At 41.1% G+C, this 144179-nt stretch overlaps 2 protein-coding genes across 5 annotated transcripts; one reads left to right on the top strand and one right to left on the bottom strand.

The window, feature by feature from the left end:
* The first annotated feature begins 27236 nt into the window (after positions 1-27236).
* On the top strand, positions 27237-32650 carry LOC140554043 (uncharacterized). Its single transcript, XM_072676854.1, has 4 exons — positions 27237-27281; positions 31082-31171; positions 32264-32362; positions 32565-32650. The coding sequence occupies exons 2-4, from the start codon at positions 31126-31128 to the stop codon at positions 32648-32650; spliced, it is 231 nt and encodes a 76-aa protein (XP_072532955.1). The 5' UTR covers positions 27237-27281; positions 31082-31125.
* Positions 32651-36729: 4079 nt separating this feature from the next.
* LOC140554561 (echinoderm microtubule-associated protein-like 4) lies at positions 36730-107504 on the bottom strand. Of its 4 annotated transcripts, none has more exons than XM_072677694.1 (24): positions 107199-107504; positions 70580-70756; positions 62904-63036; positions 62139-62336; positions 59067-59207; positions 58920-58945; positions 58715-58747; positions 57411-57534; positions 57018-57167; positions 55805-55874; positions 55323-55433; positions 54243-54338; positions 53776-53910; positions 53011-53146; positions 51675-51826; positions 51233-51358; positions 50421-50552; positions 50210-50277; positions 50030-50118; positions 49833-49930; positions 45393-45480; positions 44781-44879; positions 41475-41605; positions 36730-41347 (listed from the first exon to the last, which is right to left on the bottom strand). In XM_072677694.1, the coding sequence occupies exons 1-24, from the start codon at positions 107221-107223 to the stop codon at positions 40853-40855; spliced, it is 3033 nt and encodes a 1010-aa protein (XP_072533795.1). In that variant the 5' UTR covers positions 107224-107504; the 3' UTR covers positions 36730-40852. The 4 variants fall into 4 exon arrangements, with proteins under 4 accessions (XP_072533795.1, XP_072533793.1, XP_072533794.1 ...); XM_072677692.1 differs by lacking the exon at positions 107199-107504 and adding an exon at positions 82478-82817; XM_072677693.1 differs by lacking the exons at positions 58715-58747; positions 107199-107504 and adding an exon at positions 82478-82817.
* Between the last annotated feature and the right edge of the window lie 36675 nt (positions 107505-144179).

Below are 144179 nucleotides of genomic sequence, written 5' to 3'. Positions count from 1 at the left end.
CTGGGCTATTCCTTAAAGTGAAGCACTTAAGGCCTCAGTGTCCTGCATGAGGTTGTTGACTGTGGTAAATGGTGCGTGGAATGAGGGTGATCCATATCAGGAGTGCAGTAATGGTGGGAAACGTGCTGTAGCACACTGGAGGAAGAGTTTTGTTGTGGATGTGTGCATTAGAGGACACACCGTCACAGATGAGTAGAGCCAAACAGAAGCAGTGCCCTTGGTGCCTTCACTTCTGGTGGGCTGTGGATGAGCATCTTGTCAGAGGCTCTAGTACAATTCTCATGTACTAATCTCGTTTTGTAGGCAACATGGAGTTTTGTTGGATACAGTCAGGTACTTAAGTATAGTTAAGGACATAGTTTTGTCATTTTGCTTCCATGCAATCCCTCAGTGGATTTGAAAGGAAGCAGTGTGATTGAAGTGTAGAAAGAAACATTGCTTCAAATGTTTAGGAATTACAGCTGTTTTTACAAAGTCCAAAGTTTACAAAGCAAAAGTAACTGAACAAATGGACAAAGGGTTATTCTTATATTCTTCTTCATCTTCTTATCATCAGCATCATCATTAACAAATGGAAACCGGGATCAGAGTAAAATACACTAAAAGTAGGACAGTGAAGAGACAGGCAGACTGAAAGCTGATGGGTGAAACTGGAGCCTGGCAGATGCTAAGAGCTGAGTGAAGCTGCAGCTCCTCAGATCAAACCCCAGGAAGGACAAAGCCATACCTTGGGCAGCAGAAATCTCAGTGTGTGCAGTTCACTTGGTTAGTTTCTTATGATTACATTCAACAAGATGCTTGCTGTGGAACAATTTCTTCACTGGAAAAACTCGGCAATATAAGAAAAATAAAATTTATTCATTTTATCCTCCACTTTTTTCCTGGCCAAGGTTGCAGTGGGTCCAGATCCTACCCTGATTCATTAGGTGCTATGCAGAATGGAAGGCGCCAGTCCATTTTAGGGTACCCCACATACCCATTCACTCACACCTAGGGTGTCACAATTTGGTGCTTTTGGGAAGTGGGAGGAAACCAGAGCACCCAGAGGAAACATACCAAACTCTTCATGGACCAAGACTGTAGAACTTACTCTGCCACTGTGCCAACCCTATATTAACCCCCTTAGCCTTGACAATAGTCTTATTTGCGTCCCATATCATCGTTCACAGATCTCTGAAGTATCAACTTTATAGGAGAAGAAAAAATCTTCTTTGCAGTCAATGGAAGTCAAGTCAATGTACAAACATTTTATTCCAAATACTTTTGGAACTTTTGTATTCATCCATTCATCATTATATAGATACAATGTACAGAACAACTGCCAGATTCTCATTATGCCAAAAGTGCAAAAATGAAGGTTATTGCATGGTATCATATATGACTTGGTAAAGCAGTTAATCAGAAATGTCACACGTTGTTTAATGCTCCACTGTCACAGAACACAGACTGTCACAGAACCATTCATCTATGCCCATTCTTTAGGTGTCCTTTACCCGAGAGACATTTTGACGAGAGCATTACTCATATTGAGTGAAATGACAGGATAACACCTGAAACAATGCACGTCATCCCCACCGCTGCAGAGCGGAGTTCAGTGCTGTTTTGCATAAAGGATAAACAGTGTAAGAATTGAATTAAGTTGATGTAAATGCATGTGGGCGTGCTGAGGATCAGATAATTGACTCATGCTGAGAACATTATAAAGTCCCTAACCTTCTTAGCCTCATGTCCAATGTCTCAGGTGTTCCTCAGTTCCATTGGGTTTCTTCTCTCCATCCCTTCCTCCAGCACTCCTGTGTCTCGCACACATACACAGACATGCACAGGCCTCTTCCCATGCACCCAACGGTACCTTTGGTATTATTCAAATCGTTAAATTAACCACAGCCACTCTGCCTCTTATGAGTCGATCCCCATGATGAAGTGAAATACAGCAGATGTTCTACATCTGCCATTTATCGTACCTGGTGAGAGTAAGCCTGTAGCACAGTCACACCACAGATAACGTCATGATAAAATCATGGTCAGGCTCCTTCACCTCTTTTGTCCTCAAGCTGAATTCAAACACGGTTCTGCTTAACAAGACTCTTTCCGCTTCCTGACCAACGGAGGCCAATTTGGACAAAGCTAGATCTAATGAAACTGGATCAGAGATAATCCTGCCTTTTCCCATGCCTGATGGAGCTGTGTGCTGGGGCATCTGCCCTTTTCTCCAGCTTCTGCTCATATTATTATGGAAATATTAATGGCCTGGCCTGGCATGGTGTTGAGTAAATTGGGATGGGGATAGTATAGTAATAGTATAGAGAGCAGAATTCTTTTAAATTGACTATATTGAAGAGCTTCTGCTGTACATTGATCCAGAGTTGCCTGATCTGTTTACTTGAAAACCTTACAGTCCAAAGTGGTATCAGGACTTTGTAGCAGTCTGAGGCATGCCTATTAAAAAAAACATAAGCTTGGCAAAGGCCTTGCTGGAAAGATGCAGTAATTATTGTTTTTAATTAGCCTTCATTCACAACAGAAAGAACTACCCTTTTATTCAACCCTAGTCTCGCTTCGAGGAGAGGAAATTCTATTGTGCTGCATATAATAGTCGAGCTGTAATTGTGTGTGTGTACACTTGTGTGTACATGATCATTGAAGACAGAGGTAGCAAGGCAACATGTTTCAGGGTCGATCTTTCATGTTATACAGTGTCCACCACTCCCACACACACACACAACCTTACAGTTTTCAACGCTGGCTCGTTTCATTCAACGTGCTCTCAAATACTCACAGCCTCACAGGTCAAGGCAAGGGTCAGCAAAACAGCCTTTTGTACCCTTCATCGAAAAGGTAAATAAATATTCTGCTGCCACAGACTGGAATGACATGTTTGCGCTTCAAAAGGCCAAAGAATTCATGTTTAAGTTTGTACTGAGGAGCTGAAATGGAAAGATATTGCCATAGTAAAAATAATAATAAAGCAAAATTGACCCATTTATGTAATGTTGCAGAAATTCATACAAAAAAAAAAATCTCACACTCAATGAAAATCTTTGCCCTTTTCATGCAGATTTCACCTTTTCAACATTTGGAGAATTCGACCCTACCTCTCTAGAGAGACCACCCAGTCTCTGATCATTTGAAGACTTGATTATTGCAACTGGTCTTCTTCTGAGCACCATCAGGCTCCTGCAATCGATCCAGAATGAAGCGGCACGGGTCGTCTTCAACGATTCTAAGTTCAGCCATGTCACTTCACTGCTGCTGTCTCTTCACTGGCTTCCTGTAGCTGCTGCCCACATCAGATTCAAAACCCTGACCTACAAAGCCAAGAATGAACAAGTTCCTCCGTACCTAATGCCAATGGTCAAAAGCCGATTAGTACCAAGAGCCCTTCTAGCTTTAAGATTCACTGAGACAAGCATCCAGGCTTTATTCTGACTTGGCACCAAAGTGAAAGAACAAACTTCCCCTGGGTGTCCGAACGACAGTCTTCAAACACCCATAATTAACAGAAGTTAATACACTTATTACTACTTAAAATGCTTACATTTAGGTGCAGATGATTAGAACATGGTTAGAGAGGAGCCTGGAGGAGTCTTATTTAAACCTTTAGTTTAGTTTGCTCTTGATCATTGAAGTAAGTGGGGTCACCATGGCAATATCCTAAGTGTTCTCTGAGGCCTTCAGAAAGAAGGATATAGATGTATAGATATGCAGGTAGATGAATGTAGCATTAGGAGTCTTGCCTAAAGACTTCTAGTTGTAGGGAATAAATGGTATAGGCAGAGTCTGATTAAGGTAATCAGTTGGCCTTTAGAGCTTTAGAGTTATGGCGCCCCATCCCCACAATCACCCTCTCCTCCCCTACTCACACACTCTGCTTATCCGCTGATCATAACTGAACAAGACAAGGTTGCCATTTGGCAACCACAAATGTTATATCACACAGTGCAAGATCACACTGTGCCAGATTTCCTAAACATGTTAAGAACAGAGAAACAACATACACTAGGCATTCCATAAATATTCACTGTGTAACTAATAAGTAGCCTAGTCCTCTTAACTGCTTGACTTCTCATTCTTTACAACATATTTCATTAACATGAGTTCCACATTTAAGGTCATCAGATGCTGCCAAAGGTCACTATTGTTGCGCTGAATGAGATGCACAAACATTCAGGTTTAACATTTAATTTGTCTATATTTTTCTTCAGGTAGGCACAACTGCTGAAAAAAAAGTAAATTAGCTTTATGATATCAGATTATTAAAATAATAAAAAGTATAAATAAATGAAACAACCTACTGATGTCCCTGCCATTGAGTGCACTGATCCACTGAGGGATTCAGGCTGCTCATAAAATACATCTGGTCAAATAAACGTGTCAGTGCATCAAAAGTCAAAAGCCATCCCCAAGTCATAATTTATTTATTTTCTGGACGCTCCCTGGACTACTATAGTCACTGTCCATGGTACTGAAAACAGCTGTCAATCACAGAAGGTGCTGCTTGGAGTGTTGAGAATTCTGCACCAGTCACTCTTGCAAGAGCTGCAAGACAGTCACAAAAAGTATTATCAGAATTCACCATGGCAACAGAAAAGTTTCTGCCAGCTTGTACCTAAACCATCTGCATAGTAGACATCTTATGTGACATCGAATAAAAGGAAACCAGGCTGCAGCAAAAGCAAATAATATTCTTCAGTGTGGTGAGGAAGGATTCAACCAAACTTATGTTTAAGCTTGAGATGAGAACCATGTTGTGTTAATATCATGTAACGAACACTGGACGTCCAGAGTAGTTTTCAAGCCAAAATGAAAAGCATAAACTAAGAGTGTGGTATTAGGTGTCCTAAATCCTAAAATACATTTTGATAAACACGCTGTTGGACCATAATGCTTTTGATCATCTTAGAACCATCTGGACTATCAATTCTTCTTGTGATGCACATTTACAGTTCACCCCTGGTTTATCAATATTTCTACAAGAATTTACAGAAAAAAATACTAATGTCAAAGTTAAAATTGATTACTACAAAGAAATGTGAATTAAATATATGTAAAATGAGAAAATGTGAAATATATATATATATATATATATATATATATATATATATATATATATATATATATATATATATATATATATATATATATATATATATATATATATATTAGTCACTATAAAGTGACTAACTATGAAACTTTTAGCACCAGTTACCTGGACTTTTGTTGAATGAGGTCAGTGTCATGGGGACCACCCGAGTGCGGTGAATAAATCTCAAATGATTGTAGTATAAAAACATCTGTCTGAAAGGTCCAGTCACTGGTTATTCAGTATCCCAGGCTACAAATACACCATAAAGACAAAAGAATACAACATGCAACAAGAATAGAGGTCAGGGGATGGACTGAACTCTGAACTTCCTCTGGAATTCAGTTAAATCCATTATTAAGAAATTAATGGGACATTTGTACATTGTACATAATGTACATTTGCTTCGAGCAGGCTGTCCTTACAAACTGAGTTACCATGCAAGGAGGAGACTAGTGAGGGAGGCCACCAAGACACCTATGACTACTCGCATGGACTTAAAAGCCTAAGCAGTTGAGAAGGAAGAGACTCTGCATACAACAACTGTTGCCCCAGTTCTTCACCGGCCAAAGCTTTATGGGAGAGCAGCAAAGAGAATAAAATCTTGACTCTATTGCTCACTCAAAGACAAGTCAGAAACTCCAAGGTCAACTGGAAGAAGGTTCTTTGGTCTGATGAAACCTAAACTGAGCTTTTTGGCCAAAATCAAACTACATTGACCATGATTCCATTTATAAAAGCAATAAAAGGAGGAAAGGGGCTGTATGTTGACTTTACTGTGTCACAGGTATTGGGAAAGCTATTGAGATGAGATATATATAATGCAAATAAACAGAGAAATTGCAATATTTAAAGAATACTGCAACAGCATAAGAGAACTATGAAACACTCTTTTGGTTCCATGACTGCAAGGGACTGTCAGCATGGTTTCTTAAAAGCTTTATAGGCCATGCACAAACTGAAATATAGTTTGGTACATTTTCATTTCATTTCCATCTTTTGCGTAGTCGGAAATCTGGGGTACAAGGCTTCCTGTGGCTACATCCCTGCTGTGCACATGTGGATGAAAAATCTAAGACCAAGTCTTTTTAACATCTGAAATAGAGCGGACAGCCCCTTTAACCATGAAGGTAATCTACAGAACTCTTTGATAACAAGCTAAAGGCTTGCTGGAACGGTTCTGAATGAGTCAATCTGAGAGCTGTGTCCGTGCTGAGGTTTTTGTATAAAATAGATCACAAGGTCCTGGACTCATCAAAAGCTGAATAGGTTGCATTTAGCCCTCGTCTGTCACGAATGACATACAAGGCTTGACAAAAGCTCAACCCTACAAAACCTTGCCAAACGCATTATGATACCATAACATTGCCGTAAAATAAGTACCTTATCGACCAACCCTGACAGTATGTACATTTACAGAATAACCTCCATGAGACATTTTAAGAATATCCATCTTCTCATGAATACTCACATTAAGACGTGCATAAGGGCTGCTGGCAGGTCCTCAACCTCTCCACCTGTACAGGGCTGTCACAGAAAGCTGCTGAGCTAGAGCCTTAGCCTGCTCAATGAAACAGAAGGCTGGCTTGAATAAAGAGCCTTCGGACGCATGTTTAGATGAGAAACATTGAACATTCAATCTAAATGCAAATCCACTTTTACAAAGTCAAGATCCTGCTTACGCATCTACCCAGTCATCAGATACAACCTGGCACATCAGGCAGAATCTGTATTAATCGATCATGGATCTGCATAGGAGGAGTTAAAGAGGTTAGTGGAATTGGTTGACATACATGAGTAAAATTAGCTTTTTTTGTACACCTGAAGCAATCTTTTAAAATGACCAATATTTGAAATTACCAGTTGAACATTACTTCTACTGTACTGTTGTATGTGATGTTTGTAAGGATGACTATTTGCGTATTCAGTTACTAATGAGAGTTGAGAGAGTGATGCACAATAAAATGAAAATGTCATCTGCAGAGGCCACCGGACTATAAAAACCCCGTTCAATCATTTCATTCTGACCCAATGACATGATTGGATGGCTACCTGCCTGTCTACCTACCTACAGTGCCTATACAAAATATGCACCCCTGGGATGTTTTCCCCTTTTATTGCTTTTATCACTGGATTCATGGTCAATATAATTTGGCTTTTTTTAACAAAATGTAAAAGTGAAAGGTTTCTACAAAGTAATGTACATGTAATAAAAATATAGATAATAATATATAATGTAAAGTAAGTGATTCATTAATATTCATAAACTGACTGACCTCATTCAACAGAGGTCCATCAACTGGTACTAGCAGGTTCCCAGTTAGTAAAATGGAGATCATCTGAGGGCAGTGAATTCCTCTCAAGTGATTGTAGTATAAAGCCACCTGTCAAGAAGGCCCAGTCTCTGGTTATTCAATATTTCTTATTATTCATGTTACTCATGTATAAATCTGCCTTGAGCCTTGAGCCTTCCTCACAAACTGAGTAACCATGCAAGAGGATGACTAGTGAGGGAGGCCACAAAGACACCTTTGACTACTTTAATGGACTTAAAAGCTTTAGCTGCTGAGATGGGAGAGAGTCTGCATACAACAATGTTGCCCAGGTTCTTCACCAGTCAGAGCTTTATAGAAGAATGGCTAGGAGAGTTAAATCAAAGGCATGTGGGAGACTCAAGGTCAGAAGAAGAAGGTTCTTCGGTCTGATGAGACATCAGAACCAAACACTGCACACCTCACAAATACACATACACAATTCCCACCATGAAGCATGGTGGTGGCAGCATCAATTCAGAATAGGCATGTGTGTCTTCATGGCTCGTGGTCACTAATCTCCTTCTTGCTCTAGGCAGATTTACACGTGTGCCATATTTCTTCTGTTTCTTAATGATGGACTTAACTGAACTTCAGAGAATGTTCGGTGACTTGGATTTTTCCAAGTGGTAGAAGAGTTTTTGGCTTGGAAAAAGAACGCAGACAGAGCAGCTCGGTTTTTAGAATGCTTGTGCAGTCAGTTTAAAAGTTCAGCCTCTTAAATAAGTACAAACTAACTGAGCTGATTACTCTGCTCTGCTGAGTCATTTTCATCCCCCTCCACTGTGCCAACAACACAACCACATCAGTGGAGTGACCTCCACAGCCCGAACCCCTGACAAAGCAGAAAAGCTCTTCTCTAATGTCAGACGAACAAATCAGTCAAGAGTCTGGTAGGAGCATAATGACCCTTAAAATGAGTCTCTGCGTGACTGATGAAAATAAAAGAGCAACTGAAAGCTAGACTGATGAAGAAAACAAGTGGAAGTTCATTTCCACAGACAAACCAAGCATCAGCGTTCCGTAAGTTGTAAGGCAATTTCCCAGCAGTTTGAGAAGAGAGCCTTAACTGGGTCACATTCAGCACTACGTACTGGTAAACACTTTTCAGAGTTCAAGTTTTTATAAAGCAAGGCATAAGAAACGACATCTGCTCTAGTCATGCTATTTCTATCAGCCGTGTTCTGCGCCTGTGGTTTTATTTTTTTATGTTACAGAGCTTCACCTTGCACTCACAGAGGCAAGTGTTGTTGGCACAGCCAGAGAAAACGTAGACTGCTAAATCCGAGAAATAAGAGTTCCTCAAAGCAACAGCTCTGAGCAAAACTTTGCAGGGCCTGAACTTTTACAAATATATTCTTTTCATCTCAACTAAGCAACATCTCATTCAAGGTACAGCAAAAGAGACTGTCTGAAATTTTAGGTCTGTGATGTTCGTCTGACTGAATAATTGTTTTCTTTTCGGAAGCTCCTAGCTTGCAGTTTGATTGTGAGACACTTTAGTGGCACTCACTCCTTTAGAATGAGCCTTTATTGAAACCACTTGAATAGATTTTACCTCTTATCAATGCATTTCCCGAAGGGGACAGGTTGAGGCACACACATATGTAGAATGATATGGACTTGCTTTCTGACAGAAAACAGTTTCTCTGTCAAAGGTGCTTTCAGGCATTCCTTTCAAAAGTCTGTCAACGGAGGCAGGGGCTTTTGAAAATGAGCCTCAAAAGAAACTCTATTTTCCCTTAGGTTCTATGAACCTTACGAAAGAAAGGGTGGTGAAGGGAAAGAGGGGACTCTACAATGAACATGACTTCAAATCTGAGGTCTATACACTTGTATGTTGCGTCATTTAAACTGAGATTAAAGACATCCTCTGGCACTGGAAGTGGTTCAGGAATTTGACTTATGAATTGGCAAATTATAGCTGTGTTTGAAAAGAAGCAAAGATTACGTCGACCAACAAAGATCCCGGCAGGAGCAAGGTGTGCCCAAGGTAACTTCTAAGCAATGAAAGGCCTCGCTCACTCCAGCCAATGTCAATGTTCATGAGTCCATCATCAGGAGAACACTAAACAACAATGGTGTGCATGGCAGGCTTTAAGTGTTATGAGAAGTGTTATGTTTGGAGAAAGGAAAACACTGTATTCCAGCATAAAACCATGATGGTGGTGGGAGCATTGTTTGGGCTCGTTTTGCTGCTTCTGGGCCAGGACGGCTTGCCATCATTGATGAACCAATGAATTCTGAATTATACTAATACATTCACAGGGCATTTGTCTGTGAGTTGATTCTCAAGAGAATGTGGGTCATGCAGCAAGATAATGACCCTAAGCACACACGTTGTTCTACCAAAGAATGGACCTGGAAAGTCCTGACCTTTATCTATTAGAAATGTTGTGGAAGTACCTGAAGCAAGCAGTTCATGAGAGGAAACCCACCAAGTTAAAGCTGTTTGGTGTGGAGGAATGAACTAAAATTCCATCAAGCCAATGTACAGGACTAATCAACAGTTACCAGAAACAATTAGCTGCAGTTATTGCTGCACAAAGGGGGCAGTACACCAGATACTGAAAGCAAAGGTTCACATACTCACAGTACTGGTATTGGATTATTTTCCAGGCCTGTCTAATATCAGACCAAGTCTAAATTTTTTGTCCCATTTGGTTGATTTGGATGACTTTTAGGATGTGTGACAAATAGGTCAAATCCATGTGGAAATATAAAAAAATTCTAAAGGATTCACAAACTTTAAAAGCACCACTGTACTTGGCTGCAGATCCTAATCAGAAATGAACAGGCATCATCTGGGACTGATTATGCTCCCTAGTGATGATGATCCAAGCCTGTAATGCAGCCATTTCTAGTTTTCTGTTTCATTTGGAAGCTTTTTGCATTCTGTCAGTGAAATGCATGCTCAGCAGGGTTCAGGGCAGGTGAAGCCTCTATAATGCTTCAGCAGTATGTTTTAGCTCATCATTCTGCTGCAAGGTGAAGTGCCTACTGCTGAGTTTTAAGCACATAAGAGCGGTTAAGGTACTTTGGCACGCTCCATAATTCATCCTGCTTCTGCTGCTGTTCCTGCTGGCAGTCACATCAAAATAGACAAGCGAGCCAGTTTCCCCTCGCACCCACACATGGCCATGCCACCAAGAGATCATGCTTTGAATCATGAGCAGGTTCTTTTACCTCCATGCGTTCCACTTTCTATCGCTCTGGAGCAGGTCAGTATTCTCTGTGTGTAAGTAACCTTTCTGTTCTGGAAGATTAACACTGGTTTACATCTTACGGCCACACTGGTGAACTCTTCTCTTCTTTCTGTACAACTGTGTAGACTTACACAATGATTCAAACACTCAATTAAAATAATTAAATATCACTCATCTTTTATATTTAGAAAATATTCTTAACTAGTTTGTATCGGCTCTGATCCAAAAGATATCTCTAAGCTTAGACGCTACTAAATACAGAAGTCATTATGGAGACCACAATACTCTGTACTACACTTTGCCCAAGTACTCCTGGAAGAGGTGGGTCTTCAGTCTGCATTCAGTGACAGCTAGCAACTCTGCTGTTCGGACACCTGTTGGGCAAGTTCGTTCCATCACTTCGGTGCAGGACAGAAAAAAGCCTGGATGCTTGTCCTCCGTGGATCTTAAAGGATAGCGGGTCAAGCCGAGCCGTACTTAAAGCTCAAAGGGCTTCAACACAAAAATACCACTTCTAATAACCCTCTGACAAGAATCCCTCATAAGACTCTCAGGAGCTACAAGACTTGGTGGCAGCAGGCACTGAGGTTTCAGTTTGCACAGTAAGGCACATACGGAGAACAGTCTGTGTGAGGGGTGGGTGGAGTCATCCACAATGCTGGTTGCTTTGCGGATGCAGTGGGCAGTGTAAATGTCCATGACGGGGGGAGAGAGACTCAGATGATCCTTTCAGCTGTCCTCACAATGCGTTAGAGGGTCTTGCGGTCAGAGGCTGTGCAGGTCCCAAACCAGGCAGTGATGCTCAGGATGCTCTCTATGGTCCCTCTATAGAAGAGGGTGAGGATGGGTGAAGGGAGACGGGCCTTTCTCAGCTTCCGGAGGAAGTAGAGACGCTGCTGGGCTTTCTTTGCTGTAGAGCTGGTGTTCAGGGACCAGGTGAGGTTCTCCGCTAACGATCTCCACAGAGGAGCCGTTGATGCTGAGCGGAGAGTGGTCGTGTCTTGTTTTCCTGAAGTCAATTACATTACATGTTAGATTTGGAGTGGAGCTATTTAAATTGCTTGTTTGTTTATTGCACAGATGAACATTTGTAAATATTGCTAAAAAACTTAATTTGCTAAGAGGGTTGAATCATTTAGTTTGCTGCAAGCTGGCACTGGGAACTGTACGCTGGCACTGGGATTACATTGTGAGAGATTTTTTGCTGTAGTATCCTTTTACTGAGCATTGTAGCACTACATGTGGGATCAGTATTGTAACAAAAATTCCAGAATCAGGGCAACCCTACATTTTTCCCCCCTTCATACTGAAATCACTTTTCACAGGATGAAAAAAAGAAAAAGAAATCCTTTTCATGTCTCTTATGCTGTGATCACATTGAAATCAAGGGTACTAATTAAAAGGAGTCAGAAATAAACACAAATGAAAATAAATAAAAATCATATACTGAGAGTTCAGTAAATGCAAAAAACACACTACCATAAACTTCAAACACTATTCTCTTTTTTCAAAGATTTTGGTTGTGCAGAATTTACACTGCCAGCCCACTAGCGAAAGCACTTCTGGCCCTAGTAAAAAAGTAAAACACACCTGTTTTAGCTTCCATCTTGAATGAGCAAAATCACAAAATTAGGCTAATTGCCAAACACACACACCCACACCAACACACCCACAGAAGGGAAATTGACCTGTTAACCGTTTGTTTACCAAATACAATGACTAGACACTGATGGGCCACTGTATTATAAATTTTTGAACAAAATAATTGCTAGTGACAATTCAGTAGTCTCTGGATATTGGTATATGGACATGTCCTCAGCTTCCCTACCCAAATCTATGCCTCTGCTTTAAACAAACCATGCCTGAATTAGTTGAGCAACGGGACGAGACTACCTGAGCGGGTGGGAACAATCCATTCCGAAATCAATTCTGGTGCGGTTTGTTTAAATCATGAACGCAATACGAACCAAAGGCATCTAAACAAACCAAACACAGTACGCAATGTCAGAAGATGGTTGTGTTATAGGCGTCCTATACCAGAGCTCGAAAGGCAGCGCGCGAACAGAGCAATCACACCAGGGTTTGTTTCAATCGAACCAAAGTTGACAAGTGTAATCACACCGCTAAATGACCTCTTACTCTGAGATCTGACTGACTGCACCGTGTTCATTAATTAGTCCAGGCACTCCTTAACTCCCGAGCATGAATGAGCCGAGCTGTAAACTGATGTAGGGTAAATATGCAGATTATCTGACATCACAACAACTTTGTAGCCAGGTTTCCTTATAGGCACTGAGCAGTTAAATGGTACATGTTTGAACTTCAAAAGTGTGAGCACACTTGAGCCAGGGTTTAGCTTAGGCCCGCTACCTTTTAAAAAGTTACTTTCAGATTAGATACAGAGACACATTGCCATTGGCGTCATACACAACCTGCCATAACATTAACCACCTGCCTTATATTGAGTAGGTCCCCTTAGTGCCGCCACAACAGATCTGACCCAGCGAGGTAGTACTCCACACGACCTCTGTAGGTGTCCTGTGGTATCTGGCACCAAGAAAAAGAAAAAAAAAGAGCTTTAAGAACAATATGTATACACCGACAACAAATACTTGCTGTGGGTAATAATGAAAGAGTATGGCTACAGACTACCCACAGGGACATGATAACAGGGCAAAGAAAGACCAAAACAAACAGAAAAAGACATGTAAACACAGAGACAGGTGAAGGCAGAGACTAATGTAACAAAATCAGTTTTTACACCAATTTTTACAATCTGTTCAAATTTCAGAAAAGTGAGGGATCATCCATAGTTTTCCATGATATGGGCCCTTGAGTAATCCTAGTGATATATACATATGTGCATGCATTTGTGCTGCAATGTTCTCCCTACAACCCTGCACACCATTGTTGTTCAGTGTTCTCCCGATGATGGACTCATTAACATTAGCCAGTGTGTGAAAGGCCTTTAGCTGCTTAGAAGTTACCTTGGATTCATGTGTGACCTTGCAGAGGATTACATACCTTTTTCTTGGTGTGTCTTGGAGTCCAAACTCTTCAGAGGTGGTTTTGTAACCTTTTCCAGACTGATGAACATCAACAACTCTTCTTCTGAGGTCCTCAGAAAACTCTTTTATTCAAGCCATGATACACTTCCACAGGCATGTGTTGTGAAGATCAGACTACATCTGATTGCCATCCCATTGATTGAAAACACCTGACCTTAATTTCACCTTCAACCTATCTGCTAATGCTAAAGGTTCACAGACGTGTGCCACTCATGCCTCTTAGACATTATGAGTTGTAGTGAGCCAGGTAAATGGCAGTGTTGGCTCAGCGGTTAGAGCACCAGGCTATTGATGACAGGGCTGTGGGTTCGATACCTGGGCTTGGCAAGCTGCTACTGTTGGGCTCTTGAGTAAGTAAGTGCCCACTGCTCTATGCATGTGTGCTCACTGTCACTAATGGTGAATATGGTTGTCTTGTCTTTAGAAACTCTATACAGATTAGGCTGGTTTGAACTCAACAGGTTAGAATTCACTTCATTGAGCAAATGAGTGGATCCCTGGGCAAAGTTGTTGCTTCTGGGTTGTTGTGAATGCCATGGAGCTCATATTTCTGTCAGGGTGGGCTGCAGTGGATTGTTTTACTCCAACAGAGGTTCATATCAAGGCACATAACACAATGTGGCCGGGATAACGAAGCTCTGGGTATCCTTGGTTGGAATTTCTAATGACACATAATTATTGGCTTATTTATTTTACAGTGGCAGTAAAAACAGCCCAGGCAGGATCCCACTGCTGCATCACTGTGGAGGAAATAACGGAAATTCTGCAAATGATGCCGAAGAGGAGCTAAACCAAAGATTCTTCAATAAAGTGTGATTTAATATTTCACAGTGAATAATTCATAAACTTATATGAATCTGTGAATGTAATTCAATTCAATCTCTCAATATCTCACACTCTCCTCCTCCTCCTCTCCCTCACCTTCCTTCCCCTCCCTTCTCTCCCTATCTCTCTCTATCTCTCTCACACACCCACCCTTTAATTAGGCCATCCATTAATGATGTCCTGCCAAGCTGTTGATCACATTTCATTTAAGCACATAAAATAAATTATAAGCTGCACTTAGGATAAGAGAGAACCCTTCACAGAGAATCAAATATCAAATAAGGTTATAATAAGGTTATTTCTAGGCTGCTGTGTTACTTTGCACATGTGCGTTCTAACGGAGAGCTACAGCAGGCTTAAATTTCAGAAAAAAATTACAGCAGTTATAATGTGCTTAAAAAAGAAAGGTTTTAGGAGCGGGGTTTCAATTAGGTTCATTTTACGTGAGAACTTACAATTAGAATTAGTAATAAGTAGTAAAATCACTTCACAGCATACTGTGTTTATGCAAATAGGGCAGTGGAGAATTGCTAAAAAGTTTCCTAAGAACAAGCAAGCAATATATGAATGACTCATTTGAGGTAATAGCCTGCACTACACGCAGCACATTGTCAAGGGAGGCGACCCGACACTGTGCACACTTCTTTTGAAAAGAATTGCGACGTTCTTCATTTGCAGTTCATCGTTAGTACATTTTGGCTAAAGTGTGCTGCTAGTGGAACAGTGACAAATGTGGCAAATGTGGACTTTCTCTGATTGATAAAAAAGACAACTAGGCCACTGACTGACTGACTAACTCTTAGCTCTACATACAGCCTCTGTCTGAGCTTTAATATAATAACATGTTCTAATGAACCAGTTCCTGAACAGTGTTCAGTGTTTGTAAAGGTGCACGTATTTGTCACTGTACAGTGTACACTGTACAGCAAAATGTGTCCTCTGCATTTAACCCATCTCTGGTAGTAAACACACACTCACACACACACACAAGTGAGCTGGGGCAGTGAGTACACACACACACCCAGAGCGGTGGGCAGCCAACTCCAGCACCCGGGGAGCAGAGAGGGTAAAGGGCCTTGCTCAAGGGCCCAACAGTGGCAGCTTGCCAATCCCAGGAATCGAACCCACAACCCTGGAGCTCTAACCGCTGAGCCACCACTGCCCCAGGTTCACACAGTGTCTGTCTTAGCCCTGCAGGTTCACACAGTGCTCTAACTATCCTATCTTAGTGGCAAGTAGTAAATTGCACCAAGTCTGGAACACAAGTGTGGCCAAGGATGTGTCGAAATTGTGAATACTAGTAATACTAACTTAGAGTATGAAGCATACTACTTAGAGTATGAAGTATGTAGTATAGAATAGTATACTTAAATATCCACGCTGCACACTCAGAACTGGTCCATTTTTGAGAGTGGTTACAGTGGACACAATGCAATGTGAAATGGAAAGGGAGGAGCTACTTACATCAGGAAAAATGAGAAATATGACAGTTTGACAGTCTTCCTGTTCATGATAGGTCAGTATCAATGCGGGTTAGGTAGAGTGGATTACTTTTAACCCCTTATGCCCCGTGGCGTTTATTATACCCCAGGGATAATTAATTGTTCACCACATGCAAAGCAAGTAATGCAAACAGGCAAAGTTGTTCCTAATTTATACTGGTCAGGAAAAAAGGCAGGAACCAATGGTTCCACCACCTCAGAGGAGTTTTAAGAAGTCAAGAGGCAGCTGAACTCAATTAAATAGACTCAGTTAAGAACATGGATTCTGAATTTGGGCCAGATTAGAACTTTTTTTGGGCTGACCTGGTTCTGACCTGTGAATCTTATGTTTAATACCCCTGACTTAAAGAAACATTTTTCATTTACCCTAAATGTGGCTGATCCGCAAAGTCATGCTTATGTCCAGATTTTCTTCATTAGTTTTAAGCTGGAGCTGTGAGGCTAATGTAGCTAACAAACAATAGAAGTCAATAGTCATCTCCCAGATGTTTCACAAATATATATAATCTAATTTTAAATGAGTAGCAATAGTAGACTGTGTTTACAAATTTAAGCTCAGAATAGAACTGTACACTCATAACAGACTAGACTGAGAAGAACCTGAGTTAAACAACATGCTGCTTAAGTAAGAAAAATACAGCTTAATAAAGACAAACTGTGCAAAATGAATTGATGTATTATCATAATTAATCATAACTCATCTGTTTTAGAATCATACATACACTGGGTTTAGGTGTAGTAGTTTAGGTTTAGGTTCAGGTAATAAAATTACACAGGTCAGTGTAAGGGTTTAGGTGTAGTAGGTTAGGTTTAGGTTCAGGTTATAAAATTACACAGGTCAGCGTAAGGGTTTAGGTGTAGTAGGTTAGGTTTAGGTTTAGGTTCAGGTAATAAAATTACACAGGTCAGTGTAAGGGTTTAGGTGTAGTAGGTTAGGTTTAGGTTCAGGTTATAAAATTACACAGGTCAGCGTAAGGGTTTAGGTTTAGGTTCAGGTAATAAAATTACACAGGTCAGTGTAAGGGTTTAGGTGTAGTAGGTTAGGTTTAGGTTCAGGTTCAGGTAATAAAATTACACAGGTCAGTGTAAGGGTTTAGGTGTAGTAGTTTAGGTTTAGGTTCAGGTGATAAAATTACACAGGTCAGTGTAAGGGTTTAGGTGTAGTAGGTTAAGTTTAGGTATAGATTCAGGTAATAAAATTACACAGGTCAGTGTAAGGGTTTAGGTGTAGTAGTTTAGGTTTAGATTCAGGTAATAAAATTACACAGGTCAGTGTAAGGGTTTAGGTGTAGTAGGTTAAGTTTAGGTATAGATTCAGGTAATAAAATTACACAGGTCAGTGTAAGGGTTTAGGTGTAGTAGTTTAGGTTTAGATTCAGGTAATAAAATTACACAGGTCAGTGTAAGGGTTTAGGTGTAGTAGGTTAGGTTTAGGTTTAGGTTCAGATAATAAAATTACACAGGTCAGTGTAAGGGTTTAGGTGTAGTAGGTTAGGTTTAGGTTTAGGTTCAGGTAATAAAATTACACAAGTCAGTGTAAGGGTTTAGGTGTAGTAGGTTAGGTTTAGGTTTAGATTCAGGTAATAAAATTACACAGGTCAGTGTAAGGGTTTAGGTGTAGTAGGTTAAGTTTAGGTTTAGATTCAGGTTGCTTTGTATCATTCTCTGTTCACAATGTTGGATTTCTGTGTATCTGGGTTGTGTCTGTAATTTGTGGATATGTACAAGTACTGTGTCCATCCTGAAATGGACTTTTAGTCACACATAGGCACAATTTCCTCTTGAGACCAATTTGGCTCTTGATCTAACTTGTAACTCTAGGGCTCTTAATGCTATTAAAATATAAATTCTCTGAACCTTGAATGCCACTGCAAGCTTCCCTTCGTGCAGCAAAACAAAGAAGAAAAAATGAGGGCAGTTTTAATTAGTGTGCTTAAAAAACCACAGGCCAGATGCAAGGAAGGACGCCAAGATGTCCTTTAGTGTTGAGAATAGCCCGTGTTTGCAGTGGGGTGTGAGCACTAGTTGTTAGGGGAATCACTCAGGCAGCAGCTCTGTGCCACCCACTCTGCTTCCATTCTTCTCAAACATCAGAGGGAGCCCACAGCACCTGGAGACGGACTGACAGGTAGCTGTCCTTTACACTTGTTAACCAGGCTCAGTCTTGAAATGTAGCAGTGTTTATGTAGGAATGTAATGTATTACACCAGCACAATTACTGGCAAAAGCATTTTTTTAAATGCATTTGACACTCTTTTATAATTGTATAACAAAGAGTTTTCTTTCTAAAGAGGAAAACAGGGAGAGAGGCGTTGAGTACTGAGGTGATTTGCACAACAGAAATGACTTGAACCCGATGATGGCCTATTTATATAATCTCATTACAGGCCTCAGATGAGTCTGAGTGGGAATATGAAGTGGGAATTTATAAGCCACATGCAGTACATTGCAGTGCAGTGCAAGATCATAAGTGCAGCATGTTTTTACAACCCACTATTCGTATACTTAAAGAGCCTTTGAATACATTTAAACCACATGTACCAAACACACACTCATGACAGATAATAAAAAAGGGGTTTTTCCTGCTTTTGTTGGAGTAACTGTCTCTTCTGTCCAGGGAAGAAGGCTTTCAACTAATTTTTGAAGCATTGCAGTGAGGATTTGATTGCATTCAGCAACAAGAGCATTAGTGAGGTCAGAATGTTGGATGATCACCACCCCACCTCACCCCCAACTCCCCAACTCATCTCAAAAGTACTGGATGGAGCACCATCATACCACAACTCAATGCTGGAGGGCTTTATGCCCCTGTAACCCATGTCTGGCATTAGGCATGGTGCCTAAAGATTCATGTTTATCTGCTCCAGAGAGCCCTGTTTTATTGGCAATACTTCTCTACAGGGACTAGATAAGGTATGTGTGTGTATGTGCACTTGCACATCTGTGTCAGTAATGGGTGCGACTTAAAGTAGCTGAATGAATTCATTAGAAGGGGTGTCCACAAAGATTTGTACGTATAGTGTACATGTTCCTGTCTGCATGGTTGCAGTTGTTGTGTTTAGTTAATCAACAGTATTAAGTTATGCTTATTAAAATTTTGGATTTTTACCAAAATCTGTTTTTGTTATCCAAATGTTGGGTCTGAAGTCAAGTCTACTTCTCCTTAGCTGGAGCAACAGCTTCTACTCTTCTGAAAAGGTTTTACATTAGATATTGGGCCATTGCTGTAAGGATTTGATTGTATTCAGCCACAGTAAGCAGCAAGCCTAGGTACTGAACTCTGGATGATTAGTTCTAGATCGCAAAAGCCATTCCAACTCATCCTAAAGGTACTGGATGGACCTACACAGTTGGTATTTAGTACTAAGTGCAATACAACCATTCACTTATCAGGTATTTTTGTCTTTAGTTACTTTGTTGCTTTGTTATGTTGGCATATATTTTAGGCTCAGTAGGCTTAGAGACCCTATGTGGCCCAATAAGCTTACTGAAGCTTCTCAGTCTTTGAACTTAGTCTGCTTGACAAATTGTACATAAAAAAAGCAGAAAGTATGTTAGAACTGTTAAAGGTTACTGTTAAATCATATTTAATGTCAGTCTACCTTAATATTTCCCCTTTAGAAGCAATGCTAATGATGTGTTGCTTTTAAACAATGGGGAGTTTAGAAACGAAAAATCTACTCTTTATTGAAAAAGGTTCTGTAGCATAAAATTACCTCTATTATGTTCATGAACAATTTTATGTGACCAAGCCTGGTAAAGGACTTAAGCCTTGTCCTCAGAGTCTTTACATCTAGACCACATATTTACTAGTTTTTAGATGTGAAGAGCCCAGGATCCCATGAACATGGCTTGTGACTAGCGCTGTGTTAATGGTTTTGGCAAGGCCGACGGCTTCTAATGCCACGATTGTGATGCTGGGTAAACTGACGGCACATATTTTTGTTAGCTTAATGACAAAATGTAGTTGTCAGACCATCAGTACCAGAAAGTGTCTTCTAGGCAAACAAGAGGCAGTTCTTGTGCACCAGCGATTCAACAAAGTCTGTCAGTGAGTCAGTCAGTGAGCAAATTTGCCTTCTTTAGGCTAAAAACTTTTGGGCTATATTATGTATAATTAATATTTATTTACATACATAGTAATGAAATAACTGAGGTTTGGGAGGAGAACCGTGCCTGAACCTGTGCCTCCTACTCCTTCTGATCTAACATTCTACAAATTTCTATAAAATCTCAGCACCACCTCATCTCCTCCTTGTCCTTCAGTCCTCTCTTTAGTCATGCTCTCTGGTAATGAAGAGGCGGTCCATCTTTAAGCAGAAGCCGCCCAGAAGTCCAGCTAAAGTTGCCCCCTCCTCTTGTCTCTTCTCGTAAGATGAGGTCTGAACTCGCAAAATAAGAATCTCAGGCCTTCTGCATCTCTGTTTTTATTTATTGAAATAGCTTTCATAACTATCCCATTGCAGGGGGGCGAGTTGATAGTAATGAATGCAGAAGTGTTTGAGAGCAGAAGGAGTCAGTAACTGGTCAAGAAGGTTATGTCCTTTTATTAGACTGGTCTAGGTTAAGCAGCCAGCATTGTCCTTCAGCTATACATATAGATGTATTAACGGTCTCCTGATTGTTTTCTGCTATACAACAGCTCGAAGTCTGACAAAGAGTGGAAAGTGGTGGACACTAAACACTGGGAACATAACTGTCATGGTGTGTACGGCCAGACTGAGAGGGATGAACACTTGCAGAGATGGAGATCAAAGCAAGAGGGTTTATTAACCAAAACGAGCATAAACACAAGGAGTGTGAAAAACATGAGCAGCAACTAGGGGTAAAACAAGAAACGGATGAACGTGACAACCAAAATGGTGAACACAACAAACCTGGGACTAGGAGGAAAAGGAAACCAGAACTAAAACCTGGCAGAGCCTGGGCAATGGGGCGTTAAAGCAAACCGAGGATATTAACAAAAGAGGGGTAGCTGGGGAACCAGCCGCTAGACCAAACGGCAAGGCCGACCTAACCTGAATATGCAGCATGCTGCCTTGAACGTGGGTCACCTTGGAACGTGAACTAGAGACCACCTGACCTGGCTGTGCAGCCTGCTGCCTTGACTGTGGGTCTCCTTGGAAACCTGGACAGGAAGTGAGTGTGCCTCGCTTACCATGAAAGTTGACGGGAGACCTGCTCCTGAACGTGAGTCGTGAGCTAGAGCTGACCTGAACACGCCGGTAACGTGTGAGGAACCTCAGGGCGTCCTAGAGATTCCTAATGAGTCAATTCTCGGCAGAGAATCAAGGGGTTGAAGCTCCTTAGGTACTCCCAGTCCCAGGTAAAACACATGAACAATGAATCAACGAACAATGAACGATCACAAATGAACATGAATCAACACTAATGAACAGAACCAAACATACATGAACACAAACAAGGCGGAACTGAGGAGGAAGTCCTTATTTGGGCCTGTGGGTGGCGGCTCGGGATCGCCCCGGGGGAGGGCGCGATGACAAGGGCCTGACAATAACTAAAGAAAGTGCTTTTTACGAAACACATTTTTCACCCTAAACATATCAAAACATGCAAGTATGTAGGTCAACTTACCAGAGTAAAATCACTGTCAGCTTTCAGGCTAGAGCTGGATGAACTCAGAGAAGCCTTCCGAGTGCAAGAGCACAGAATATAAAACCGTGAGGTAATTCACGTCCATCTTAAAAACAGAGTCAAGCTAGAAGCAAACACATTAGTTTCACTTAACACAGGAGGTCACACTGAGCTGAGCTTGGCTCTTTTACTACAGTTCGGCCCCCCGAGTCTTACCATAAATCGAATTACTCACCAGCCTTTTCACAAATCCACCCAGGGCTGTGTCACTTCAGCACATTTTACAAGATTAACACAAAGTGTGAAGCTCATGCAATATCCAGCAGTGAAAATGGCAGAAGAGGTCACAAGAGGTCATTATCTTCTGTAGGGGGACATGAAAGTCACTGTCAGTAAAACCCAAGTATCAATAACAAGTCCAACGACTGAATCTGTTTCAGCCACTATCTTACTTCAACATTTACCTATTCAGGACAGAACCAGTGAGAACTGGCTATTCTTTTTCAAGGTCGTGCTGATTGGATGGGAACTGAGGGGAGCACCGCATTCCCCTGTCCCAGGAGAACCTGGGTGAAAGGTTCTTTCACAAATACACAACTGTGCTGGGTGTGAGGACACAGAACTTGGAACATTTTGCCCTTCTTTATAGTTTACTTTCCCATCATGGCAAGTGTCAGCTGAACAAGCAATCATCTGGTCACAATGGTACAATAATGTGAGAGCCAGGTGTTTTTTCCCCCCCAATATAATAAAATTTTTATCATTAAGGCACTATTACTGCTACACCATTACCACTACTTTGGATTCGAATTGAATGTGCAGATATTTCTAGACTGTTTTGTTTTACTTACCACTTTTAGGGTGAGTGCACTCTCTAGTGGCTGGAACTGGGGAAAAAAAACAACCTACTGATTTTCTACAGGAAAATGCTGCTCTTGCAGTGCTCATGTTACTGTCTGAATGCAATGTTTGGTAATTAATTGGTTTCATTAAGTTAATAAATAGATGTTTAACTGCAGTTTAATAAGCTTACTGAGTTTATATTCTAAACCTGTGCCCATTAAGGTGTCCTGATACTGTGTCTACAGTCTACAGTGTGCTGTAAGAGAAAGCAAACCTGCAAATCATGTGGTGTGGGCACCAAACAGGCCTCATTAGACACACTATACAACAACACGAGCACAGAGAACTTCAGACGTCTAGACAACACCCTTATGTACTTGAACTGTCAGGCATTTCAACAGTAACAAATCATCGAAATTGATTACTAAAGAATCAATTAAGGTAATAATGAATCAAGAATCCCTTGAGGTTAATCTCTGTGTTGAACAAATTTTCTTTCTCCGTAAGCCCAGTAAGACATGATATTACAACCATGCAGACCTAATATCCTGATTCCTGTGGGATAGTGTGGGGGGGGGTGGGCGTTTACCCAGCCACCACCTGATCATTCCAACGCATCAACAGCTCCTCAAACACGCTCTGTTTGTATTGCAGGCACAAACACACATTTGGGAGATGGATACGTGCCACAGTGGTGTTCAAGAGCATCCAAAGGAATAGACACATGCCAGTCCACTCTGTGAATGGTCTTTGGCTCACTGGATGGTGGATGTGAAATTAATACAGCACTGGCACTGTCTTTCTAGAAACCCCTGAAAATAAGACAACCCTTTTCTGTGTGATTGGACTACCAGAGAGGACTGGTATCATTATGATTGTGATGATGTGTCTAGACTGGAATGATAGTAATCTTGGATCGTTATGAGAAAGTCCTTCACAGGCTAGACATACACTCTTAAAAACTGATTGAGTGTTTTGGAGTGATGCTACAAATGATGGTGCCTGGCAGTGTCATAGCTATCCATGGCTGAAAATCCAAGACAGTATTTAATGGTATTTAATGATGGACACATCACTTCTTCATGTGCACATAGAACTTTCAGTGCTGATTATGTTATGAACTTGTATTTCAGGAATCTAGAAGATCTCTGAGAAGCAATGTCTGCACTACAGAAAGAGAATCTTTACTTTCCTAAATATAAATGATGGCGTTATTCTGTATGATGAATTTCTACTAAGCTTGTTTCTTTTCCCTGGGTTATAAAAGCCACAGTAGGATGTAATATACTATAAGAAATGGCTGTTAAATCCTATTTATATTGTATTCCACACATGCTCCTAACATGGTTCTTATTTACCATCTTTTTATGTGCGTATATTTCCTGTGGGTATATTAGCAGTAATGAGGCTAATTTACAGCATCCTGACCTGGTGTCTCATGCAATGCAATTGGTGTGGGGAATACAAAAACACCTGGAGAATACAAAGTATGAAGGAATGTATGAAAAAATGAATATGTGTATGTGTATGTATAATAATGATAATAAAAAAACATGTATCTCCAAAAATGGTAACTTTACAGGAGAAGATTGGAGATACATGGGCCCTATTTTACTAATCTTCTGGCAAGCCGGCAACCGCACACCATGCAGCTTGATTTAGGGTGTGTCAGTGTGTCTTTGCTATCGTAACGGCGTAGATATATTCATAGGCACAGTTGAAATTTAAACAACGCAGGCGGAAGGTGTGAAAATAGACTGTTGGGGGTAAGATGGCAATGAGCATTGCGATGTGCCTTACACAGGGTGTATGATTTCATTGGACAGCAGCATTATATATAAAGTAGTGTTCACATTAATGTTTTGTATACTGTAGGGCATGTGCTAATTATCATATTAAACAAAAACAAAGGTTTTCAACTTTACATTGCAGTACTATACAGTCACATACTGCATATAGTGCAACATATAGTTATGCACATAATGCATATAGTTGCACATCTCTGAGAAATCTGCGTATATTTCTCGGAGAGAATGATCCAATATTCCAACGAATTCAAACACTGCAGCACCGTGGCTCAAATTTTCAAAAGACTTGACCAACGTGCTGGGTTTTGAGGCTTTGGGGGCTCCACCATTGGACACTGGGCCCTAGCTCAGTCCCAGAGAAGGCAGCCCTGACAGATCTGTCTGGACTACACTGCTGGAGAGATGTCCTTTTATAACCCAGTGGACATGACACTTACAAAGGTGATAATAGGGAGTTTGTTTGCCCTTTGCTGCAGTAACAGCCTCTACGCCTCTGCAAGGACCTTACACTAGATTTTGGAACATTTCTGTGAGGGTCCCTTTGAGACCCTTTGTGAGGTCAGGTACCGATAAAGAATGATTAGTTGTAGATCAAAAATGGCACTCAAACTTAGCCAAAAGGTACTCCAGAGAAGCCAGTTCCAATGCTTCACAGCCCAGTGCTACAGGGCTTTATATACCTCCATCTACCCGAGGGAATTTGGCATGGTGACTCTAACGAAATGCCTGCCGGTAATGGGTGCACTGTTAAGTAGCTAAACTCACACATTAAAAGGAATGTCCGGATACTTTTGTACATATGGTTGGTCTACTCCTTCGAGCATTTGTTGACTGAAAAGCTCACTTTCTTCTCTCCAACTGTGAGAGAGGATTTTGATACTTCTTTCTCTTGTCTTAAAACTAAAATCTGAGAATCAGCATCTGGGCTGTACAAAGAGACTCATTTCTTTCCCCCCAAACTAATAAATAAATGATGGTGTTATTTGTATTCTGCATGATGAATTCTTACAAAGCCTATTTCTTTCCTCAGGGTTATAGAAGCCACAGAAGGCTAATTAGTAATGAACACTGAGAAATGGCTGTAAAATCCTAATTTTCTTGTATTCCACACATGCTCACAACATATTTCTTATTTCACATCATCCAGTGTATATTCCCTGTGGGTATATTAGCAGCAATGAGGCGAATTTACAGCATTGCTTGGTGTCTCATGTTTGTGCAGCTGATGTAGGAAACGCATAAACACCTGGGGAATCTGGCAGTTCTTTTCATTGTGTCAAGCTTAAATAATGAATAGACCAATAGAAATGCTCAATTTTACATTTATTTCCATTGGAAGTTAAGAAGTTAAGAAGGCTTTTTTCGTTTTCTGTAAAGTTGAGATTTTTTTTTTTATTTGCGTGACAGTGACTATAAATATGAATGAATATATAAAGTAGAAGAAGTGTTAAGAGAAGGTACCCTTAAACATGAAGACTACATATACAGGAAACAATATAAGAAACACAGAGGGGAAGAGAAACAAACTACAAACAGGTGAAAACAACAGTAAGTAGGCAGGACTAGGAAGGACACACAGGAAGTGATTGAAGTAGACGAGTAAGTGAAGAGTAAAGCAGTAAAGCGACTATTAAAGGTGTTGGTGATCATTTCTTTAGCTGAAGATGAGATTCACCTCTTCCATCTGAAGATAATCTTTTCTTTAGTGGTACAACAATCATCTGGTTTGTTTTGTTCGGGGGGAATTGTGAAACCAATGCTACTTACATAGCCACTGTATGTATTAGTCCAATGCTAATGTTAGCTAAACACTATGTTAACCCATTTTGAGCAGATTGATGCACATTATAAATGCTAATATAGATAGATAGATAGATAGATAGATAGATAACTGTATTAATCCCAGAGGGAATAAGCAATAGTATGTGATTCTAAATATACACTGTACTAAGTATATAAGTATATACACTATACTATATGTGTATGTGTTTGTAAATTTCATTTTAAAAGCATCATTTTAAAGCATAAGACCAAACTGAAAGCCCTTCGAGCTTCAAGTACGGCTCGGCTTCACCCGTCATTGCTTAAGATCCATGCAAGACAAGCATCCAGGCTTTTTTCTGTCCTGGCACCGAAGTGGTGGAACATATTTCACCTGGGTGTCCGAACGGCAGATTTGCTCACTGTCTTTAAACGTAGACTGAAGACCCACCTTTTCCGAGAGTACTTGGGAAAAGTGTTTCAATACTTCTATAACTATTTAGTAGCGTCTAAGCTTAGAGGTATCTTTTGGATCATAGCTGATACAAACTAGCTGACAGTATTTCCTGAGTAAATAGTGAAGCACATAAAATGATAAGAGCGTCTGCTAAGTGCAAATGAAAACCTGAACTCTACTACTATTTTTGAATGCTATAAGACATGTCTACTGACAAAGACACAATCTTTTTTAAGCACCATTAGCACATGTTGTGCTGCTGATACCACTAGGTACCACACAGTAGCTCAATATGTCCTTGTTTCAGAACATCAGTTCCATGTTGATACAATACAATGAAACATGATGTTCTTGTATAAGGATACAGGCTCTTCTAAGACAGCTTCTTGGAAAATTCTTGGAAATTCATACCTGTATCATACTGTGTGCAGTCAGCAAATCCCTGCCCACATTTTCTGCCCTCTAATTTGAAACAGATCTGGTCTAATTATCTTTGAAAGATATTTGAAAGGACTCCAAATTCCAGTATCAAGTATAAACAAGAAGTCAAGGTCTCTTAGAGGTTTCTCGTACTCTACCCTATTACCGGTCTCTGCATGTGCCTTTTGTATCGAATGTTGGCATAAACAAAGCTACTGTCAGTGAGTCACTTTAAAAGGTGGCTGTAAACAGTCAAAACTGGAAAAGTGGAACTGAGCATCACGACCTGCTGTGCAAGCGCAGTCTGGAGTCTATATATAAGGTGTGGGTTCTCACACTTTGTGCAGAGGTGCTAAGAGATCCGTCTGGTCTGTAAGAGAGAGGGCACACAACTAGGCTTTGTGAGTACAATTCTATTCATTTTATTCCACAGATTCTCATTCAGTGATTCTGATCAATCTAAACACTGAATGGTCTCTCGTTGTTTAGAAGTTCCTAAGACGTTCTTGCCTGGTATGTAGGTGAATCTTTCTTAACCCCTTAAAAAGTCTACGGTCCGCCGACAGGCCGAAAGTATTATTACAAAGTTCTAATACCAAAGAATAGCCCCACCAGTATGTACAGACGTCCCTGGGGTTAAACTCTAGGCACCTTGTGAATCTTGAGAGGGAAAAACATTCAAAGGCCCACTGTTCCACAGTCTCAGCTGGTTAGTTTCACTAGTTTCACTAATTTGACTAGTAACAGGTTGTAAAATAAACTTTTACTAGAGAACAGTGGAAGCTTTGTCCATTTTCTAGAACCATAATAAATAAATGTCCTTTCTATCACATCTAAAATCTTTGCAGGTTCAATCAAATTTCCATATAAACATACCCTCTTAATATAAATACACAATATCCCCCTGCAAGGTGTCTAAATTAATTATTTTAGCAAGCAGGATAAAACATTAAATAATATTAAAGATATTATACAATGGACTATATACATACACACACACACAACCCTGGATGGATCCAGTTAGAAGATCGTCAGTTAGAGTAGGCTTTTTCATCATGTGGAGGTTCTTCACACTCACATTTTGGTCACCAAAACAATTGTTCTTTAAAAAATCATCTGTTCAAAGGTTCTTTAGTAAACCAAAAATGGTTCTTTGCTTCTATTGCATTTCACAAGGAAATCCTTTTCGGGCACCTTTTCAAAAGGTGGAAATTTAGCAAAGCTGTAAATGAGAAATGTATTGCTCTATATTCTGCCACAGGCTCGTGTGCTGTGGATTACAGTGGGCGAATTGATTGCAGCTTTGTGTCATGACTGGGGAAAGTAATATCCCCCGAATCTTCAATCAACCATAACTGCTGCAGTTCACCCACAGAAATGGTTTAGATTAATGTAATCTGAATCCCGCTGTAGCCTCTTTTGTTGTAAGAAAAATTGATGTGATATTAAATGAGTGCTTTGTAATGTTATTTATTTGTGGATTAGTAAAAAAGAGTGATGTGGACTGATGTCCCTATATCCCAAACATAACAGCGCATTGCACAAATTAAGAAAGAAAAAGTACTTTTTAAAGAATGCAAACTAAGAGTATAAGACTTAATACTAGTACTAATACTACTACTACTACTACTAATAATAATATTAATAATAGAGGGCTGTTTGATGTGTCAAATAGAAGTAAGAAGAAAGGCCCTAGACACCTTTCGAGGGACCTAGATGATACCTATGGGGGCAAGTTGTCCAGATGCTCATCAGCTGAATGACCATTTACACCACTGGACTTTAGATAGGATTCAAAAAAGAAGATGGCATGGAGCATAGTGCTTCCTCATTGGTTACATCAAGCACCTATAGTGAAGATTGATAGAGAAAGAAAAAAGCTAGGTCTGGCAATAAAGCCTTTGCTACATGTATGTACATTCAAAAATCATCATTATGGAGATACAATGTGTTCTTAAGACCTACCATCCACATCCATGATTTGCTGTCTACCATCCACTGGTAACCTGAGAGACTGGTGAGATTCCAGAAGGACCTACTCTGCTAGACTCACCACTATACAGGAACAGGAACACTCATTTGATGATAACAAGAACTCAGCGTGAGCTTTATTACTCTTTCTGTGCTGAGTCATGAAAAAGAACTCAACACAGCACTACCCTTAACATGAAACATCAGCAGACAATCAGACATTCAATAAATGAACACATGCAATGGGTCCAATAAAACACTGTATAATAGATTACACAAAACTAATAAGCCTATTAGTTAGCTAATAAACCTAATTTGCAATGAAGGTGGAATCATTTCGAGTGCTACTGTATGTGAAATTGCACCTGCCTTAATCATCTTCACTAGCTTTAAAGACAGTAAGCACAGTGACTCAGCACATGTGAAAAAGGATAAACAAACAGAACTCATAGCTGACAGGAAATACTCAGCTGCATTTGATCATGGAGAGCTTACAAGGTCACAAACCACAACTATGAGCAGGCATTTTACGCACTTTGACAAAAGCAAGCTGCTACCTAAAGCACCAGAGAGAGAGAGAGAGTTGCCAAAGTGTCCCTGCATCACAGACACAGCTTGCTTATCAGAGACAGTATCTGTTAAATCCGTTAGAAAGTTCAAACTCTAAACCTTTGTCCTGACAAATATTACATCAAAGGATGCGAAAAATAAAGGAGCAACGACCAGAATCTGAAAGGGAATACCTGTATACCTGTTACCTAACACTGATTAGCTGGAGAGATTTTTTGGTTTTAAGGCCTTGGAATGGCACCTAAAGACTAGTATCCCTACATATACATTACATATCGCTGCTGTCCAATGAAAAACATGTATCTCTGTTTTTATCCATTTGCAGTTTTCTTCATTCTTTAAACCCTGAAGCTGCTCTGTACACGGTGTGAATAATTCTGGATGAATGGGCCAATAGAAATGCTCCAAAATGACTTCATGGAATCAAATCTTTTGTGAAATTTCCATTGACCGTTACAAAGGTTTTTTTCCTGTTCCTGTAAAGTCACTATTTTGGAGATACGTGTTTTTCATTGGACAGGAACTAGAGGCTAAACCTGTTATTAATAGAATATATGGAATAATTCATAAAAGTGTCATGCTGCTCAGCATGTTTAGGGCTACCCACAGTTTTTATGATGCTCAGGTCAGGGGACTGTAAGGGCTATTCCAAAAGCTTTGACCCTGTTCACACCTGGTCACTTCATATGACCGGTATCTGGATTGTGTCCTGATCAGATTTTAGCGACATGCATTTACACTAGGTAGTCAAATGCGTCTCTGGTCAGTCACAGAGACAGATGTGTTTACACTGCTATAACATGTGGCTCACATGCGTCTTATGCGTCTGAAGTGGTTTGAGTGATCAGATTTGTATCTGGTTTAAATAAATGAGTATAAATGTGAATTTTTACGTGGCTTGGCCTTATTCACATGTGGTCAGGCGTAAACGGGGTCTCTGGTGATTGTGGCCAAAGAGGTCAATTTGAACTTTAGCAGTCTATGCAGCTGTTTGTACGCAGAGCAACGCTGCACAGTAGAGCGATGCACCAGCACTCCTGTGTCAGCCAAACCTTCCCGCAAGTCCTTTTGTGAATTTAGCTAATTAAAGGTGTCCCAACTGCTGACATACTGTATGTTCAGAGAAAAGCACTGCCAACAGAATGAGACAAGCAGTCTATGGTCACTATGCCCAATGGCAGCGTTGGCTAAAGGGGTATAAAACCCACCAACTTTGGGCTGTGGAGCAGTGGAGTTGGGATATTAGAGTGTTAGAGTGGCAATTCTACTTCAGAACTGATCAGCACCTGACAGTACCTTACAAACAGTCATGTGACTGAATGCAATCAAATCTTCACACCTATGTTCAACATTTAGTGAAACGCCTTCCCTGGAGAGTATGTCATTTTCAGTTGTGCTGATTCACCTTTTCCCTGTTATTTACAATGATGGTTTTTGCAGCATGGCATCATCATACCCGCAGTTGACTCCCCTGGTTCACCCCAGTTTCCAGTCTTCAGCTTTCAACATCGTTCTCCTCAGCTGAGAACATGACCTATGTAACTGTGCCTTCGGAGATAAGGCTGTTTACTGACTGTGCGTATGTGTTTGGGTACGTGACGTTCAGCCCCTCCAAAACTGTATAAAAGTGACAGTGCTCTCTGCTCTTTGTGCATTTCAGAAAACTGTTATTCCAGCTGCAAGAAGTCTAAACATCAAACTACAATGAAGGCCTGGTTTCTGCTGTTGATGCTGCTGCCACTCTGCTTAGGTACGTCTGACATTCAGTGACTTGTAACTTGTTTTATTATATAAAATTAGATTTTTACAAACATAACCAGCCACCAGTTCACAGCTCAGATGACGTGTTTGTTATAACTGTAGGTTGGTTATATGGTATATATGAAACCCTTAACGCTCCAAAGCTTATTACACACTAAGGTGTGTTATTCAGTAACTACAGGGACTTCTGTACAAACTGGTGGGGTTATTTTTCATTAATGGACGTTTGTAATAACACTTTCGGCCCAGCGTCTGTGTAAGGGTTTAAAATCTGTATTTTGTACAATTTTGTATTTAAAAATCTATATAATTGGGAGTGAAACAATTCACTAAATGTAAACTTAAATAACATTTTTGAAAAAGCAAATTAAGGAGCAACTAATTGACTTTAAACTACATAGTCAGTGTTTCCGTTTTCAGATTATTGGAGCAATTAATGTGATAAAACTATGATTACACTTGTAACAAATCATCACTTTTGACATAACGTAAATCCGGCAATTGTTGCAAACTTTCATGATGAACGAACCAATAGAAATGCTCCAAAATGACTTGGAATAAAATCTTTTTACATTGACTTCTATTGAAAGTTACAAATCTCCCCCATCCCCCAACCCCCTTCTTCTTCAACCCACAAGGTTTTTGTTTGGTTGTGATTAAATCTGTGCCTGTTCCAGTTGAACTCTCTAGTCTCATGCTAACAAACTAGCCAGACTAACACATACAATTTGATCCAATACTTTGTAGTGATGCATCCCTAAACTCAATGCCAATGTAGCTGTAGAGTGGCTACACTAACAATATAACAGATAAATCGCCGCTGTCCAATGAAAACCATGTCCATTTTTGTCCATTTGTAGCTTTCTCCATGGTTTGAGGCCTGTAGCTGCTTTGTACACTGTGTGATTAAATCTGGATGAACGGACCAATAGAAATGCTCTAAATGACTGGAATAAATTCAGTGTTGACTTTACTGAATCGGAATTAAGAGCATTGTTGCCCTCTACTGTAAACTCACCATTTTTGAGACACATGATTTTCATTGGATGTTGAAGTGTGATTCGTTACCCTTGTCTTGCAGCGGACTTTAAAATCCAGTGCTATGGGGAGGATTTCCTGATGGTGAGGAACCAGGTTCTACAATGCTCAAGCAAAGTGCCTCAGTCGTGTTACACCAGAGGTAAGCAACCCCTCACCATACTGACGCTTAAGCTCGCAGTGTGCACAGTGACCCACATTAAACTGTGCATATCAAAAGCTAGTGATGTCTAGCATGGAGACAGCAGTATCAGATCAGGTTGAGGCCACTTTGTGACAATGTTATAAATATATATGTATATAATATATATATAATATATATCAAATATATTCCTGTCTTTCAGCGTCTGGAGAGAAGGGCTGTGCCAGACAGGAGTTCTGCCAGAGACCAGGATGGAAATGCTGCAACACGAACCTTTGCAACGCCTGATTTCAACACCAGAGAGAGCTAGAGACTAAAAATTCCAAGTATTTAAAACTCTAGGAGAAAACAACTTATCTTACTTCACTTTTCATCACTTTCCTCCGTTTCCTTTTTGTTTAACTGTAAAAACATGCTGTAATAAATCATCTCATTAATCTGCTCACACCAGTCCTGGATCTCTGCTGCATCAAACATGAGTTACTGTAGTGTGAAATCATGTGATCAGGCTGGAGTGTGTGTGTGTGCGAGAGAGAATATGTGTGTGTTGTGTATTGACATGTGAGCGAGTGTCTCCCGAATCATGATGTCCAGGAGGACATGCTGGCTGACCTCACCGTGCCTGGACCCAGACTTTGTCCTGTTTATTTGAGCAGTGCAGGATCAGGCCCTTCTTGCTGAGTCAGGGTGGCTCCAGAGTGAAGTCAGGCCTCCTACAAGCGCATTACTCAGTCTGTACACTTCACCCGCTTCACCTGCATTACAGTACAGTCTGTTAGAACCGTAACCTCAGCAAGTTGTGCGGTGATTCATCCTCGTGGTGCAAATGGGAAGGCGTGCACACACTTGTTTTTGTGATCTTTCCGAACAAGTGAAATTGATCTACAAAATAGGAGCAAACCTCTGAGAGCGAAACCAGTTTTGCTTAGAAAAGGAGTATATATATATATATATATATATATATATATATATATATATATATATATATATATATATATAATTTTTTTTTAATTATTTATTATTTATTTATTAAAATGTTATATTAAAATACAATCAAGACATATCAAATATATAAAAATATTATTATTATTTTATTTAAATATGTTAAACTTTAATAAAAAATATTGCACATGGGCCATTTAATACATATATATTATTGTAATATATAAAATTATAATTAATCTAAATTTCAATAAAAATATCATATATGGGTCAATATAACAAGGCATTGTGGGAAATGGGCATCTAAAGCAAACTGTGTGATGGAAATATGCTACACTTCTCCTGCCTCCCAACTTTAGTCTAATTAGTGAATAGATCGCCATCCCTGATTTCTAAAAAATCAAAGCACTACACAAAAGATTCCAATCATTGGGTCCCAATTACGCATTACATCCTAATACTGGCTAGTTTGAGTTTGCAGTATTTAATACAGATTAGTGTCAAAGTTGAGTTGTGGCTGGAGAACTTGTAGGGATGTACGTTGGCATAGCAACACTTCTTTGCTTCCTTTTAGTAAAACAAGATTAGTATGTTAATATTTTGTGAACTATCCGGCCAAACCGGCACTACCATGGTTACTATATAGTATACTATACCTTGTGGTATTAGTGTGTAGTGCACAATTGGGACATAGCTATTTTTTTAAAAAAGATAATATTTACACATCTTAACACTGCAAAGCTAATATTCTAAGCAAATATTAAACTAAAGTATTAAAAGCCCTTTTTACACAATTTCAGAGGCCCAAATGACTATACTCACTACATGGTGCAACATAAGTCAGTTTTAAAGGAGAGATAAAGGAAATAAAGGCTGAGGATGAGGCTTCTATGTGAACCCGCACAATAAAAATTATCCCATGCTTATAACTGCCGATTCCGATCTGTCGGTTTTTAATGTTATGGTGGGATGGGTGTAGGATTTGGCAAACCTTGACAGTAACACTACAGCAATTTGACAAGCTGCTCTGACAAGCACTCTGTTTAAAGTTTTAAGGCCCTATCTTACACTCTGTGCAAGGCTCATTGCTATCTTACACCCACCCACAGTCTATTCTCATGCCTTCCGCCTGCGTGATTTAAATAGCAACGGTGCTTATGAATATATCTACGCTGACGGACGTGGTGGTCTCGAAATGAGGTGTGTTCAGGTCAATTTCTGGCGTATACAACCTAGGTAGACGTCAGCCGCCAGACGTCAGCCGTCAGACGTTCATTGCTATCTTGGCAGTAAAACGTCAACACAGGTGCGTGCCCAATGGAGTACATCCCCGCTGTGCACCATTGAAATAGCAATAGCAAAGTCACCTGGCTCTTAAAGGGAATAGCAAGTGACACACGGATTGCACATATTGCACATAAACACACTCATGAGTAAATAAGAGACTTAGAACATGCCTTTTCTTCATCTTCATTCTGTTGAACATCACTAAAATAGGGCCCTTAATATCAAACACCTTTACAGCACCAAAAAATCTCTACACTGTGGAGGAACTTTCAAGGAACGTTTTTCTCTTAAAAGCCCTTTCTGGAAGGTTCCTCCAGTTTCAAACTGCAGAACCTTCAAATGTTCCTCAGGGATCTTCTACTTTTAACATCTGTCCACATAGCTTTGACTTCAGTACATGCAACAGTAACACTAATCACTACAGTCAGGAAAGTTCTGCTGATCAGCACAGATATACAGTGCACTCCATACAGTTTGGGACAAAGACATTTTACCTTGCTATGCCACTCTGCTCCACAGTTTAACACTTCAAATCAAACCAATCAGACGTGATGAAAGACGTGCACAATTTTTTATTTTTTTTTTTTACACAGTCCCCCTCATTCCAGAGCATCATAATGTTTGGGGCAAAGCAATGATAAAGCAGCCATTACAGTCTCATAGATAGTAGATACTGACTCATAGACACTGTCTTCACCAGTTACATCATCTATGAAGAAAAGTGCACTAGTACCTGTGTCAGCCATACATGATGCCCAAGACCACCATGTTTCACAGATACAATGCTTTGGATTGTGGCAAGTCTACACGATGACATCAGAGTGATTCAGGTTAATCCTGGTCTCTGTTCAGTGGTTTTATCTTGTATTGTTGCCTCTGTATTTCTGTTCATGAAGTCTTCTGCAGCAGGCTGTTAAACAGACAATTTCGGGGGGTTTTCTAAAGAAAAGTGAGGATTGTTCTATCAGCAGTGGAGGTCTTCCTTGCTATACCAATCCATTTGCGATGAATGAGCTCACAAGGTAAGTTTTTTTATACTTGTCAGGTCCTACTAATCCCAAATAGGAGAAATTAAAATGCCTAACAACACCAATGTCTCTAATGGTTTTATTCTTGCTCTTCAGCTTAACAGCTTATTTCACTTTCATTGACACAGCTCTTGTCCTCATGTTGGAACAATAGCAACTACAGACCCCAAAGGCGTTGAAAAGCTGAGAGGCAAGCCTAGGGTTCTAATGCCTGCACTAATGAAGCGAACACACCCATGAAGCCAAACAATATGATGTGCTCTAAAATGCTCTAAAGTGTTGTAATTTCAGGTGCCTTGAGTAGTCCAGCAGGATCTCCAGGGTGGGTAAATCTCCATATCACTCCACATGGCGTCTGCTAGCAGATGAATCATAGCCGGGTAGACAGTGCTTTCCTCTGAATGCATTGGTTTGCCTGGTGACGTTGCATCTGCTGCAGTTCAGTAAAAAAAAACAGAGCTGGCTGGCTGCACACATGTTGGAGAAACCGTGGCGGCCCTAACCCTCCCAGTGTCGGGACCATTGCAAGTGATAAGGGGAGAATATGTATGGGTTGGGGTAAAAAATAAGTAAAAATATTTCCTACAAAAAACAAAACAAAACAAAAAAAATACAGCAATTTCTGTTTATTCGCTACATTTAAAAATGAAGTGTGGCATAATCTCTGAACATCACACCTTTTTAACATTTTCTTAAACTATTTGTTAAATTAAGCAACAGTTGAATATCCTCTCTTTAGAATTAGTACTTGACCAGGAGTGCTCAAACTTTTGCGTACAGCTGTAACTACCAGGGCTGTAGCAATCCAACGCACTGTATTAAACTGTACCAGTGCACCACATTGTATCGTTGTATTACTATGTTAGCTTGTTACATTATGTGCCCTTGTTAATACATTAGCTTTTTGCCAGAGAACACTACACGCATTTCCATCTGCACGTTTCTGATGTTGAACGTTGTAATGATCTAATTATAGAGCCAGTAAGATCAACATAAGGCACGATTCGCTTTTAGGTTTGAATTTTACATGGTTAGTAGCCGGCTCAGCCGCACGGGCAACATGCCCGCTCATCTGCGCCACATTTCCACCAGTAAATGAAACACAGCTCCTCAGTTTAAATTGACTGTTTATTTTCTAAAATCTTCAGTATTTTCTGCCCAAAGACAGGAATGCATGAGAGACAGATTGGCTCAAACATTGTTACAAGAAAAAAAAAAGGTTCATATTTACTGACATTATTTTTAGCATCATGATCATTATTGATATGGTTTTCATCACCATCTTCATTCTGTTTGTCACAAAAGTTTTTGTTTTTTTTGTATGTTAGCTGGCTCCCTCCCCACCCACTTATCCAATGAGGATTTGATCAGATGACTAGCAATTTGAATCGCATTCTGGGAAGTTGAGTCCAGGGTTCTTAGTGTGGAAACAATCATTGGCTGGGAATCCAGACCATTCCAGGAGAGTTGTACTTTTCCACTCCAGTTTGCATTGCCTCCCTCTCTTCTCCTCTCTCTCTCTCCCCCTGTGTGTTTTGGATACAAGCCCATCTCACGCAGAGATGGGAGACTGTAGAAGCCCTTCAGAAATACGGACCCTTAGAAATCAAACAGTCCAGTCACTGAGACGTTGGACACAGACCTACAGGATGTGTCCACTCAGCACACACACTGGTACAAGTAGAGGATCCTTGAGGAACTTCTGGAGGTTCCTTAGTTTGAAGTTGTGGGTGAACCTGTTGAGGAGCTTAAGAGCTTAAGAAAAGATTTTTTGAAGAAAAAGGGCCTTTTTCCACAGTTTCAAACTGAAGAACCTCCAAACGTTCCTCAAAGATCTTCTACTTTTAACAGTGCAGAAGCTGTCTATGGGTGCATCCACAGCACCGTTTCAACTGTAAGAAGGTATGAGTAGGTAAACACATCCAACCCTTTTCTTATAAAATCACATCTTCAACTATAAACCGTGTTCTTCTCACTTTACACAAGCCACAAATACCTCCACACTCTACACTCGTTCGCAGAGGACACACGACAAGGCCACTCAACTAAGTGACATTCAAGAAACATTTCTGTTAAAAGCCCCTTTGGCAAACCCACATCAGGTAATGGGGTTGTCATACGTCACCTTAGCTGGATTCAAATTTGACAATTTCACCAGTACGGGTCCTAGAGGCACACGCTGGGTCAAAACGTATCAAAAGCATTTTTTAAACCAAACGACATCCAAGAAGAGTCTTCACCAACCCAAGCCCTCCATTCTACTTGCTGATCTGAGATTCCCTCCTGTTCTTATTTTTTGCTGCTTTTCTTTTTTCCCTCTAAGAACGCTCCGTGCCACAGCACCACTGATCCCAGAACTACCCCGAAAGTCAAAAGCCAAACATGCTCTTCATTGTGGCCAAGGCATTGAAGAAGAAGCATTCACGCTAAGTTATATACATACAGAGGAACTACTATATACACAAAGTAGCCAGACGTGAATGCACACATGGCGTCTGGAAACGGCTGCTTGGGAAGCCTCTCCTGAAGTTAGCTTAAAGCTCACGAGGGACGTCAATTTTTGTTGGGGTGTGTGTGTTTATGAGTGTGCTCTTGTCTGTGCGTTTGTGTGTAGCTATTAAGGAAGTGACGAGAGAGGGAGGAGAGTGACCAGGTCAGACCCTGAGTAAGGGAACAGTGCCATTTTTGCACTAAAGCTATACATGGACAGCGAAAAGCGGGTACAAATCAATCAATCTGTAGAAATCCCACGGAAACATTCTCCGCAAACACGGAAACACTCACATTTGAAAAACGGGAGCAATCCAAAAAGGCAATACAAAAAAAGGACTAGAAAAAGGGAACTGCAGACCAGCTGGAGACGGGAAGCTGCAGCAACAGAGCTACTGCAGCGATACACCACACTGTACAAGACGTGGCAAGACGACCAGACATCTTTTCGTTTCATCATCTTGAACGTTGCTAATGCCACGCTGGCCTTCAACATCATGCACTTCAACATCTACAACTATACCTGCATCAAATACATACACACAGCTTTTGAGACGATACGGTCCATGTAATATACCAGCAAATACTCAATGCTGCAATGAGTGTACATATGCATCTGATCCAGGCTTCTCAATACTGCATGTGAATCCTACCGTCCGAGGGTAAAACATGCTTTACCACCAGACTCATGCCTTTATACACATTCAGCTTAACCACTACAATCCCGTTCAGTACCTTGCAATGCTGCATCTGCACAGAAGGTTGGGGGGGGCATCTTCTGTCAGGAGCCAGCGCAGCACTCTATAGATGGCTCCTGTAGACCGAAAAAAAGGCCTTCATCGTGTATCGCTGGGGATACACACAACCTCAGCGCGACCTTATGCAACTACTGCATCAGGCGCGTTCAAGGTTCGATACAAAAAGCTTGTTTTAACCTATCCACCCCTCAGCCCTCACTTTGACGCAATGTGATGCTGAAGTGGTGCTGGTGGGGAGGGAGTGGGGGAAGCAGAGAGAGAGCGAGAGAGAGAGACAGATAGAAAGACAGGGTTGGGGGTGAAGGAGAGAGAACGAGATATCATCCTCCCTCTCTCACGCTCATGCTCTCTCTCTGACACTCTTTCTGGCAAGGTGAGTGATCCTGAGTTGCTGTGGGAGGGAGAGAAGTAAGGAGGCAGGAAGGGTGAACACCCATTTGTGGAATGAAAGACAAGAAAACATGAGGGCATAAGCCCCCCGCACGCACACACACAAACACACACACTTGCGCTATTACACATTTAAGACTCATTTCATCTTGTTTCTCTCAAGAATTAAAAAAACAAACAAACAAAAAAGAAAAACAAAAAACATTTCAGTCCAATAAACAGCGGCAACAACAGTCTCCGAATGCAACCTGATGCAATTCAGTCCAAATGGAAGAAAAGGATACAGCCTAAAAATGATGCAGTGTATGATTACGGAGAGCACAGGTCAGGTCAGCTGGAGAAAAATTGCAGCTGAGGTTTGGGTGATTGGCCATCTCTGGTGCATGCAGATGAGGTTCGGACAGTCTGCTGATCCGAGCTGGGCTGAGTAGGCTAAGGAGGCCAGCAGAAAATGAAGGACTTGGAACAAACTATTGCCTGTGTAGAACTGGTCAGGCTTACACACCTGTGTGTAGTGACCCTGTGTTCGTGTTTGTGAATGCGACTGTATGCACATATTTGTTTGTGTGTGTGTATGAAAGAGAAAGAGCGAGAGAAGAAGTGTAGTTGTTGTGATAGATATGCTTTTCTGTTTTAAGTTGTTACTCTTATAATTGACAATTATCAGCTTCTTGCAATGCTCAAAATCCTGGTGCAGAGCACAGCCATGTAAGCAGAAGCAGCCAAAAGAATCAGCGAGTGAGTCGAGTCCAACCAATAAGCCAGGGATACCTGCCTGGCTTTTTTTTTTTTTTGGTAATAAACAATTCTTGGCTCAGGTACACATGCTATGCTGGCATTTCACAAAACGTGATTCACAAGACAGAGTCAATCCATGTTTCTACTGTTATGATGAGGGTAGACTCTAGAACAAAATCATTTGACCAAAACAAAGGTATATTTTGTAGCTATAATGGCTAATTGTTTAATGTTATGTTAAAAAGGGTAATCGCCTAATCACTGCTTTCGTCTTCTTGGTATGTGCCCTTGTCTGTGTGTGTAGTTTTGTTTTATGTGTCTGTAAGTCTCGGTCTGAGGTCTATAGATACATTGAGAAAGAAGAAAAAAAATATAATAAAATAATAGGACCCCTATATATCAGCATAGAGGTCACAGTGTGTGTGGTGTGTGTGAGAAAGAGAGAGAGAGAGAGAGAGATGGAGTAAGTTGGAGTGAAATGGTGTCTGTGGTGGTAGTGTTTGTGTGTATCAGTGTATACAGGCATGTTAGTGTCCGTTTCCATATCTCTGAAGGCTTTCATCTACACACTCAAAGTATGATTCCTCCAGGGCAAAACATAACCATACTTCATTTATTTGCACCTTTTCTCCCTCTCTGACCAAAAAACCCAAAAAAAACCCCACACACAATGAAAGAAACGTGAAAATGAACCTGAAAACAGTAAAAACATAAAGGGCCTCTGCTTATGTGCTCCAACCGGCCACAGCAAAGGCGCAGTGACATGCTAGTGCCTCTGGGGGGAGCGCAGAGCAGGCATGGGAACTCAAAAATGAGGAGGGGGCAGATGGCCCCCACCATCACCCCATCGACAAGCTTTATGATGGAGGGCTGAAGGGCATGCCCTCATCACTGGGCGTGGCTGTGTCGTCGCTAGGCTCCAGGCTGTCCTTGGGGCTAAGGGTGCTGTCAGAGGTTGGTGTTGCCTCGTCAGAAGGAGGTGGGGTCTCAGGTGAGCCGTCCTGCTGTCCGTTGGGGGTAGGCTCCAGTGCCTCAGTGGGTGTCGGGGGTGGCGTGTTGGCGTCCGGCACTGTCCTGCCGATGGGCAAGGAGTCGGGCACCGCCGGAGGCTCGGAGGGGGTCTGGGGTGCGGCAGGAACAGGGGCCAGGTTACGGGGGCTTGAGTTGTGGAGGAGGGAGTCGCTGAGGGCGATGCTGGAGTCGCTCTGCACCAGTGTGGGCGTCTTCTCCACCAGGCGCCATTGCATGATGCTGGTGTCTTTACCGCCCGTTGACACAAGATGACTGTCTCTGTGCAAGAAGCTCACGTTGGTTACATGACTGCTGTGGGCACTGTACTTATGGCTTGGTGCCTGTAATTAAAGGATGGAGGAAAGCAACAATATAGTACTGCTGAAATGAATTCATTAAAACGTTGCAGTTTTATCATCAAGTACAAATGAATATTTTGCAAGAATAAGCTTATTTAAGGGGCCTGACCTTAGGTCTGGAGCAGGGGTACTGGAAGAGATGCACCTTGCAGAAGTCATCAGCTAGAGCGATCACCTTCCTGTTGTGAGACCTGACCAATGCATTGATATCAGTTCCGTCTGATCCTTCTGGCCACACTCCTGTTTCATACAATTACAAAATACACAACACAAACATCCACAGTTAACCCCCGGGGGTAAACCTCTACTATTTAAACATTTTGCACATAGACACACACTTAGATAAGCACAGATTAGGTCTCCAGATCTCTCATATCATACATTATCTATCTTTCCAAAGATGTCACCCTCTCCGTAGTTCTCAAAGACTTCCATTTCAAAACGCCAGCCCCTGTGGGCTGGTAGTCAATACTGGGATGTGATAGCACACTCATATTATCAAATAACCAGGGTTAGGTTCACAGTCCAAAGCTCTATTTCAAGCTATTGTTTTGGTCTTATTATGTGCCAGACAAGCTCCTCTCAAAGACCAACCACCACACAACAAGAACTAGGGCTGGGCGGCATGGCCAAAAATGTGAATCACAGTATTCTTTTTTAAGATTCTGGCTTTTCTTGGTATACCATGGTACTATTGGCTATTTTATTTTTTGGACATGACGGGGACTGTATATAGGTCTGCAGTTTATTCTTGTGTCAAGAGTACATGTGTTCAACATGGCTGCGGCTAATATTGTAATAGCGAGTTCTCCGACAGTAATGGTGGGATTATTTTAAATGAGGTGGATGTGAAAACAGCCCGATGGTCCTTGGGGACCTAAGGTCCTCTCTCTTTTGCCCAAACTCTCCTGAAAAAACACTAATTCCTAAGGCTCAACGCTGACATCACAGTTCAACACAAACGTTTGTGAGCAGACGTTTTAGCTGTTTTGCTACATGGTGGATACATTTTTTCAAATTCCTACATCTATTTAGACCTATCTTATCCTATTCTCTGATTCTATGTCTTTCTGGACCTGTCAAGTGCACCTGTCAACACAGGTTGTTGGTGTCAAAGGAGAGCCTTTTCTGCCAAAGCAAGAGATTATTTTTCCCCATTTCCATGAATGAAATAATGAGGGAGAACTCTCTCCCTAATGCAGGGTCTGATTTAGTGACATTAAAGCTTCTGAATGCTTTAGGTCATCTGTCTCTTTTTATAGTCATGTCACATGCTTTGCATGTCTATCTGTCATGGAGAGTATCAAAATCTGCATCAGGTCACACACACACTTGACCGCTGTAGTGGAAATCTGGAGGCTGCTATCAGTGAGAGTGTCGGACCATCTCTGATCTTCTTCTGACTGGCTACTGACATCACTACTAAACTATTCTTCCAGCTCAATAAGGAGCTCAAATATGTGGAGGTGGAAGATGATGCTGCAAAACAACTTTTTTTGATTATTACTGCTAAAAAGACACCATATAACTTCCTATGCTGATGAGAAGGAAAGTTGGATAAGACCTGGAGCATTTGTAACCAATTTAATAGGGTGCAAACAAAGAAAACGAAAACTACTTAAATGTGTGTGGACAAGAAATAAGCAGCAGCAGCAAAAAAACAAACAAATAATAAAAAAAAAAACAGGACAAAAGTTGAACACTGTGTCCCCTTTGAATTTAAAGCTTTAAATTTAACCTGTATTATGAAGTCCTACTCACAAAATTCTGAGTCACTGCCAGTAAGCTTTGCGGTTCTATCTGCTGAGGTGAACCCACTACAGGAAGATGGCCCTTCTATTTCTGATACTGAAAACAACTGTTGATATGATATAAAATATAGTAACACAGTCAACTGCACATAATGCCTGAAAACCCAAACAGAGGAGGATGGCCACACACTTGAAAACATGAAAGATACGCTCCTCCTTCCTACATGTCTGGATTTATTTATAGTTATTTAAAAAAAAATCTTTTGGCCTCTCATCCACACAAAAGCACTAGGTCACTAGAAGCCTTTTGATGAGGCTCTCTAGGGTTTCTAATATATTTTACCTTTGACAATGTTATGTTAACCTGCTGATTGAGTTTACTTTTTCCATTAATGTTTTTCCAATAATATGTCAGAATACATGGTGCTCAGATATAGAAAAAGCTAGGGAAAAACACCTCTCTGCTTGATCACGAGAGTGTAGATGATTCAGAAAAAGTGGCACAGCCATGTAAACATAAACAGGCCTAGGGTAGGAGTTTTTAAATTGTCTGACAAAAACAATGTGAACATTTTAGACCACGTAGATCTATTTAGGCCTTTACGCATACTCACAATATTCTTACTGAGGTGTTAATCATCTAACTTTGTGAGGTTTTATGGCCCTCTGCTAGGTTCAATAGTTTATGTGTGTTAGTCTTTGTTACACCCATATGTGAGCTGAGGGATTTTCAGAAGGGTTAAAGACAAAGATGAAAAAAACAAAAGTTTTAAAAATATCTGATGTGTGGGCAGGGCTTCAGAAACATTGATAGACCAGAAAGAGGAACTGGCATGTTCAGGTAAGCAAACCAAAAGAAACTATTTTGATATAGTAATCCATGGCAAAGACCACAAACCAGAAACTTGATTCAGTTTTGCCACAGTAACAGGAAACATCTGCATATCTGCTGATTATAGCAAAAAGCTCACTCTCACAAGGGATTGCAAGTCTCTTATTTCATGCTGCATATTACAACCTGCTTATGGTAATCTACACTGATCTATATGGAAAATACTTTGTTGTGCATGCCGTAGGACTGTAATGGTATAAAGGACAGGCTATTTACAGGAGTTGAAAATGGTGAACATGGCATGAGAGGTTAAATGTAGCTCCAATGTGGTGGATCTAGCTGTTGTAGTTGCCACCAGGGCTAAAGAGTAGTGGTTTGATTCTGAGCAAGTGTGCTGGAGCTGCGTAATTCAAGCTGTAACACCTCAAGGTCATGCAAAAGCATCCTAGTAATAAGGGTAATCTACGAACCTATGCTACCGTTCATAGTTAATGCAGGTGGATTGATACAGTCAACTGTTCAATATGTGTATATATTGGAACTGACATGAACAGTGCGTGTTTAAGAGCATACTGTGTTTCATTTACTGTTGCAGAAGCAAAACAGTGCATTCTAGCTAGCACCAGTATTTTAGCCCCAGCCCTCCTAATGTTAATCCTGGGCTTTGACATATATGTTATGAACTACTGGTCAAATATCTCAATTATCACATTTCTTTAGATTTAAGATTAAGAAGAATTTAAAAAGTAGTCAAAATTGCCAAACAGAGCCACATATATATATATGACAGTAATGTCTTTCCTTAGATAATGATGCATCAGATAGTACTGACCAAAGACGTGGAATCCCAGCACACAGGTATAAGTGGCCCAGTCAATGTCCTTACATTCAGATCGGTTACGAATCAGCTTACAGCCATTTGGAATGTCCCCTGCAGAAAAAAAAAATACAATATAAAGAATATATAGAATTGATACAATTGAGAGTGAGAGAGAGTTGGTTAAACAAAAAAAAAAAAAGAAAAAGAAAATGTTGGATGATCACCACCCCACCTCATCCCAAAAGTATTGGATGGAGCACAATAAAAACACAGTTCCACTGCTCCACAGCTCAATGCTAGGGGGCTTTATACTCCTCTAGCCCACACCTGCCATTAGGCAGGCAATACTTCTCTACAGGATCTAGACAAGATATGTGTGTACATTTGCACATCTGTGTCAGCAATTGGTGCAACGTAAAGTAGCTGAATGCATTCTTGCCCACAGTTGGACATATAGTGTGTGTGTTCTACAAATACCTACAAAAGCAGACAAATAAGCATTTCGATACAGAAGTTAAGTTCAAAGATAGTGCTCACTAACAGAGTGAAACAAATGTGTGTGTGTTTGACTTGGTATGAAGAAATTCTCATTTCTGTGTGTAGTTTTTGTTGCTTTTCACTCACAGTAAAGGATTTCATAGTCTCCTGAGTTGGACATGATGAACTTGTTGTCGGGGGACCAGTCAAGATGTGTAATGTAGCTGGAATGTCCCTGTGCAGAATAATAATAAAAAAAAGTCACATATACACAAATCAGTCACACCAAACTGCAAATTTGGGTTACCAGTCCCTATTTAGCCAACTCTCGTCTGCAGGACTTAAAGGCTATTTCCTTTCCTTTCTGCTCTCTACAATACAATTAGGCAGAGTGAGCTGATAAGATGTTTCCAGCCCCTGAAGCGGCCAAACAATGAAAATCTCCAAAAGCATAATTTATTCACTGGCAGAGAAATTGCAGAAATAAAGGCTAATTGTTTGATGAAACTTCTGATAAGGGGCCTAAAACTGATTTTAAAAACTAATAAAACTAATGTAATAATTTCCCACTAAATGGTTTAAATACATTATGGGGAAGAATGTGAGTCACATTTACATCTGAATTTGTAAAATAAAGCAATATGTATACAGGACTCATAAGACATAAGAAAGTCTCAAGCTAATACAGTTACTGTATTGTATTAGAGCTGCAACAACGAAGCCATATTCATTGTTTAAATACAGACTGGCAGATACAACAATCAGGAGTTTAGCATGGTCCAAAAAGTAAAGAAAACGTGTTGCAAGGGCAATGCGTCAGAATTAATGCCTTGCTGAATCTAGAGAACATCCATGCATGTGACTACTGTTAAACTGTAGTACAGCATTAAAATAGCATGTAGCTTTTCAGCTGTTTTACTGTAGTAAATATAATAAATGCTAAGGGTATGAGCTGTACTTTCGTGTTATCCAAATGTATTACTCTGTAAGTTATGCATACGTTTTGACATTTACGTGGCTTCTATACCACCTCAACCTACATTATTTTACAACTGAAAAATTATGAAATACAAAGTTCAGTTTGCTCACAGGCTGAAAAATTATGTAGACATGCAGAATTGTGTATTGGACATTCAATCGGGGTTAAGTTGTCAGTCTGACAACAACTGCAAATGTTAAGCTGCCGAGAATCAGGAGAGAGAAGCTGGTTAGCAGGATACATAGGGTATTACCAATATACCGCCTGACCCTAATCACAACCCCACCCACTATTTAAGTCATTAATTGGTTTTCTCATTAGATTATGAAAACATCAATTATCAAAACAGCCATTATTTGCAGTGCTACTTCTTTAACTTAAATGTAAGGTGCAGATTCTTCACTGGCATCTGATGGACGTTAAAATGTGGGAATGTAATAAGACTAGAGAGAAGCTAATTGTAATTTGATTCATGACTATTCCATACCCTAACACTGTCCTATTCAGCCATTACAATGACTTTTTGCTAACTTCTCAATACACATGTAGTGTGCAACTTTATGAGCATGACGTACAACAAAACATACTGCATGGTTATTGGCTTCCGACAGGTGAATCTCTTTGATTACATAAAGTTGTCTGCACAAAAAAAAGACACTGATTGTAAATGCATAACTGTATAAATTTACATCATGTGTCTGTATAAACATCAATGGAAGGCAGAACAAAGTACATTCGGCTGCAACGTAAACATTTATGCATTTATGTCTCTTTCTTCAAGTTCTGCTGGTTCTCAGCTCAGGAGTGGAGCCTCCCTCTCTGCCTCCATACAATTCAGGGAGGAAACCTCAATTTGCCTCTCTTGGCATACTCCTGGAGTCATTTGGAGTCAACAGGCTTCCCTCCCATATTCACACATGCAGATGTGTGCATAGACATACACACACACACACACATTCAGAGGAATGTCTGTAACATCTTGCCAAGCCCGAGGCCAGACACTCTACAGCTGCTGGACTCACACAAACACATACACACACAAACGTGCACACAGTCATTCATACACGCACAGACAGAAGTGTCATCAAACTCTATGTATGCAAAATATCTGTGGAGCTATGCTGCCACATACTCCAACATATGCACATCTCGCTGTGTCATAATTTCCCCCTGTCTGGCCCCCCCATCAACACACACAAGCACACAGACAGTCACACTGCACATTTTTATCATGCAGCTGTGCATTCCCTTCCAGTCCCTTGCATACATACAATGTATGCAAAGTCTGATGTGTGTACATAGCTGCTGCTTTGCCTGTCTGTTCATGCTGCGCTTGTTTTAATTTTGATCAGTATCTGCTTGTGTGTGTGCAGAGACAGAGGCCCCAGCCATCTGCCACCGTTAAAATATCCACAGACTGACTTCGCCACAATGCCTCAGCCTTCCTCGTGCTGTGGCTCATGTGCTGCTTCCTCTTTGTCTCGTGTGAGGATGCTTCCCCGGCCAACCAGATCAAAAAGGATGCCAGTTCAGTCACGGTGGTGGATTAGCCACATTCACGCATAAACCAACAGACATGTGTAGAGGATGTGCCCACAGACCAGTGTACCAGACATGTACCAGTTACACAAAAGGCTTGGGTGGTAAAACAGTAATGCTGTATACTGCGGCATTGACAGTATCCCAAAATGAGGACGGTATTTCAAAATTACGAGATATCAAAGGTGTCCGATTTCTGTTCTGTGTCAATCTAGTGCATGGCCAAATAAGCTTGTTCCCCCATGTGCATTCAAAATAGCCACAAGGTGGGGGCACTGTGGGAAGTTACGGATTAGTGAGATCACTCTGTGGTGAGTGCAAGGTTGCAAGTTTAGTGACGTGCTGAGATTGCTTAACTGAAAGGCACAGCAAGCAAACCTGGATGAACCAGGTCTACTAAACGTGCCTGAAAACTTTGTGACTTGAAAAATCTTGACTTTGCTCGACCTCGCTCCCAGACACAAGTCTGTATCGTCAGCACTTGTGTTGGTAGCTCAGCAGTTCGTCAGTATCAGCTGCACTGGGCTATCTCACACTCTATGTATTTGTAGCCGAGCAAGCTAAACAAAGACAAGCTATGTGATTGAGCTACAGATCGAGAGAAAAAAACCCCAAAAAGTCAAATTCAGCTTTCTGTCCTTCCAAGTCACTGTCAGACAGTCAGAGTAATTACTGTCTATTCGTTTATAAGTGGGCTTATAAGTGGGTTTATAAGATGCTTCTCTCTCCTGATTCAGAGCAGAGATAATACCATATACAGCGGTAATATTCTAAAACAGTTGGATATATATATATATATATATATATATAATATTGGATACTGCCCAACTATCATGAACAACATGACAATCAATGCGGTCAGTCCCTTTTCAGGTAATCTGTCTTATCGATTGATGAAAATGTACAAACGTGTATGTAAGCAGACATGTTTTAAATACACCTATTACTAATGCCTAATAACACCTAATTACTATTACCTATTACTAAGTGTACTTGCTATCTTAGAATTCACATTGAATAAGAGAAATGTTCAGGCTAGACAATTGGTGTTTGTGTGATTTGAGCTTGATGAGACATGTACCTTATGTAATAATTTTCACAAAGCACAGTTTTGTGCTTTAATATATAAACCTTTACATCAGACTTGGAGATAAATGAATCATCTTAGTCAATAAATAAATTCAGTCAATGAATTAATCCATATATAAATAGTTGTTAGTGGCAGCCCTGGTCATCGTTCGTGATAACTCTGAACTGGTGACCTGAAACTCCTTTTGACCACACAAAGAAACAGGATAAGAAAGAAAAAGAAAGAAAGTGTGTCTAAAAAGAAAGCGAGAGCAAAAGCTAAAGAGGTTGGCAGGAAAAGGGGAAAGAAAACAGGCTAAACAGAGGTGGAATTCAGAGCGCCTCGATGGGTTCCAGTCCAGTGAGACCTGCAACAGGTCATAGTTAGTCCAGCGTCACACTCCATAAATACTCACCTCTCCTCTGCCTCTACTGATCTCTCCACTTTACAAAGACAAGAGCGCTGATATTATACTGCTTCAGAGGCCACTAAGCATGGCTTTAATGTATGGCTTAGATCTCCCATACCAACACTAACCTCAACATCACCACTATATTTACCCAGTTCACAAGACATAAACATTTGCTGTTCTTGGTTCTTCATAAGACGAACAAGAATCATACCGTGTCTTTCACACACACAGACACACACGCCACATGCACAAATCCACATTAAGAAGTCAGACATTACAATACTCAAGAGGGAAATTAAACCCTGCACAGCTAAAGTTCCCCAGTCAGGGACAAAGTCAACAGTCATATAAAGGCACTTTCATGGAAACCTCAAGCTTTGGCTAATGATATTTTAAAAAGAGGCTTTGAATCATAACAGTCTTCATCTTGCTGCTTCCATTTAAGGGCTGATATAGACAGATACAATCACCATCCACACATACATTCACTCATGCACGCGCACACACACACACACACACACACACACACACACACACACACACACACACACACACACAGAGAGAATTAGCCATTAATCAGAAACTCACAGTGCATTTCCCGTATCTGCTGTACTTGCGTCCTTTATCCGACACCGTGTAGAGGTAAATGAAGTTATCATGTGATCCCACTGCCAGCAGTGTGCCATCTGAGAGGCAAAAGAAACAGAAAGAGGAGAGAGTTTTTTGAGCGTACAATCACACACACTGAATCAATCACACACTCATACACTCATTGACTCACTCACCTACAGTGTAGCGCATTACCGACAGCTGCTCGTTCCCATCTGTGTGAATGGCAACCAGGTCCCTAGTCTCAGCATCCAGAGCATACCACCTGCAAATACACACACAGAAGACTCTCACTGGAACTGAAAAACACAAGCAAATACAAAAGCAAGACAGAGCAAAGCAGGACAGTAACTTACTTCCCTGAGTGAGTACCAATGGCAACCACAGCACCGCTAGGATGGAAGTCTGCACAGTGACCATGCTCCTGTGAGAGATTATAAAAATCACCACCCTCATCATCATCATCATTACAATTAGTACTATCATCATCATAGCAAACACTCTAAAGTAGCACAGTGTGTTAGATCTTGTTCTTGTTTATCGGTCAGGAAGTGTGCTGGCTCTTACATCCAGCAATCTGGTCCATTCCAGCGAGTGGTCCACTGAATTCCACAGACACACTTGCCTGTCCTGGGCACAGGTGAGGAACAGGTCCTTAAACGGGTGAGTGGCTAGACCCCACAGCTCATCTGTGTGACCCTGTGGTGCAGGAAAAAAACAGGAACAGGGGAAATAAGATAGGATCTCTCTGTTTGTGTTTCAATGCGTAATTAATGACAGAGATCTACAAGGCTTAAATAAATCCCTGTATATAAAGATAAAAGGTCCATTACTACAGTATTCCATGCACACATTAAATGAGTGGCTCATGTAACAGGGTGGCGTGTGGGCTTTGTAAATGAGAGGGAAAATAAAAGTATGTATACATATTTAAAGCAACAGGAAGAGGCAGGAGCAAGAGTTGGCTTGCATTGAAAGAGCGCGTGGAATGCTTTCTCCAGTCTGTTTACACTGGGACAGAAGGCTGGAAAAAATCTGCACGAGTTAAAGGGTGGCCAGAGAGCTCTGGAAAATCACAATCTACTCAGCTCCTGGCCGGATATGACACAACTGGGGTCACTGCCGATTTGTAGGCTGCAAAAAATGACATATTAACAAGTAAAAGAATCTATTTCTAGACAGTTCACTTCTGTCCAGTAAAAAACACACAAAAATACTTTAAAGCAAAATGTCTAGAAATAAGCTCAATAATCTTGTAATGTGGGGACAACAATCTCATAATGAGAAATGTTAGATATATTGCTTACATTTAGGGTGGTTGTATTTGCTGAGATTATTATTTTTTTTAGTTCACTGTCCTGAAGAGACAGATGTCTTACCTGCACCTCTACTTGAAACCCGTCGTTAAAGGTTCCTCTCAGGATAAAGTTGCGCGATGTGCCCACCAGAAACTGCTCACCCTTCCCCTCGGCCACAGCTCGGATGGTTCCGTACTGATCAGGAACCTGGAAGAAAGACAGGAGGATTAACCAGGGTTCGAAATGGTTTCTGCTTGTATACCAGCTATTTGCTTTAAGAGCTACATCTAGAATCACCAGAAGGGACCAGAAGACCACATGTTCACTTAAAGACTGTGTGTGGGTTTTATTATGTGGTGGGTATGTGCATGTGGGTGTGTGTGAGTGTGAGAGAACACAGACATTTGGTTAATAATCTTAGTACTTCTTTCTAACTGTTGAAAAAATGTTAATGTGCTTTGCCAGGAAGTTACTGTTTTTCTGATTTCAATTCCTTAGTTTATACAGGGGTTTACTGGCCCACCTCTATGTCTCGCTCTGGGTTGAGGTCATGGTCCCACAGGATGATCTTGTGGTCTTTGCCTCCTCCGGTTAGCAGTGTGCCATTCCTCATTTGACACAGCGTAAACACGCTGCCGTCATGGGCCTTGATCTGACGAGTGATCTGAAATGCTCCTATGGAAGAAAGGAGGAGGGAGAGTGACTGAGAGAATATTATAGGACGTCTCAGGCAGCAGAAATACTAGTAGTTTGTAGTTTTAGTGTAACAGAAATATTCAACAGTACAGAATATTCAGAGAGAGACATATACATTCAGCAACACTGTGCGAAGACACCATTGTCTACTGAGGAAACGGTAAATGGTACTGGCGAGAGAGACTAAATGCAGGCTGACAATGAGAAAAGCAGTCTACATGGAGAGAAATCAGAGAAGGAGCAGGAAAAAAAAGCAGACAGAAAATACAAAAGAAAGATGGAGACGGCTCAGACAGTGATTTCTGGGAAGAGAATACCACAAATACTTCTCATGGCTAATGTGGTTTGGCACTGACATGCTCTTAGCTCTTAGTGTTGCCAGTAGGGCTCTGTGAGGGAGATGTGTGTGCGTGTCTGTGTGAAACTGTGCAAATCTACATTCTCAACATTCTTCTCAATTATCACTCCCTCTCTATAATAACACTAAAACCTCTAGTGATGACACATGACAAAAGTCGGGAGGGGGAGGGGGTCATCTTGGACATTTCACACAGACAAAGCAAAGAGGGAAAACGCCATCTCTGAGTGACGTGAAGTGCCTCAGTTTCTACTGTGTGCTGCTCCACTTGCTGTTTGCACTGACAGCAAAGCAGACTGCAGCTAGAGTGCAGCACACACATGCACACAGACACAGACACACACAATAAAAGTGTGCACACATTACTGACGTTTCGGAATCAGGTCTGCAGTAACACTAAAACTAAAGAGAAATGTTAAAAGATGCTGATTCAGTGTCCCATGATCGGGAATGCAGGTTGCACCCTTGTCCTGTAGGTGGCACTGTACTAAAGGACACTATAGCCTGCAGGACAGGGGGGGGGGGTAAATAATTGATAAATGTTTAAGAGCTGGCAGCAGTCCTCACACCAGCTCTGATGATCCAGTTCTACAGCATGCCACAGAAAACTATTACCACTTTGTAGAAAAGAGAAAGAGACCTGCCACTGCGTACTCACACCCCTACATAATCCCATGCTCAAGTACGACTTGGTTCATGCTGGAGGAAACAAACATGACTAAAGGGGTGTGTGAGAAAACGTAGGTGTGGGGAAGAGGGCAAGAAGAGAAAAAAGAATGAGAACAAGAGAATTTGAGAGTGCTACCTTTAGGTCCTTTGCCTGGAGCTGGTTCCACTGTGCTGCGGGTCCAAATAAGCAAGACTCCTCCCGAGTCCCCTGTCAGGATGTCTCCATTATTGAGGAAGGCCAAACACTGGACGAACTTGGGCTTCTCATATTTCTAACACATACAGACAGAGAACACGGTCACGATGTGTTTCCTTTGTCTGTCCTAATTCACCAGATGGACAGGAAGCTGTGTGATATTTGAGTGATGAGCACACTTTAACACCTGAACCAGCAATCTAGGACAATCTAGGAAACTGAAAAGGCACAACTTCATTTAAGCCCATGCCTGTGTGATCTGAAAGAGTTCCTCTAAAAATGCCAAGTGGACACTACATGTCCTTCAAAATCTCAGAACTGCTGTACTGCTCATATTCGACAACATTTATAGTTGAAAACCTGCTATGTGGCCATAGCTGTGTGCCTAAAGAGATGTGCGATAAAGCAGAATGTCTGTCGTTGTTTGTGTTGCTGGTGCCTGGTTCCCTGAGGGTTTTCTTATAAGCATTCCTACTGTTCATTGCAGCTCCTACTGTGTGTCACAGAGTTCGCTACAAGACTAAGCGCAAGAATTTCAAGCTTGTTTCAAAATATCTGGGCATCTCCAACTACTTGCACACTGGTAACACCCTGTAAAAAAAACTGTTGAAAATCGATCTGGTGGGTTTTGTCACTGATCTCAAAAAACAAAGTCATGCAGACACAATACTCGACACAAGTGGAGTCGCATGTGCGTGTCCTCACCCCAAAGATGCCCTGTTTGCGAGCCAGAGAGTTGCCACTCCACGTCCAGAAAAAGATGTGCGATTTGCCGCAGGTGACAATGGTGTTGGCGTCAGTGGGGTGGAACTCAACTGCTAAGACCACCTCGTTGGTTGTCTGCGAGAGTGAGAAAGACAGAGAGGGATACATATTACATACAGCGCTGAAGAGAATGGGCTAAACATGGAACTGGGCTGGGCAGAGGAAAGGAGGAAGGAAGAGACTAATTGAAGTGGATGAATGGGTCAGGGGAAAAAGGTCATGTTGATGTCACACAGCAACATGAGAGAAGCAGAATAACAAGGAAACAGTGGGTAAAAAGTATTGGGAAGAGTCAGAGAACAATGACATCTAGGAAGGTTTTCAAAGAAGCTGTGAGAAAAGAAGGATACATATGAGAAAAAGCTTCAGGGTGCAGACTAGGACACACAAAGCATACAGTATCATACCTTAATCTCAGCAATTTTCGACTTCTTCTGCCAGTCCCAAACAGTCAGCATGTGCTCATTGGAGTCATCAATCACACTGAGGTGTGTGCCGGAATCCTGAATATGCACAAACACACAACAGAGGCAACAATTAGTCACTCTCGTAACTGACAAGCACCTGCTTAAATCAGACTCATAAAAAAAAACCCACAGGCTTTTGAGCGCTTGAGCGCTATATATTACTATGACGTGAGTGAACACTGCAGAAAAAATAATTTAGTGACCAATGAAGTGTGTGAAGTTTTTTTCACAGACATGAAGTGTAAATGTGACTAAAAAAGGGAACCTAAATTTTGTGTGGGCAAAATAATTGTAAAAGTGATTTTTATCCAAACATGCTACACATCTCAAAAATCAAAATCAAAATGTAAACTGCCTTTTGTGAACAATCCACAGCAGCGGGCAGTAAAAACATTCAAGCTACAACAATGGTCAAATAACTAAAATAGTCTATTAATTACTAAATAAAATAATAAAAAAAACAGTTTTAAGAAAATCCATTTTATAATCCATGTTATATGTGCCATGTGTGGGTTTAAATAAAAAACAAACAAACAAATAAAACATTTAAATAAACCTTTAAACCTATGCAAGCAAGAAGGGATGTAATTGGTGTAGCGTACTAGGTAACACCACCATCTTCCCCATGGCAGGCTGGGGTTCAATTTCCACTTCAGACAAGCACACCACATTACACCAATAAGATGCCTTTGGCAAGACTCTAGATTCTCTAGGGTTCTACTAGGGTATATACTGTTGTGGCTGCAAAGCGGAAGCAGCAATGTGGTTAAAAGGAGAGATGAGGAACAATACTCTCTGCCTGATTAGAATCTCTATAAGGCATTTTACACCTCCATGCCACCAGTGTACTGTGGCCCACAGGCCTACTCACACACACAAATACGCATGTCTAGACCAAGAGACAATTACTACAACAGAACTAGAGTCTAGAACCGAAACTCAGACATGCTGTTTTTTTTTTTTTTAAAGATCAGAGGTCAAGAACCAGCAAATGAGAGGGGATGATGAACAAAGACTCACAGCTTTCGAAAAAGCAAGGGATCCCACTCCTCTTTCAAAGGTGCCCAGACCGATGACCTGCAGAGTGGTCAGAGTGACAGAGTCCCACACTCGTACATGCGGCTGCAGTGGCTGTGTGAGACAGAAAATAGAAAGATTAAGGGCATTAATCAGTTTCAGGTTCCTCATTTTTTTTAAACCTAAAAAGTGCAGTGAGAGAGCCAGGAATTGGAGATGGCTGTTGATGGTATATGTATGTGCATTTCTTCATATAATGCATCACCTAGCTCTATAATACAGTGAGTATAGATCTGTAGTTGTACCAAATGAGCAAGAGGACACAAAGGTGTCCAAAAGCCCAGCTCACTTGCACATTTAAGAACACATTCCCCATTAATTATGTACGTATAATGTGTGCATTATTATACAAAACATTTAACACACAGAATCCTGCTTAGTTTTCTGAGTATTTGTCTGCTTGTGAATGTATATTTATGTATTACCCTGCCATCCTTGTCCACTCCTGCAATCTGTCCCGTGGCAATGCGTATCTTATCTGGATGAACAGCGAGACTGGTAGAGACAAGGACAGAACATATGAGATGTGGAAGATTAACAAATGTAAGATAGTGATGTGTAGGGCACAAAAAAACCCAAAAACCAAAAAACAACTATTTAGTAAAATGCCATTAACAGACCTTATTCAAACAGTAGTTACTATTGCAATGGTTATTGGTGGATGCCTCATCATTCATCTTTGCAGAGAAGCTTATTCTTGTGTTTACAGTATCGTATTGTATTCCAGACCACATACATTTACAAACAAATTAAGACCTGGACGCCTTTAACGAGTAACGAGACGTTTTTGAGCTTGTATTGACAGAGATGAGATGTTCGCCTAGTTCTAAAGCAAACATCAGATACCAAACCTGGCTGACCAACTGTAGCTGAGGTATGTGATAAATCAGCTTAATCTGACTTTCAATTTAAACCTGTTTTTTGACTAAAACTTGGCTATAAAATAAGCTTAATGACTAACACAAGCATGACTGATGTCCACACAGGTAATCGTCTAAGAGTGTAAAGCCATTAATGTGAGCTGTTCTGAGTTCATGGTATTCAGTGGTGCCGCTAGGTAGACCACCCACTGGATGGGCTGTCACATCAGTAAGAAGTCATTTTCATCTCATTTCCATCTTGCATGGCTTTTTTCCCGCTGTCTTGTGGGTGAGAGAGTTCAGCCAGCAAATGGCTGGAAGAGAGAGAATGCAATCTCATTACCTCTGGATTAAATTCCAGCCTGTTTGCCTGTGTCTTCATGTGTATGTGTGTGCATTTTACAACTTATTTATATATTAATTTATCAAGATACAACAGATCCCAGATATCACTCATATATTCACTGGGCTCGTATCAAGTTCCTATTTCTTTAGCCAGCTTTATTCTACTGCAGGGATTTTTTTATTTAGTCGGATCTGATGACAGCTTGTTGCTAGGGTAATTTAAGACTGTTGCGATGTTAACTTCTTACAAATTTGGTCTCTGGTTGACAATAGAAATGGCTGGGTTGGGTTGGGACTGAATTCTGCAGGGCTTGGGTCGCATTTGGTTTTAAAACTTGAAACTGAGAGTTGGTTTTGGATAGAATTTTAATTACACGTCTGATGTATCTGTGTGTGTGTGTGTGTGTGTGTGTCAGAAAGACAATAACCTCACCACTTAACACAGTCGGTGTGTCCTAAGTAGTGCCGCTGTGTCCGTTCATCGTAGTTGAAGAGTACGACCACTGAGGCAATAAAGTATACTATCTCCCCTGTAGGCAACAGATACACATTTGCCCTGCAGTCTCTGCCTCTATAGCCATATCTATCCTACAGAGTTAAGGAAAGAACAAATGCAGTAATATAAACCAATCTTTTTATTAAACAAGTAGGAGATGTGAAATGCCATTAAATGCTTTAAACACTTTACAAATGATTATGAATTATTTTAGATCTATTATGAAACTAATATGCAGTGTTGTGTAGTTGAGGCAGTGAGGAATATGGGTCCTTGCTGATTATGGGGATAACAGAGACTACTATAAAACTGCAGTACAAGAAAGGATACACCCACTCCAGTTTAAGTCTCTCCGGGGGCAGCTCGGTTCGGACGTCATCATAGTTCTCCACATCAGACGGGATGAACATGGTGATGGGTCGTCCTCTCATGAACATTTTGATATAGTCACCCTCTGTCAAGAGATGAGAATTGAAAGATCAGCCTTGATAAACTGGTGCATGCTGGTGTATTTCAAAATCAAGATCAAAACCTAACAAATAAAATAGAGGCTTAGATTATTTTTCAACTGAAACCAGAGGCAAGTGTACTATGCAAACCCACTAAGCACAGCATTCATAATCCTGAAACAATTCTTAAAAGAGCAACAGTGCTTTAAATAGTCTCTAAATTAAACTTTTGAGAAAGTTAGTTAAGTTTGCATGCCCTTGACTCACTCTAAAACCCAAGCAACTTAAAAGAGGCAGAGAAATTTAGTGCCGTGCAAAAAGGGCAAAAGCGGTGAGTGTTTGGACATCCAAACTAGACTGGGATTAGAGAGTCGGGGAAGGTAGAAGTATGAGGAGAGAAAAACGAAACAGCACACGTAGGTAGGAAGGAGAAGTACGGTTGTGTGAGCTTGAGGATGTTTGATGGTTTTCTCTTCTCTCCCATTTCTTTCTATTATATGAGTTTTCTTCTTTTAGTCTGAAACAGCAGATTCATGCTTCTGAGAAGTAAACAGTTTTAAGTAAACAGTTCTTAAGTAAACACAGCTTCCTTTAAAAGCCATTAACAAGAGAAAACGTCTCTGGCTGACACGGCCACTTACAAAGAGCTTTCGTAAGAATATCAGCATTCATTTTCTGAGTAATATCCCAGAAAGCCCTGTGTGAGGAGCTTACTGACTTTTTTTTTTTTAGAAGGTAAAGTTGCACTAGTATGACTGTCCAAATATTTATCAGCCTTCAGCAGCTAACAAACCTCTTTTAAATTAGGTTAACTATTTTGCACAATGGTGGTGCGAGTTTGACTTCAGTCCTGACTTTAGAGGGAGATCCACTTATAATCAAGTTATCAGAGAAAGATGGGTGGGCTGAGAAATTGTACAGAATAGCAGGATGGAAAGACAGACAGAAAAAAAGAGGGAGGTTCGTTGATCTTTCTCCTTGATCAACACGCTACAAGGGAAAAGTCACTATGCATTTAATTCATTTTTAATTTGCACATTATATTAAGCCATGCCACAAGAGCAAGCGTTTTAGTAAGGAATCTAAGCAGGAGGTGCATATAGCCCAGCCAGAAGCAGGAGACGGTGAGCATAGGCTGTTTTTTTGTTGTTTTTTTTGTTTAACGGCTGCCTGGGCCCTGCTTACCTTGACTGTTTTTCTCACGAGTTGACATTTTGGCTGGTTATGGGACAGAAATAACAGCTCTCAAAACAAACACAGGATGATACAGAGCAGGAAGAAAACAGCTAGAATGATTTGACAACCACAAGACCGACAACAGTCATTATAAGACCAGGTAGGGCCAGGGGGTGGGGTTGGTGCCAATGGAAGAAAAGAAAATGATCTTTACCTTGGCTGATAACTGGGTCTCTGTGCCTGAGGACAGACATAGAGCAACATATTAAAAAAGGGGGCTTATTAAGGGAAGCAAAGAGACATTCTCTGAAACTAAGGTGGCCAGAAAAGAAGGGACGAAGAGTTCTCGTATATTACTGACTTCTCCGCGTTCTTCACAACTTTGGCCAACAATTTAGAGGTGGAGGCGGCTTTGACCAGCTTGTTCCTGCTCTCCTCACCACTCTCCCATGTGCTGCTCTGAGAGCGCTCCATTCCTCCACCCCGCTTCGCACTGTGGCCCCTGCAGAGAAAAAAAAAGCACACACTAGACGAAGAAAGAACTCTGATGTACTGAACACGGGTCGGGAAGGTGAGAAGGCAGCGTTATAACTTAGTGGAGAAGCATGGCAAGACTAGAGGCATGATGCCTGTTAAGCTGCATGAAAATTCTCCTGTGTCAATGAGAACTACTCATCATGTGATTTAGATCGAGATGAACTTCCAGCCTACATTGACATTGAGGTCCACCAGTTAATAAGGCTATTGCATTCCTCTATATGCACATGCCTCTCCTGCTCTTTGGTTAAGCTCAAATCTGGAACGGCAGAAAAAAGCCTTCATTAAGAAAGGCACAGTGAGGAGTATATGCATCCCTCTGGAAAGGGTCCATGCATGCAGTAGGCCAGACTCATGAGAGAAAGCACACCCCACTCAGTCGTTAGTGCACACGCAGGCCAGCTGAAAACTTGATCCCCAGTCATTTGGTATGGCAGAAAATAAAAAGAGTAAAAAGGCACACAGAAGAGTCAAAGAGACGAGACAGTGAAAGCACTTATAAGTAACTGAGGGAAAAGAAAGAAGAGGAAATTTATATACAAAGGGAAAGTGAGAAGGAGAGCAATCCTCATGCGAAGCTGTGTATAAGGAGAAAATGTTAATAGCATGGAAACAGTTGTGTGCTTGGGATCACATGTCAACACTGATCTCGATTAAATACATCTGCTACATAGCTTTGTTTGTATGTACAGTAAATTACAGGATACATTCATGGTCTTTGTTTTCAGATCCAGAACACAGACTAAACAACCTGAATGAACCACCTTCATAGACTGGTCAAAGGTTCTGACAGTTTGAACATCAAAAATAATATTCATATTATAATCATTAGTTTAAAAGTATAAAACATTGCTGAAGGCATTTAAGTATTTAAATGAACTATACAAACTAAACATTAGCGTCAGGGTGATCTCGATATTGGCAACTATTTGGCTTCTTAGAGTAGATGGAGAGGGTATCAAAAACAATGCTGCAGGATTTCCTCTCTTCTACTAATGAGTGAAAGAAATGTCTGTGTACCCTCACTAACATTCTCAGGGCTAGTTTGCTTCCTCTGCATGGCTCTCTGCCTGCAGCCTTAACATCCACTTACTTAATTCATTGGAACCGGGGATGTGTAGTACCCATGAGCAGAACCAAAATACAAGAACGTTCTATTATTCCTTGAGCTCTTTTATTCCTTAAACTGCTTTTGAAATGTATTTTATGTGTTATGTTCTTAATGACATGTTTCTGTTTATGATGTTGATTGTTGTAATGTTTGAATAATACATCTAGGCTTGTTAAACGATTCTGATACCTATCAGAATACATAGAGTATTAATTTGCATGTAAGCATAGCTGTTTAGATTCAGTATGAACATGAGTGATCCCCTAGCACACATGCAAATGTATGCATACACACACACACACACACCCAAAGAGAGTTCATTAATGGCCCACAGCAGGGAATATCATCATACAAACAACTTCCAGCCCATATCCCGTTCCCCTTGGGCAACAAGGGAGCAGCAGAGGAATTGCTTTAGGTCCAGCAGAGCAGACATGCTTCCCAGTCACACAAAATGGCTCAAAGGATTATAATTTTGAAGTACTGAGAGCAGTTCCTTAAAAGCTTCAAGCTCGTTACAGGGGGACCCTTTTACATTATAATAAGCTATACTTTATGCCCACTTCAGTGAAGATGTTAAGAATGGTAGATCATTCTACCAGCTGTTCTCTTTAGGGCTAACAAGACTCACAGACTAAAACAAGACTCACACTCACTGATGCGCTATCTAATGCATCAATAGCAGTTGAACTACAAAACTACGAAATGTTGGATATAATCCCAATATGATCACTTAAAAGCTATGTACCTTCCATGCATTATGTGATCTTTCAGCTTGTCCTCAAAACCAACTGTGAAGTGGCTATGTGCTTACATTAGTGGGAGTGGAGCACTCATCATCCATGTCCCTTCACTAATGCAATTGTTTGCAGATGCCTTGTCTGACTAATTCTCCTGGCTATGCCTGGGCCTTGACCTATCATTCTGTCCTCGCACAGCCTAATAACCGTTGTTCCGATTTTAAGTACATCTGAAAATGGCTAATTGGTCTGCAGTGCCTCTTAAGCTAATTGGATTGGACAGGTTGCATGGCTAATATGAATATCCTAGCAAACCGCATAAGCTTATTAAGGAGAGGCTGAAATGATTACTTGGGGTGTTAAAGTGTACTTGTGCTAATGAGTAAGCCTGATTGCTGACTACAGGTAAGGGCTTGCCCCAGCCTAACAATATAGCAGGAGCCCTACAGCTTGATTGCAGATTAAGGCAGCAAGGACATCTGCTTTCTATTACTCATCATTCTTTGGGTGGAAAGATAAGAACAGACCACAACTGGTCTGAGGTCAGACTATGTAGTCTTGAGCAGCGCTCAGATCCACTGATTCTAGACCAGCTTCAAAGGTCAGAATGACAAAATGGAGAGCATGACGTAGCTATGCTGCTCCTTTAAGACATAAGTATGCTTTGTGAAATCAGGACAGCACATCAAACTTGTTTACTTCTGTAGGTCTGTAGGAACATGAGCCTTATAGCGGAGTTGATCCGTTTATGTATGTGTCACATATCTTTAGTAGTTTAAAACCGACAGAACCCGCAAAGAGATCTACATTGGGCGTTTACTCTAAGGTCTGACATGTTATGAGATTTCTTGTTTAAGAAAGTCTGGACTGCAAGCAGATGATTCCATTGTAACAAAGTAACTTGATAGGGGTGTGGAGAAAATAGAAAGATACTGATGGGAAGCATGCCAGTCCTGCCCTTTAGCCACAGGTAAAGTGCTTTGTGAGAGTTTTGCCAGAGCGTTGCAGTATGCTGCAGAAACATCGCACGGAGGTTGGGAGGAACCTTTTTGCTGGGGCGGGCCCCTTGCTCTCCGGGGTTGGTCTCTGGGGCTGTAGGGGGTGTGGGGAAGGGGGTTGACTGGAGGGGGATGGTGCTTGAGGGGTGCTGGGTGTTGAAGGGGGTTTATCGTTAGCTTGTGGTGGCTCCTCTTTCTCCTTAATCCCCTCCATCGGAGGCTTGTCTTTTTTCTTCTCTCCACCACTGCGGAACAACAGCCGATCAACCAGATACAGAGCAGGCCATGGGACAGAATAAATGGTTAATACAGAGGTCAACTGTACATTTCAAGTTTTTACATTTAAAGATTTAACAAGAACACATGAACATCTCAGTCAATTCACTAACAAGCATTCACTTCATCTTTGGCATGCAACATAGACTGCCAGGTACAGAGCCCTAATGACAAACACCATGACAAAAAGGAAGAGGCTCTCAGAACAAGACTTCCAGGTCAACTGACCAGGTTTACTGTAGTAGCAGTTCACTTACAGTGATCAGAGAATTGGCTCTATTTCAGCAAGTATGAAAGACAAATAACTACAAACATGGAAATGCAGTTCCTTATCCGAGAGTTTATTAGGCTCAGACGGAATTGTGAGCTTTGTGAGCACTGAATTGCTGAAAGCTGCAAAAACAAACCCTTAGTAAGTTCAAGATCCTGGGTAAAAACATAAGCAATTTTGACAATGTTCAGGTTGTCAAATAGAGTGGATTTAAGAATGCAACTTAGTTACACATATATATCTAGTGTGAACGAGTATGTGTTACCTCTTGGCTGCAGAAGACAGCGTCTCTTTCCTGGCTACAGACACTGTAGAGCCGTCTCTGTGAGACTTGCGGCCGCTGGAGCTTCCGTTAGCAATACAGGACATGGAGAAGGCCTCGCGCAGCGGAGTCTGACCTGCACAATAGGACCAAGATTCTGTTTCTATACCTCTGCAGTAGGGAATAAGTAATGACATCAGTACATTATTATTCAAGGTCATGTGCTGGAGACAGTTTTAATGGCCACTGTTGCAGGTTCATCTTTCTACAGACGGTTTGACTGAACTTAATCAAACACTCCATCTCTCATCATGCAGGACCTCATTCGTCTGACTGAAGCTGATAAAACTGAAGTGAACAGAGAACCACTAAAAATGGGGCAAGATTAATGAGGAAGGTGACTGTAATGTGATTTACAGGTGTAGATGTAGAAGGCAGATACGAGGAGGGGAGGCAGACAACGGGGGCAGAATAAAGGGAAGCTTAACCAGGACAGGATGCAGACAAGGTAATTGGATCAAAGAGGAAGGGATTAGGCTAGACAAGTTGGACTACTTAAGTAGAGCCCTACCACTCCTTAAAGAAAAACAACATGGTAGCTAACATGCAATCAAACCAGACGAGTCACCTCAGAAGATACTGAGGAATACCCACCCAGAGCACACATATTGCCCAGATCAGACATTAACGGACTCCAATAATGACTAATGTGCATGGGTAAATATTTAACACAAGTCATCTAGGTAATCTGGCATGGATTTAACACTGGTGTGACACGTCTTAAGTAGCTGATGTCACAAACAGACATGCACTAATGTTAGTATCTGCACCAATCCCAAGACTTGCAATGAAGTGATCTATTAATAGGTACTAGCCACAAGTCATACGAATACCTACAAGCATATACAAAATACATATACAAAATGTGTGTATATATATATATATACATACACACATATATTAAAATTAAAATGAGACGTTAAATCAGAAGCTGAACTCTATCCAGCAATTATAGAAGGATAACAATGTTGCCATTAATAAAACGAAATAATGGATTTAGCTCTAAGAATAATGAGCTGTCGTGTCGGTGTGCCTCTGTTATCAGTGCTAAACCATTTATGTACTACTGAGAGAGTCTAAGCTTACCATACTGCAACACTCTATGTTAAACGTTGATGTTGTTGCAGCAGTTTGCATCAGCCAAGCTATTTAAAACTCCCTCTCAATGACATGCATTTGTAAAGGTCTGATTTAATTGCACTAGGCACTGGTCAGATCAAAGGAGTATTGTATCACAGTGGCCTGTAACCTTTGTGGAACAGGCCTGATTAATTACTCCTTTCTGAGAGGATGAGTCTGTGCACGTTGGGGTTGGGTGATCTGAAGTCAGTGCCACATGGCCCAGTTTAATGCTCCATTACCTTCCAAAAAAAAACACAAACAACATGTAGCTGGCCCTAATCAGACTGCACTGTTTGTGTATGAGCATTTGTAATGCATTTGTAACCTGGCAGAAATAAGGGTGATCACCCATAACATTAAAACCACTGGAAGGTGAAGTGAAAAGCATTTACAGGTGGCTTTTCAGGGTAATGGATGCCCATAGGTACTTCACTAATGATTCACTAATGGCTTGTGGAGTGGTTTTAATGTTATGGCTGATCGAGGTAGAATGCAACTCCAGGTAGATGTGGTCCCAATTTCTATATTTTATAAATGTTTATGTATTAGCATTGGCAAAAGTGCACATGAATATGGGTGAATACGGATGCTCACAATTCACATCGGGTGCCTCCCTTACCATCACTGTTCTTTATTTAACTGTACCGGTTCAAAATCTAGGAATCCGGAATGGCAATTTTCTCGGGACACACTTCTGTGTCTTTATTAACCTGAATTACATATGCAAGTTTTACTAGTTTACTATTTTCACTTGCAAAACTGTGTTATAACCTCCCATAAGGAAAGACTGCATTGTATTGTAGATTTTTTGCAGACTTTTTAACAGTAACTTTGAATTCTCCAGTTCCGTTCAGACACTGCTGCTGGCTGACAATCAGTTTCTTAACACCAGTCCTACTCACACCGTCTGCAGTTGCTTTACAGCCAACGCAAAAACTAACTGATGCTGCTTTTCTAAAACAGGTCAACTGATCCGGAAGGAATGTGATTTATGCACTGATTCACTAAACAAATCAAATCTCCCACATCTCTTACTAAACATATATTCAAAAATAATATATAAATGTATAGCGTTTACATGTGCTGATTAAAATAGCCCTGAATAGTGCTTGGCGATATGACCTCAAATCAGTGTCAAGATTAAGCGGGGAATTGTCAAGATTATGTTGATTAGAGGTTCTGAATGACGCTCTCAATTAATTTTCACTGAACTGCCCAGCCCTAGTCATGAAGTTAATAAAGTGTGTTGTTCTCATTTTTATTTTATTTTCTCATTAGTGATGCAGACTAATGAGGAAAATAGGACATAATATCACTCATTAAAAATATATAATTCATTAGTTTCCCCGTGGTCTTTTTCCTTTGTCTGTTTTCAGATAAGTGTTATTAACCATCACAATGTCACAAATCACATTGCTGCATTCAGACTTCACTTGGCTGTATGTCATTCTATGTCACCTGGAGGGATGGTGGCGCTAAACTTCACCTCAGTTCTGTCAATTCTGTTGGTCCGGTCAGTGCACTGCACCGATGCTCACAGATGCTTGAGTGTGCTTTAGAGAATAGTACAGCCACCCAGGCACAAGGTGACCTCCAGCGTTTGTGTGTGCGTCTGCATGTGTGTGGGCCTGTACAGTCTCACAGCGAGGCCACATGTGACCTCCTAACGCCCACAGGAAACCAAGGAAATCTCTGTCTTCTATCCACTGCATGTCACTGGCTCCCCCCCCCCCGAAACTCTCAATGGCGGCACATGTCCCAAAAGCGGCAAAATTAGCCACACATCCTCAGAGGCAGTAGGAATTAAGGTTTAGGATATATATACACATACTACACTACAATCACAACTATTCACGTCCATACAGACAGCAGTGAACATCAGCTAAAAGGACGGAGGACGGATTCAGGAAAGTGCGGAGAGAGCGAGAGAAGAAACACTACACTTCTCTAAGTGGTGAAGCTTAACGGTAAATGAGAAAGAACAGACAGATAAAGGAATGAATTATGATAAGAGCTGTGAGTCAGCCTTGACATTCACACACGTAGGATGAGAGACAGAACGGGAAGATAAAAAAGAGCAGGAACAATATGGAGGCTGAGAAGAGGGAGCTGCCTGTTGTTGGGGACCAATAGCCGCTCATCTCTCTAGAAAAACGGGAAAAAGACTGAGGATGAGGCTGTAGATGACTCAATTACACACACTTGTAGTCCAGATCATTTCAGAGGTCAGTCTGGAGTCATGTCTGAAAACCAAGAAGTTACTAAGACCGTGGTTCTTCAGAGTTTCAACCAGACGCGATCAATCAAACAAACTGCGGTTCCATTTCTCAATTCCTCATTTTTAGTCACGCATAAATATAAACATTTTCCTTCATAAACCCGTAATAGCCAAAAAGGCACCTCTCATTCTCGTCTCGAGACCACAACACTAAAATCTAAACGTTGGTGTTTTTTCATCTGATCCAGATTAAGGCATTTAAAAGAACCCCAAACTTGAGATTAGGACCCATCTGTTTCCTCTGCAGGAAAGAAAACACTTTACACTTCTGCTAAGAGTGAAGAGGTCCAAAAGTTTCAACATACTCCCACTTACTTTCTCTCCCTTGCGCATTCACACACACACACACACACACACACACACACACACACACACACACACACACACAGTTAGCTCAACCAGCTCGACCCTAGAATAAAAGTGTTTGCCAGTGTCCATAGGTGGGACACACAAACACTGCGCACACACACTCACTTCCAGAGTCAATGCAGTGGGAACGGGAAAGGAGGGGGTGGTGAGCGGATAAAGGCTAAGATAGTGCCAGAAGTTTTGTCAGGAAAGACTGATTCTTTTCCTTTCTCTCCTCTCTGCAGCACTTACGCTTTGTTTCAGCTTAATTCTACAATTTTGCACATTCTCAAATTCTCAATCAGTTCTGGTTTTGGTGACTAGCTTTATCATGTGTTTTTGACAGATAGAAAGAGGAGCAAAGTAGAAGAGAGAGAGAGAGAGAGAGAGAGAGAGAGAGAGAGAGAGAGAGGGTGCGACAGATAAAGAGTGAGTGAAAGTCAGAGAGAGAGGGGGCAAAAAAAAGAAAAAAAAGATTGTTGAAATATGTACAGGGCGTTGTATGAGAAAATATATCAAAAAGTGACCAAAGCCCAGGATTAACATTAGGAGGGCTGGGGCTAAAATACTGGTGCTGGCTAGAATGCACTGTTTTGCTTCTGCAACAGTAAATGAAACACAGTATGCTCTTAAACACGCACTGACTTTTTTTTCAGTAAGAGACGAACGTGATGTCATTACAAACAAACTGGCCTGTCATTTTATCCCAGACTGTGCACAAACACACGCATACACACACATACTATTGCTCTCAAACAATTAGAATACTATGAAAAAGATCATTTTGTTTACAATTTAATTCAAAAAGTTAAATGGTCATATTTCGTATCTCACATAAAGGAAATTTTGGAGTGTCATTTGCAGTTTGAGTACTTAACTATTCAAACTGTACAAATACAGTGTATCTCTCTGTCTAACTCAATACTGGTAAAAACTGCTGACAGTTGTTGAGAAGATGATCACTGACACTCTCCACAAGAAGTGGTCAGCCACAGAAGGACATTGCTGAAAAGGCTGGCTGATCGCAGCGTCCTATATATATAAAAGCATATTAATGAAAGGGTATTTGAAAGGGGAAAATGTGGTAGGAAAAGGTGCACCTATAACAGGGATGATGGCAGCCTTTAGAGGATTGTCTAGAAAAGTTGACTCAAAAACTTGGACTGAGGCTGGTGTCCGTACATAAAGAGCCACCACGCACAGACTTCTTAAGGAAAAGGGACAACTTCTGCGCTCCTAATGTGAAGCCGCTTCTGAACTAGAGACAAGGCCAAAAGCATCTAACCAAGGCTAAGGCGAAAAAGAACTGGACTGTTGCTCAGGAGTCTGAAATCTTCTTGGTAGATGTAAATAAATTCTGCATTTCATTGGGAAGTCTAGGTCTTGGATTCTGCCTCTCCACTCTTTCTCCAGAAAAGACTTTAAGATGGCTAAAGTCTAGGATCACATTTCCACAATCTGTGATAGTTTGGGGTGCCATGTCATCTGCTGGTGTTGGTCTTAACGCCAAAAATACTACCAAATGGTTTGCTGACCATGATATTATTGCGCTTGATTGGCCAGCCAGCTCTCCAGACCTGAACTTCATAGACACTCTACTGTCAAAACAAAGATGAAAAACACCTGAACCAGCAATACAATTGAGCTGTGCCGCATGGATGCAGTAATTTGTAGTAAAGGAGCCTCAACCAAGTACTGAGGGCATAAATTAACGTATTTGTTTGTTTTGTATCTTCTTTTCTGTTTGATCTTATAAAACAGTTTAATAATTTGAGATACTGTATTTCTGTATTTTTTTTAAATAATGAACACTTTGTAAGACATTTTCGAACGAGTACTATTAGACTGTGGTCTGATGATAGTCTAAGTCACAATTAAAGACAAATGCTAACTCAACCAATGAAACACAAACTGCTCATGTTTTTATGAAATACAATAAGTAAATAAGCCCAGTGCAGGTTAGAAAAGTTCAGGCCTGAACAATGATATTCCCTCTACTATGGTTCACAGTTGGGATGGAGGGTTGGGTGTTAGTGTGCAGTGTTTGTTCTCCACCAAATACAGCACTGTGGATCTACAGTGGGGGGAAAAAAGTATTTAGTCAGTCACCAATTGTGCAAAGTTCTCCCACTTAAAAAATGAGAGAGGCCTGTAATTGACATCATAGGTTGGCCCTTAACTATGAGAGACAAAATGAGAAAAAATAAATCAGAAAATCACATTGTCTGATTTTTAAAGAATTTATTTGCAAATAATGGTGGAAAATGAGTATTTGGTCACCTACAAACAAGCAAGATTTCTGGCTGTCACAGACCTGTAACTTCTTCTTTAAGAGGCTTCTCTGTCCTCCACTCATTACCTGTATTAATGACACCTGTTTGAACTCGTTCACAGTATAAAAGACACCTGCCCACAACCTCCACTATGGTGAAGACCAAAGAGCTGTCGAAGGACACCAGAAACAAAACTGTAGACCTGCACCAGGCTGGGAAGACGGAATCTGCAATAGGCAAGCAGCTTGGTGTGAAGAAATCTACTGTGGGAGCAATAATCAGAAAATGGGAGACCTACAAGACCACTGCTTCAGACTTCAGACTGCGGGCGCGTCTGAAGTTTGCTAGAGAGCATTTGGATGTTCCCGAAGAGTATTGGGAGAATGTCTTATGGTCAGATGAAACCAAAGTAGAACTGTTTGGTACAAACACAACAGTTGTGTTTGGAGGAGAGTGAATGCTGAGTTGCATCCAAAGAACACCATACCAACTGTGAAGCATGGGGGTGGCAACATCATGCTTTGGGGCTGTTTCTCTGCAAAGGGACTAGGACGACTGGTCCGTGTACATGAAAGAATGAATGGGGCCATGTTTTGTGTGATTTTGAGTGCATACCTCCTTCCATCAGCAAGGGCATTGAAGATGAAACGTGACAATGATCCCAAGCACACTGCCAGGGCAACAAAGGAGTGGCTTCGTAAGAAGCATTTCAAGGTCCTGGAGTGGCCTTGCCAGTCTCCAGATCTCAACCCCATAGAAAACCTTTGGAGGGAGTTGAAAGTCTGTGTTGCCCGCCGACAGCCCCAAAACATCACTGCTCTAGAGGAGATCTGCATGGAGGAATGGGCTAACATACCAGCAACGGTGTGTGCCTTGTGAAGACTTACAGAAAACATTTGACCTCTGTCATTGCCAACAAAGGATATATAACAAAGTATTGAGATGAACTTTTGTTATTGACCAAATACTTATTTTCCACCATTATTTGCAAATAAATTCCTTAAAAATCAGACAATGTGATTTTAAGATTTTTTTTCCCTCATTTTGTCTCTCATAGTTGAGGTCTACCTATGATGTCAATTACAGGCCTCTCTCATTTTTTTAAGTGGGAGACCTTGCACAATTGGTGACTGACTAAATACTTTTTTCCCCCACTGTATGCTAAAAAGTTCCACTTTGTCTCCTCTTTGTTGTTTTCTTTTGACAGCGATAAGTGTCAGTTTTCTCCATTTGTAGACAATTTGTTCAACTGTGGACTGATGTACACCCCAGACCGTAGCGATGCTTCTGTAGCCTTTCCCTGCTTCATGTGTCTCTGTAACACATCTTTTCTGATGGCATCTGAAGGTTGTTGATATTGAAGCATGGTTCGCACTAACCAGAACAGCTTTGTTATAACTAGTCTCTGTTTGCCTTTAAGAATTCTCCATAATTGCAACACATTTTGCCGATTAGCTCTTGGAAATGTCATTAACACAGAGGTTCACAAATCTTTTCTTGAAACTGTATGCACTGCCTCATGTTGACACCGATCACATTCACACCTGTATATAACACACACACAAACACAGTCACGGGACACATACGTGCTGCCCTACCTTTGGAGCTCTGCTGTTTCTTGGCGGCTGAGTCCTCGGACAGCGCGAGGCGTCTGAGAACATCAGCCAGCGCCGCCTTCATCACGGTCAGCTCGTCCTCCTGCTGCTGGACCCGCAGCTCCAGAGACGAGAGCCGGTCCTGCACATCTGATGCGCTGGCCGCGGAAATGCTGTCATCTAGGAGAGAGAGGTGAACACCCACGGCATTAACAGACCACTCTTGCAGTGTCTAGTAGATAAATATATTAACCATCATTACATAATTAATCCCATAGTTAGCTGAGCCACAAATGACAGTTTTACTAATTTGCATTAAAACGTTGATATTTATATGCCTGATTTTAACACATAGACAACCTTGAAAACAGATTGCACTTCAGTTTTTAGGTATGTAGGGGTAAGTGGGATAGTGTGATACTCTGAAGGGGGTATTGGTGTGCAGGGCTTATTTGGGGGGGTAGATATGTTTTTCAGCGCTGCAGTGGGCTGCCTGGCGTTTCTGTGGTTAGAGCTCGGACTGCTATAGTAGCCCACACTCACTTGGCAAAGCAGGCCAAATAAAAAAGGGGCCCTGCATTCTCAACTGCGGTTAGCTAGTTAGAGGGGCACTGGGTAAGTCCTGCCAATCTTTAGATACACACACACACAGCCATGATAAAAGATCAAGAGACAACTCGAGAACTTTGCATTTGTACTTTGCTTTTGGTTTTAGGAATGCTAAAGACTGAATGCTGCTGCACACAATCAGCGGTAGATCCATCCACACATTCCACACACGGCACTGCAGATCCGGAAAGCTGAAAACCAGCCGCCATGGTTATGGCAGTGATATGTGTGGGAGGCAAAGGAGAAAAAGTTGCAGAAGAATGCCCTGGCACACACATTCTTACCCTATCCCCTGTCCGGGAAGTGAGAGAAAGTGAGAGAGTGCAATAGAAAGCTTGGCAGCGCTGATTAACACAGCCTGGATGACAAGAACAGCAGCATACTTGCGTGTGTGTCTACAAAGCACAACAAAGCAAAACAGTCAAGCGACCAACTTCATAAATAAATAAATATATAATTTTTTATATATATATAAAAACTCAACCTCTCTGTATCTCTGTACCCTCCAGCCCAGAATCCATTATTAAACCTCAACAAGTTCACCTGCCAGAGCCAAGCGCTAAACTGCTAATGGCCATACCCTAGCCAACTCAGATCAATCAGTCCGGTCTTCCGGCAACTGCAGACAAAAAAAAAAAGAGACCAGCCAAATAAACACATTTCATTCATTTAGCTGCTTTAAGGTATTGAGATTGTTCACCAATACCAGGGGTTACTGCTGCTTGTTTCTCTAATATCACACTCTTTTACCTGCTCTCTGCACAGACAGAGCAAACAGGCTTAAAGGAAGTTAATTTGGAGTATTCTGTATCTGAATTGTGTAACTGAGGTCAGCATGTGACAGTCAGTAACTGAAGAAAAGAGCAACTGTGTTTTTCTTCATCACTGAAGCAAGATTCATGCTCAGAACGTAGGGAAAGAAAGGGATAAAAGAGTTCAAGGTAAGTACCAGCAAGATTAAAAGGGCTGAAATAGTTTATGTGTAACACACACACACACACACACACACACACACACACATACACTCACTCACTCAAGAATAGATCAAATGGCTTTTATCTCGGTCACAAATCCCCCCCAAAAAACAAAAGCAACTTCTCAAGGTTGCAGGAAGGTAGGGCTGTAAAACCAAAGTCTAGCTGGCTGCTGAATACCTCAATTCACCTTCTAGTCTCTCCACCCGCAGTTTCCTCCCTTAGTTGCAGGTATTTCCTTTAAGCTGCCTTATCTGCAGTGTGTTTCTTTGCCAGGGAACAGTGGAGCGAACGGGGCAAACACTACACAATGCTTTCGAACAGGAGGAAATCATTTCAGAAGCGGTACGGTTGATCCTGGCAGTAAAGTACAGTATGAGGAGGAGAGTAATGAGAGCAAAAGAGAGAGAACAGAACGGAGTGGAAGCAGGAGGTATTGTGTGTATCTGCTTGTCAGTGTGTTTCCCCAGATGACCCAGGTGTCAGGGGACAGAAGGCTAGTTTTCAAGCAAGGCCATTTCTAGCCATAAGCACTTGCAGGCGAAGAGGAAGGAAGGGAAGGCTTCTGCACTTGTCATATTTCACAATACTGCGCCACATTCCTGAGCTTTCTCGTCCTCAGCCCCTTCTGCACGTAGACACACACACACACACACACACACACAACGGTTAATTACACACACAGTTTCTCCAACATATGCTCATGCGGATAAAGACCCACAAGCATTCCTTACCCCGTAATTACAGGGGCAACTCATGCTTGCATTCAAACGCAGCGCAAGGCAGAAACTTTGCAGCCACTGCTGTGGAACCATCCCCTGGCATGCGGCCATAGCGTGTGTGTGTGTGTATGTCTATGTGTGTGTGTGTGTGTGTGTGTGTCCAAGACTTGTTTTTGGGGCGCTTCATTTTGCCTGTAGATCTATGAAGGAAGTCCTCAGGGGGAGAGAGAGAGCAGATCTACAGGCCAGATAAGAGCTCTGCTGAAAGAGTGGTGCAATCAACCTTCCAGCCTTGTGCCTGCTACAAAACACACACCCACACACACCCACAGTCACACAGACTGGTACAATTCAACTGACATGCCTTGTTAATGTTCAAACAATTGCTATGCATGTTAATAACAGGCAAGATAACAAGATTACAAGATAACTTTCCACCTAGTTCTACTCAGAATCCAGACCATCTGTGTCCAGGTTAGCTACATGGTCACAGAACTCCAGAAAGTAGAAAGTTTTTCAAATGTTTGTCCAACATGTGGAAGAGGCTTTAACTGTTGCCTCTTAGCTAGAAAAAATAATCAAGTCTCTTTGTTGAGGCTCTGCGCTCATTAAATCACTGGGGGAACTTGTAAAGACATACAGAGCACGGGGCGGCACATGTCTCGACTGGTTGTATGTGTAGGACTGCCAATGTGAGCGTGTGTGTGTGTCATACTCTCCCTAGACTGGTCCTAATCCTTCCTCTGTGTCCCAAACTACATCACATACACACACACATACACATCCTCAATCTACCACTATGTGTGCGACAGAGGGTATCTGCTGAATAAGAACACAGACACAGAGGAACCACGCAACGCAATCCAAGATGTGCTGGGAGGCTGGTGAAATGGCTGGATTTAAAAAGGACACAGAAAGGCTATGACTAGGCAAAAAGGTGGATTTTACATTACTAAGGGCAGATGGTGACTGAAAGATTGAGGGAAATACAACATAATGCAGCACAGAGTTTGGCAATAGTTTAACTGTACAATGTCTCACAGTAATCAGGACTGCAAGGACTTGCAAGATATTAGGTGGGCAAAGGAACCTGCATACAAAACTAATGTTTTTATCCTGTTTACAAATACTTTTACAATTTACCCTGCTCATGTATTATGAATATGAACTACAATATGCTAAAATTGATCCCTTTTCTCTTCCTAGATATCTAAATATACACTCTCAAGCACTTGAACGCTCTGAACCCCAATCCATTCATGCTAATTCTTCATCTAATCTAGTCTGGCAGTAATGCAATGCATAAGACCACTCAGAAACGGGCCATGGAGCTTTAGGTAGTGTTGACATCAACCACCAGAAAGGGGGACTAATTGTTATTTCAATGATTTTCAGCATGGAATGATTGTTGGCGAGTATTTTCAGAACCGCTGATGTCCTGGGATTTTCAGCAAAACATATAGTTTACTCTGAATGGTGCAATAAAGAAAAAAAACATCCAATGAGCTGCAGTTTTGTGGATAGAAACAAGTCTTGCGGGTAAAATATAGTTACAGAAAATGGCCAGACTGGTATGAGAGGACATAAAGGCTAAAGTAAGTCAGATTTCCACTCAACTGCTCACTACAATTGTGGAGAGCAGAAAAGCACCATAGCATGCACATGAAGCCTTGAGGTTGGGTTACATCAGCAGAAGACCACATCAGGCTCAACTTCTAGTAAGAACAGAAAGCTGACGCTGCAGTGGGCACAGGCTCACCATAGCCTGGTCTGATGAATCTCAATTTCTGCTGGTAGGGTCAGAATTTGTCACCAACAGCATGAACTCATGGACACAACCTGCCACAATCCTGGCTGGTGGAGGTGGTGTAATGGATGTGGGGGATGTGGTTGGCACAGTTTGGGCCTGTTAATACCAATTATTGCTTAAAGGGGAATTGTTGCTTCTAATGGCTCCTTTTAGGATAACAACGCAGCATGTCAGTAAGCAGCAGAAGTTGTTTCATGCACATAATATTGAGTGCGGTGCTGTTCAGCGGCCTTGCCAGTCAACGGATCTGAATCCAATAGAACACAGCTTTGGGATATGGGAAAGTGAGAGATTCGCAGCATGAAAGATCCATTCTTCTTCACAACTGACTGAGAATGCTAATGTAAACTGATGTTTAATGTTAACGAGGTGCATTTTGGCTAGCTAGGGATGAGTGCCAACATTAATTTTTGCTTTTTTTCCCCACTTGTTTCAAGATCAATTATATAAACTGATAAACAAAACATTTACATTATATATTAATATTTGTGTTCAAAAGTTTATAGGACATTAATATATTCGTAATTATTCCTGCCAGTTATTTGACAACAAACTGCAGTGTCAAAATCAAATTTTTGAAATCGAGGCTGATGTAGCTGTAGTTGTTGCAGCGGTTGGTCCTCTGATATTCTGAGAGCTGAGCTGAGGTCACACAGGAAGACATGGCACACGCCACACTTGCAGCCAGCGTGAGGAGGTGAGGTGAGAATGAGCCAGCACTAATAAGTTTCGACAGTGAGTGCTGCCTCTGCTATAAGCTTAGACAAGGGGTGCCACCTGAGGACACCTCAGAGCCCCCCCCACACACACACGCATACACACACACACTTATGTGCAGCTACGTTGCTACTTATGGAAAACCCATTACTACAGCACATCACACCACTTAGAATGTGACACTGCATTAAGAGATTCTTGCGTAATCTAAGGACTAAATTACATCAGGTATAATGAAGGGCATAACACTCCACTTATATATAGCACGTCATTTCATCACTTAGATGCCAGCTGTCTAGTCCTCCTGCTTTCTAGTCTTTCAGCAGTGTTATGTGCGACACTGGGCTGTACTAAAAGCAGTTTTAGGCCCTATAATAAGACCATCTGTGTATACTCAGTCATGCATTCAATATAGATCAGGCTCATCGGTGTGCAGCCAAAGCACTTTTACCCATTCAGCTGAAGACAGGGCGGATATAGCAATGCCATGGTCATGCCACAATCTGAGCGCAACGTCTACAGTTCCTTCCCTTCTCTCTCGAAATGAGAGTCTAAGAGGAAACAAGACGGAAAGGGCATTTACATGTTTCAGAGCACCAGCCTAATGCAAATCACAGGTGTGTGTTGCATTATGCATCCTCAAACACACACACTACACTACACTACATAGGACTTTAGGGACTCCCGAAATCGTTCCAGGTCATGCCTTTGGCAAGGCTGCATTAGTCTGGATTGAAGGAGCAGGAAAGAGCGTGTTCACACAAACAAGGCATTTATACACCCATACATACGAAAGCACACATTTGCATGCAGCCATGGGACTTCGGGGGACTACAGGGAGATCCAACGTCCTGTTTGACAAGATAAAGGAAAGCTGCTGCCTGTGAATGGTCAGATCTTCCCCAGTTGTGTATAATGTCATGTAGCAGCATCTGACGCTGCAGCCATCCAGAACATGCTGGGGGGGGGGATGTACAACACAACACACAACAGTAATTACACTGATGAATCTACTGATGCATTATATGGTATGTAGAGTTAAATCAGTATCTTTATCAATGGTATCCTCTTACTCTAACGGTAGAGGCAGGAGGAGGAAGGCGCAGAGAAAGCTGCTTTGAATCTGCGTGCTAATGATTCACTGTTACAGCCCCAGGCCAGGCAAATATACATATAGACCCCCACACACATTTACACCCACACGCATGCTCAGAACACAGAGCTCGGAGTCTGAAACTGGTTACGACAAATCACGTTACTGTCAGCTCGCTCTCTGTGATTCAGCTCACTTGAGGATGATTAGTGTACAATTGTGTGTGTGTGTGTGTGTGAGTGTAAAAGCATGGTGTACAACAACCATAAGCAAGCACCAGCACACATCCACTACATGGACAAAAGTATTGAGACACCTGCATACTTATGGTTTCTCCTGAAGTCAAGGGTATTAAAGAGTTTATCCTTTTATCCTTAGCTTTTGTTGGGGGTCTTGTCCAGGGAAGAAGACTTTTGGAGCACTGCTGTGAGGATTTCAATGCATTTAGTGAAAAGGGTTTTAATTAGGTCAGGATGTTGAATGATCACCAGACCACCTCATCCTCAACTCCCCAGCGTATTTCAAAAGTATTAGATGGATCGTAATTATTCTAGAGAACACAGCTCCGCTGCTCCACATTTCAATGCTGGGGGGCTTTATCCCCCTCTAGCCTGTGCTTGGCATTAGGCATGGTGCCAATTGATTCATGATTGTCTGCTCCAGAGATTCTTCAGATTTTCAATATTTCTAGGGACTAGACATGTACATTTGCACATCTGTGTCTGCAATGGGTTTAACTCAAAGCAGCTGAATGCTTTCATTAGAAGGGGCCGTCCACAAACATTTGGACATATCAGGCTTAAAAAATAAAAAAGAATGGTGCTACAAAGGTTACTTAAGTAATGCAATAGACCTTAGTAGCACCTTATGTTTAAGAGTGTAGGCAAAAGAATGTGTGTGTGTGTGTGTGTGCGCGTGTGTGTGTGCGTGTGTGTCAGCATGGCATGCTAATCATCACAGCATGGCTCTCGGATTCCAGGCTGGCTCTCGCATGCAGCTTTAAACTGTTCGGTGCGTGTGGCGACAGGTTCGCTTAAAGACATTAGACTGTACAGCAGGGCCAAGAGAGACAGAAAGACAGACATGGAGAGGGACAGGGAGAGAGACAGGGAGGGAGACATGGTGTTCTAGCTTGTGATGGATAAGCTGGATTAGCACACACAAGCCCATAGAACAGGCCAAAGCTTCACTTTACCGCTGCTACATCATACCCTGCCTGGCAGTTAATGGCCGTCTCAGTGTGATTTGTCACAATTCCTAGGTCACATTAATGTGGCTGTCTCTGTCAAAAGCTTCCAAACATCACACTGTTTTTGGACAAGACCTGTGTGGATGAATAGTTTTAGTTAAAGAATTAGTCGAGTGTGTGTGCAGATTTGCCCCTCACTCCCAAAGCAGTTCATCAGTGCAGTTTCCTTCCTCAGTTTTGCACTGGAGCTACGAGATGAACATAGCAAACAAGAAATAGAAGTTTTAAGCTTCCCAAACAAGCTAAGACCATTTTCAGGCTTCACCACAGATCCTTCTACACAGCTACGTCACACATTTTCAAAGCTAATAGTATGTAACTTAACAATCCCTGGTCAAATGAGGTGTTAATTATGGAGAAATCTGGTAAAAATTCCTGTATTTCTGAATATTGCAATGTAGATTAAATATGTTTTATTACTTTTTACAACATTTTACGATTACAAGCAAGTTTCCTGTAGAGGATTTGTTCACTTCCACAAATCTTTAGAACAAGACAATAAATCTATTCTGTTCTTCTGAGATTAAGCAGTTTGCATGATGTTAAGTGACATAGTGACATACATAAGCTTCTATTACTTACTATTATTATCTACATTATATTCCACTGCAGGACAAAACAACTGTATGTGCTTCTACTACATTTTGAAAATGAGATCAGGGGCAATAAAAAAAATAGATTAAGTAAGAAATTAAAATCAAATTTTAAATTAGGCTGCCAACATATTCTTTTGACTCTTCATATGATAGGTCGAACAGTGGTTGGCTGGGTATATCTTTCTAGTTTTGACTGTAATTATTGATATTTTACAAAATAACTGATGCTCTTCCTTATGACGATAATATTTATAGTATTGTGATAAATGTTGTTATTGTGATAATATGCTTTTCTAAGCCTATCAAGGATACTGTTCGTGCTTAATAAACACTGATCAACTGCAAGTTTCATTTCCAACAGTGTAAATAGACTGGTTTAATTAGATTAAGTGCAGCCGATGTTGAATAAAAATCACTGTATTAAGTATGGGAGAATATCTGAACAGTAGTTTTTTACTTTTTTATTTTTACTAAAACAAGAAAGAACAACACAAATGTGAATGAATGAACAATCTCGACAATCAACCATAATAACATTTTTGTTTCTATAGGTCTGGAACCATTATTCTGACATTTATTGAACACTGCTGCCCTCTGAAGCTTGTTGTATTTCAGAAGCCAGGTTGAAAACAAAAACTATATGGGTCAAATGTTTTGAAATGATCTAAAGTTGCATTTGTTGCTTTTGAATGCACTAAGCCAACACTAAGCCTACAGACACGTTTTCAAAACAAAACCATTGCGGCATGGAAAGATCTCTAAAGATAAATGCCTGCTTTGATTGGATCTGTTGGCCAATGGTTTTAATCCCCTGATTGGCTACCAAGCAATGCAAACAACAACAATAACAAAAAGAATATGTATAGAACTGGCTGCTGAACATGGATCTGTAAACACTGTGATCTAAAGGCCAGGCAGAAGAGATGACTCTGCAGATAAAGCCTATATCAGGCCTGAGATCTAAGAGGGAGAAACACTACATGCCATGTTGTCAGAAATCTCAGCCTCTCTAGTTTAACATATTTGTGAAGTTTGTTAATAGTCTAAACAGTAAAGGTAAACTGACACACAATATGCTGATACCCTACTGTGCAAGTTATTTAAACATAACAGAATTAGTGCATAATGTCAAAGCAGACCCTGCAACTCACGTGAGCAGCATCAAAGATGCAAGATTTCATCTCAGTTCTACATGACTGAGAAATCTATTGCACAATACAGACAAGGCCTTCAGCACAAGGAAGATAAACATTCACGCTTGTGCGCAAACACACAAACAGTCTGTACGGTTTGCACTCACGTGCCAAGCAGTTTTCAGGTTCTCCTTATTGATGTCTTGGCGAAGGCACAAAAACTTTTAATTTGATTAAACCCATACAGATGTAATGCAGCATTTGTGTGCAGATGTCGGTCTTGCCTTCACCATAAGTATTTTTTTGAGTCATGTTTATCAGCATGTCTATAAAGGGTGATGACAAGAAGTGTGAGAGACAGATGTCACCAAAAAAATAAATAAATAAACACTAATACCACTGTTAAAGCAAAGGTGGGACAGTTTTATCATGCCCTATCAAACAAAGCAATAGGGCAAACAATTCCCCCCAAAAAAGATCACAAATGTAAGAAATCAATAAACAAACCGTACAATGTAACAAATTAGTGGATGGATAATACCCATAGATAAACACCTTCATTCATAGGGCCTATTCACATGTATCTGGATAGTAGGGACTATTTCCCTCTCTCGGTTTTTGAAAATATTTCCATCCACACAGAGACAAAAGAAAAAAAGTGTGCATGCTAGCCCTGTATGGGCTGATGGTACCTCAGAGACATCAAAACACCACAAAGAAAACACAGAGGTTTAATCCCAAATGACACACTACTCCCTGTGTAGTGTAGTGTTCAAGTCATGAAATGACAGATTCTAAATCTAAATAAAACATTAGATATCTTTAATAGAACAGTATTTACTAGTGTTACATCGATACCGATCCTGTTTTCGATATCGACAATAGAGAGCACAGATACTATAAAGCTTACTGACACTTTTTTTTTTTTTTACATATAAAATTTTGGTTTGCGTACTTTATGAAACCAGTAAACAGCCGTCTTAAATAGTTAAACAGACATTTAATAGAACTTTTAGCACGTTTCTTTCCATGTATTTTTGGTTCTGAAACCAAAACCTTAGTTTAAGCAGCTTGTTTTAAGGCCACATGCTGAAGTTTAGTATCTTTTTACATATAATTTTACATCTGAAACTTTTCAAATGTGCAGTTACTCAACCAGTACATGCTATTCTTTTTAAGGATTATCAGGATTTATAGCCATCTATCGACTATTAAGTCAGAGTTGGTTACGGTATCAGTTCTAGATATCGACAGATATGTAAAAAATCTGGTATTGGTATCGGAAGGGAAAAATGTATTGGTGCATCCCTAGTATTTACATGCATGCAAATGTGGAGATCTTAAAATTAGTCCTGTCTGCGTGTAGATTTTGTTGTTTTATGACTATGTAGTTCACTATATAGGGAGTAAAGAGAAACTGAACCCAAAAAAACTACTTTCAAGAATCTCCACCTTGGAGAGTTTTTTGAAAAGCTCAGTGACCAAAAGCACTCTTTTTGTGCTGATACGGTACAGGGCCGATTACTCCTTCTATCTCTAATTCATACTACAGGTTCGGACCCAAATATGTGCATATGCACATCATATTTGACTGTATACACATAGTTTCACCTAATTTAACTCACAGATTCTTGTGGTTTTTAATACTTCTGTTTAGTTCAGTATCTGAGCCAATCCAAACAAGTAGTATCGGAACAGCCCTAACCTCTGGTACTAAACTGTCAGTAATTGCACTGTCTGTCTATCTCTTTCTCTCTCTCTCACACACACACACACACACACACACACACACACACACGACACATGGGCTGAGAGGTTTGGTTTGCTTCCATGTGTTTTTGTTTGTTTTTAATTAAAGAAGGAGGTGGAGGAGAGGCGGGAAGAACCTCAGAGAGGGGGAGGGGAGTGAGCAAGGACATGAAAGTGAGAGAGAGAGAGAGAGAGAGAGAGAGAGAGAAAGAAAGAAGGTAGGATTAAAGAAAAGAGGAAAAACTCTGAATGCTGGTTAAAAAAATTTAAAAAAATCACAATGCAGTGGAAAACATGCTTCTGGCGGTTCATCTGAATGAATCGCCTCAGCCATAACCTGCAGGTTTACTGCAGAATGCAAATAAACTGCAAGAGCATACACAGCTTGGCAGAGCACACACGCTCCCGCCATAACTCACATGAGCAAATATGTAGAGACACACACACACACACACACACACATACACTCTGTCCAACAGATCGTGCTACGTTGGTTACTCATTGACCGGCAGTTCCTACATCACACCATGCTATTACAAAGAGAGGAAGTAACACCCTAACCGGCTACAGGACCTTGTCCACACCAGATCATGAACTTGTAGTCATTCTTATGAGTGTGAGTATGTGTGTGTGCGCACATGCACTTGTGTCTGTTTCATATCCTGCGCGCTGAAAGTCACTCAGACAGCTCATGCCCCACACGCCCCCAAACGAGACGACTATACACGTACAGTTTACCCAAGACAGTCCCCCACGTTACCTCAGGCCAGACAGCTATGAATGAGACGCCACAAGCAGCAGACTTTCAATGGGGAGCAGAAGTGGCTTCCCGCTGAAGCCACAACACACGCGCATATACACACATACACACACGCACGCACGCGCGCACATGCACACGCACACACACACACAAATCGCAATATGGAGTATAAATCATGTGCTGGTACGCAGAACTCAGTTCAGAAGAGCTGAGATGTATGAGGACAATGAAACAATATCAGACAACCACTGCTTACTGGAAAGGTAGAATCTGCACTTTGCTTAACACTGACGAGCTGACCACACTTACACACACACACACAAACACACACCACGCCGGTGTGCAGAATCTACAGATCACTCTTCCTCTTCCTGCCTAGGAACAGATCAAATGGCAAAGAGAAGCCACACACATGCTTAGAAACTAGTGTGTGCGCACACACACGCAAATACAGACACACACTCCTCCCCATGCCCTCCGCTATCTTACCCACACAATGGTTGTTCAGCACGGGTGCAGCTGTAGAAGTGCAGGCTGGAGCCACGCTCGCTGAGTTGTCCTCCATTCTCCTTACACTAACGCGTGTGGAGAGAGTGTGCATGCGAGTGTGAGTGTGTGGGCAGTCTTCTTGTGGCTGCACGTCCTCTTCTCGGAAAGCTGTCTGTGTGCTTCCTTCACCTCACTCTCTCTCTCTTTCTGCTTCTTGCAAATGCTGTTCTCTACTTTGCAGTTCTGTGTGTCTGTCTCTTTCCTCTTCTTTAGACAGTGTCTTAATCCTGCCCCCTCTCTCTCACTCTTACTCGCTCGCTCGCTCTCTCAGCTTAGCACACGTCTGCCCACACAAAGCCCACAGAGTGAGCGAGAGAGGGAGCGAGTCAGAGGGCCGGGCGGAGGAGGAGATAAAGGATAAAAAAAGAAAATCTTGGCTGGCTCAGGGAGTGGCCAAACCTCTGCGCTCACACATCTTTAACCTCTGCCATTCCAACACATATACACACATACACACACACACAAATGAACACACATACTCAAGCACACATACACAGAAACATCCTTTGAGGAAGAGGGGGGAGGGGAGACAGAACAGAGAAGGAAACCACGTGTAGGTGTCAAACACCCACAAAGAACACACACACACACACACACACACACACACACACACGCATGCATGCACACACATGTCTAAAGCAACCCTAGATCGATTTGAGATTTCAAAATCTGCTGCCATGTGATGTGATTTGATGTGATGTGATACAATCTGTTAGTGCTTGCCTTTGGGAAGTTTAGTACACTGTATGTCCAAATGTTTGTGGACACCCCTGCTAATGAATGAATTCAGCTACTAAGCTACTAAGTTGCACCCATTTCTGACAAAAGTGTGCAAATACACACAGGTAGCATGTCTAGTCCCTGTAAAGAGAAACTGCCAATTAAATAGGACTCTAGAGCATATAAACAGGGGCCAGTGTAGTGAAATTCGACCACATGGACACAACAATGAAGAAACTCTTAAACTTACACGCTGCTTTTACAAATGTTTACAGCACTGCCTCTTACGTCTTTTTGTCATTTTCACGGACTGAAACTGAAAGGCTGTAACGATGCACATAATTTCACGTTTTTTTCTGAAATCACGTTTAATTTTTGTGCAACAATGTCTTTATTCTAGAGAGCTCTATTTATATACTACGGAAATGTTATGGCTCAAATCCTGGTCATGCTGCTAGCCTTTGGCAGCCAAGGCCCAGAGAGAGCACAACTGGCCTTGCTCTCTCCAGGGATGGCACATTCTCCCCACATCACTTCAGCGCAGGTCTGCTGGCCGATGCATCAGCACTTGGTATATACAGTGCTTTGGTTGCCTGGTGACGTAGCATCCGCGGCAGTTTGGAAAAAGAGGCGCTGGCTGGCTGCGCACGTGTCAAGTGTTCTCCCTCCCAGTGTCAGGAGCGTTGCATGTGAAAGGGGAGAATATGTATGTGTTGGTGATCCAAATTGGTAAAAAAAAAAAAAATAATAATTAAAACAAAAGAAAATAAATGTTATTAAAAACTGAAATATTACAAAGGAAAGGCCTATTGTGCAGTCTGGGACTCAAGCAAACTTTAATTGATTGTAACAGCCCTTACTTTCATTTTCTGAGCTGTTCCCACCACTCTGGCTGCAGGAATAGGTCAAGTTTTTTGTGCTATGCAAGCACTCTGCAGCCTGGCCTGCTGTATAGTTGTGTCAAATTGCTCAGTTCCCCACAACCACATAATCACCAGCCCCAGGTCTGAAAACACATTCACAGCACATCCCATGATACTGGTGCACTCAGGCCGTAGTAAAACAGAGCCCGAATGCACTGCACAAACTCGTACTTTACACTGGATGTGAGTGCAGTCAGTCAGTTCACACGCATGAGAATCCTGAGATGAGCTGCAGCCCTTAGCCTTATGCCTTAGTGGGACCGCATTCAAAAACAACACTCGCTTTTATTGAACTGGGCTGTGACGAGGGAGAGGGAGGGAGAGAGCTTAAAAACAAAGAATGAAATATGTACCTACCCTGCGTTTGGTAAGGGGGATGTCTCCAATCATTCAAGAGTTGAAAACAATGCAAAAAAGACAGAACTTCTTTAAGCTCCGGTGAGGTGGATTAGTTACTGTTGTTAGGGATGCACGAAGGACAAGCATCTAGAATAAAGAGTTAGAATTAGAAGCCAACTTCAGCCTTGTTTAGGCTGCTAACTGGTAAGGTCACAGCACTTCTCAGTTCAAGCTCTTTTTGTTTTGTTCGCCGAAATAAGGTCATAACTGTCCAGGGTAGTTTAAAAAAAAATGGGCACAGGAAACAGGAGGGTGTTCCTCGCTGCGGCAAAGGATGTAGTAAAGGATGGTAAAGGAGGGTGCTCTGCTACAAATTTAGAGCATAATTTGCATATTGTTGTATTGACGTTTTGCATTGACTAAATGGAAATCCAGCTATTGTGTGTCATTTCATTTTAGACCAGTCTGGTTTTGTTGGTAGCACTGTTTTCACTGGTCAAGCTGCATGTCCGTCAACTGTCCCTTTCCTGTCAAAATCTGCAGTTCTTAGGCCACAATGACCGAAAAGACAAGTCTTGGAGGGCCTATGTCTAGTACAGTACTGTGCGTTTGCGCTGGGAAAGCATGAAACTGTGCTGAACACTGACCCCTCACTGACACTAGAACTGAAAAACCCTGGACTAGCAAAACAGAAGATACCCAAGAAACAGAAAGTTGGTTGTGACCATCTGTGGTAGAGGCTCACAGCCTGTGACAGATAGGATGTGACAAGAGACCACTGGAGAATTTGCTTGCTCCTTTCCCGTACAATCCAATCCAAAAAGAAGCTACAGATCAGCTGTCTGATCTTGTTTTCCAATACTTACAAGCAGCTTCAGAGATACTGGTTGATAATTATAGCAAACGACAACACGTAATTGAAGAGCATCTTAACAAAACATTAAAAACACTGCATGCTACACATATAAGCGATAGACTGGTCCTCTGTTACATCAGGAATGCACAGCTGCATGTGAACTGGTTATGGGAGAATGTCTTGCAGTGAGATCTAAGGGTGTCACACCAATATACACTAATACCAGCGCAGGGACAAACGGAAAGTAGGTCAAAAGCCATGCATGGACACCATAACACTCTTGCCAGCAATGATAGAGTGTACACACCTACATACACAAACACAGTTAGTTTTGCCCAACTAGGGTTGGGCAGTATATTGGTAATACTATATACAGTGGTATTTAAAACCATGGTATTTATGTTGTTGACGGTATCTCAAAATAAGGACAGTATTGCAAAATTATGACATGTCTGATGTGTCAGATTTCCAGTTTGCACCCAAATAGGCTTAGCCCCCCCGTGTATTTAAAAGAGCTGGTAATGTCATGCTCTGAAGTGGAAAAAAACTAACCCACCGCAGTTGAGAGTTAATGAGACGCTGAGTTTGTTTGATAGGGAGATCAAGCAAACCTGGATACCAAATGTGCCAGAAAACACTTCTAAGACCATTCACTTAACTCTGCGCTCCCAGGTATGCCAATACTTGCGAGTTAAACCAAGACTGAAGCGACAAAGATAAAACGTTTGCATTAGCTGGTTAAACACAATAGAAGTCAGCAATTTACAGCCATAATCAGAGTATCCCCTGTCCTGTATATTTTAGTGCTCCAACACACCTGATTTAACTGAAAAAAAAAAGACTTTTAAAGCAGCTAATTACTCGGATCAGGTGTGGTAGAGCAGACAAAACACCAACATGTACAGTGCAGGAAAACTCTACTGCTGTATGTAGAGCCTAAAGAACATCGTTCGTAATCATCAAAACAAAAAAGATGAAGCACATCATTTAAGTGGTAAACAACTAAAAAAAACATGTAGTTGGGTTGCTAGGAAGGTGTAAACTACAGTCCATCTAATCTGGAAATGTGTTTACTGTTGTTACTGAAAAATCTAGTTTTGGTTATTTGTACCATCCAATAGCTAGCTGGATAGAACTAACCATCTAAAACTGGCCCAGTCCCACAGCGAGGCATAAGTAGGCATTTAGAGCAGGGGTGGGAAACAACAAGCCGGAGTCCACTAAACTACTAAATCTTGGTTGGTTGAAATAGTTGATTTAAAAAAAAACAAAACAAAACAAAGAAAAAAAAACACTTCTAAAACTTAAATATTTATATACATTTATATAAATTACTGTGCACCGGCTCTGCTTTGATACTGCCGTTAGGTAATTGGATTAGCTCATTCATTCAGTTCAGGGCTTAACTATTAGCTCTCTGGTTTGGCTGTAGCTGAGGTGTGTAGCTGGGTTTTTAATCATCTTTATAATCACACACACACACACAAAAAATAGAGACCTGCTTAAGTTCCCCAAAGTAACAATGAATAGTGTAAGACCTGTACAAGCTAGTTGATGCATGGCTGATTTTGTCTGTGTAGGATCAACTAAACTAAGGATTTCTTGGACAGTATTTAGAGCTATGTAAGCTATGTAAACGTCTGACCGGCCTGGGCAATGTTTTGGTGGAGATTATAGGTTTGTATTGTATTATCCTGTTTGGGATTATTGTATTATCTCAAAGTCACTGCACAATTGGCACTCTGGGCAGCAGTCTGCGCTTCAAACGGAAATGTGCTGAAGAGGAGAAAGCAGGCCTGACATAAAAGCATCAATAAATGAATGGTATACTTTGTTTTCCTTAAAAAAAGCAAAGATTTAATTGTGACCACAGTCCAGAAGACAATCACACAGTCAACCCCTGTTTAACAAAAAAGTTAAAATGGGTTAAAATGAAAACTGGGAGATAATCTAACAAGCCTGATCACTCAGAGCTGAAGTAATCTGGTCAGGTACATTCAGCACGCAGGTTTCATGAGTGAGCGAGTGAGTTAGTGTGCTGATATGCTCTGATCTCCAGGAAGCCCTCAGGGTAAGCTTAAGTGGAGTTGAACTTCTGCAGAGCACACACACTCAGACGCACTAATTCAAATGCTTGACATGTAACATGAGTACAGATATTCAGTGCTGTTGGTACATGCAATACACATTTAATATATATATATATATATATATATATATATATATATATATATATATATATATGTACAGTGAGTCCAAGAAGTATTTGATCCCTTGCTGATTTTCTTTGTTTGCCCACTAATAAAGACACTATCCTTCTGCACTTTTAATGGTAGATATATTCTAACATGGAGAGACAGAATATCAAGACAAAAATCCAGAATATAATTTTAAAGAATATATTTTAATTAATTTGTATTTCAATGAGGAAAATAAGTATTTGATCCCTCTTGCCAAACACACTCAATACTTAGTGGCAAAGCCTTTGTTTGCAAGCACAGCGGTGAGACGTTTGTTGTAGTTAACCACAAGTTTAGCACACACACCAGGGGGAATTTTGGCCCACTCTTCTTTGCAGATCCTCTCTAAATCATGAAGGTTGGTGGGCTGTCGCTTGGCAACTCTGACCTTCAGCTCCCTCCATAGATTTTCGATCGGATTGAGGTCTGGCGACTGGCTGGGCCACTCCATGACCTTAATGTGATTTTTCTTGAGCCAATCCTTTGTTGCCTTTGCTGTATGTTTAGGGTCGTTATCATGTTGGAAGACCCAACCACGGCCCATTTTCAGATCCCTGGCAGAGGGGAGGAGGTTGTCCCTCAGGATTGTGCGGTACATGGCTCCATCCATCTTCCCAGTGATGCGGTGAAGTAGCCCTGTACCCTTGGCAGAGAAACACCCCCAAAACATTATGCTTCCACCTCCATGCTTGACGGTGGGCACAGTGTTCTTGGGGTCATAGGCAGCATTTTTCTTCCTCCACACATGGCGGGTGGAGTTGAGGCCAAAAAGTTCAATTTTGGTCTCGTCTGACCACAAAACCTTCTCCCAATAACTTGGTTCATCTTTCAAATGATCATTGGCATACTTGAGGCGCACCTCCACATGTGCTCTCTTCAGCAGGGGTACCTTTCGGGCACTGCAGGATGTGAATCCATTGTTGCGCAAAGTGTTGCCAATTGTTTCCTTGCAAACTGTGGTCCCAGCTGCCTTCAGGTCATTTGCTAACTCCTGCCGAGTGGTTGCAGGACGATTTCTGACTGTTCTCAGCATCATTGCCACCCCACGAGGCGAAATCTTCTTTGGAGCACCGGGCCGAGGTCTGTTGATTGTCATGTTATACTCTTTAAACTTTCTGATAATTGCACCAATAGTTGTTACTTTCACATCCAACACCTTACTAATCTTTTTGTAGCCCATTCCAGCTTTGTGAAGGTCAACAATTCTGACTCTGAGGTCCTGTGACAGCTCTTTGGTTTTACCCATGTTGGAGACTTGAAATCTGTGTGATCTGTCTGATTCTGTGGACAGGTGTTTTTCACACAAGTGATTAGTGAGAACAGGTGGCTTCAGGTCAGGTAACAAGTTGATTGGGAGTGTCTAACTGGTCTGTAAAAGCCAGAACTGCTAATGAATACTAAGGGATCAAATACTTATTTCACTCCATGAAATACAAATCAATTAATATATATTCCTTAGATTTATTTTCTGGATTTTCTTTTTAATATTCTGTCTCTCCATGTAAGAATACATCTACCATTAAAAGTATAGAATGATCATGTCTTTATTAGTGGGCCAACGAAGAAAATCAGCAAGGGATCAAATACTTCTTGGACTCACTGTATATATGTATCACAAATGGGAAATACAGACTTTGTGACACACATACGATCTGCTGTCTTTTCAATATGTGATTAGTCTCTGTATGTGGACACTTACTGGTTGCTCCTGTAATGGTTTTATGAGCAGCTGCAGTGTGTAGCAGCCTAGCATCATATGATTTCAACTAAGAATATGTGACAAGAGGAAGACAGTCTACAGACAGAGGTTTGTTCTCTCTCTCACACACACACACACACACACACACACACACACACACACACACACACACACACAAACACAGCATGCCAGGTCCAAAAAACCCCTTGCGTTGGATTGCTCCCGCCACGAGGCATGTGCCACACCCTGAATCCCAGCATGCCTCTGGGACAGGCCGCATCATAGGCTGGTTGGCTGGCTAGGCACAGAGCGGAGGGCACAGTCATCTCCAGAGACGAAACTGAGACTTGTCAGAGCTGGAGTGTGACGCTACCCAAGCAGACATGACAGGAAGGCCCCACAAGAAATACAGAGAAAAAGAGAGACGGGTTGAGGGAGAGAGAGAGAGAGAGAGAGAGAGAGAGAGAGACCCAGAGCAAACATAAAGGGAGTAGAGCCAAGAGATGTTTTCAGATAACATCCAACCTGTTCCCCGAAATATACACTTACCACAGCCACACGCAGTGGTGCCATCTCAGCCACGGTGTGGTATTTCAGCACAGCCAGGTTCAACATGAAAATATCTGCGTGAAGACTCACTGTTTTAAAGGCAATAAAGGTGAAACTACAGTAAAGGTAGCAATAATAATAATAAAAAAAAAGATTCACTTTGTTTTTTTACTTTCATTTTTCTTCAATTCTATTGCATATCCCTTCTAATAAATGCATTTAAATTGAAGTTGCACACACTGCTGACACTAATGTACAAGTGTACACACACCGTCTAGTCCTGACAGTCTCTGAAGCAGCACTTGTATCACCCTATCATATTAGAAGAGACAGAGGTAAATACAAATACAGAAAAAAGCAACAAGAATTTCTCATTTTGAAGAAAGTAGTTAAGATCTTCAACTAGTCTGAAGAACAAAGCTTGGTTCCAGGTATCTCCTGGTACGCCACCAGCTCACCTGATTTAGCATTATTAAGCGCTGATTTACCAAACCAGGGGCTGGATGACAATTATACATAATACTAGAGGAACATGAAAAGAACTTTGGAACTTTATTCTTGATATATTACCATAAATTGTTTTACTAATATAGGTGTTTTACTGAGCAAATAATAACATAAAAAAAAATGTTTACTATTGAAAAATACAATTTTGGTTGTTTGTGCCATCCAAGAGCTAGCTGGATAGAATGAACCATCTAAAAAAACAAAAAACAAAGACCCAGTCCCACAGTGGGGCATGAGTAGGCATTTAGAGCAGGGGTGTGGAAAAAACGTGCCGGAGTTCACTAAACTACTAAATCTTGGTTGGTTGAAATAGTTGTTAACAAAAAAAATAAAATAAAAAAAAATAAAAAAAAACACACTTGTAAAAATGGGTGAGGTGATTTTTTGATTACTGTGCACGGGTTCTGTTTTGATACTGACGTTAGATGATTGGATTAGCTCATTTAGTCATTTCAGGGCTTAACTATTATCTCTCTGGTTTGGCTGTAGCTAAGGCGTGTGGGTTTTCAATGAACTAAGCGCTGATTTACCAAACCAGTGTCTGAATAAATAATCCTACACTCACATTAGGAAAACTTTGAAACTTTATTCTTTATATGTTAATATAAAACGTTTTACTAATATTAGTGCTTTACTGAGCAAATAAAAACTTTTTAAGCAGCTTTTTAATGCTGCTTGCAGTCTGTTACAGTCAAAACATTAGCTGCAACAACAATTGTTGAAGTACCACCAATACAGTTATGCTGAAATACTTTGGAATTGGGCTCTTTAACATATTGTAGAGTAGTAATGTAGCTAATAATAACAGCATGGAGCTAATAAGGCTAAAGGGATTTTTTGAGTGATGTCAAACTTCAATTCTTTTTTTTACGTGAACACTTCATGTAAACACATAAATGATTAAAACAAAAAAAAAGGTAGACAGCAAAACAAAAGTATAAAAGACTACAAGAGCCAGTTCAGACTGAATCAGCTGATGTATCCTGAAAATGACCTTTGATTTGAGTCCTGAAGAGTTTAAGCTTGTTTAATGGCACCCCCACAGAGAGCTCAGTTAAAGAGAGATGGAGAAAAGGGGCAAACAGCACTTTTACATGACCCTACATGTTGTCGGGGGAGTTATGGTTTAAGTGATGACGCACTCCTGAATGAGTCAAAAACAAAACCCTTTATGACCTAAACCCAAACCTACAGTTGTTGTTACAGCCTAATTATAACTTGCCTATCCTGGTGCATGATTGCAGCCATAAATTTTTCAAGCACACTTCCATGATCTTAAACTTGAAGAGTCTTAAATCTTGAACCATGCATAGATTCTTTTCTACAGCTTGTATTTTACACCAAGTCTAACCAACCGCAGATCTATCCACACTGTCGTCTTATCGCTGCTCCCATCCCTCAAGCTTTTTCTGTTCTTCTTTCTCCATCTCTGCCGGTCTGATTCCTCTTCCTGAGTCTTAATCGGCCTAATGGTTTTTGATGGGATGTGCCCAGGCCTGCACGAGGTGCAGTGAACTCTCTGCTAATCTCTCTGACTAACACAGTATTTAAGAGTGAAGAGTTACACAACGCTCTGCCGCCATCGCAACTCCCTGGCCAACGGTAAAATAAAAACGGCACCAGTTGCAGAGAGACACTGCTATCAGTCCACTCTGGGCTGAGAGGCCAGGCTGGAGAGAACAGCAGTGCTGAAACCACAGAGACCACGGAGTCTCACTCTCAGGCTCTCAAGACTTACTGCCCGAAACCCAGTCAAACAGCCTAGTGTCTGGCACTGGGACATTCCCTTTGTTAATACGGATTAGAATCATTCTGTCTGTCTGCTTGTGTGCGCGCACTCAAGTGTGTGCATGTGAGAGAATTTTTTCTAAAACAGAAAATAAGTGTGAAATGAGGAAACAAAGAAATTGAATATGCATGATTTAACAAAACTGAGAACACCAGCATTCAGACCCAAATTCTGTTTACAGAATTCAGATAGACATGATCTTGCTCTATTCCTAATTTTAAGGTAGGAATATTTAATGATAAATCAAATATTAATAATTGTTGACTATTACTTTTCTAGTTTTCTAGTTATTTTTTCTAGCTATTATTATTTAATGCCAAATATAATGCACGCTAGAAAGCAGCAACGATCCAGCATTAATGAAATTAAGTTATTATGATTTTACAGTGATGTGTTTCAGATTTCAGGAATGTAATTAATTTCAATGACTAAAGCGATGCTTTAAAACATTATGTATTTTGGTACAGAGCCGTTAAAACACATTCTTTCATACATCCATAAATAAAGGTATTTAGATGTGTTCGTATGCATTGCGATGCAATGTATGAAGCATGTAGCATGTAGCCTGTATAACCATGTATTCTCTGTATTGCTATTCAACGCTGGCTTTGTGTTACTGAAACTGATGATTCCAGAATTTTTAATAGTAGCGTTTCGCAAACTTGACATGGATTATTATTCTCACCATCAAATGAATGATTCTATTCATTTCATTTAGTTTTATTGCATTTGCTGCAACTGTAACAGAAAAAGGACAGATGCAAGATACATAAGCAGACACAGCCACAGGCTAGCTGGACACAGTGGGTCCTATGAGAGCAATAAGTACACACTCAGTCAAGCTCATACCCTAAGGGACTAAGGGCAGAGAAAGAGAACAGTTAGGGGTTCGCCTCTAAAGCACTACCATACAGATTCAATGCAGCCGTGGAGCAATTATGCATCACTGAACAGCAATCTAGTCCCACACATTGAATTTTTTCAGAACAAAAACAGCTGATGACTGCTTTTCATTCACTTTCAAGTCACTGGCTTCAAACGATTGCCACTACTACAGCTGCAGTACAAGAACAAATACGCCTCAATGTCAACGAAGTGAATGTGGGATGGCAGTGAATGTGGAGTTTATGATACTGAATCTAAAATACATAAGAATAAAGGTGGACTGATCACTTTTTGGGGGGCGGTTACAGATCATATTTCAGTAAGAACGGCTGATTCCTGATACCGATCGAGGGTGGGACATGATGCCACCTCAACTTTTCAAAGCAAACTTGATGAGACATCATCAAACAGGGCTTTTGTAATCATCTGTGCACAAGATGAAATGTACTTTTGGGATCAACCACATTTAAAACACTACAGCTGTGCACGAGAAAAGTATTGTCATCTAGTGGTTGAACAAAGAAATGCAGCGTCCTGCGACCTAGGGGCCTCAGCAACTCACGAAATACGGATCGTATGATGTAACCAGCTCACCGGCTCGGCTAAATTAGCCCAAATTATCAGCCTATTTGGGCAAATTAATAATAATAATAATAATAATAATAATAATATCGTGCCACCAAAACAGATCCGACCATTCGAGGCATGGACTTCACCAGCCCTCTGAAGGTGTCCAGTAGTAACTAGAGTACATCCAATGTTCCTATCCATGAGTGTACTTGTTCAAGAATGTAGTTTGTTAGATTAAATGAAATTATATGTTTTACACATTCATGTTTTAAATAAATGTATAAATGCACACTTTTTTTTTTACTTAACCTAATTTAAGTCAAAGCCAAAGTGAGGACACTGACTGTTTTACGTAGGCAGCTGAGTGGGTAAGTGGGCGAGTGGGCGAGCAAGTGAACGGGGCCGCCCACTGCTGCCCCCCTTGGCAGCGTCGGCTACATTCCTGCCGTCTCTGTTTCCAATTAGCCTGGCAGAGAGCAGCAGGACAGAGGGGCCACGAGACCAGAGTGGAAACTCTACTACTACACTGCACCATATAACCAGCACTGCTGGAGTAACAGTATCAGTAATTGTACACAGCTACTTACAGCTACATACAGTACTGTGCAGTCTATACATCCGAGGTCGACTATGTAAGCATGCATGCACAAGACTGAGATAAGTACTAACCTCTGCCTAATGAGGCACATCATTTCATTCTCGTTATTGGGAATTAGGACAGTTGGCTCATTTGCAGCTTGCTAATTATGGCAAGACACGTCCTTATAGCATAGATACCATAGGGTCAATCATCAAAACACTCCCATATCCAGCCGCATTATCTTTGACAGGGCTACATTTGCACACTTAGATAGAATGAATGTGCTCAGTTTTACACATTACATCTACAGGAGCTTCTATAAATCCATAAGCATTTATGTAGTCCCCCCCCCAATTGCAGCTCTAACAGCAGGTTTGAAACTCTGCAGTTTTGCAGCTGGCAGAGTGTTGGGGACTTGTATGCAACATGTGCCTCAGCACTCAGTGACCCCTCTCTGTAACTTTACGTCGTGGCTTAGTTGCTGCGGGTCCTAAATGCTTCCACTTTTTATAATAATACCACTCACAGTTGATGGTGGAATATCTAGGAGGGAAGAATATTCACCAGCTGACAGTATTACATTGGAATTCAGTGAGCTCTTTAGAACGACACATTCTTTCACTGTGTAAAGGCAAGCCACATGGCGAGGTGATTGATTTTACACATCTGTGGCAATGGGATGAATTAAACTGCTTAAGAACTGAAATCCCTGATTAAGAATGATTACCATATAGGGTCCTTCAACTGGGATCTCGATCACAATGAGAAAGAGACAAATGGATTTATAGCAGGCGATACTTTAAAGTAAAGTTTGTAAGACAACCTTTTCTCTAAGGATGGTGTGTTGGTTGTGAAGTGAAATCTGACTCAAATCTGATCTGAATATACTGCTAGCGATGCTAAAGGGGCAACACGCACAGCTTCCATGTCTCACCTGAGTCTCATTGCCATCACATATTACCAGCTCACTGCTGGTCCCATGCCCAGCCACAGGGAACGTTTCAGTATGCGTGCGATGACGTAAGACAGGAACTGGCCTACATGTTTGACCTAACCCCAAAAAGACGCTTTTCCTCAACCACAGACGTGTCATGAGTGTTGGCACGAGCTAAAACCTCACACCTACTAATTTCAAGAAACACAATTAGGTCTATTTATTGTTCTGTTGAAAAGGGAAAGACCTGCACCTCAGTAGGTATTTCACTGACACCTAATAAAACTGGAGTTTTTCTGCTAGTAAACGGACTTAGAGTGGCTATTACTCGCCGGCCTCAGCCAAACAGAAGTCTCACGCATGCAGTAGACTGAAGCACAAAGCCAAGCGCCGCATAAACCTTTTTTCTGCAGTACCCCACAGTATTTGCAACTATAAAGGAGTATAATATTCTCCATGAGACCGAGGTCAGGTTGCATACACAATGACACTCATATCAGTTGCTCGTGGAAAGCACCCCAAGCCTTTTACGCAAGGACGCATGATAAGCTGAGCAGTGCAGCATTCTGAACCGCAATGCACTACCTGCAGTAGAGCTGATTCATAGAATTTCAGCAAAGAAGCTGCCCGTCAACAGTGCTGTACTGTTGCATGCACACACTTTGCAAAAGAAAACTAAACAATAGCTTAAATGTTTCTGTAGTTTCTGTGCAGAACGAACAGGTATGTTGCTCCAGCCTGCTGCATAGCTAATGATTATACAGTTATAGAAAAAAGAAAAACCTGATGGACTAGTGTTTGAACAAGTCCTTGTATCTTCTTAACTGCCAGTTGTGTAGATCCAGTTCAACCTTGCACACACACACACACACACACACACAGCACATAAGTGACTGGCATATGGCCAAAGAGCTCATTGGAACTGCTGACTGCAGTACTTACATACACCCCTGTTTGAGTGAAATCACAGGTGTGCAGCCATTGTGTGCGTGTGTGCGTGTATGATGGGTTAGTCTGTAAATCTCAAACTGCACGGCGTAGGCAAATCGGAGAGGAGCAGAACTGGGTTAAAGAAGAAAAGAAAACTCCCTCTCTGTGGAATATGGATCATGAAAAAGTTGTTTGTCTGACCTGAATGTTTATGGCCTTGTGGTATCATGGTTTATGGGCACTGTGCGGACTTGTATTGTTGACTGAAGGGCATTTCGAGCAGGAAATTGCAGCAATGCGTGGGCAGCAGATTGTGTGCCTGTTTTATACTGTGAATGCAGCCACAAGGCTTATAAGTATTCAAAGAGAGACTGTATGAATCTTTTTTTTCTCCAAAGCATGGATATATTAATCAGTCCTCCATTCTAAATAAAGACAATAAAAACACCTGTGTGTTAAATGATCAGGTTGGCATCTGACAAGGGTTTCACCTTTTTTTTTTTGCACTGAGAAGCAAGCCGTTTTCACTGATTCACAACTCACTGCCATGCAAACACACTACTCCATCATTCAGACATGCACACACTCAAACACATATGGTAGAGAGAGAGAGAGAGAGAGAGAGAGAGAAGAAGAGAAAGAGAATCCTGAAACTCTGGGATCTGCAAATATTCAATTATCTATAAGTCTGCCTTACAGTCCAGTAAAAGCAGCAGGAAGGCAACTTGCTGCACGGGAATGTAACCATCAAACCTGACAGACATGCTGACACTCGTCTAACTGAAATGCTGCCATCAGTGTCATCTTATCCTCTGGCTCCCCTGTTTTCTGTTGTAGTGAAAAGCTAGATTCTTGCAGTTTTTCAGCTTTTCATAAAGACGAACAATGAGGACAAATAAAGAAAGCTGAGAGGTGTGCGAGAGAAAAAGCGAGACAAAAAAAGAGCAAGAGAGAGACAGAGAGAGAGAGAGCTAGAGAGAGAGAGATTATTCCCGGAAAAGAAGCATCTGGACCTGAAGCTTGGAAGGGGGGGGTGGGGGGTTGAGGTCGCATGGATGACCGAAGATCAGAAAAACACCCAATGAAAGACTGGCTTCAACAGAGGCAGTCTTGTCTCTTAACTTTCTGTCTTTTTTCAATGCTTCTCTGCCTCTGCCTCTTCTCAGTTGTTTTTTTTTTTTTTTGCATCTGTCTCATATGGTTCATGCGCACACTTTTTCATGATCTGCTTGTTTAAGCTACAATAAATATATATTTTTAAACCAAATGTATTTAAAAAAAAAAAAAAAGAAAAGGTATCACTAAAAACAGACCTGCTGTTGAAACTCCTGGAGACTGTAATTTTCTCAAACACAGAGAAGACAACTGGTGTTAAACAGCTACTGCTATATGTCCTAGAAATCAATAACCGATAGATGATTTAGACAGTGTATGAATGTTAGAACTCCAGGTGTGTGACCAAATGAAGCAGCACAAGGATTCCACATACAGACACCACATCTGCTCTTCTGCCATGTAAACACTGCCACCTGTCTGTCATTTACATTCACTCCTCATGTAAAACTTTGATCGGGGAGGACGCTATATCCTACCCTGCTACTGTAAACCTGGTCGTTATGGAAACAGCAGCTCTGGCCAAGCCAGAGTTAGATGCCATGGAAAAGTACCAGGGAGAAGTGGCCCACTGATCGGGAGTGCGCTCAAGGTGGAGAGTCATCACTCTCGGCTGCAGCACTGCCGGGACAGAACGAGGTCATCGTCCCATGGCGCAAAAACACTCACGTTTCTGCCAAGCGTACATTCTGCAGTGTCACCATCCTAAATCTGTAACCGTTGTGGAAGACTCAACCTCTACCCTCTCAACTTCGAGAAAACAAAACACAGTGCAGAGCATCTATTAACGTACGGTTATCAATTAATACAACTGTAATTAAAACTGTAATACAAAGGGGACACAATGTAAAACACACATTGTCAGTAGATGTATTTGCACCCCGTTAAAGACTCCCAGAAGCAACTCACGGTAAACTTAAGTGTGACCAGAAATGAGGTGGAGAAAGGTGGAGCATGCTGTTTAAACAGTGCATTGAGTTTGAGAGCGTGCATGCATGCGAGATCGTGGGCAGCGTGCAGTAAAGGTTAGCGTTTCAGGAGAAAAGTGTGGGGGCACATGGCGCTTGAAAATGGCCGACACTGCACATTCATGATTTGTAGGTGACAAACATCTAAAAATAAGCAGCTGCAGCACAGGCCTGCAGAGCTATAACTAGCAAACTCACATAGTCTACCTTTCACAGCGCCCACATACCACGTAAGCCATCTTCCTTTAGTCGCAGCGCTAAAACATACTAAGCACAATTTCATGAGCATGCATGGGATCTTAAAAGGGACCTACAATGGAAAAACAGATTTATTTTGGCATTATTTAATAATGACAGTTCAGTACATAGAAGTGACATAGCATGCACCTCAAACACCTTTGAGCCCTCAAAAGTATGAAAAAATAAATAAATAAATAAAATTTGCCAACATCAATACAGAGCTGGCAAAACGGGCCAGACCTCAAAACTGTTGTGTAACTTTTGTGTCTTATGTTATGTTTATGACCCCAAAACAACCATTTGCCCTGCCCAGTAGAAAAGCTATTCCAGAAAAAATTGCAAGAGACCCAGACAACAATCTACAATCTACACATATACACACATACACTCTAGTACATATTCTGTATGTACTTCCATAGCCCAACCTGCTGGAAGACTGCCCGCTGGGGTCCCCTCTACCTGCGTCAGCCAGCTGCCACCTACCAGTCCGGCCCCCCCACCCCCCATGCCAGACCAGCGGCACATCCTCTTACCACTGCTACCTGCCTAATGATCATGTTAAAACCTAAACAGACTCTTAACTATCTGTCACTATTAATATTACCACTATTAATTATGATTACTCTCATTACTCTGTCCATTACTGCCATTGCTATATTAAGTTATACTACACCATGATTATTATATTATGATTATGAAAATATTGCACATCAGAGCAGTTCAACAGTATAGATGGTCTGGTAACTTTTGTCAATAATTTATAATTAGTTCTGACCAGAGGAGGATGGGTCGCCCTTGTGAGTCTTGATCCCTCCCAAGGCTTCTTCCCCCAGCTCTGAGGGAGTTTTTCCTTCCCATTGTCTTCGTTGGCTTGCTCACTGGGGGTCTTAGATTTTTCATGTCTTTTTATTTTTTCAGTCTTTTACTGATTACTGATTGTGTAAAGCTTTGTAAAAAGCGCTATACAAATAAATTTGACTTGACTTGACTACACACACACACAAACAAACACATAGTGAACAGTTGTGTTTTTCTTTGTGAGTTACATGTAAATGGAATTCACTATATAACAATGTAGTTACATCAGAGTTAACTACAGATTCAGGTCATCCAACACCTTAAATACATTGACTGCCCGTCAACATAGATCATGCCTCTTTTCCATCCACTATCCTGTCTGTTACAGCAAGCCTGCATAATCCCCCACGCTCACCACAAACTCTGCATACCCCTCCACATCCTCCCTACACCCCTTCACTTTCATTTTCACAACTTTTATAATGTTTGGATTATTAAAAAAAAATTAAAAAGCATGCTATAATTTCTGCATTGATGTGGACAGATTATGTGCCGATAATCATACTATCGGTATGGGTTCAATATTAGCATTAGAAGGTTCAAACCTATGCATGATGATGCAGTAACCAGCTCGAGCCTTTAGGAGCAGATACATACACATGAATACACATGAAGCGTTCACTGTTTTCAATCAGTAAACCTTTTTTTCCCAGGGAAACATGTTTAAAGTGGTTCTCAATTTTAGTCTGGTAAACCCTAAAGCACTGCATGGTTTTGTTCGTTTTGTCAGTGCAGATTATCTGACTCAGCTCATGAAAGGCCTGATGCGCAAAAAATGTGGACATATGCCCATCCTCCAGTGGGATGTCAAGCCAAGCCAAGCCACACGCACACAGACACACACACACACACACACACACCATGATTCATGTTGCCATGAACTTACTCACTAAAACATTTCTGAACCTCTCCAATGGCCTGATTCTGGTCATGATTACTCAACTTAAACAGATTACTCAGGTTTTTTTTTATATGCTTGCTTTCTTTATTCGAGTACACTGTTCACATGTGCATTTTTGATGAACCTGCTTGGTGATTAATATGCACTATGAATGAAAATCAGGGTAACCAAACTGTGGGTTAGGCTGAGAAGGAAAATTTATATTTTATGTACTGCTCTAGGGGTTCATATTTTCACAGTATAACGCACTAGCTTTTAGTTTACATTATCAGGAAGTTGTTTATAGCATTGTGAACTAGCAGTACAGTGTTTACAACAGATGTGGGCTATAAAGCAAATCTACCACCAGTGTTCAAATCTTGGTTTGCCCATAACCGTGAGATCGGCTGATGTAGCTGGTTTTAGCTAGAGTGCAGATGAAGTTGATCATAGGTAAAATAAGAGTGGGGAACATTTAGCAAGTAACAGGTTGATTTCTGTGCAGAAATATTTCCTCTTCAATCTGTCATGTCTGTACTTATATTTATATTTATTTGGGAAGCTATTTTGAAATGTAAATGGTCAATATTGGTCAATACTTTTGTAGAATTCTGGAGATTTATTATTCATTCTAACGTGTTTGACCACTATTAACCATTTAAGATGCATACATATTTGTGGTTCATTCCCATGAACCAGTGCAAAGCAGAAAATGTGGGACTGTTGCATTTTACTTTCATACACTGTATTTATTTAACACAAAACTAAAAGATTAAGAAGACTTCATTCTGTACATTAGACAATAACTGGGATAAGATCTACTGGACTTAGAAAAACACTGTTTGAGTAAAATTACTGAAACACACTCTTAACTGGCTTTTGTAAACTGGCAAAGAAAAAACTTGGCACACTAATACACAATACAGATTTACAGATGTTTATGAACACACCTGCAGTAGCAGACACAAACACATAGAAAATGGGACTAGGCCAACCTGGATTAGCCTTACTAAGAGAAATAAAACATAAACTAAATAAAATTCAAGAAATTATCTGCTGACATCTATGTGATTCAGATATACTATATGTCAAAATGTTAATGGACACCCATTCTAACAAATGCATTCAGCTACTTTTAAGTTCTCTGCAATGATGGTGCTCCATCTAATACGTTTGGGATGAGTTGGGAGCTGGGGATGAGGTGGGGCAGTGAACATCCAACAAGCTTTTGTTGCTGAATGCAATGTAGTTCTCATAGCAATACCTCTAAATCTAGTAGAAAGCTTCCCCTGCACAGCAGAGGCAGTTGCTCCAACAAAAGCCAGATAAAATGTTTGAATACCATTTTTTCATCAAATGAACAATACAGTGTGCAGATGTTTGTATATTAAATATTTATAAATGAACCCCAGCCTCATTTTAAAAATCCTTTTATAATGACCTTTTCAGTGCTAACGAAGATCTGAAAAGCAGCAAGAATGTGTCCACAGCAAATATGAAAAAAGGTTAATTCTGTGTAAGGTCTTGGCAGACTGAGACAGCTTTTGCAAGGGATCTTTGGTGCACACTAGGGTTCACATGCTAGTGTTCTAACAAGCTCACCCAAATGCCAAAACCAAATTACTAATCAAATATGAAAACAATCCAGGTAATCTCAGCAATTCTATATCAATAAATATGCACTGTAGCATTCATATAGAGTGACTCATTACAGTTCCTCCCTATGTGGAAGGACTGAACCCCTTACTGACCCAGACGCTCAGATATTACAGCAGAAACATATCCACCCACATACAATTCCTCCTTCTTTACAAGTAACATATACTGATTTATCCTGATTACGGCTTTTCTTTCTCCATCTCACTTTCTCGATACTCCTGCTAGGCACAGACAATATATGCATTACGAGCATGTCTAGTCCCAATGTTTATAACATGCTTGTGTGTGTGTGTGTGTGTGTGTGTGTGTGTGTGTGTGTGTGTGTGTCTCTGTGTACGTGTGCGTATCAGGAAATTGACACCAGAAATGGTTTGAGTTTAACCACTGTACTTCCTGCTTTCCCTACTGAGAACTGGTGAAAATGCCGCAGTTTATGAGCAAATCAACAGACAAATTACACATAGGTGAGACACTGCAAGACACAGATAGAATAGATAGAAATAGAGGGGGGGAGAGAGAGAGAGAGAGAGAAAGAGAGAGCGAGAGAGAGAGAAGAAATCAGTCATTGGTGATTCTCTGAGAGAATGAGCATATTAGAAGACCTGTGCTTTAAGCACTGCACAAATCACAGCTTGGCACTGATCCCCATCAGGCTACAATGTTTACAAACACTAGACTCTGCGTTGCACTCCTCCCAACCAGCACACAATAGAAACAACAACCATTTTGTTAAAAATGTCAACACAAACACTGTCTAAAAACAGACAGTGATAGACAGATAGATAGACAGACACACAGACATATTCACAAATTCAATTTCCTGAGCAGTACTGTGACTAAGCAATTAAAGGGACAGTCAGTTTTTGTTACTGGGGTATGTTGTTGTTTTTTGACAGTGCAGAATAACACTACACAACATGTAATAAAGCTTTAAAAGCATCAATTAATGGCCATCAAATTCTACACTGTTCACATACTCGCTATTATTTTCTCGTCCTTCTGTCTCCCTTTGTCACTTTTTTCCTCTCCATTCCAGATGTAATGTAATCCATTGTTATGAGGGAAAAACGGGTTGAGGAATGTGCAAAGTTGGGAGGCAAACATTCCTGCATCTGGAAGTGCTCGAACGCATGTGCGTCTCTTTCCAGATTTTTTCCTTCTCTCTCTTTCTCTCTCTCTCTCTTCTCTACTTTCATTTCCAATTTTGTAACCTGATCCCCTGCGTGTACTTCCTAATGCAACTCTGTTTTAGCCAGACAGACTTACTGACACACTGTGCCGCATCAGTGTCAAAAGAACAAATACAAGAAGTAAGAAAGTAAAAAGGTGATTCTGATTTCAGCGTTGTTACAGCCAATCGAAGGCCGATTACTTTGGGCCAATATGTATAAGCCAGATTTTTAACCGGCAACACAGCAACATTTAGTTACTTTTTACCTGATGTCTGCAACTTGCAGGCTAAAGGCTAGAATCACAGCTTACATGAATCACAGACCTAGTAGATGTACAAACACGCACACACACCTTGGGGACTTCTATAAAGGGCAGGGGCAAACATTGGTGTGACTTTTCATCATGTGTGATGCAATGGTCATCATCTTGGATTAAGACAAACATTACGGTCCAGATTGAAAGTATAACCACACCTCTATGATGAATACACACAGAGGGAACAATAAACCTTTAAAATGTTTATTTTAGACACCTCTGAAGTGAAACAAAGAGAAAAAACTATTAACAATTCCTTAAATGAGCATTCTTCACCATGTTACTGATACATATGCACAAGACTCTCAGTGAAAAGCCAAACTATGGCACTGCAAGACAAGTCAGTACATAGCCAGCAGTGAGAGAGGACTTACAATAATTCTTTTATCATCTCCTCTCTCACTGCAGCAACTTTGGACCCAATTCTCAGCTCCTTCGGTATGTGCTTTAGTTTTCTTGACATTCTGTAATCAAAAGGTAGCCAAATAATAACCCTACTGTGCAGCATTTGCAACATTATGTAGTATTTTTACCTTACAATAGAGAATAGCATCCCCCATCATAGCCACTCCGGTCTTGACACGTTTATTACTGCACTATGTAGCTCTGGAAAAACATAATCCTGTAATATTACGTATATTTCCTTGTCAGTCCACATGCTTCAGATGCTGGTTCTGCATCTTTCGGCTTGTCCAGAAATGCCTGTATAAAGCTTGTTCTTTATGAGTGGCTCAAAGCACAGAGGAAATACCAAGTCTCACATAATGCTGTTTTAAATAAATTAAGAACGCAATTCACACCAAAAGTTGGCCTGTGGGCATTTTGTGAAAAAGGTTCTTAACATAATGCCCCTAGGGGAGAATTTTTATGGTTCAGCTTGATTTCCAAGTTGAGTCCACAGTGTTGCAAAAGTAGAATCAGCTAAGCCAGCAACCTGTTATTTTAGGCATCTAGGTTAAAAACACATGTTAGCAGCCATTCAACATGACAATGGTTTAAGAGGTAAAAATCTTAAAGTATTTGGTGGAATCCACTTTGGGAAACACTTCCCTAGCATCAAAATTGCATTGTGTTTTCTCATATGGAAAGGCATCTAATATGGCACTTCATGGGTCCTTTTTTAACATTAAGGCACCTGTTATGACATTAAGTTCATTTAATTGTAAGGGCTATAGAGAGATCTATATGGAACCACATCACATTTTCTCTACTGGAGGGGCATTCATTAGGAAGCCTCTCCCCTAAGATCCCGGCTTCAGTATTCAAGTGCTAAAATTATTTTATCCAGGTGGAAATAACATTACCGTAGGACAGGTGAGTCTTTAGCACCCAAATGTCACCTGGTCACATGGTAGATTAAGTAGTCAAAGGTTTACCATCCGGACAAAAAAACACTTGAATAACTACTGTTGTAATATATAATTATAGTTATGGAAAGTGTCCTACATGTATTAGAGAATCTCTGATGGATATGTGCACTATGAGATGAATTACGGGACATACGAACAGCTAAAAATTCCAATACCAATTCAACAAGAGGCCATGAAAAATAGAGATGTGGGTCTAAAATGATCAGGACACCATGGGAAACGGTAAATAATTCTGCCTGAGGTTAGGAGAGAAAAATGCAGACGTGGCCGGACAGACATAAAATCTCAGAGAAGCACCCGTGAAAAAGGGAGAATTACCCCAGGACCCCATGCAAATGTAATCCAAAGCCACAACTGCCATACTAAACTCAATGTGGGTACACAGCGTGGTGCCAACATAACGAAATGCACCACAACCATAAAAAATTGCATTATGCTAAACTATAAATTTTTTTTTACTAATGATAACAAAGGCACTTAAGCATGTATGCATGCATACTGAGACTAACAGCTACAGTTCGACACACTAAAATGAAGAAGCCAATTAACATAAAAAACAATTAAGAACGCACACAGCTGTTGAGTCAAACATGCTACGTCTCCAGGAACCCACACACTGACCTATGCAGAGAATGGTTTTTTTTGGCCGAGGTGGGGACTGTACCTTGCTAAAAAGTGTATAGGTGTTGGCGCTATAGAGGATTAATCATTATTTGTAATCAGAGGTTTGCAGTACCTAGCACATTTCATATGGTTAATTTGAAAGAAATCACTAAACATGTAAAAAGCCCATTCAAAGATAATATAATATCGCCTAAACGTCAGTACAGAAGAAGACTATGAATGCCAATATCATCCACGCTCACTGTGCAGAACTCAGTGCCCACAAAATGTTACATGCACCTTTGACATTTCCTCCACTTACATAGACCCTAAGGTTGCGGGAGACTCAATGTCACACACACGCTCGAGTTCAAGCGAATGTTGCGTGCAGACGACACCACACCGGGTTTCGTTCGTCACACTTGCGGCGGTTCTGCACTAAAGTCGTTCCTAATACTAGTTTCTATGTGCGTCAGCAGCATCATCAGCCAAGCAGAGGACCATTCACCTGGCCTTTTCACCTAGCAACGACCAAAAGTCAAACAACACAGATTCTGTCCCTCAATGGAAAAATGACGATACGCACTACAAAGAATTGCAACATCCAGATCAATACAGAAAGTGTGCAGAGCTGCAGGAGCGGTGCGTCAACTGGGACGGCAAGCAAACGATGCAATGAGAAAGGCAGAACTGCGTTATCCACTGAGTCAGCACTTTCTAACCCAATGTAGGACAGTGCAGGGGATACTGTAAGGACACACACACACACACACACACACTCATATCATTCATATCACAAGCCTAAAAGCCAGGAAGCCATCACCATGGCAACTTGGAGTAAGGCAAAGAAAAACTGCCAGCATGCACAACCAATCTCTGAGTGTAACCAAGCAACAGGGTGACATGAAGTTATGTAATGACCACTGCGCTGTCTAGGGCTGCAGATATGAAGTGATGTAGCAGACTTGACATTAAAAATCACAGTCAGTATTCAGGGGCCAAAGTGCTACTATAAGGCACCGCGAGGGGAAGAGGATTCTGCTCTATCCTACACACACACAAACACACATATATATATATATATATATATATATATATATATATATATATATATATATATACACACATACACACATATTGCGATCAGTTACACACTGATTTTTAACACCAAATACATTTCACTGTCTTCTACTCCTCTTTACCAAGGGTGCCAACATTTCTGGAGGGCACTGTGTAATCTGGTTATGATGTCTACAGTTCCCTTTGTTTAACACTTTCAAATCACACAATATCTCATGTCACTATATCAAGGCCCAATCGTCCAGCTTACTGCATATGACACCTGTCAGTTAAACGAGCTGAGACACAGACACACACACACACACACACACACCACACTGCTGTTCTGCTGTTTCACTGCTCTGCAGATATGCATGCAGCTCGGTTGTAGCCTACTACAGAAATAAATAAATAAGGCACTCTCGCTCGCCTTTGTCAGAAACACTCACTGAATATCTCGTTAACCCACACAGGCAACGTGGATGAAATAAACCCTACACAAAGGCCCCATATCCTTCGGATTTATATCTTATTTACCACAGCTGTGATCTCCACAAGACACAGCGGCATTTTCCACCAGCCTCTTGACATGAGCTGTGTGTAACGACGGAAATAAACAGAGCCTGAAAGAAACTCGGATGTGTCGTAGCTTTTGATCCATCCTGACACACCGAAAAACGTGCTTTACAGAAGCCAAACGGCGATCATCTGACCTAAAAATATTAGCTGGCTAGAAATGTTAGAGTGGTTGTGGTGTACACCTCTTGTACCCCGTTGACACGTGTATACATTGGGGGTCCACGCATTCTCTTCCCCACCGCATGCACCAGCTCTGCTTGTCTGAATTAGCCGTGTGCTATTGCAATGCTATTAATAGTAGCTTAGCCCGAGGACACACTCACCTAAACTGCCGGCGAAACCGTCCATTCTGGGGCGAATGTCAGAGCAGACACCGGGGGGAGATATTCCTGGCTGCTGTCTGGTTGAGTCTCTGCCCTCGAGAAGAATGAAGGGAAGGGGCCTTGACGAGCCGAGCGCGGATTAGCTGTCCTCTCTCTCTTACGCCGACTCCTCTCTCTCTCTCGGACCTGAGGGGAAGTCAAAGGACAGGCGAGCAGCGGTCAGCCTCTGTCCAGGACGACGCGGCGCTTTTTTGGGGCACTGGATCACGGCGGCTCCCTGAGCTCCACGACCGTGAACCGCCTCCGTCAGGGGGAGGGAGGGAGGAGAGGAGGCGGGGGAGGGGGAAGAGGAGGAGGGAGGAGGAGGAGGAGGAGCGGAGACTCACTGTTCTGGCTGTCGCGTTTCCGACTCCGCCTGGTTTGGCACATGCGGCTTCCCTTCGAGTGCCGAGCCCCAGTCAAGTTCATCGTAAGAGGCTCACTCTCACAGCTTTTGCAATGTATGACGACTCTACGTTGCCATTCGCGGATCTTACCGAGAACACGACCAGAAAACAAAAAATAATGTGTGTTATGAGTGAGAAACGCACTTGCAGTGATACTCATATTGCATATACAAAAACACTCGATCACCTTTTGCGTTGCACACATAGAAATCTGATCAAAATAACAGCTTCAGCATCATGTTGATGCTCCACTGAACTGTAACAGGCAGAAAAGCCTCTATATAGCTGCACCATGGCACCAAGATATTAGCAGCAGATCCTTTAGCTAAGTCCTGCAAGTTGTGAGGTGGGACCTCTGCATATTGGGAACAACGCCCAAGATCCTTTTGGAGATGTCAAAGTCACTCATCCTTACACTTGGCTATTTTTACTGCCTGCAACACCAACTTCACCACATTCATTTCAACAACTGACTGTTCACTTGCTGCCTAATATATCCCACCCTTTGACAGATGTCACGGTGGATTAAGGTTTTTCACTTCACCTGTCAGTGGTATAGCTATATATTTTGTTAGCTATATATGTAGCTATCTATATAGTCATATCACTACAATTCAACAACGTCAGTTATTTAACCATTATCCCACCGTAAGAAGCTGATAGTCCATAATTAGCAGTACTGTTTCACTAAGTTACTGGGACAGACCGACCACAAACAGCGTGTTGATGGTAGCGCTATGCTAGCTAACTTACTGTATTTGCATTGAGGTTAAAGAGTTAAAGACAAGAGTAAGAGCTCACCTTGCCGTTAAATTACAGGAACGCTGCTTTCAACTGAGATTTCACTGAGAAAGATTTCATTAAGTAAATATATTCTCCACCATATAAGCCCAAAGAACCCACCTGTTCACATAAACCCATCCTCCCAGCCACTCAAAACACACACAAGCAGCGCTCGTTCTATGCTGGCATACGTTAGTTAGCTAGCTTGCACTAGCTAGTGCTACATAAGCTAGCTAGCTGCTAGCTAGCTAACACGAAATTAGCAGTTCTTTCGGAGATTCTCAACATTGTGCCTCCGAACACAAACTGAATACAAAAAAAACTACAAAACAGACCGCAAACGGACCACTATAGGAGAGTGACCAACATTTCAAGGACTGAACTAGCTAAAGTTAGCTAGCTAGCTAACTAAACGACGACAAATGAGAGCTAACATGGACTAAGCTCGATCAATATAGCTAACGTAATTAACATACATCATTAGAAATCTGTAAATAGTAATAAAAATAACAAAGAGAAGATTGTCCAATGATGTTTTTTAAGAGTTAAAATAGTACAACTGTAGTGGCGGGTTGAATGACCGTTAGATCAGTGCCCGGTAATCCGGGTTTCCGTTAAAGTTTGAATTGAAATGAGCGCGTGACTGAGCGCGTGGGCTACAGCAGCCAGCCGTGCAGCACGCTGACCATCTCTAACCTCAGCCTAAGCATTTACATTTATCATATTTATATGTATTATTCCGTACTCCTAACCTTTTCATATAAGAGCATTTTAGAGCCTTTTTTTGCATTTTGTATTTTTTCATGTTTTAATGGAAAAAATAAAACGTATTAATCTTATTTTAATTTCTTATCTTTCAAACACACACAGTCACAAAACACAGAGTTTCTGCATATAAAATGTTGTGCAAAAGTGCATTTTAATGTGAATTTAAGGATTTAGAAGAGACCATTTCCATGACATCTCCCACTCCTTTTTCTTTTACTCAGACTTTACACATTATACACTTGCATTACCACACACAAGCTACATTTACATTCATTTTTAAGGCATTTAGTGCTTCACAGTTTACTCAGAAAATACCCTTAGCCTTAGTTTATATAGACTAGAATTCAAAAGATACCTCTAAGCTTAGACGCCACTAAGTACAAAAGTCAGTATGGAGACCACAATACTTGGCACTACACTTCGCCCAAGTATTTTTGGAAGAGATGGGTCTTCAATCTACATTAGAAGACAGTGAGAGACTCTGCTGTTCGGACACCCATGTGAAAGTTCGTTCCGCCACTTCGATGCCAGGACAGAAAAAAGCCTGGACGCTTGTCTTCCATGGATCATAAGGGATGGCGGGTGAAGCCAAACCATATTTGGAGCTTGAAGGGCTCTTGGTATAGATCAGGTTTTGACCATTGCCATCAAGTACGGAGGGGCTGGTCCAGTCTTGGCTGTGTAGGCCAGCGGCAGGGTCAAGGTTTTGAATCTGATGCGGGCAGCAGCTACAGTGAAGCTCATGAAGCTACATGATCTACCACATAGGTGCACTTCGTAGATTTAGAATTACTGACTGTAGGCCATCTAGGTCAACAGCCCCTTTTCCAATTCATCATTCACCAATAAAATCACCACTGAACAGATATCATGTATATAGAAATTCTACTTAGCATCTTACTGTGAGGAGTAAAATTATCGTCTGGTCATTAAGGTCAGGGTATCAGCATAATGGTGAGAAATGAGCAGCTTGGCAGATTTTTCACTGCATGGTCCAAGACAGCACATGCTATTTTTCATGTCATTTTATACCCTCAGAGTATGCACTTTAGAAACTGCTCATTTTCCCCCTTTTCTTTTTTCCTTTTTTTTTTTTTTTTAGAAAGTGGTAAGGACAAAATGGGACACAGTGATGAAAGCAGCATGGTGAGGTGGCGAGGGCATGTCTCTAGCTCCCTACTGTAAAGGATATATGTGCTTTATGGGCAGTCTTTAAACATTTACATGTAAGTGCCATAAATCTGCAACAAGCCTGAACATCAGACCTGCAGAACAGAACGTTCGACTCTGAGCATTATGGTGGAGCCATACAACAATAGATAAACAATAGATAAACAAAATTATTAAGAAAATTGTAATGTAGTATGTCAGTAAAATGCATGTCAGGGGAAGAAAGGTTGATAATGCAGAAAAAAAGGATAGCTCTGCTAAGATTTCAGCACCACCTATAGGACAGAGGGCCTGGTATAGACCAGCAGCTGTTCACTAAAATGTTTATGATGTTTTTTCCCCCACTTTATTCCTTGTTAGTTTTGCACAAAAAGTTTAAAAATTTTTATTATTTTATCATCACTGTTTTCCATTGTTTTTTTCATCTTTTTTCCATTTGAAAACTCCAGCTGCTCTATACATTCTTATATAAAATGACATTTTTGGAGATAATAAAGACTAACTAACATACATCTAAATAATCAGACTAACAATTTTGAGATCTGGCCTATTTGCCACAGTAGGTGTAGTCTCATATGGATAACGTTAGAGTATAGTATTCAGTTCTAGCCCTGGGGGGTGTTAAAACACAACTGGATTAACTTTAGAAAAGGTAAATCACCAGACTATGCTGGACACCAGTCTTCCAGGGAACAGAACTGAATAGCTCTGATGAGGAGTGAGGAGAGTGCAGTAATGGGCCACAGCTATAATCCACAGCTATTCACTTCTGCTCCTGGATGACTGGTGTCCAGCATGGTTGGCTGATTTCCCTACTACCATAGAGAGGAGGAACTCCACTGACCCAATGAGCAGTGAACATGTGCAGCACAGGTGTGGCCTGCTGGTGCTGACTGGGCCACACTGTGGAGAGTTGGTGGGTCAGGGAAACAAAACCGGTAACCAAAAGGCGGTAGGACAGTCATGGCCCTGAGCCTTGAAATCCCTGGGGAGAACCTTTGGTGGCGAGGCTGAAAACCTTCACTCAGGTTTTCTTAATTTTGTGTACCATGCTAGCTGAATGTGGGCTTTTCCCAAAGCAGCCACTTTAATCAAAACTGGGCAAGGATGGCGCCAGACACAATGAGCAAGACACCGCGTTGTCTGACCACGCAAAACAACAGCCTTGTGTAGTGAACCGGCACGGCAGGAGAAAAACGTGGCAGTGTCCTTTCAGAAGCAAGGAAATGCCAAAGGTTGGGCCCATTGTGTTTGCCATACAGACAAGAGTCTGTGCAGGGAGTTTGAGAAACGGATGGCTCTGCTCGCTGTTGGGCTGCTAGAAGGCTGCCGAGTCACCGCGAGCGTGAAGGGCGCATTGTGGTGGCCTGAGTGGCCCTATTGAAGCCTCACACTGACGAGGCTGTTCCCAAATCTTGTGCTTCTGCTCATCAGCGTGGCCTCTTTACCAATACAAAGAGAAAGAGAGAGCGTTTTCATCACAGGACACATCGTATTGTCAGCATGCGGGCTCGTAGCGAGCTACTGCCCCGCCCGTCTCTCTCCGTCTGACTTCCTGGCAGTGGTTGACCTCTCGCTCCAGCACCTCTGCTCTGCCAAAGGCACAGCCAAAACAGACAAAGCGCCTCTTCTTCTTCTCCCCTGAAGGATGAGGAGAGAGAGAGAGAAGGACAAGGGCAATCTGTCTCTCTCTGGGATCCTCTCTGTGGCCTGACAGGGCAAGTCTGCTGTGGTCTGCTCCGAAATGATTTCTCTCCTACTTTCAAAAGAGCTAATGATGACTCGTTAAAAACCTTCCATCCTGCAAGATGGTCGATATTAGTACAGCTCAGATGGCTGGAAGTGCTATGAGAGATCATGCTATGGGGTCATTTAGATCTAAGTCTTAAGACCTGTAATGGAGAGCAACAATCCATACAAGAACATCCATGATCTTGTCTTCCCATGTCATAGATTTACAGTGCAGTGTATTCAATATTTACACTTACATTTACGGGATTTCGCTGACGCTCTTATCCAGAGTGACTTACAAGGTTACTCGTATTACAGAGGTGGGCCAATACAGTGTTAGGAGCCTTGCCCAATGACTCTTATTGGTGTAGCGCTGCATAGTAACCCAGACCGGGAATTGAACCCTAGTCTCCCACATGGTGTGGCAGATCACTGGCAGACTGGTGTTATCTGTTGCGCCACACCAACCACAACCACACTCAATATAATGTGGCAAACAATTAAGGCAGCATTAAGGCTTATTTACACTCCCTTTACGTATGAAAATAAAGACCATCACAACCCACATACTCATATGTGCCCTTTACATTAACATGGATATCAGGAAAAAACTACCACTAGGGGGCAGTTCACAGCCAAAGGTTTCTGGCAACAGCAAACATGGTGGTGGAGGTTGTGAGAATGTACTCACTACAAAAAAGACAAAAGAGGTTTTACACAGAAAAAAGACACGCAGAGGTTTTACACGGCTAAAAAAACGGTGTAAACTAAAGTTTCTTCTTCGCCATGTCCATAGGGCAGTGGCTGCATTTCGCTTGAGTTGTTGGCCACACTGCCCCAACAGTTCGAGTGGTACTGATTTATTCCGTTCGTATCCGTAAGCTTTTAGAAAACATCAAAACAGCAAAATGAACGCAGAATACAGACTGAGGCTTCGTCTGTTTACATATAAACATAAAGCATAAATGAACCTGTACGCAAGAATTGTTTTTTTCCTGCTCCTGGACTCTCCCTACAGTCGGAAAGTGCCATAAAGGACACATTTTACACATGCATTTCTGGACAAGCTGAAAGATACAGAACTGTCACTGAAAGTGAAAGAAACATGTGGATCTATGTGGTACAGTAATATTACAGGAATTTACATGAAAAGGTCTCGGGTAATGTGGCTTTAAGCTGTTCTCACCGTTCTCATAGTTGGCAGCGTTCCAAGCACGAACTAGCAATGGTAGAAACGCTATTCTCCATAGTACTCATCAGTGGAGCATCACAATAATTCTGAAGCTGTTTTTTTAAGGTAAAAAATATCCACTCGTGAAGTTTGTGTATGCCAAAGCTTCACATGAAACTACACTAAACTGCCATAGGTTTAATGTAGAGGCCCTTTAAATAAGCCACAGCCAGACTGACTTTGTATTTTAAATGCATTTGGAGAGTTCTGCAATGATAAAGGAGACAGATCTGTTATTGAAATCGTACATAATAGCTGCGATATTCAGTCCAAACAACACATTTTCAATATTACCCTTTGACATCAAGCTCTGTGTGCATTCCTACTTACTCGCCATATGGCCACAATGTGTTCTTAACTACTTCAGGCGATTGTTTGCACAGTCTGAACCAAATACGAAGCAAGCGTATTAGTAGGGAGTTTGTGTCCCCCATTACTGCAGTAACAGCCTCTATGCTACTCAGCCTAACATTATATGTGGGAACATTGCTGTGAGAATTTGATTGCATTCAATCTTAAAAGCATCGGTGAGGTCAGGCATGGATGTTGGCCAGTTAGTTCAGGGCTACAAATGCCACGCAGCCCATGTCAAAGGTAATGTTTGAAACTCCATCACTCCAGAGAACACAACTCTTTTCCACTGCTCCACAATCCAATGCCAAGCCTCCAGCCAATGTCGGTCATTGGACATTGTAGGCAACTGTAGGCTCATGTGCTCAGTGCTATTCCAAAAAATGGTTCATGTGCACAGTCACCAGTGCCAGTTCCACATAGTCAAAGTGCAAATGATTAACTGAATGAGCGAACCTATAAACGTTCTGCATTCTGGTAGTGCTCATCATCTCTCTCTCTGTCCAGACACTGCTGGACCATGTCCCGCTGGCATGCCCATGACATGCATTCTAACTGTTCATTCGAAAAGTTCACCCAGCACCCACTAGAGGTCAGTGTAGTCTATGATATACAGTCCAGCTTCAAATGGAGTCTAAGAGGAAATAGCTGTGAGTGACTTTGAGACAGTCAAATATTATGTGAAATTCTTGGATTTTCTAAATATATATATTTTTATAAATCTATAATAAACTGCTTTCTTTTCTTTCAACATAAGCTGCCATTTCTATGAAGTCAAAACTTGGAACAACAGTGGCTTCCTATTCTCATGGAATGTGTTGGTAGTGATGCGGATCCTTGCAAGATGACAATGATGGCTGAAGCCCCTAAGAAAAAGAATTGACTCATCATGTAGAAAAAGTGCAGCTCTGTTCCAGCTTTACTGCAGTTAAAACATGTGACTTCCAGAGACTTTACAGCACTTGAGTGGACATAGGACCAGTTACAGTTGGCAGAATGGTAATCACAGTTACTTTCTAACTGGACTGGTGCTTTTATTTATTTATTTGCTTATTTTATATAATTCTTTTTTATTTTAAGAAGACTTCCCGTCCTGCCAAAATGAGTTATTAGTTCCACCTGTGAAAGCCAACCAATTAGTTGAATGTGCTCAGTTTACAGAGTCTGGAAAACAATGAATGTGATGGATGGCTGTTTTGGCAATAGTAATCAGGGGTTGACTTACAGGGGACACATGCACAGGAACTGCGTACGCAGGCCGGGTGAAAAAAAGTACTGTGCTTACTATGGGTACTGCATCTACGAAAAGTCCATAGGTTTTGACGTGTAAACACTTTAAATTAAGACAAATGAAAATAAAAAGGCTTTAATAGGTACATTATAATTCTTCAAATTTGTTGTTGTGATGCAGTGACCAATGGCCAGTGCTGGTCTTTTCACAAAGGTAAATTAGCATATTTGTGGGTGAGTTTATTTTACACAAATCTGAGTTATGTTGGATGTTTTAATCAAAATAATACATTAAAATTGAACCGCACTTAAAAACATTGGTACGCACAACTCAGACAGATTCTGGTGTAGTTCTCTGTTCTCTTCAATGAAAAAAGTTCAACTGTTATTAAAGCGACAGTATGTAAAATTCTTACCTTAAAATAACACCTTCAAAATCATGTTGATGCTCCACTGACCTATAATAGAGAGAATACTGTCTCTATCATTGATACTCCGGGCGCAGAACGCTCCTAATTGCACTATGTAACTTAGGTAAAGGAGGTAGGATAACGATTGCACATGAACTGAGTAACCTGTAATATTACTTTACCAAACCAGTCCACGTGATTGTTTTACTTTTAGTAATGGTTCTGTATCTCTCAGCTCAGCTAAAAATGTGTAAACATGTCCTTCTTAAGGGATGAATTCCACTTCCTGACTGTAGGGGGAGCCTGGGAGCAATAAATGCCAGTTCCTCACCACTAGTAAATGACAAAATAATGTTCATGTAGAAAGCATCTGTGTCTATTCTGCATATGGCATGCTAATCAGCTGTTGCGAAAAAACACTATGACTTTTGCGTGGCTGTTATCAAATGAAACACATATTTAATTGACTAATTTAACCATGTTTTGCTACATAAACGTGAAGTTTTGAAACAATTTCCCACTCACAAGCCAACTGCAGTGGGTAAAGACAAGCACCTCTTTTGCAAGAAAACAAAAAAAAAATGTAGCAAATTAAAATAATGAATGCTTTAGTTTCAGGCTGTCTATGAAAACAAGACTGTATCAGACTTTCCTTTAGCTGAACTGTCCCAATACAGAGATCTGTTCAATTGACAATCAGTCATCTGTTCTTAAGCCTAGTAACTTTCATCATCATATGGGTAATGCTTTTACCTAAGGAACCTAAAAGTCAGGTGACACTTGAAATACTTTCAAAAACTCTTCCATCTTCTAACAAACAGAGAGGGTGGAGAGCCCAACAGTGTCAATTAGTGGACACGGGTGTCAAACCAAACACTTCTTGCTGAAGAGATTTTGCTACCCACACTATATTGCCAAAAGTATTTGCTTGCCTGTCTTCTCCCACATATGAACTTGAGTGAAATATGAATTAAATTCTTAATCCATTGGGTTTAATTTGATGTCTGGCCACATTTTGCAGCTATAACAGCTTCAACTCTTCTGGGAAGGCTTTCCGCAAGGTTTAGGAGTGTGTTTATGGGACTTTTCGACCATTCTTCCAGAAGTGCATTTGTAAGGTCAGACACCTATGTTGGACAAAAATGCCTGGTTCACAGTCTCCGCTCTAATTCATCCCAAAGGTGTTCTATTGGGTTGAGGTCATGACTCTGTGCAGGCCAGTCAAGTTGTTCTCCAACAAACTCGCTCACCCATGTCTTTATGGACCTTGCTTTGTGCACTGGTGCACAGTCTATTGGAACTGGAAGGGGCCATCCCCAAACTGTTCCCGCAAAGATGGGAGCATGAAATTTACCAAAATCTCTTGGTGTGCTAAAGCATTAAGAGTTCATTTTAATGGAACTATGGGGCCAAACCCAACTCCTGAAAAATAACCCCACAGCATAATCCTCCCTCTACCAAACGTTACACTTGGCACAATGCCAAACCCAGACTCACCCATTTTATGACTGAACTTGTTGCACAGGTATCCTATCACGGTACCTGTTCCTGAGAGTGACCCATTCTTTCACAAACGTTTGTAGAAGCAGTCTGCATGCCTAGGTGCTTGGTTTTATACACTTGTGGCCATGGGATCGATTGGAACACCTGAATTCAATGATTTTTACAGGTAGACACAGTCACTTACCACTGACTTTGTTTATTTGGGTTTATTCTCTTGTTATAAAGTTCATATGCACAGTCTTTAAATGCTCTTATATACTAGAACGATAGATATCACTTATCATTCCAATGCACTAGGAGATATTAGGAGAGTCTATATACTGCCTATATAATCATTCGATACACTAGAAAATGAGACGTTAGTGCATTCATGACCTTAATATACACTCCTATGCACTGGAATAGGAGATATTAGCCTATATACTGCCTCGATAATCACCCCGATACACTAGAAAATGAGATGTTAGTGCATTAATGACCTTAATATACACTCCTATGCACTAGAATAGGAGATATTAGTCTATATACTGCCTCGATAATCACCCCGATACACTAGAAAATGAGATGTTAGTGCATTAATGACCTTAATATACACTCCTATGCACTAGAATAGGAGATATTAGTCTATATACTGCCTCGATAATCACTCCAATACACTAGAAAATGAGATGTTAGTGCATAAATGACCTTAATATACACTCCTATGCACTGGAATAGGAGATATTAATCCACAGACACTAATAGAATGTTGTGTGCCTGTGCTGCATTAGTAAAGTTCTGCTCAGATGTCATAAGGTACTGAAAGATGCATTGCATGATGTCATAGTTGCAATGATGCAGAAGTTCTGTGATCAGGGTCAGTTCTGATCAGTCTGTGTTTGGGTATCAAAGAGGTCAGCTGCAGACACTGGCTGCCTAAGAAAAGCAGAAAGATAAAGGGGAAATGTAGAAAGCGAAAGCTGCCATGGAGGGAACACAAACCAAGAAGACCCACAGGCAGCAAGGAAACAGGTGGGGGCTGATGTTCTGGACCCGCCAGCAGGTTGAGGGTCACACTTTCTTAAAGGTGTTCTATCTGAGACTATCTGAAGAATGTGAGTACAGGTGAACTCCACTGAAGAGATGGAGGAAGGCATGAAACACCTAATGAATCTTACAGTTAAATTACCTGTTTCTGCTATTGTACTTTTAAGACTGATATATGGAAATGAGCTCTGATTTAATTGGAAGCCCTGTATTGTGCCAGCTAAACATTCCTCATAACTTTAGTGTAAATGGCTGGGTCTAGACAGCAGTAGGATGAATGGGGTGGAGCTAAACTCATTTCTAAAGAATGAGTGGCACTAAACTGCTATAAGATAAATGAGTGGAGCTAAAATGCTATTTGATGAATGGGCAAGGCTAAACTACTGTGTGTGTTCAGTGGTCAGAGCTATACTAATGTAGGATTAATGGGTGGGGCTAAACTGCTTTAGACTGAACGAGCAAGCTAGGCTGCTATAGGCTGAATGGGTGCAGCTAAACTGGTGTAAGATTAGTGGCAAATCAAAAATGTTTTAAATGGGTTAAACCTTTTTTTGCTCAATGGGTGATGTTAAACTGCTGTAAAATGAAAGGGTGGGCCAAAACTACTGTAGTCTGAATTGGTGGAGCTAAACTGCTGTAGACTGAATTGAAGTAGCTAAGTACAGTAGCAGTAGCAGTAGTAACACTACTACTACTAGTAGTAGTAGTAGTATTAGTAGTAGTAGCAGTAGTAGCAGCAGTAGTAAAAAGTAGTAGTAGAAAAAGTAGCAGTATTACTATTAATAAAGTAGTAGTAGTAGCAGTAGCAAGAGTAGTAGTAGCAGTAGTAGCAAGAGTAGTAGTATTAAGTAAAGTAAAGGTGCACGTATTTGTCACTGTACAGTGTGGACTGTACAGCGAAATGTGTCCTCCGCATTTAACCCATCTGGTAGTGAACACACACTCACACACACACATGTGTGTTAGGGGCAGTGAGTACACACACACCCAGAGCGGTGGGCAGCCAACTCCAGCGCCCGGGGAGCAGAAAGGGTAAAGGGCCTTGCTCAAGGGCCCAACAGTGGCAGCTTGCCGAGCCCGGGAATCGAACCCACAACCCTGTTATCGATATCCCGGCGCTCTAACCGCTGAGCCACCACTGCTAATAGTAGCAGTAGTAGCAGCAGTATTACTATTACAAATACAAATAGCAGCAGCAGTAGTAGTAGTAATAGCAGCAGTAGTAGTAGCAGTAGTAACAGTAGTAACAAAAATAGTAGTGGTTACAACACGAATAGTAGTTGTAGCAGCAGTAGTAGTAACAGTAGTAGCAGTAGTAATAGTAGTACTAGCAGTAATAGTAATAGCAGTACTACTGTTATTACTAGTAGCAGAAATGCTATTATTGTCATTATTATTATTACGAGTAGTAGCAGTAAGATAAGTGATAGGAGTAGTTAATATTAAAACAGTAGTAGCAGCAGTAGTAGTAGCAGTAGCAGCAGTAGTAGCAGCAGTAGTAACAGTAGTAGCAACAGTAGTAGTATTAGTAGTAGCAGTAGCAACAGTAGTAGTGGTAGTAGTAGTAGTAGAAGTAGTAGCAGCAATAGAAGAAACAGTAGTAGTAGTAGCAGTAGTAGTAGAAGCAGTATTACTATTAATAATGTAGTAGTAGTATCAGTAGCAAGAGTAGTAGTAGTAGTAGTAGTACCAACAGTAGTACTAGTAGTAGTAACAGCAGTAGCAGTAATAATAGTAGTAGTAGCAGTAATAGTAATAGCAGTACTATTATTATTATTATTATACTATAGTATACTATTATTGTCATTATTATTATTATTATTACTAGAAGTAGCAGTAAGATAGTGATAAGAGTAGTTAATATTAAAACAGTAGTAGCAGCAGTAGTACTAGTAGTAGCAGCAATAGTAGTAGTAGTAGCAGCAGCAAAAGTAGTAGTAGTAGAAGTAGTAGCAGCAGTAGTAGAAAACGTAGTAGTAGCAGTATTACTATTAATAACATAGTAGTAGTAGCAGTAGCAACAGTAGTAGTAGTAGTAGTAGTAGCAGCAGCAGTATTACTTTTATTAATAGCAGCAGCAGTTGTTATAGTAGTAGTAATAGCAATAGTAGTAGCAGTAGTAACAGTAGTAGTGGTAGTAGTACTAACAACAGTAATAGTAGAAGTAGCAGCAGTAGTAGTAACAGTAGTAGAAGTAGTAATAGTAGTAGCAGTAGTAATAATAATATTAGTACTATTATTATTACTTGTAGTAGAAATGCTATTATTGTCTATTATTATTATTATTATTATTATTATTACTAATAGTAGCAGTAGTAGCAATAAGAGTAGTTAATATTAAAACAGTAGTAGCAGAAGTAGTAACAACAGTAGTAACAGTAGTAGTATTAGTAGTGGCAGCAGCAACAGTAGTTGTAACAGTAGTAGTAGTAGTAACAACAGTAGTAGCAGTGGTAATAGTAGTAGTAATAGTAATAGCAGTACTATTATTATTACTAGTAGTAGAAGTGCTATTGTTGTCATTATTATTATTATTATTATTATTATTACTAGTAGCAGCAGTAGTAGCGATAAGAGTACTTCATATTAAATCAGTAGTAGTAGCAGTAGTAACAGTAGTAGTAGTAGTAGTAACAGTAGTAGTAGTAGCAAAAGTAGTAGTAGTAACAGTAATAGTAAAAGTAGTAGTAGTAGTAGCAGTAGTAACAGTAGTAGTAGCAGTAGTAACAGTAGTAGTAGTAGTAGTAGTAGTAGGAAGAGAAAAGCACAAACTAAGACAGACACAGACTGAGAAACACACAGACTGATGAACACAAGGACTGAGGAACACAAGGACTGAGAAACACACTGAGAGAAACATAGTGAGAAATACACAAACTGAGAAAGACAGACTGAGAAACAAACAGACTGAGAAAGACACAGACTGAGAAAGACACAGACTGAGAAACACACTGAGAGAAACAGACTGAGAAACAGACTGAGAAAGACAGACTGAGAAAGACAGACTGAGAAAGACACAGACCGAGAAAGACACAGACTGAGAAATATACTGAGAGAAACATAGTGAGAAACAGACTGAGAAACACACAGACTGAGAAACACACAGACTGAGAAACACACAGACTGAGAAACACAGACTGAGAAGCACACTGTGAGAAAAGCACAGACTGAGAAAGACACAGACTGAGAAAGACACAGACTGAAAAAGACACAGACTGAAAAAGACACAGACTGAGAAAAACACTGAGAGAAACATAGTGAGAAACACAGACTGAGAAACACACAAACTGAGAAAGACACAGACTGAGAAACACAGACTGAGAAACACACTAAAAGAAACATGGTGAGAAACACACAGACTGAGAAACACACAGACTGAGAAACACATAGACTGAGAAACACTGTGAGAAACAGACTGAAAGAAACATGGTGAGAAACACAGACTGTGAGAAACACATAGACTGAGAAGCACACTGAGAAAAGCACAGACTGAGAAACACACAGACTGAGAAGCACACTGTGAGAAAAGCACAGACTGAGAAACACACAGACTGAGAAAAGCACAGACTGAGAAACACACAGACTGAGAAACACACAGACTGAGAAGCACACTGTGAGAAAAGCACCGACTGAGAAAAGCACCGACTGAGAAACACACACTAATAAGCAAACACTGAAAAACAGACTGAGAACACCCACACAGAATGAGAAACATACACACACTAAGACGTTAGTAGGGGTCTGTAGGTGACCCTAGGCTCAGCAGGCCCCAGAAGGGGTTGGTAGGCGTCTGTAGGGGTCAGTAGGAGTCAGTAGGAGTCAGTAGCCTTTAGTAAGGGACAGTAGGCATTCGTAGGCATCCATTGGCATCTGTAGGGGTCAGTAGCTTTCAGTTAGGTTTAGCAGGGATTTGTAGGGGTCAGTTAGCAGCAGTAGGGTGTCTGTAGTAGGAATCAGCAGGGGTCAGAAGCCTTTAGTAGAGGTTAGTAGGCATCTGTAGGGGGATGCCTAAGAAGAAACACACACACACAGAAACACACACAGAAACAAACATGCTGAGAAAACTTTTATTTATTTATATATTTATTTTTAGACTTATTTAGTTATTATCCATCACCATCCAAAGTGTATGTATTTATTCATTTGTTTTTTATGCCATGCAATTCTTTATTTTATGGATTTACATAGAACATACATATGTAAATCTATTTATGTAGATTTACATATTTAATGGTTTACATAGAACCATTCAGCCTGTTACACCCAGTCGGATACTGGGACGATTAGTGCCACTCTGGCCACCCGCCTGACCCCACCGCTGGCTGGGCGGGATCTCTCACTGAGTCCTCAGTTGTCTTCAGGCCTTTCCTCTGAGACCACTACATTACTCTCCAAGCTCTACTGCTCGGACTACATCAACGGCTAATTACTGACACTCTTCATCATAGCATGAGTGATGAGGCGGATGGTAATGACATGGATGTGGACATGGCAGCCAGCTGTGCGGAGGTGCTGAGGGAGGAGTCGCTGAGGTCATTAGCCATGTTTTCATAACCTCATTAAACTGCCATTCTTGGCTGGGTTTGTAAGTGCAGTGGCACGGTGGGAAAAGATTAGGATAGGTTTACACGCTGCCTGTTTTACTGCGGGGAGGTGGGGGTGGGTGAGAGGATTCATTATACATGAAGGCAAAACTCTTTAGACACATGAGAGATTAGAAATGGGTATGAGGCTGTTTTTGATGCTAATTTGAGTAGAGAGCAGTTTTCAGTGCCTTGGCGTTGGTGTGACGTTGGAGGTGTATGAGCTCACTCAGGCTATGTGTGAAGGAGAGAAAGAGTGTGTGTGACTTCATCAGCTTTTCGAGTGGCCAGATTTCCTATTCTCATTATTCACACCATCCACTGCCCCCCTCTCCCCCCTTTCCTTCACTTAACTAAACTAAACTTAACATTCATTAAACCCCTAGACAACCTCCCACTTTAGTCCATTACCCCCGGAGCCTAATGCCCCCTCATGCAGACTGTACACAAACACATGCATGGCACCTACACAGTCATATAGGTCCATCTTCCTCTCTCTCTCTCTCCGTCTCCCTCTTCTTCTGTTATTCCATTCCCCCACTTGCATGCCGCGTCTGTTGAGAGAACCACATTAGCGGAGGGAGAGATGGGGAGCAGATAAACGAGTGTGAAGCAGAATGGAGTCATTAAGGACGTGTTGATGGAGGGAGTCTGAATTACAGCAAAGGTGGAGAGAGAGAGGGAGGGGAGCTAGACACAAGAGGCCCAGCCACGGAGCCTTCTTAACCCTTCAGCTCGTTCTGTTTATGTGTGGGCCGCAGATAGCCCAGCCGCCGCCAACACTTTCACCACCACACTGCCTCATATGAATGAACAGACCCTCTCCCTGTCTGCCCGAGCTCACGTATAATAAATAAAGCCTGCGCTGAAACCTCCTATTAGTCCTTTAACTCCCACAAAGGAGACGGCGTCGCTCCAACACATGAAGTGTCTGAGAGTCCTGATAGTGAGTGAGTTCAGTTTCACCAATTACACGCTAAAGATATTATTCTTTTTTGGACTGATCACTTCCATGTGCCTCTTTTAACTACACTTACATGCACACTTACATACACTATATGCACAAAAGTATTGGGACACCTGCTAGTTAACTCTTTCTTCCAAAATCAAGGGTATTTATATCAAGTAGCTCTCTCTACTGTTCAGGAAAGGCTTTCTGCTGACTGCATTGAGATAAGCCTTCGCTAATGTGAAGTTAGCGAAGTCAAGATGTTGGATGATCACCACCGTACCTCATCCCCAACTTCAACTCTTTGTCTCGTTGTAGAGTGTAGGGATTGCATTGTCAGTAAAATATCTTTGAGACAGGATGCTGCTATCTCAGCTCCAAATTTTCGGAACATAGCGCGAAAGCCCTGGTTCTCAGCAGCTGAATATAGACGCAAATGCTTGGCAATAAAAGTTATGATGGAGTTTGTAATTCGCTTCACCCTTTCCTAGTTGGGTGGAGGCTTTGACATTGTTTGCTCAATGGTTCTTTGGTTGACAGCACTGAAAAACGCCTTGTTGTAGTTGCTGCCAATCGGAGACAAAGTGCTTCCATGCACTAGCTTCGGTAGGATTTCTCGCTCATCTCGTATCTGTTATGTACACACCACAGACTGTCCGGCGGAGCACTTACACACTAAAAACTTAAAAAGGATATATATTTTTCATGCTCTGAAATCATTACGCTTTTCACACTGTCAGTTACTAAGTAATACACTTCAAGATTGATAAGGGAGTAATAAGCACTCTAACACCTCTAACACTAAGGGCCATTTGCCCATTGAGTGGGCGATGGTCCTCATGTGTGCTTTTTAAAAATAAGATTTACTCTGTGACAGAATTCATAACCAGCATTAGCATCACCGTCTTCAGCTTCTTCTTTTTTATTTATTTAGTACTTTATTATTATTGTTTATTTACATCATAACTAATCTACATGAGATTACATCTTAATGCCATATAAAGCTGTTATTTGGAAATACTGCAGCCTCTTCTGGACATCTCTTGCATAAAAGCTGAAAGGTGCCTGCATTTCATTTAAAAACCCTCAAAAAAGACAAAAAAAAATTACATCAAAACAACATCCTAAGAAATTCCTAAAACTTGCAATATTACTGAATGAAAACATAGCTATAGGTGACTATAGGGCACAAAGACACTGTAAATATATTTTACTTTAATAGAAGTTACTGAAGAATACGTTTTCAAATGAATAACTGAACATGGCCTCAAATCTGCAGGCCAGGCTGATGAAAGAGGACATTTTTACCCTTGCAGGCAGCTGGGTCTGGGATAGCGACGGTTGGTGGGCCATTCTGAAGGATCAGAGGGATCAGGGTGGGAGATCATGGATGAAAAACAGAGATCAGCCGGGCTCTCCTCCGCTCTTCTTCCCTCCCTGGCTTCATCTGGCACAAGTCACCTCTCTGCTAATACCAGGCTCTATGAAGCTGGCAAGGCACCTAGAAAATCAACAGGGATTAAAACCCTTTCGGGCAATGTTTGCACGATGGAGTGGGGCAAACCAAATGAGGGAGACGGCTCCAACATTATTTATATAAATATTTATTGGATGTATGCAGCGAAGCATACCAAAGGCAGGGGCTTCCCCCTCTTTCAGCCCCTCTTGATGTGAAAGAAAGCAGGCCCACAAATGAGAGTGACAAAAACCTAAAAGGAGCTCTATAGAAGCTGCCACTAGATGGTGACATAGAACCACTGGGTGGAGAATTCAAACAACAGTACTCCAATGGCATGAGTCAAGAGTAGAGTACATAATAAACTCCATTCCTCACAGGCTGCTGTTCAAAATACAGTATCCGGCAGCTGTCTCTGACCCTTGTTTATAAATTTGTTAGATTCTGTGATAAGAGAACCCTTTTGCCCCTTTTTTTTTCTCGCCCCACACACACCCATAAACTCAAACAGTGGGGATAACAGATATCTGTCATTCATTTAACCCTCCTAATCTTCCATCCTCTCCTGCCCTCGCCAATCCACTCAGGCCCATTCGCCGGCTGATCAGACTTCGGCGATAATCTGGAAAATGTAAATTTCAAGCGTAAAAACAAGCTCAAATCTCTGATCACATGCTAACCGTTCCCAGCTGTGTTGTACAGTCCGCCGAGCAGCCGGCCCGGGTGCTGACAAGCGGGTTAGGCAGAGGAAAATGAATTAGTGAGCCTGTTTATAAGTTAAAGATGTGACCTGTAAAAAAAAAAAAAAAGATTCTGTCAGAAAGCTCAGTAAAGTGCATGGCATGCCACGAAGGGCCTGTGGGAGATATGAAAGCTGTCAAAGCCAGTTCAGGGTCTAAGTTTAGAGCCCAGGGCGCAATGTGTATATCAGTACGGAGAGTTTATCTACATGCTCTTTGTGTAGGGCCACTGTGGGTAATCCCTGAGGTGTGAGGTGACTGGCCCTGCTGTTACAAGTGTCTTGCTGCAGGACAAGCTTCACCAGACTGCTGAACTGTTTGCTCGTCATAGCGTGTAGATCTGGAATGCATTCATCATATCGTTATAGCTGTATATGATATGCATCATAAAAATGATTCATGAGAAATCATACAGTAGTTCTAGGTCCGTTACTGGAATTCTGATCAACAGCAGGCAACGTCTAGCATTTATTCTCCCCGGACGAGTGGCATTGGGGATTGGGAATGACTCATTCGGGGAGAAATTAATGAGAACAAAAGTGCTCTTTGTGTTTTAAGTTTTGGAGGCAGCTGTTTTTTGGTACCAGCTGTTTCTGCTGGCTAGCAACATCAATCATTCATCATTTTAATCAGCAGAACTGACTGTAAGTTTAGAGTAAGAGCAGGATCAGCGGCAGACCTTTTAAAGGATGCTTACTGTGACTGGATATTTCTTTCTGCATAAAAGTAACTTTTTTCAATTGTAGGGGCTTTAAATTGAACCTAGATCTGAGGTGGCTTTAGAGAGTAACGGAAAATAGGAGTAGTGAGGTTACGTTCCCAGGAATTAATGTAAAGTAAAGTAAAGTAATTCCAGTACAATACTCAAAGGCAGTGTACACGATTCTGGAGAAACAACAATACCCCTCAGTGTCTTCCTCAGAAACATGTGACCGGCAAACTTCCATTGATAAACACAGGTATTGCTGAGTTTGAGGGATATGCTGCATGCTGCAGGAAGCAGGTTAGATGAACTAGTGGAATTATCCAGTGGAATTGAGGTAGGTGATGTAAACATACTGCTAACTCTGATGGTTCTTTCCCAATCTGACATCAGATGGGCCAAATTTAGCTCGTCCAACTTAAATGAGGATAACTATAGATAAACAGTTGCAATCAATTATAGTTTGTCCTAGAACTGCATGTTAAATCTGTATGTATGTGTGTCTGTGTGTGTGTGTTGGTGGGTGTGTGTGTGTGTGTGTGGGGGGGGGGGGGGTGATTCTACTTCAGGTCAACTGCTTATATTTTGTGAGCCGGAGACCAAAGTTCAATGCATTAACAAGGAACACAAACACCCCACTACCATCACCACCACCACCACCATCGCTGCCGCCACCAACTATAGGAAATGAGACGCTCTGCCATGTGTGCTGAGACATAAGCCGGGTGTGGAGGGCCCTAAAGCTGTAGCACGGACCTCTGGGGGCCAGAGCCCAATGCTTACCCTCTCCTTTCCCCCTCACACGGGTGAGAAAGCCCCCTGATCAAAGCCTGGCCTCACCCCTGCTCAACAACCCAAAGTACCTCCAACGTAAACAGGAAAGCTGGCTTACATGAAAACACCAAATCGTTTTCCATTTTTCTCCCTTGCATGGAGGTTCTAATATAAACACTGCTGCTGGGCCTTGCTAGAGGACAATACCCAAACCCCAGCAAGGTCAAAGTCCACGGATGGAGATGAATGGGTAGAGCGGTTTGCGTGACTACTTGTGTAGCTTCCAATGTGAAAATGTCACTTCAAAACGTTGAGCTGTTGAAAGCACCTCCCTGACCTGCTATCGGACTTATACAGGACTACAGGAATATAGAAAGTCCAAATGTACACTGTTTAGAATCCTGCTCTTCATCAGTACAACTACACATCAAAGAGAGCTCACAGAGCAGGAGACTACAGATCTGTACTCTAGAGATAAGGACAGGGACAGAGAGAGCATAAGAAACCAACAAGAGGAGAGAGGGATGCCAAAGGAGAGACAAATACACTATATGTCCAAATGTTTGTGGACACCCCTTCTATTATAGGCATTAAACTACTTCAAGTTACGGCCATTGCTGACACGGATGTGCAGATGCATACACACATACATCTTCTCTGGTCCCTGTAGAGAAGTATTGCCAAGAAAACATGACCTTCTTGAGCAGATCTACATGAACCTTTTGCCTATAAGGCACCATGCCTAATGCCAGGCGTGAGCTAGAGGAGTATAAAGCCCCCCTGCATTGAGCTGTGGGACAGTGGTACGTCTCTGGAATGATGGATGGTGCTCCACCCAATACTTTTGGAACTGTGTCCTCTGGAATGATGATGCTCCATTAAATCTTTTTGGGTTGAGTTGGGGAGTTGTGGATGAGCTGTAATGGTGATCATCCAACATCTGACCTCACTAGTGCTGTTGTCGCTGAATACAATCAAATCCTATATGTCCATATATTGTATATAAGTTAAGAGACATATAGAGAAATAGGGAGATAGGGAAAGAGAGAGTGAAAGAGAGAGTGAGTGATTGCATGCAGTTGATCCGATTTCTAGTAATAGACCCGTAACTACTGTATAATGTCTTCATCATAACACAGCCCATCAGACGCACATTCTCAATGCTAACCCCCAGACCAGCAGGAGGAGAACCAACCCAGACATGCTCTCCATTTGAGCATGACAGCAATTGGCTGCATGTCTGTGTATGTTTGGTGTGTGTGTGTGTGTGTGTGTGTGTGTGTGTATGCAGCTCCACACAGGCACACATGCTAACAGCGTTACGTAGATTCCATAACCTCCCCAAGACCATGTCCATGCAGCATGGCCTGCTTTAGCTAACTCACACCTTCCACTGCCAATGGAGAAGGTTTATTATGAGCAGAACTGCAACAAGAGGGTTAACATGATACTTCAATAATAAAAATGATAAAAACAGACAGAAAGGTGTGGGCTTTAGGATGACTGCTACTGCTGGTATTAACCATGCTATACATATTTGTCCATTTCTATAGACAACAGTATAATAATAATAATAATAATAATAATAATTAACATTTTTGGCTTTTAATTCCATATAATAAATCTGTAGAACCTTTTCAATGCTTGCTGATTCTCCTAATCGCAACCATTGATCTTCATAACCCTAACCTAACCCTAGATCCTCCTAACACTAATCCTAACCATAGATCCTCTAAACCCTTACCTACCCCTAACCCCTCCAAACCTTAACCTAACCTCAGATCCACCTGACCCCAACCCTTAATGTAACCCTAGATCCTTCTAATCCCCTACTTTCAGACCTCCTTCCAAAGCCACTGCCCTAAAACACATGAACGAACAGCCTAAGCAGCCCAGTCTGACCTCCAAGTGAAAACGTCCAGTGTTCATTTTTTATCTTGTAAAATGTAAAAACAACCTCTAGCGTTGAAGAGCCTACAGCCGACTCCTTTTAGAGTTGATTCCAAACAACAGTGAGTCGACTCGTCTAACCCAACATTACTGAAGCCAAGCAAAAAGTACAAACCTATTAAAACATAATTGGATTTCCTTAATCTACATCTAAACCTAATCTTAACCTACACCTTTAATCTCCACCTAAACCTGATCGTAACCTAATCTTAATCTCCACCTAAACCTTATGTTAACATACACCTTTAATCTATACCTAAACCTAACTGAACCCTAAACCCTAATCTACACCTAATCCTAATATAAATTTAACCTTAACAAACACCTTTAATCTACACCTAAACCTGACCATGACCTAATCTTAATCTCCATCTAAATCTTACCTTAACCTATACCTTTAATCTACACCTAATCTTAACCTTAACCTAACTGAACTCTAAACCCTAATCTACACCTAAACTGAACCTTAACCTAACTGAACCCTAAACCCTAATCTACACCTAAACTAAACCTTAACCTAACTGAACCCTAAACCCTAATCTACACCTAAACTAAACCTTAACCTAACTGAACCCTAAACCCTAATCTGCACCTAAACTAAACCTTAACCTAACTAAACCCTAAACCCTAATCTACACCTAAACTAAACCTTAACCTAACTGAGCCATAAGTAGTTCTCTACATAGATGCTGCCCTAATCTACACCTAAACTAAACCTTAACCTACACCTTAATCTACACCTAATCCTAATATCAATTTAACCTTAACATACACCTTCACCTTTAATCTGCACCTAAACCTGACCATGAACTAATCTTAATATCCACCTAAACTTACCTTAACCTACACCTAACGTTACTTAAGCCTACACGCTAATCTACACCCAAACATAACCTTGACCTAATTTTAACAGACACATTAATCTACACCTAATCCTAATATTAATTTAACCTTAATTTACACCTTTAATCTACACCTAACCCTAATGTTTACCTAACTTTAACCCACACCTTAATCTACACCTAATCCTAATATTAATTTAACCTTAATTTACACCTTTAATCTACACCTAACCCTAACGTTTACCTAACTTTAACCCACACCTTAATCTACACCTAAACATAACCTACCTTTAATTCCTAAATGAAGAATCCTTACCATTTCTCCATCGATGGGGGTCCAATCAATTTCCCTCCCAAAAAAAATCAACATTATCCCGCCCAATTTTTAAAAAATTCTTCTTCGAGTACGAGGCAGACAGGTTGTGTAAGTGGTTATGAGTATTTTATTTTTTGGAGTAAAACAATCGACCTGTATGGATTGATTGCGATATCATGTTGAACTACTCACAACAGAGAGCCCTGGGGAGAGGTGCACAGTGCAGAATAGGTGGTGGTCTTGTAAATCCATGTGTGTGGAAACCTCTCTCATAAATACAAATTAAAACAAATACCAACATCATCAAACATATACACACAGATTACATACAAGATCAACACAGCAAGCTACCTGACACCTTTAGCTTAGCGAATATTAACATTGGCCTAATACATAGTGTAGCTCACCAATGCTAACTAATGGGGCTTAAGCATCTGTTATTTTTAGTGACATTAAACTTATAACTCCAATGCAAAACTAATGCAGCAAACCTACACCGACTCCAAACATGCCCTGACTGATGAACTACGGTGGAGGTGATGGGTGGGGGAGGGGGGTGTAAAACGGATTTACACCCAGTATTGGTTTAATCTGAGAGAAGGAGAGACAGAGGCAGAGAAGAGAGAGGTGAGGAGATTAAGCTAACGCCATTCCACACGCATTAGATAGACAGTGCTTCTGGAAACTTCCTGTCTCTGAAGGAGTCCTGGCGCGCTCTGGGCTCTGTGGAGAGATGGCTCATTTCCAGGGCAATGGGAAGACAGGCCTGATTCTACACTGAGGCTCATAGTACAGCTCAGTCAACTGGCTTTGTGCACTCATGGCTTATTTCTGTGTGTGTGTGTGTGTGTGTGTGTGTGTGTGTGTGTGTGTGAACTCAATATGACACCAGTCTGGTCTAACACTGAGAGCTTATCCCTCTAACTGTAGCCTTCACTCTCTCTTTCTCTCTCTTTCTCCAAGTTCCAAACCATGTAGCTCGTTCGTCCTTTCCCTTTCTGGCGGCTTCCTCTCACTCCCACTGTGCCTCCCTCTGTATCTGCTTTAAAAACAGCACTCAGGTTGTGTTCACGTTACGCTGTATCTACTGTACGTTTATGGTGGTAGCAAAGCAGATGTGCAAGCAACAGAAATTGGGTGAGAACTACAGTAACCAAATGCGCTACACAGACAAAAGTATTGGGACACCTGCTCATTTCTTGTTTCCTTCAAAATTAAGGGTATTTAAAAAAAAGATTCAGTGTCTCTGCTGTCCAGGGAAGGCTTTCTATTAAATTTTGGAGCATTGCTGTGAGGATTTGATTGCATTCAGCGACAAGAGCATTAGTGAGGTCAGGATATTGGATGGTCACCACCCCACCTCATAGCCAACTCCCAAACACATCCCAAAAGTATTGGACTGAGCACCAACCATCATTTCAGAAAACCCTGAGGGGCTTTATACCCCTCTAGCCCACACCTGGCATTAGGCATGGTGCAAATAGTCCCATAGAGTCCTTTTCTTTGACAGTACTTCTCTACAGTGACTATGAATTAATTAATTAGAAGGGGTGTCCACATACATTTGGCAAATTGTAAATGTGGTTTCCAATTACCTTGTGCAATAAAGTAGTAATAACATACTACCAAGCCTGGGCTCCTAGGTGGCACAGCTGTCTAAGCGTTGGCCCCATTGTTGGGAGATCACATGTTTGAACCGTGGTGATGCTACAGCCATCTATACCTGGGAGTCCCAGAAAGCATAACTGGCCTCGCTTTCTCTGGGTATGTATGCTGACCCTTCAGCATCACTTAACATAATGCTTGCCAGCACAGGCATCTGTTAGCTTATGTCACAGAGTTGGCAGTTAGCATTCTCCTCTAAGCTTCGCTCTTAGCTCGATCGACTGTGCAATGCTGGTCGGCTGGCTTCATGTGACTTGGTGGAAGCACATGCTTTTTCCTGGTCCTAGCTAGTGTGTCGGAATTGGAAAAGACTAAATTAGGAGATTTATCACAAAGATCATGTTGTGATGGATGCAATAGATGCAGATTCACCATACTCTCATCAATCAACTCAATCCTGGGACATGATAAAGAGATACTCACGGACCACTAATCATTTCAGAATGAAGACAGACCTACGAATGATGAAGGAGGCTACTATCAAAAAACTATTGAAAAGGTGTGCAGCGCATTCCCGCTGATACACACACACACACATACACACACACATACACAAACGCACCTCTAGCCATTCCATACGAAGCGAGCTTTTTTTTGGTACGATTGATGATATATGTAAGCCATGTGGTGAAGCTGCACAGTATGTGAGCGGAGCTGCCAAAGATGTCATAGGTGTGGTTGCATGAAGAACGACTTCTTCACACTAAGCCAAAGCTTAAGTCTCTTTCCAGCTGCTCCCCTCCACATCCAAAGCACATTACATCCCAAACCATTCAAGAACCGGCATCATTCAGCCGCAACACTGGAAAAGATATAACACACACACACACACACACATATACACACACATTGGAGATTAGATTTCCCTTTATATAAAGATATAAAAAAAAAAGAGTAAGACAAGAGCCTGCACTGGGCCGCACCTCAGACAACTGTGTTTCTCCCTACCTTCAGCTCTGCGAGAGGCAGTTAAAGCTTAAACATGTGATGGAGTCAGAGGCCTTCAGAACGTGGCACTTTAAATACCCTGCGTTACAACATTTACGCCACAAATGACACAATTTATTAGAGCGAAGTGCAAAGCCAGGCAGGTTTATGCTGAGGAGATTTTAAACATGCCTCCTACCTTCCCCACCAACTTCCTCCAAGAGTCATGTCCTCCCGTTTTCTGGATACAAAGGCGCTTCCCGCTCGAGGTCCTGGCACGTCGTAGCCTGTTGTTCAAGAACAAAGGGGGGGAGAGAAAATAGCAGAAGGAAGCAAACCACTGCCTCTGCGCTTGACAGACTTTTCCAATATTTCCCCTCAGTGTTCTGAATGTGCTGTGGTTCTTGATTCTAATATGAACCATTTAACGGACGAATACAAAAGCATGCACAGCGTCAGACATTTTAGCCTCTAGGCCCGTTCCTTTAACTGAGATAGCATCAATCAGGCCCAGTGTTTGGAAGTTAGAGCTATTTCTCTTCTTGTGCGGTTGATATTTTTGGGGCTAAAAGTGGCCAAAATGCTCCGTAAACATATTTCAGTGGCAGCAATAAGTAATTAGGCCTGTCTCTCTGGAGGATTGTACTGTTGGTTTTAAGAATGGCTGCATCTGGGAACATTGAGTCATGTGGCTATTCTCTGTGGCTTCTCTCTCACTTAGGGCCCCAATAACACTCTCGCACACACACACATGCTCTTGTTTTTATACAATGTCAGAGCAAGGGATTGCAGTATATTTTACAGAGATTGAAAAACATATCTTAACATTCAGTGTAAGTAAATATATATGTGTGTGTATTTTAAATGGATAAAAGTATTGGGACACCTGCTCATTCGTCATTTCTTCTAAAATCAAGGGTAATAAAGAAGGTTTTATCCTGCTTTTGTGGGAGTAACTGTCTCTACGGTCCTGGAAAGAGCGTTAGTAAGGAACTCATCCCTGGAATGATGCACTAGAATAGTGCACTAGTGGATGGAGCAGTATCATTCCAGAGAACACGATACCCCTCTAGCCTACGCATGGCATTAGGGCATTGTGGCAGTAGGTTCATGAGTCTACTGGCAGTAGTTCTCTACAAGGACTAGTCACACATCCACACATCTAGACATTTGGATTCCGGCTCCAAATTTATGGCCTTCACTTCACATGAAAGTGGTGCATAGATGCTTACCCTCAGAATGAGGAACTGCTCACCTTAGCTGTAAGCGTGGCTCCTCAGGCCATTGCGTAAGGCTATTAAGTGTAGTACTTTTCCAGTCGGCTGTGGTATACATGTGCCCCCCCCCCCCCCTTAATGTCTAATGTAGTGCCACAGCATTCATATTAACCAGACAAGGAGACAGAGAGAGAGCGAGAGAGATGTGTAAGACCTGTCTTAAGGAGTAGCATGGTAGCAATTATTCAGCTGGTGTTGGTTTTTATGAAGAGGTTATGTCATGCCTGCGCTGGAAACTCTGCGGCTTCTCCCACTCTCACAGTTCTATAGCTCAAGAAATTGCCTCTTCTGGAATTTTAATGGCATCTTTCATGTGGCCTACATAACCCATTCTGAACGGCAACCGCTGCACTGAACATCATGGATGTGCGCGCGTGCATGTCTGTTTGTGTGTGTGTGTGTGTTCTAAACATGTGCAGGCTATATCCTGTGAGCACCTCAGTTAATATATCACTTCATATGTTTCGTCAAGGTACTCCGAGCTGAACTTTGGCTTCCTAATCAACAAACACACCCCCTCACCACCCCCCCCCCCACACACACACACACACATACTTACATACATACACACAACCATCTGCAATCGCCTTCAGCTCTCCAGAGATGGTGTTTGATTAGAAAGGGGCAAATGTGAGAGTGTGTTGTGCATAGCAGACCCACAGATGTAGCTGTGTGGAGGAACATATGCCTCTGAAACTCAGGAACACATACATCACTGTCAGAGCAGACACACTGCATGCTACGCTTGCAACCCTGGGAGGGCAGAGAGCCTGTTTTAAATCAAAACACTCAAAAAGTGCAAGAGTTAAAAAAAAAAGAAAAACAACCTCCAAATATCACACCACCACAGGGCATCATGGTGAACCTCTGGCCACGACTAAGAAGCTTAATTCAGGAACAGTGGAAAATAACAGTAAAAATACTGACTCCTAAATGTAACTGGGAACCAATCAAAAGCCCTATTTAGAGTGTAGGCGACAACAGAATTACAGAAGAACGAGTTTTCAGTGGGTTGTGTTTTCTACTAACCTGAATCAGATGAGTCTAATTGATCGGAGCAGTAGTGTTTGATGAATAAAATTAAATTCGGCCTGTAATTATCAGATTGGACAGGATAAAAACACTGCCTTTGCATATCTGGAAACAGGAACAAAAAAACACAATAAAAATACTACCACAAGCGTCATTAGACCGCCTGTGCCCCAGTAAAAATAACTGTGGCCACAAAAATCATGGTGGTAAAAAAGTACATTTTAGCTTAAATTGCTGAAGAGAACTACAGGGCATGTCACACAAATTCACTACAGACACCACAGTTTACTACATTTCCCATAATGCCCCAGTGTCCTTCCAAAAACATCAGTCAGAGCCAGTGTATTTTGGGGTTGTGCATTGTGAGTAATGGACGTTCGCAAGTATTTAAAAGAAAGCCAGCCACACAGCAGACAAGATAATGATAGCTCATAGCTATAGGTTTTGGTTAAGGTCAGTTTTAACTGTACAGCCTATCACAAATACATATTAGACCACTGAAGCAAAGGTATTATTTTAACTAGGAAAGGCATCAGTTATGTTAGCATATGCTTTATTTATGCTTGCTATTAAAAGGGCTTTGAAAAGCTCAATGATGTTGCCAATATAACAGTAAACTACTCATTGTAAAAATCCCTGGGTTATCTAGCTAACATGAACTCATGATGCCATGACAAAAGCATAATTTCACATGTAGTTTTATGCTGCAAAGGGAATATTTCAGGCATGTGTGTCACAGTAATATTACTAATAGAATGTTATACAATATAATAGTAATTAGTATGATTATTATTAATAACATTAACATATTAACAACAATAATAATAACTAGTAAAACAACTAGTAATATTATTAGACAAGCAGAGGGTGTAGTGTTTAGTGTCAATTCTGTGTGTACCCCAGTGCAAGTAGTCTAGAAACAGCCCTGGTACCACCTCTAAAAGAGGAAATTACTTTAGGACGCCATATTCAATCAAGGCCAGACATATTTGCTGTTGGAGTCACAAATGCTTTGGTATTCACATGTTTATTTCTTTTGTTTGCATTGGATCAACATAAAAATGCAGAGAAAAAACAGAGAACACAGACCGACGACTCCAGAAATAGACAGGACAGAATTATTGGCACCCTCAACTTAATATTTGGTAGCACACCCTTTGGAAAGAAGAACTAAACTCAGTCGCTTCCTGTAACCATACACGAGTTTCTTACACCTCTCTACCGGAACGTTGGGTTACTCGTCTTTTGCCAACTGCTCCAGGTCTTTCTGATTTGAAGGGTGTCTTCTCCCAACTGCTGTTTTGAGATCTCTCCACAGGATTTAGATCTGGACTCACTCCTGGCCACGTCAGAACTCTCCAGCACTTTGTCTTAATTCTTTTCTGGGTGCTTTTTGAAGTATGCTTTGGGTCACTCTCCTGCCCGAAGACCTGTGCCCGAAGACAGAGGTCCAGCTTTGAGGCTCTGGGCTCTACAAACTTCTTTGCTAGTCTTCAGATTTCACAATGCCATACACACAGTCAAGGCATCCCCAAAACTTCTTGGACCCTCCACCATGTTTGTCACCATCATACGGACCATGTTTTTTCCTTTGAAGGCCTCATTTTGTTTTCTGTATGGTACAATGATGTGCTTTACAACAACTCTATTTGGGGTATTCTGTCCACAGGATGTTTTACCAGAAGGAAAGTGACTTCCTTAAGTAACTTCTGGCTATTTTTGTCTCAGCGGGGTCCTCCTACGATAGCATCACGTTTAATTCAGATGGTGACAGATAGAGCAACTAACACTGTTGTACCTTTTTTCATTTTCATTGTATTGAGCATTAGTGAGGTCAGGATGCTGGATGATTACCACCCCACCTTATCCCCAACTCCCAAGCTCATCCCATTACCATCATTCCAAAAAACACAGCTGCAATTCTGGGGTGGCTTTCAACACCTATAGCCCAGGTCTGCCATTAGACATGGTGCCTAAGTTCATGTTTATCTGCTCCAGAAAGTCATATTCTATTGGCAGTACTTCTCTACAGGGACTAGACTAGCTGTGTGTGGGCATTTGCACATCCGTGTCAGTGATGGGTGCATCCTAGAGCAGCTGGTTGGTTTAAGCAGTGTACTTTATGATGGTCATCTAGCTGTTTATTATGCACTGCACAACTATGGTATAATTATGGTGAATTGCTGAATATACATTGTGTCATTTTTGTTGTAGTCCTTGGGGCATTTGGGTCATTAGGGGCATGCTGTGTGTTGGATTGTTGCTTTGTTTGCTCTGGGCTTTCCTAAGAAATCTTTAGGGCTATCTTTAGGATGGTCTGTTGACGTTTAGTTGTGAGAGCCCATGTGACAGAGCATCAGGGACCTGCATTGTGGGAAATGTCACTGTGGAATTATAAAACATGGATATTTTAGTCCCGTATTTAGAATCCCACATTATTTCTGCTTTTTATATTAATGTAGTTCAGGGATCTCCAGTTCCATCCACCACAGTCTGCTGAGATGTCCCTGTACACCAAATTAAATTAATCTGTTAAGGAGCAGGTTACGTAGGTGTGTTAGAGCAGGGAAATCCCCAAACTGTGCTGGACACTGTTCTCCAGGAATAGAATCAACGACCCTTCATGTAGACATTAAAATATCCTGTGAATCCAACAATAAGGAAACATGTTCTACTAAAATATAAAAATACAAATGTAAATGTTGGATTAGGGGTGTGGGAATGAGGACAATGGAACAAACTAACAAGCAAACACACACACACACACACACACACACACACAAACACACATGCATATACTCTCAACAGCATGTTATTTTCTGCAACATTAGCAGAGTGACTGTGGGGCAGATGAACTGAGTTAGGATCAAACAGTTATTTTAGACCACCAACTACCCCCCTTCCATCCCTTTGCCCAGTGTCTGCCCTTAACACTGAGGATCTCATTATTCCAGACCACAATAAACTGACCAGAGCTCCAAACACAATCTGGGACATGTTTCCATAAGAGCATCCCTCTTCATCCTTCTTCTAACTCATCCACTGCTCTTTCTCGGTCTCACTTGATGATCCGAGCAAAAGACTGGAACTGGAACACTCTGAAAATAAAGGATACTTTAACCATAAAGAACCATTTTTGTAAAAAAAAAAAAAAAAAATTAATTAAAAAAAAATGTAGAAAAGTGTAAAGAACCTTTCTACTGGTAAAGAACCTTTACATCTATCTCTTTAACCCTTCACAACCCTTCACAACTTTACACAAATTGTTCTTAATGGAAGCAAAAATGGCTCTGCTGTGGCATCATTCAAATAACCCTTTGTAGCAGCTTCTGATTCTAGGTTATATATATATATATATATATATATATATATATATATATATATATTGCCTTAGTCTACTGTTTATTGCCTCACCAGGGCAATAAAGTTTCTCTCTCTCTTTGTCTTGCTCCCTTTAAAGAAGGTCAAGTCTTCCTCTATCGCTCTATGTTCCCAGGACCAGGGAAACTCAGCTGGCCTCTCCGTTGCTTCTAAGAGTCTGGTCACCATAGGAGTGCTACCATTGCCTTTTAAGAACACTGACCCAGAATTAATCATTTGTCTTCTCCACTCATGGCCGACTAAAGAGAGAGGTTCCCTCCTTTTCTCCCCCGGCTGTCCAGCCTTGGCCTGTTCTCCATCTTTATTTAGGTATTAGTGATTAGAGGGGCTGGACTGTTTGCTCTCTACCCCGATCTAGATGGTTAATTGCAGTAAATTAGACAGACGAGGAGTGGCCAGACTTTGCTTAGCAGTAAACATTGCTTTAAGGCTAGAGGGAGAGAGGGGGCAAGAGAGAGGGAAAGAGAGAGAGAGAGAGTTGTTAGCATGGCAGTGTTTTTCAGGGTGGGAGTTATTACGCTAAATAGTGATCTGGCCATCAGTCCTGATCCTCTGAGCTGGGGTGATTTGAAGTCTCTCACTGGGTCAGACTATTGAAAATTCCTACTAGCAGTGCGACTGTAGTAACATTCAGACTTAAGCAATAATGCACTGCAGTTAAATCATCTATTAATCAATAGGATCTGCATTTGGCAAATATTTACATTTTTTTCTCTTCTCAAATGAACCATTCAGGAAGTGGATGCGCAAGTCAACCAGCCGGTTGACTCGCCCAGTTATGGTAATTTGAGGCATGAACTAACAAGCATTACAGAGCAGTCACTGTAATATAATACCACTTCAATTTATTGTGCTAAATTATGTCCATCCTTTTGATTACAGTATCATATACATGTTAGAGTAAAATGTTGTGTTAATAGCTACCTACCGATCCAGACAGCTGTAGTTATAGATATTCAAATCACAGTGTTCTTCAGTGAGGTTTAGCTAGGAAGGCTACGGCAGAAATAATGTGCACTAGCATTTAGATTATTATGTAAAGTGTAACTGGCTTTAAGATATGCCTCTGAACATACCTTCACATACAATTTAGTCTAGCATGGAAACTGGCGATATGATTTTGTGCATTAATTATGAGGAAACATTAGCAGTCTCAGCTGAAATTGGGTTTTGGGCTTTTATTACAGCAAATTGATCATGAAGAAGGTCTACCATGGGATTACAGTGCCTGTTAAAGGGCTATGGTGAAACTGCTTGATTAATTACTTTGCCCACATTTTTGTGTGGCTACAGTCAGTATTCCTGGGAAGCCAACTTTGCTTTACCCTTGCAAAATACACTACATGTATTAGGGGACAAAAGTATTAAGACACCTGCTAATTCATTGCTTCTTCTGAAATCAAGGGTATTAAAAAAAGAGCTTACCCTGCTTGTTGGAGTAACTGTCAGGGAAGAGGCTTTACTAGAGGGATTTGATTGCATTCAACATTCAAGATTGTTAGTGAGGTCAGGCTGATCACCACCGCACCTTATCCCTAACTCTCCAACTCATCTCCCTCAAGTCTATGTCTGGCATTAGGCATGGTACCAATATGGTTCATCTTTATCTGCTCTAGACAGTCCTATTCTATTGGCAATACTTATCTACAGGGACTAGCCAAGCTGTGTGTGTGTGTGTGTGTATGCACTTGCACATCTGTGTCACCAATGAGCGCAACTTAAAGAAGCAGGGGTGTCCAAAAACATTTGGACATACAGTGTACCCCTTAGCTTAGATACCGCCAATACTGTTACTCTCGAACAACGTGGATTGAATGTGGTCTAGAGGACTGGTGGTAGGACTGGTGGTTGGACTGACAGATGTGAGAGATCGGTGTAGGAGATTGTCTGTGAAGGAGTAGAAGCGTCTGAGAATTAGAAGAAGGGTGGTGTCTGATGAGAAGAATGGAGACAGAAGTAAAGGAGTGACAAGAAAGTCTTACCAGAAAAACTGGTAAACTGGGCACCACCTGCAGGGGTTTATGCTACATTTGGATTGTATGCTAAACAACCTGCCAGAGTCATGTAGCTAGTACAAATAAGGATGAAGCTTGGGCCAAATCACATGAAAAAAAATTATCTTCACAATTCTACATTACATAAATCTGCCATTAAACTACAGTCTCTGGGCCAAGTGTTGAGACTCAGACAGATGCCGTTGTAGATTGAGCTTGGCTCTTTCATGCACAGTCTGAGAGTCAGATTAAAGAGATTAAAGGCAGATTATCTAATGACCTTGTTTCACAGACAACTGAACAAGCTTTTTACCATCCCACATTCATCCCTGTGGGTGGTACTTCTCTAGAGCTATGACTCATTTGAGAAAACACATGGTCTATACATGCACACTCATTCTAAACCATCGGCCTTACTGCTTTTCCACAGAAGAATTCCTTTTTTGTCGCTGTTACAGTTTTTCTCTTCAGCCTTTATTTCTGTACATCATTTAAAAATGTCAGCTGGGCCATCCTCATGAAAACGTTTTAACATATGTCCATAAATGTGCAGATAAACAGTCTTATATCATTAAGTGAATAGTCTATATATGGTAAAACTATTCATTATTTAAATTAGTACATTGATTTGAACCCAAATTCTCTTTACTGCAATGTATCTTATTTTTTAAATAACAAATAAATGACCGAATCTCTTCATTGTAATGTGGTCTAAAACATTAAGTAAAAAGACTATCAGTAATGGGGGAAAACACAATATATTTGGTAATAATTATATTTAGAAATATTCTTAATTTATTGAATTTAATATTTAATTTATAATTTGTATACCTTTTTAAAACTGACTTCCTTTGCAAGCTAAGAACGTTTTTTTTACTTCTATAAAATGGCCATTTTGGGGATACAATGTTTTTGCATACATTTATTTATTGATTATTTACACATTTATCAAATAGTACGTTATAATAATGAGAATTTGGTTGCTAATATTTGACACTGTTGCTTTAAATGAATTTCAGTTCAATTAAATCATTTAATTCAGATTTACATTTAATCATTTGACCAGGCATTAGTTTATGTCTACATATTTTATTTTTTGTATTGTCATTTTATTTTTTTCAAATTAGGCCCCATTTTTCTTACGTTCATAAAAAATATCCAAGTGTAAACAGATTAAAAATTAATAATAATAGAATAAAACCCTGTTGACAGTAGCAGTGTTCTGAACCTTTTTGTCCCCTTCACCTTTTTCCTTTAGCTTTTTCACTACATTAAGATCAACAAATACCTCAGCAAATACTAAAATTCCTAGATCTGCCTTTTCAGTAATGCAGGAAGGCACCAATAGAAAGTTACCAATAGAAACACTAAAGTTGATAGTAGTATAAAGTAGTACAGCAGGCACAGTGTGCAAGCAGAGACTCACACTCCTACTGGCACACATACACACCAATGCAAGGAATTGTGGGATACAGCTACCTTCATTTCAAGCCTTGGCAACATCAAAGGCGGCGTGCTCTAGCAGCGTGACACGCTATTGGGTGTGCAGCTCAAGATAAACCCAATTACTCTTTAAGTGAAGTCAGATGGATTATCGATTGAATCCATAAACAAAAGGTTACTTCTTCGCACATTTCGCACAGCGCTCCGGCCTCTCTGCCCACATTGCCTTGATTACTGTAGATTACAGTGTTTGACATGATGATTGCTCCGAGCCACTTCCCCTCCAACCCCTCCTTCTCGCTCTTTCATGCCACATTGCACAGGAATATCTTTGACAGATGTTCTGCGTTCGAGCATGGCTACAGCGATCAGCAACAACACTGAATTCAATCTCCTTCACTGCCCCCCACAACCAGCCCCCCCCCCCCCCCATACCAGGATCACTGTCTCTCTCTCTCTCTCTCTCTCTCTCTTTCTCCCTCTATCTCTCTCTCACGCGCTCTCTCTCTCTTTCTTTCTGCCCATGTCGTCTCCTATTTGAATTCCTTTAATGATGCCGTCCGATTCTGCAGTGTCTCTGCGGCTCTGTTTATTGGAAAGAGGCCAGGTCAAAGGTCATTATTTGGACAGGCTCTCATTACTCAGACAAAAAAAAAAAAATCAGGCACATTTCTGAGAGTCTCCCCGGACACACACATCTATACAGACCCGGAAACAGACATGCACATACACACACTTCACTTACACTCGCTTCTTCTTTCTGGCCTTCTTGTTACACTGTGACGTCCACTGCACAGCTTTACTGTCACAAAATGCTCTTAGTTTGACCACTAGAGGGCAGAATGTGTGCAATGCAGCTTTCCAGCTCTCTGCCCACAGCACAGACATTCCTTGCTATGAACGGCTGCTCTTGTAAAGTAATAAAAGTATATGTGTTCCTTTGAGCACACCTGCAAATGTGCGTCATGTGTCATCTTCCCCTCAGATTTCATATGAAGGAGAATTTTAGGGAACTGAGAAGCCAGAACGCTAATAGAATTGAGGCATCGATGGCAGGAACTAGGTTTACAGAACTAATAATGCTGTTGTCCAGAGTAAACAAATCAAAATTCAATCCAAAACCATTTAATACAACATGAAATTAATGAGCTCTATGAAATTATGAAACATGAAATGAATGAGTCTAATTTGTGAACTTGTGGAAGTTTTTTCTGGCAGCCATTGTCGCTACCCGTTTTGCGCGGCCTGCCCGGAGTTGCATTTTATGATTTAGTCTGCACAAGTGTCCAAATCACTTTACGGTGGCAGCCACAGCTACACGATATGTGGTACGGAGACTTTTATGCTTAAAATGAAAGTAAAATAATTCAAATCCATTGATATTTAAAGCCAGTGTGCATTATATGTATCCACTGGTATGTGATATACTTTGTGTATGCTCTGTATGCTTATTAGTTACCTCTGGTTAACACAGTAATCATGGGTAAACATCACAAAAAGTGAAATTCAGCTCAAGATAATGCCACAAAAGCAACTAATGCATTTCCATATATTTCAAGCTGTATATTATTAGTTCAAATTAAAGAGAAATCTGGTCGATTATATGGACGTTCCAACCCATTACAACTGCACTACTGTGCAATAATCTGCATGGACTGTTACCATTAAAATACATCTTAAAAGAAGAAATGGAGAAAAGCACTCTGCTGCTGTGACTTTTACTACACTCAAACTGTTTTGAGTGACACACACGTGCAGTTCAAATCAGGTAGCATCATACAGCGTAACTTCCAACCACAGCCGTCTTTTCAGCCGCCGCTACTGAAAGTCAATAGTATTACTGCTATCATACTAAATCACATAAATACTTACTGCATGTTACCATTAGAATGCTCTTGCTTAGCTGTCTTCACTATGAGCATCCGAAGTTTGACCTGGAAATCCCGTCATTTGTTGTTTTGTTTAAATCTTAATTTCCTCATTTAATTAGAAAATAAGGTAATGAACAAAATAATGTAATGAAATTGTAAGAATGAAGAAAATGGAGAGGACATAATTTTTTAAACCTGTTTCATCTTCTCTCTGTTTTCTTCATTCTTACTGCAGTACAATTCTTTTTGGACAATGCACACTACAATCCATGGCCATTAAAAAAGGTATTGCAGTAAGAATGAAGAAAATGGAGAGATGATGGAGCAGACGTTAAAACAATGGTTTTGTTTACACACATTTTTTAGGACTGGCCAATCATAAGTCATAAATCATAAAAAAAACAACAACAACTTAAACCAATCTCCCTT

Source organism: Salminus brasiliensis, chromosome 4 (assembly GCF_030463535.1).
Source record: "Salminus brasiliensis chromosome 4, fSalBra1.hap2, whole genome shotgun sequence".
Lineage (NCBI taxonomy): Eukaryota > Metazoa > Chordata > Actinopteri > Characiformes > Bryconidae > Salminus > Salminus brasiliensis.
The sequence above is the reverse complement of the archived record's forward strand: the minus strand, read 5'-3'. Positions and strand labels throughout refer to the sequence as shown.

Excerpts from the sequence above, each read along its gene's own strand:
- LOC140554043 (XM_072676854.1), top strand. The coding sequence starts at position 31,126 with ATGAAGGCCTGGTTTCTGCTGTTGATGCTGCTGCCACTCTGCTTAG. Across the intron at positions 31,172-32,263 it reads GCTGCTGCCACTCTGCTTAG|CGGACTTTAAAATCCAGTGC; the intron begins GTACGTCTGACA and ends CTTGTCTTGCAG. Across the intron at positions 32,363-32,564 it reads TCAGTCGTGTTACACCAGAG|CGTCTGGAGAGAAGGGCTGT; the intron begins GTAAGCAACCCC and ends CCTGTCTTTCAG.
- LOC140554561 (XM_072677692.1), bottom strand. The coding sequence starts at position 82,589 with ATGCACACTCTCTCCACACGCGTTAGTGTAAGGAGAATGGAGGACAAC. Across the intron at positions 70,757-82,477 it reads GCTGAACAACCATTGTGTGG|ATGACAGCATTTCCGCGGCC; the intron begins GTAAGATAGCGG and ends TCTCTCTCCTAG. Across the intron at positions 51,827-53,010 it reads TCCAGGCAAAGGACCTAAAG|GAGCATTTCAGATCACTCGT; the intron begins GTAGCACTCTCA and ends TTTCTTCCATAG.